General features: G+C 30.0%; 8 protein-coding genes, 1 long non-coding RNA gene and 1 pseudogene across 16 annotated transcripts; 5 read left to right on the forward strand and 5 right to left on the reverse strand.

Moving 5' to 3' along the window:
- Positions 1 to 2,029: 2,029 nt before the first annotated feature.
- LOC148194661 (phenylalanine ammonia-lyase 2 pseudogene) lies at positions 2,030 to 2,471 on the reverse strand (annotated as a pseudogene).
- A 23,391-nt stretch (positions 2,472 to 25,862) lies between these two features.
- SYTC (Calcium-dependent lipid-binding (CaLB domain) family protein) lies at positions 25,863 to 30,355 on the forward strand. Its single transcript, XM_047298759.2, has 12 exons — positions 25,863 to 26,234; positions 26,406 to 26,504; positions 26,613 to 26,663; positions 26,749 to 26,872; positions 27,624 to 27,742; positions 27,849 to 27,950; positions 28,056 to 28,130; positions 28,450 to 28,526; positions 28,905 to 29,154; positions 29,378 to 29,749; positions 29,840 to 29,968; positions 30,062 to 30,355. Exons 1-12 carry the CDS (start codon positions 26,124 to 26,126, stop codon positions 30,191 to 30,193), a joined length of 1,641 nt encoding a protein of 546 aa, XP_047154715.1. The 5' UTR covers positions 25,863 to 26,123; the 3' UTR covers positions 30,194 to 30,355.
- An 18,175-nt stretch (positions 30,356 to 48,530) lies between these two features.
- On the forward strand, positions 48,531 to 53,156 carry LOC124826003 (E3 ubiquitin-protein ligase WAV3-like). Its single transcript, XM_047298762.2, has 2 exons — positions 48,531 to 49,195; positions 50,761 to 53,156. The coding sequence occupies exons 1-2, from the start codon at positions 48,965 to 48,967 to the stop codon at positions 52,717 to 52,719; spliced, it is 2,190 nt and encodes a 729-aa protein (XP_047154718.1). The 5' UTR covers positions 48,531 to 48,964; the 3' UTR covers positions 52,720 to 53,156.
- A 3,571-nt stretch (positions 53,157 to 56,727) lies between these two features.
- LOC124826004 (cytochrome C oxidase assembly protein) lies at positions 56,728 to 58,431 on the reverse strand. Of its 6 annotated transcripts, XM_088096101.1 has the most exons (5): positions 58,306 to 58,402; positions 58,017 to 58,107; positions 57,691 to 57,894; positions 57,251 to 57,377; positions 56,728 to 57,174 (listed from the first exon to the last, which is right to left on the reverse strand). In XM_088096101.1, exons 3-5 carry the CDS (start codon positions 57,849 to 57,851, stop codon positions 57,097 to 57,099), a joined length of 366 nt encoding a protein of 121 aa, XP_087952227.1. In that variant the 5' UTR covers positions 57,852 to 57,894; positions 58,017 to 58,107; positions 58,306 to 58,402; the 3' UTR covers positions 56,728 to 57,096. The 6 variants fall into 6 exon arrangements, with proteins under 6 accessions (XP_087952227.1, XP_047154724.1, XP_087952225.1 ...); XM_047298768.2 differs by lacking the exon at positions 58,017 to 58,107 and having other exon boundaries at positions 58,306 to 58,431; XM_088096099.1 differs by having other exon boundaries at positions 57,691 to 58,107; positions 58,306 to 58,401.
- Positions 58,432 to 59,488: 1,057 nt separating this feature from the next.
- Positions 59,489 to 62,384, reverse strand: LOC148194662 (BTB/POZ domain-containing protein At5g03250-like). The gene is made up of 4 exons (XM_088097512.1): positions 62,258 to 62,384; positions 61,651 to 61,720; positions 60,246 to 61,460; positions 59,489 to 60,156 (listed from the first exon to the last, which is right to left on the reverse strand). The coding sequence occupies exons 1-4, from the start codon at positions 62,314 to 62,316 to the stop codon at positions 59,647 to 59,649; spliced, it is 1,854 nt and encodes a 617-aa protein (XP_087953638.1). The 5' UTR covers positions 62,317 to 62,384; the 3' UTR covers positions 59,489 to 59,646.
- Positions 62,385 to 65,879: 3,495 nt separating this feature from the next.
- On the reverse strand, positions 65,880 to 66,370 carry LOC148194663 (uncharacterized). The gene is made up of 2 exons (XR_015781318.1): positions 66,252 to 66,370; positions 65,880 to 66,076 (listed from the first exon to the last, which is right to left on the reverse strand). It is a non-coding gene; the product is annotated as an uncharacterized LOC148194663 (long non-coding RNA).
- Positions 66,371 to 67,309: 939 nt separating this feature from the next.
- On the reverse strand, positions 67,310 to 70,333 carry LOC124826001 (BTB/POZ domain-containing protein At5g03250-like). Its single transcript, XM_047298758.2, has 4 exons — positions 70,200 to 70,333; positions 69,593 to 69,662; positions 68,188 to 69,402; positions 67,310 to 68,098 (listed from the first exon to the last, which is right to left on the reverse strand). Exons 1-4 carry the CDS (start codon positions 70,256 to 70,258, stop codon positions 67,589 to 67,591), a joined length of 1,854 nt encoding a protein of 617 aa, XP_047154714.1. The 5' UTR covers positions 70,259 to 70,333; the 3' UTR covers positions 67,310 to 67,588.
- Positions 70,334 to 77,455: 7,122 nt separating this feature from the next.
- On the forward strand, positions 77,456 to 84,357 carry LOC124826006 (Ribophorin I). Its single transcript, XM_047298769.2, has 9 exons — positions 77,456 to 77,642; positions 78,134 to 78,178; positions 79,060 to 79,691; positions 80,485 to 80,632; positions 81,177 to 81,356; positions 81,461 to 81,529; positions 82,373 to 82,462; positions 83,871 to 84,017; positions 84,110 to 84,357. Exons 1-8 carry the CDS (start codon positions 77,532 to 77,534, stop codon positions 83,991 to 83,993), a joined length of 1,398 nt encoding a protein of 465 aa, XP_047154725.1. The 5' UTR covers positions 77,456 to 77,531; the 3' UTR covers positions 83,994 to 84,017; positions 84,110 to 84,357.
- A 3,128-nt stretch (positions 84,358 to 87,485) lies between these two features.
- Positions 87,486 to 94,060, forward strand: LOC124826007 (protein ENHANCED DISEASE RESISTANCE 2-like). Its single transcript, XM_047298771.2, has 22 exons — positions 87,486 to 87,624; positions 87,715 to 87,885; positions 88,327 to 88,401; positions 88,529 to 88,582; positions 88,666 to 88,731; positions 88,808 to 88,869; positions 89,092 to 89,219; positions 89,292 to 89,338; positions 89,424 to 89,524; positions 89,627 to 89,722; positions 89,808 to 89,872; positions 89,958 to 90,029; positions 90,674 to 90,820; positions 90,919 to 91,205; positions 91,572 to 91,635; positions 91,719 to 91,894; positions 92,395 to 92,496; positions 92,614 to 92,664; positions 92,750 to 92,893; positions 92,996 to 93,091; positions 93,243 to 93,344; positions 93,610 to 94,060. Exons 2-22 carry the CDS (start codon positions 87,730 to 87,732, stop codon positions 93,700 to 93,702), a joined length of 2,184 nt encoding a protein of 727 aa, XP_047154727.1. The 5' UTR covers positions 87,486 to 87,624; positions 87,715 to 87,729; the 3' UTR covers positions 93,703 to 94,060.
- Positions 94,061 to 110,563: 16,503 nt separating this feature from the next.
- On the forward strand, positions 110,564 to 114,347 carry LOC124848391 (GATA transcription factor 8-like). Of its 3 annotated transcripts, none has more exons than XM_047326050.2 (3): positions 110,564 to 110,707; positions 111,937 to 112,205; positions 113,088 to 114,347. In XM_047326050.2, exons 2-3 carry the CDS (start codon positions 111,960 to 111,962, stop codon positions 113,895 to 113,897), a joined length of 1,056 nt encoding a protein of 351 aa, XP_047182006.2. In that variant the 5' UTR covers positions 110,564 to 110,707; positions 111,937 to 111,959; the 3' UTR covers positions 113,898 to 114,347. The 3 variants fall into 3 exon arrangements, with proteins under 3 accessions (XP_047182006.2, XP_047182005.2, XP_087952975.1); XM_047326049.2 differs by lacking the exon at positions 110,564 to 110,707 and adding an exon at positions 110,991 to 111,280; XM_088096849.1 differs by lacking the exon at positions 110,564 to 110,707 and adding an exon at positions 111,298 to 111,479.
- Positions 114,348 to 116,250: the final 1,903 nt, after the last annotated feature.

Here is a 116,250-nt window from a genome sequence, read left to right on the forward strand (position 1 = left end):
TTCATTTTATTTATTATTATAATACCCTTTATTTTAATTATTTATTGTGTGATGATAAAATCATAATTATTTTATTTTATTTATTTAATTATAATAAAATATTTATATATAACAGATTATAGTTGTAAACATTTTATTAACATTTGTTCCACAATAACATAATTAATTAATTATATTCGCCTTTTTAATTTTTTTCACAAATTTTCATAAAAAATTAAAATTATATTTTATGGTGTTTTTATATTTTCGGATTTTGATTTTGGATTTTTGTTCTTTTCTCTTTATTCCGTTCATGAACAAAAAATAGACTAATAAATTCAAGACTTTAAATGTTATTTAGAGTTTAAAACAAAATCATAAAATTTAAAATTTTGTGAATAGATAAAGTTAAGTATTTAAAATTTATATTAGAAAAATTATCTTCTTTTTAAATATGTTACTTTTATTTTTACTTTTGATTTCTCTTTATATTTGTTGAAGAATATGTTCAATATTTCATATATTAATAAACATTTTTTTTATGCGTATATAAACATTTTAATAAATTCTTGAAGCATACAATTTATGTGAATTTTAAAATATGCGTATGCGGTATTTTTTTTTTCTTCAATATTTGATTAAATAGAAAATTCAAAAAGGTTTAACAGATTTTGGGTCAATTTTACATTTTATTATTTTAAATATTATTTTCCATGACGGGTTGAAACATGGCGTAAATTGAAATGAATATATATCAATTATGATAAAAATAATAAATATCATGGTAGAAATATAAATATAAAGACTAGGTAATTATAATAATTAAATATATCATTAGTCTATAATCTTATACGTAAAATTGAAATTTGGAATTCAATTTTTTTTAACTTTTTGAATCTTTAAATCTTAACAGTGATTGGATATAATTATTTTATTTCATCTCAAATTTTAACAATAAATAAATACAATTCTTTTAATATTAAATAATATATTTCATCACTTCGAGGACTAAACACATATTTAATTATATTTATAATGGTATTACCTAAATACTAAATATTGATTACGCTGATAAATTATATAATTTTTTTTCACAATAACGATAATACTTCTTCATGTAATGATCTTAATATCTATGATTTAAAACCAAGAATTTTAGTTGTATTACTTATTTTACTCAAATAAATAAAAAATTATCAGGACTAAGTTAATCTAATTAATTTTGTGTATATTATTCCTAAAACAACTTCGATTTAATGATTGTACTTTTCAATTAATTTTTTATTTATGATATTAAGTTTCAATAATAAATATGTCAGAAAAAATTGAGTTGATATTAATAAAACTAATTGACATCAATTAATTTTTAATTAATACGAAATTAGTTATGTTCATATTATATTTGCGTTTAGAGGAAATATTATGTTTATAAAAGTGAATATTGGAAAAGATAAAATTCGAGGATGTTTTAAAATACAAATAAATTTATGGAAATTAAAAAATGAGGGGAATTAAAACATATTTGACTTCCACAATAATAATTACTAATAAATATAGTTTGAAATAAAAGAAACAGTAGAGTAACAACTTGGAATGGATGACACATAAGATTTTGTGGTACAAAAAAGGAAGGAGTTCTTTTTTTGGCGTTGAATGTAATAACATAGGCAAAGGCAGGACCTTTGTATTGTATTGCATTGAAGTGAAAACAGAGGGTGGTGCGGTGTCTCTGTTCTTTGGCGCTTTCATTCGTAATCTTTCACACATGCAGAGCTACCACCTTCACATGCCATTGATACACAAACATGTTCCCCGTTTATTTATTTTTTTCTCTTTTTATTTTTCACACATGACTAAGTTTGAAATGAATTATAAAATTTTGTACATAAATAAATAAATAATGATAATAATTACTTTTATCTTCTACTAATTAATAGTTGATAGAGATCATTTTGTCCTCTCTTTTTTTGCATTTATTGTATTTAAATAATGATAGTCACAGTAACAAGTATTTTGTATATTTTTTGTCAGTTAAATTTGTACAGAAAGTTTGACTAAAATAAAGTTATGTAGAGATAAAGAAAGAATGACCTGATGAGTTCGTTTTGGAGAGCAACACCTTGGTTGGTTCTCCTGTAGGAGGTTCCACCGAAGCCTGTGGTGATCCCATACTTATCAACGCCGTTCACCAAACTTTTAGTCACCCAATCACTGCTGTCATTTACACCATGCCGGGTTTCCTCCGCCAGCTCCACCCTTACGCCGCCGATAGCAACCGCCGCCACCTGAGACACGGTGAGGCCCTTCCCACCTACCGTCTCCACGGGGTTACGGTATTCCTCCACCATGCGCTTCACCTCCTCAAGGTGGCTACCTCTCAAAGCATCCGCAGTCATGCCCCAGTTAAGTGGGTCACTGTTGCTGTAACCATTATCCTTTGAACATTCCATCTTCAAAAACACTGGTAGGATATACAGAAACTGTATGTAAGAAACAATGTGGGAATTTCCTGAGTGAGTATAGAGAGAAACAATGGCAGGTATATATAGAGACCATGGAGAATCGAGGCAGTGTGGGAGTGCTGTATTTTATTTATTCATCGTTGATCAAAGTGACAAGGCAGACATTATAAAAATAAGGAAAATATATTTTCAACAACTTTTTTTATAACTTTTTTACAACAACAACATTGTCATTAGTACCAGTAAAACAGTGATATTGTTGTCAAAGAATTTTTGAAAAAATTGTTAAAATATCATGCTACTAAAAATAATTACCACGTAGTCCTACTTGTTTTGTAATAGTACAAAGTGGATTTCCAGGATTTAAATTTCAAAAGTTTGGATTGCAATAAGATTGAAGTTAAAGGAAATGATACCTTTGACACCTCCTGGTCCGGACTCACATCTTAGAAACTTTAAGTATAATATCATTAATTAAATTTACATGGAAATCTTACTTGCATGAATTTAATTATAAATTTATCTCAAAATTTATAAATATAAATATAAAATAAGAAAATAAGTGATTTATATTTATTATAAATTTAAAATTTTAATATAAATCAATCGACTAAAATACTAACAGAATACCTTTAATAGATGTATTGACTCTAAAGTTTAAAGTTTAAATATAGAGAACATAGAAAAATTTAACTGAAGATATTCAAAATAACCTTTAAATAATTAAGAGCATAATGTGAAGATATTTCAAAGAACACATTCAAAACATCTCTTAATTTTTACTCTCTTTCCACAATTTATCAATTCTTTTATTTAATATTTTTATTAAAAGATGTTAAGTGGGACTAATGAAAAAGAAAGGTTGTCAAAATAGTTTTGTTTTTTTTTTTCTTTTTCTAAAGTTAATTATTTACAACTTTCATTCCAGTGGGTTGGGTAGCATAAAAAAATCAATTATTTGAGATACAGTAATGCAAATTATTGGAGGACTTGTCTATTCAGCTGTGAAACTTTTCTCCCTTAAATCGCAGCATGCTTGTACTTATTATGAACATTGAATTGGGTTGCCCTTTTAACCCGTTTTGGAATGAACCTTAGATTTTCTTCTTCTATTTCTTCTAATTTCTCTCAGTATTGAATCATAAATCTGAGTTTTGTTGTGATTTGATTGTACACGTTGATAATCTATAAATGGCATGGCACGGATTTAATATTTGTTATGATTTAATATTTTGTTAGGATTTAATATTTTGTTTGTTATTATTTCTGTTTGGTATTATTATGTTGATATTATAACTAATTTTGTTATAATCTTAATGTATAAATATTTGTATATGCATTATGCAGATTTGGAATAATACACAAACTATTTTTGCTTCTCTGTTTTTCTTCCTCTGCATTGCAATCTCAATACTGAGTTTGAATGATGATTCTCATTATTTAAGATGGTATCAGAGCTCTTCAATTGAAGAGTTCTGCTGTGCCTCTGATCTTCATTTGGTTCTTGCCCCTTCTTGATTTCTTTGCGTTTTTTTTACCAAACTAACTCATGGTTGTCATTGATCAGAATCTTATCATGAGTAATATGAGTATGTTGAATGCAGTCACAACAAATGCCAGTAACAATGTATCTTGCACATTCTGTGGAAAAGATTACCACACGGCTAAAAATTGTTACAAAAAGAATGATTATCCATCAGGAAGATCCTCATACAACAAAGGGATAAGAGGAGGTCGAGGCTATTCATCAAATAAAGGAGGCTTTGGCGGAAGATCAAATTCAGGTTCATACAACTCAAAGGTTTGCACTTTTTGCAATATCACTGGACACACTGTTGATGAATGCTTTAAGATGCATGGTTACCCTCCTGGGAATAAACTGCACAGACCTGTTATGGTGAACAATACTGCCACAAGTAACATTGATCACACTCAAGTATCTGACTCGAATGAGTTAAAAATCACTCCTCAACAATATCAACATTTGATAGCCCTGCTACAACAACAAACACAATTGGGATTCTCTACAACTACTTCCCACATAAATCAAATTGGTACAACTTTCTCTCCAAATACTTCTTTTATAGGTAATGTGCTACCAATTTCTCATGCTACAGACCATGTCATGTGGATTATAGATTCAGGAGCCAGTGATCATGTATCTTCTTCCCTGAATCTATACTCATCCTATAAGGCTATTGATCCCATCACAGTAAAACTACCAAACGGACAACAAACCACAGCCTCATATTCTGGAACAGTAAAGATGAATGATTCTTTGTCTATTTCTAATGTCCTATATCTTCCACAATTTAATTTCAATCTTATATCTGTTTCCAAGCTTACTACAGTCCATAATTATCAACTAATATTTCTTGACAATCAATGTTTTATACAAGACAAACACAACAAGAAGATGATTGGTATAGTTGATGCACAAGATGGATTGTATACACTCAAGACTTCTTTTAGCTCCATCAACACCACAATTTGTAATAAGGAAGCCATTGATATTTGGCATTACAGATTAGGCCACCCATCCCATGATAGGTTACATATAATGCAACAGTTATATCCTGTGATTAATTTTGATCACTCTTTTATATGTACTCCTTGTCATATGGCTAAACAAAGAAAACCTTCTTTTCCTCATAGTACTTCTCATGCTTCTTCTATTTTTTCCTTATTACATGTTGATATTTGGGGTCCTTGTGCTGCTACTTCCATTCATGGTCATAAATATTTTTTAACCATTGTTGATGACTTTTCTAGATATGTATGGGTGTTTCCTTTAATCTCAAAAGCTGAAACTCAGTCACATTTACAATCTTTCATTACCTATGCTGAAAGACAATTTAAAACCAAGGTCCTAACCATTAGATCTGACAATGACACTGAGTTTATTATGGCCGAATTTTATAAAAATACTGGAATTGTTCACCAAACAACTTGTGTTGAAACCCCCCAGCAAAATGGCTTAGTTGAGAGAAAACACCAGCACTTATTAAATGTTACCCACTCTCTTCTTTTTCAAGCACACTTACCAAACAATTTTTGGTCTTATGCTCTTATTCATGCCTCTACCCTCATTAATTGCCTTCCCACTCCTTTCCTAAATAATCATTCTCCACACCAACAATTATACAGTTCTCCTTTTGATATCACCACCCTTAAAGTTTTTGGTTGTCTTTGCTTTGTCAACACCTTGTCAAACAATAGACATAAACTTGATCCAAGAGCCTTACCCGCTATTTTTCTTGGCTATAAACCACACAAAAAAGGCCTCATCACCTTCAACCTCAAAACCAGGGCCATTGAGATTTCTAGAAATGTTGTCTTCCATGAAAGTTGTTTTCCTTACCACAATGACTCATACACCACTTCTAATTCCCACCTTCTCACCCACCCACCTTTGCTCTATATTGACCAATGTATGCCCACCCCTCATACAGATCCTTCACATCCTTCTCCACCCAGTTCACCTTCCACACTACCAGCTCCTAACATTAGAAGATCCACCCGACAGAAAAACAGACCTTCAAGACTATCTGAATTTGAAACTTCTTATGCATCAACTATTACCTCTCATTCTTCAGGTATCAAACATCCTCTTGCTTCTGTCATTTCATATAAGAAACTTGCAGCTCCTTATTATCGATTTATTATGCATATCTCTGCTAACATTGAGCCTAGATCTTATTCTGAGGCATCCAAATATCCTCACTGGGTTAGAGCCATGGATGATGAGCTTGATGCATTGGCCAGAAATAACACTTGGGAAATCACAGATTTACCTGTTAACAAAACTGCTGTAGGCTGCAAATGGGTTTTCAAAATAAAGCACAAGGCTGATGGAAGCATTGAACGATATAAAGCCAGATTGGTAGCCAAGGGTTACACTCAAATTGAAGGTCAAGACTACCTAGATACATTTTCTCCAGTGGTTAAAATCACAACGGTTAGACTGGTTATCGCTCTTGCGGCAACACATAATTGGCATCTTAAGCAACTAGATGTTAATAATGCTTTTCTTCATGGTACATTAAATGAAGAAGTTTATATGATACCTCCTCCAGGGCTCCACTGTATCAAACCCAATTAAGTATGCAAGTTACAAAAATCACTTTATGGTCTTAAACAAGCAGGCAGACAATGGTATGCTCGTTTATCTGATTTCCTCTTATCTAATGGCTTCCTCCAATCTGCATCTGATCATTCATTGTTCACCAAACATTCTGATTCCAATGTCACTATTTTAGTGGTTTATGTTGATGATATAGTGCTCACAGGAAATGATCTCACAGAAATCGCTCATATTACTCATCTTCTTGACGCAACATTTAAGATTAAAGACCTTGGCAATCTTAAATTCTTTCTTGGTCTTGAGGTGGCTAGAAACAAAGAAGGTATTTCCATTTCTCAGAGACAATATACTCTGGACATTCTCAAAGATGAAGGTTACTTAAACTCTAAGCCTGTTTCCACTCCTTGTGACTATCATACAAAGCTCAGCACAAATTCTGGCCAACCTCTAAATGATGCAGCTTCATCTTCTTATAGACGATTGATTGGTAGATTGTTATATCTCACCAACACTAGACCAGATATTTCATTTGCAGTACAACAACTAAGTCAATTTCTCTCAAATCCCAACACAGATCATCAACAAGCAGCTTCCAGGATTCTTAGATACCTTAAAGGTGCTCCTGGAAAAGGGATTTTCTTTCCCAGCAATAACATCATACAGTTGAAAGGCTTTAGTGATTATGATTGGGCAGGCTGCATTGATACTAGACGAAGTATCACTGGTTACTCTATCTATCTTGGCTCCTCACTTATTTCATGGAAATCGAAGAAACAAGCTACTGTATCCAAAAGTTCCTCAGAAGCTGAATACAGAGCTCTTGCCACAGCTACTTGCGAAATTCAATGGTTAACTTTTCTTCTACAGGATCTTCACGTACCTTTTCAACAACCAGCAGTCTTGTTCTGTGATAACAAATCTGCCCTTCATATTGCTGCAAATCCGGTTTTCCATGAACGCACAAAACACATTGAAATAGATTGCCATATTGTAAGGGAAAAGCTTTCTTCTGGCTTACTTAAACTACTGTCGATTCCTTCTGCATGTCAGTTAGCTGATATCTACACAAAAGGACTTCCTCCCGCAGCTTTCAAATTTCTGGTTTCCAAGCTGGAAATGATTGACATTCATTCTCCAGCTTGAGGGGGCTGTTAGGATTTAATATTTGTTATGATTTAATATCTTGATAGGATTTAATATCTTATTTGTTATTATTTCTGTTTGGTATTATTATGTTGATATTATAACTAATTTTGTTATAATCTTAATGTATAAATATTTGTATCTGCATTATGTAGATTTGGAATAATACACAAACTATTTTTGCTTCTCTGTTTTTCTTCCTCTGCATTGCAATCTCAATACTGAGTTTGAATGATGATTCTCATTATTTAAGAGCACGGTTTGTTTCATATTTGCTTTTTCCTAATTTTCACCTTCATGTTTCCTCTAACTTCTTCCATGGCTTTTGCTTCTTTTTCTTTATGTTTACGATTAACATAAATATATGTAGTATGTAAAATAACAGTTTAATTTAAAGTTCAATCGATTTTAAATGTAAAACACAAACATTTTTCTGAAATTTCTATATTAATAAAAAAAAAAATGTCTGAAGAAGTATCACTCACCTAAACAACAATAGTAACCGTACATAGGAAAAAGTTTGAAACTACTCTTAAATTGATTTTAAAAAATGGCGTCTCATTCACATTCACTAATAATAAAAGAAAAGGTTTAATTAAGGTTCAAAATCTTCCTCATTTCTTATTAAATTTTCTTGGATCTATTTAGTATTTATTTTTTTTATATTTTTAAATTGAACTGTCATTTGCTATTTTTTTTAATTGGATTATATGACTATTAGTTTATCATGTCATCTTATTTATTAGTTTTTACAAAATTACATAGTTAATATAAAAATGTTATTGCGATTTATGTGAACTAACCACTAACTTTTTCTTTTTTTTTTTAACTGATACGAGATCGTCATGCTTTTCTATGATTTCTAGGTTATGGTATATGTTAATCAAGGGATTGTTTATTTACCACCATTAATACGACCTTTCTGCTGCCGTTTTTGTTATCTAATATATTTTAAATGAAAATAATAAATGTTACGCATCATCATATATTTTTCTCCATATCATTTTATATTAATTACAAATCTAACATTTATTCTTAACATATACAAATAAATAAGTAAGAAAAGATAATAGAATAAAATAACAACCACGTTTCATGAAAAAATAATCCTTAAATATTTAATTAAAAATATAACAAATATTTAATTAAAAAATAACATTAAACTCAATTAAAAATATTTACATTTACGAGGATTTGAAACAATTTTAATCTAAAAAAAATCAAAATCTTAAACACTTTTACAACACATTTTACATCTCTTTAAAACAAAATATTGTAATATATATATATATATATATATATAATATATATATATATATATTATATTGGTTAAAATAATTTTTTTAAAAATGGCTTATTCTATTTATGTTAATCTCATCTACTTTCGTGTGTGGTCTCTTTTTCTAAAAGTAGTTTTCTTATCTTCTCTTATGCTTTACATAATTCAAAACTATCATGTAGTTATTTCATCTTTTTTCCTTTACACCACATTGTAAAAATTTCATCTTCTCTTGTTTGTGTTGAGGTGTAAGACCTATGAAAAAATATTTATCTTAATACTAACAATTTTATTACTAGTAGTAATAAATTTCTTTATGAATGGAAAATATAATAAGTTTATGTAAAAATAAAATGGGGAAAGAGCTAAATAAGAAATTTTGGTAGCTTAATTGGTAAAAAACTGTGGTGATGGGTTCAAACTCTTTTCTACCTTTTTCTTTAAAAAAAAATTAAAAAATAAAATAAAATATTGATAGTGGATAAAACACTCCAGGTTTTAAGGCATTACTGAGGGATCCAATATGTCAAGTGGTGATTAAAATATTAATATAATAAAATAATATTAAAATAATAAATAATATTAAAAAATTGGTGAATACTATGGATTATAAATAGCCATGAGAGGGGAGACTATTCTGCACAAAGAGAGGAAGAATCAAGTGAGAAGTCTTGAGAAATAGAGAAGAAAAAATTATGAAGAAATTTTTAGTTGCAAGAAGAGTAGAGGTTGTGGAGGGTTTTCGGAGAAACAAATTTTGAGCAAGAGATTAAGCCTGGAATAGAGGTAGGGGAGTTAACCTTTCTAAGCTTTTATATTATGATTTAGTATTGTTTTGTTACTATTCATGTCTTCAAATTATGTGTGAATATGGTTAATGAAAAACATATGTGCTTACTGTATATCTATATTCATGTCTTGAAATTATGTGTGAATACAGTTAATGAAAAACATATGTGCTTACTGTATATCTATCTATATTGAATTTCTGTGTTAATATTATATGTTGTTGTTTTGAATCTGTAAAGGTAGAAAAGAGTTTGAACCCTCACTACAATTTTCTACCAATTAAGTTACCAAAATTTTCTTATTTAGCTTTTCACATTTTATTTTTACATAAACTTATTATATTTTTTTCATGGGTCTTGACATTCATGTTAAAGAGTTTAGTTATAATAATTATTTAAATGTGACGAACAATATTATACAATAAATTAAAACGAAAGAATGTTTTGAAAATATAGAATCAGAGAACTAAGTGAAAAGTATAGTTTATCACTTCATTAAGCTACCACAACACCATACATTTCATTTATCAATGTGAGATGAAATCAATACAGAATTTATTATAGTAAGAAAATTCAATTTCATTTCAACGTTTAAAAACTAAGTATAATTAACTCACTATAAAGTAATTGATCAAACAATTCATATCAATTTGTAAATATCAATTAATTTTAAATTTTTAAATTTATTTTAGAAATTAGATTTATTTTCAAATCACTGTATGTAAATGTTGAATCAGTGTGTTGTCGATTTGACTGCTTGACACATCTTTTAGAAAAATTTAGTCATGTGACTCAATTCAAATTATTTTTACTCTTTTAGATGGAACGTCTCCTATCAAATAAACAATTGATGATAGTGATTTAATTAAAATTAGAAAATAAAATTGTTAAGGGAGCAAATACAAAATAAATTTGACAAAGGACTACAAATGATTAAATCTAGTTGGAATTAGTTTGAAAAGGATGTTTAACTAACCATTTTAATTTTCACTAAATCATTATCAATTTTTTATTTGATTCATGAAAAACTTTTATCATCTGCAAAAGAAAAGCTAGAGTTGTCAAAATAGGTCGCAATTCGCGGGCCAATCTGACCCTCCACGGGTTTAAGTTGGATTATTTTTGAAAAAATTGTATTTTTTTTATGCGAGTCAAATTTAAACCCGGCTCATTTAAGCCCGACTCATGCGGATTGAATCGATGGTGGGCTAGGTTGGCCTACCAATCCACCTACCTAATTTTATTTTATTAAAATTTAATTTTAATTTTATAAAAAATATTTATTATTTTGTTTTTGCTTGAAAAAATTATTTAAGTTTCTTATTTTCAAAATTAATTAAACACCGTGTTAGAAGTGAAATATAGAAGTAAAATTTGTTTAGATTTGAATTATAGAAAGTTTGTAATTTTTTTTTATTTAAAAAAATTGTAATTAAGTAAGTCAGTCACAAATTCTTGATGAATCGGGTCGGAATCGAATTTTTTTAACTCATTAATAAATGAATAAGATTGGATTGGTTCATTAATTGATCAACCCGAGTCGAGCCGAGTGACCCTTATAAGAAAAGCAAGAAAACTGTTTGATCCACTGTGTTCAAAATAACTGTAGGTTGTCATTCCACTTTGATATTTTTCTGTGAAAAGAACTACAAGACAAAGTTCTGTCTTTAAGCACGAAGATCATCAAAACAAATTTCTTTTATTATAATTTATTTCTTCAAAGATTTATTTTTTATCATTATCATACTTACGTTTTTATAAGAAAAATATAATGCATATATAAATCTTTTATATTTATTTAATATATATATTTTTTAAAGATATAAAAATTTATATTTTTATAACTATTGTATCTTCATATCTCAAAAAAGTATACAAATATATTACCGGTTCATTTCTCGTTTCACAAATATGGACACACAAGGCATTCGAGAGTGTCGGAAACACTCATCAACCCACCTTTTACTTTTAGCAAAAGTTGATTTGTAGTATTTGAATGATAACTAATAATGGAGTGGTGTTTACTGTTCAAAAAATCATTGTCTTTTATTCACTGTTCAAAAAATATTATGTCCTGTAAACTAAGTAAAACTACCTTAACAAATAACCATAATCAAAACAAAACAAATATATAATATTTAATTAAATAAAACCTTGAATTATATTATATATAAGAAATTCATATTCAATAGCAGGTAAAAAATTATATATTGAAAAACTCTTAAGGTGTTAATATTTCTCAAACAAAATGGAAATAATTGTCTTCTTCATCTTCAACTTCATTTTTTGTGTTCATTTATTAAAAATAGAAAGGAAGAGAAAAGAAAAGATTGTTTTATTATTAGAAAACAAAAGATGAGAAAAGAAAAGATTGCTCTATTATTGGAAATAGTAAAAAAGGAAGAGAAAAGAAAAGATTCTCGATTATTGGAAACAGAAAAAAAAGAAAGAGAAAATAAAAGATTGCTCTGTTATTAGAAACGGAAAAAAAAAGAGAAAAAATTGCTCTATTATTGAAAATAGTAAAAAAGGAAGAGAAAAGAAAAGATTGTTCTATTATTGAAAATAGTAAAAGAGGAAGAGAAAAGAAAATATTGCTCTACTATTGGAAACAGAAAAAAAGGAAGAAAAAAAAACTACTATATTATCGAAAGTAGTAAAGAAGGAATACGAGAAAAAAGATTATTCTATTATTGAAAATGAAACATAGAAAAAAGAGAAAAGAAAAGATTAAAAAGAAACAAGCAAAAGTAAAGAGAAAAAATATTTAATCAGTTTAAAAGAAATAACTGAAAAGAATATAAATTTATTTATGATCTTTACGTAATAAGAGATTTTTTATCCTAATTTATTTTTTAAATAAAAGTTTTTAAAATTAAAATAATTATTTTGTAAATTTTATAAAAAATTTAAATTTAACCATTTTTTTAAAATTAATCATTTTTTAATTATCAAATCACTTATAATATAAATAAAAATTATTTACATTAAAATTATAAAAATTATTCATATTTAATTTTATAATAATAATAATAATAATAATAATAACTTTATTATTTTTATTATTATAAAAAAATATGAACCCCCGTATTTCCCCTAATTTATTATTATGATAATAAAAATAAAAATAAAATTATAATAAGTTATATCTCAAAATTCATTATTTATAAAAAAATATTTAAACAAATTAGTTATATCTGTAACCCAATCAATTATGTAGAATTATATTTGTCCACCCATATTTCTTCATCAAAATTCACCACTAATCCTTCTCATTTTCTGCTGCAAATTTAGGTTTCCTTCACCCCACCTCATTTGAAGTTAGTGTTAAATTTTAAATTTTTTAGTAAATTAGGTTGAACAAATCATATTTAGATACACAAATTTTTTTTAATAGGTTTCCATGATTTTTATAATAGTAAAGAATATAAAGTATTTATGTTATTAGTGTCCTGTCTAATAAATATAAGAGGATTTTGGAAAACCATTTGTGAAGTGCATGTCTTCAGCCAGATCTAATAATCTTAATGGACCAATCTTTAACACAAATATGTTATTAGCTCAATATAGGTGAACTTCATTCAAGTTAGATCTATACCAATATAGATATAAAGATTTCTCCTTTTTGTGTATATATTTATCTTCTAATTTTACTTTTTAAATAATTTTTTAAAAAATTAAAATAATTATTGTATTAATTTTTTATTTTTTAAAATTTTATTGTTTTTTATTTAGCTATTTTTAAACTTAAATATTTTTTATTAAAAAATTATCCACAAAATAAATAAACACTATTTACAATAAATTACAATAAATATTTATATTACATTTTATAATTATAAAAATAACAATAATAGTATTTTTATTATGATAAAAAAGATAAACACATATGTATGTTTTCACTGTATTATTAATTATCTTTTAAAATGAAATATTAAATTAATTTTTATTTATTTTGAATTGATAATATATGAACTAAAGTGTTAAAAATAATAATAAAATGTAACCTTCCATTTAAATAATATAATACTATTAAAATAAGATATTCCATAGTAATATCTAAAAGCAAATTAACAAAATATAACAATTCTTTTAAAGACGAAACTATAATAATATAATATTTATACAAACTTTGTTATTAGATAAATAAAAGACTCTAAAATAAAATATTACATATCATACTTTTATTTATTTAATAACTTAAAGACTTGATTTCTCATCTTTTAGAGGTGTCTCTAAATGTGCATCTTTGTATGTTCACACCATAATGGTGATCAACATAAAAGAAGAAAAACAAAACACAACATTCAATAAGTGTAAGGTTAAACTAAATGAAAAGAGATATACACATATGTATTCACAACATACTACATCCTTTAATTACCACATTAGATATATTTATAGTCATCACACAAAAATCATACTTATAATGAGATTCTTAGGGACTTAATTATCTAAATACATTAGTTAACATTTGATTCACATACACTTGTGGTGACCTATATTACCCAATAAAGTCATTCTCTATGGGTTTCGTCCTATCAATCACAAGGTTAATTTTATTCGCGTTTTAGACCAAGAAAACGCCCGTAAACTACACACACATAACAAAGGTCAAAGTTATTAACAACCTAATTTACATTAACCTTACAAGAAAACATGTTCTCACTATGAACCTCTAATATAAGATTTGAGTGGTCAATGTAAAGAACAATATGTTTAGGACCATTGTTAAATTCTAGACAGATAACAAAGTGAGAATCTTCATTTCACGAAGACAACGCAATGCAGGAACTTGGGTAGTGTCCAGCTACGATAAGTAGCACCCAATGCCAGTGAGACAATGATCCACTGTAAAATTTGTGTCTAATGCTAGGAAATATCGCTCAAGAGGAGAGTTACATGAGCTTACTATTATGGGTTTTTGAAACCCATCACCCAACGATGGCTAGTGACGTCAAATGGTGACATTAACAACAACCCAACCCCAAATCTTACATATAATGACTCAAACTCGATTCTTTCAAACTCCACACACAAAATATAAATTTTATAGCACTCAAATAAAATCAAGATCCAGAAGTCCAAACATTCAGAATAAACAAGGTTAGACTAGCTTCCTTATTTGTGTTAAAATGAACCTCAACTCTAACTCAAGTTTTAGTCAGTAAAAAAACAAATATTTTTATAAATATAGAATATCAAATCAATAATGAAAATATATGGTTAGATTCAATGACGCGGGATTCGTGGGAAGAAAAATCTCACATACAACTTAAAATAAAAGACAAGAAAAAGAAAAAAAACACATCTAGAAATTGAAAAGAAAGAAATTTACTTTATTGTTGACTTTGATAACTAGATTTTGTAGAGTTCTCCACAGTTATACCAATGGTAGGATCTCTTTAAAGATAATATGAGAATTGAGTGAATTAGCAAAGAAAGAAGAATGAAGTTTTAGTGATACCTTTGTTGTTTTCTAACTTTGAGTTTTTAAAAGAAAGGGAGTTTTACATAAAACCTATTAGATAATTTAAATTTGAAATCTAACCAATAAAACATACCAAAAATTGAAATATAATAAATAAAATACACTAAAAATGATAATCTAGTTTAGAAAACAAGAACACTTCCTGCATTGACTTCTGGACTTCTTCTCTAAATTCTTGCATGTTTATTTTTAATGGGAAAAAAATGAAGATTTGAAAGGAAGATAGAATATCTTTACTCTTCCTCCATGCTACTTTCTAATAGATTGAATTTCTTACAAAATATCCAGAAAAACAAGACGAACATAGATTATGATTCTGAAACACAAGGAAGAGGGAGAAAAAATAACTGCCTTTGAACAATAAATGCATTTCTATTATTGCAAATGGAAATGGGATTTCTTCTCTGTTCAAATTTCGTTTAGCATCATTTAGTTGATAAATTTAACATCTGAACTTATATATATATATATATATATATATATATATATATATATATATATATATATATATATATATATATATATATATATATTAAATAAGATAAAATAGAATTTAATTTATGAATATATTGATTTGTTTGTTTGCATTGAAATGAAAAAAAAGAAAAGAAACTGAAGTTTTTTGAATTAAGAAGAAATAAAATGATGAGAAGTAAAAGAAATAAATAGAAAATTGGTTTTTAAGTGAACTGATGCGACAAAATAAAAAAATTATAGATTAATTAAGAAACACAATAAATTATAAAAATATTTTTGGATAAATTTAATAAAGATAAAAATAGAAATAAAATGAAAAGATAATTAATTATAAAATAATTATTTTATAAGGTTAAAAATAGTATAAATATTATATTTAATTTTTATAAGAAATCATAAACAATGTATTATTTGGTTTCTACCTATCAACTTAAAATATCAAAATATAATAAAATTATTTTTTTATTTAGTTGATTATTATTTTTTAAATTAAATACTAATTGTTAAAATAATTTATTCTATAGAGTATTAAAATTTATTTCATTTTATTTATTATTATAATACCCTTTATTTTAATTATTTATTGTGTGATGATAAAATCATAATTATTTTATTATATTTACTTAATTATAATAAAATATTTATATATAACAGATTGTATTTAAAAATAGAATTAATCATGTTGTAAACATTTTATTAATATTTGTTCCACAATAACATAATTAATTAATTATATTCGCCTTTTTAAATTTTTCACAAATTTTCATAAAAAATTAAAATTATATTTTATGGTGTTTTTATATTTTCGGATTTTGATTTTGGATTTTTGTTCGTTTCTCTTTATTCCATTCATGAACAACAAATAGACTAATAAAGTATAATGAGTTCAAGAATTTAAATGTTATTTAGAGTTTAAAAAAATCATAAAATTTTAAATTTATATTAGAAAAATCATCTTCTTTTTAAATATGTTACTTTTATTTTTACTTTTAACTTCACTTTATATTTTTGAAGAATATGTTCAATATTTCATATATTAAATCTCACCTTAAAGATTTTGGTGGAGTAAAACATATTTATCGAAATTTGTTTTGAGCAATTTCTCTTTGCTATCTCTCTTTTGAGATAGTTTTATGAACTGAATGTATAGGAATAAGGTTTGTATATGTCGTATGTTAGTCCATGACCATAAAATGAATGTTATATATACAAGTTTAGCTTGTGAGAATAATAACATGTTAAAAATTTATCAAACAAGTATTAATTGGTAAGGGAAAGGGAGGTTAGTTTCATTTATAATATTATCTTAGGTAGAAGATTATGATTATTTAGATGTCACTTAGTCACAATAGTATATATTTTATATATGAATTATTTGATGAAAAATGTTAAAGTTATATATTTTTTAGATATAAAGATTTGAAATTTTGATATTTTAATATCTTAATTTCGATTTTGATAGTAAGCGTTAATAAAAAGTATTAAATTATGTTGTGAACTATTTGGAATTGAAATAGTTGTGAAAGTTGTTGATAAAATTTGTTGGTTTAAGTTTGAATTTGATTTGAATTTGAATTTAAAAGTTGTAGAGATATGTGTTAAAAAAAAAGACTTCTAAAAAAAATTACATAGGATAATTTTGAGATTTTAAAAAGATTTGGAGGTGGAGGAAGAAATGATTGGAAGTGCAGGAAGAAGCTTCATCGAGACAGATGATCTGTGTACTGGGCTATACAAAGGCCAGGTTAAGGACGTATTATTATGGGCTTAGTCTTGAGAAGAATAGGAAGAGTATTTGCATTTCATTTTTCCTTCCTACACTCCTATTATAACTAACTGCATTACCATATTAAGAGGAAAAAGACTAATACCCTCCTTTCACTGCACCACGCTACTCTTGCTGCCAGCACTGTCATAATCCGGCTGCACCTCCATTGAAGAAAAAGAAAGAGTATTCACTTTGAAAAAAAAAACTCATTTTGTAAAGCTCACTTTATAGTACATTACATATATTTTGAAAAGTTTATTTTCGAAAAATTGTTCAGAAAGGCAATATATATATATATATATATATATATATATATATATATATATATATAATTATATATATATATATATATATTCTGGAAAGTTTAATCAAGAAATTTTGTTTTGGAAAGTTGATTTCATAATGCATTTCGTTTGTTCCGAAAAATTTTAGGAGAAATTTTATTCCAAAAATTTTGTTCTAAAAACCTTTTTTCAAATATTATGTTCCAAAAAGTCTGAAAACTTGCTCTGAAATATTTCTACGATAAATAATTTTGGAACTCACTTTCACAAAGGGTAAAATGATTATTTTGAAAATTTTGAAGGTACAGTAAGAAATTTCTTATGGGGTGCAGAAAGGAAAAATCTTTGAACTTCCTTTTTGTTTCTCACTCTTTGCACCGCCTTTTTTTAACAACAAAAATATTATTATCCTAAACTAATTTCTGAAAAGCATTTTTAAGAAGAGTGTTGCTCCTTCCACCACAAAATGTTCAATCATCTCATACTCAATTTGTCCTTTCAATAAAACAAATGTCAATATTCGTTTTACCTTCAATGAATGTTGATATCCGTGAACCAATTTTCACATCCGTAAAAAGTTATATCTTTTAATTTATTTTTGTTATTTTAGTTTATTGTTTTTATTTTAGATTTCATGTTAATAATGTTTTTATTTGTATATTTAAAAAACAAAAAAAATTTAAATACTCTATAAATTAATTTAAAATATAATAAATTAATAAACTAAAAACTAAAAAAAAAATCTTAAACGAATGTGACATATCTATTTAACTAATTAAAATAAAAAACAATCAATTAAATAATAATAGGTAATTAAAGTAAAACAAAAATTAATTTAATTTAATTAATAAATATTATTTCATTAAATAAAATAAATTTAATTTATATATAATTACGTAATATATTATAAAAAAAACAAAAAAAAAATAAATACCCTATAAATTAATTTAAAATATAATATTTTAATAAACTAAAAAAAACTTGAACATGCCACATATCCGTTTTAACATAATTAATTAAAAAATAATATAATTAAATTAAATTAATAATAATTATTTCTTTAAATAAAATAAAATTAATTTATATATAATTACGTAACAAATTATAAAAAGTATTTATATATTAATTTAAAATACAATAAATTAATAAATTAAAAACTAAAAAAAACATAAACTTTGAATGGATGTGGCATAATTTTTTTTAACGGATATTGACATCCGTTGAATTTAATGAGAGTGTAGAATTTTTTAAGATATAAAAAATAATTTTAAAATTTTTTAGAAATGTAGTAGTGTAGGGAGTAACTCTCGTTTTGAGAACTTGCAATTTAATACTCTATAAACTACACTATTTTTTAATATGCGGTTTAACTACCAAAAGAAAGTAGCTTCTGAAAATGACTTAATTCGGTTATTTTTATGTTATGTTCCTTTTTAAATAGCTTAACGAGTCGAACAACGTGACAAATAAAACATAATAAAGAATAAGTCAACATAATCACAAGCAAGTTTTCGTGTCAGCATCTTCATATTTGACTCTAATGTCAATAAAGATGGTAAAACCCATATACAATAGAAAAATACGTGTTTTCAAAAGTGTGATCTTCCCAAAAGCTTTTTACATGGTATAAGGTGATTTTAATTCACACTTTTTTCCCTCTTTTCGTTTCTGTTTACAAAAGTATTTCAAAAAGTAGTTTCAGTTGGAAAGTTGCGTTGGAGCTCTAATTAAAGTTTTACATTACACACAAATAGTAAGATGTTAAAAAAATCTACGTGCTTGTAACAAAATTTTAAATCAAAAATATATATTATAAACTCTCATATAATTACTTATTAATTAGATTTATTTAATTTAAGAAAAACGTTCTGAAATTAGTTTTTTTAAATGGTCAAAAAGTAGCCTGAGCGTGTAAAGAGATAATATTTTGGTTTTGTGTCGATGCATCAACCATTTTTAGCACCATTGTCAACAATTGTAACCAAACCCTAAATTCAAACATAACATAATTTAAGGATGTTATGTTTTTAAGACTTAAGAGATGAAAATTCAATTGCCTCCATATCTGACTAAAATCTGGAGTCATAATAGAAAACTTGCACGTATCTTATGCAAAATATTTACTGCTTCACTATGTTACTCAATAACTTCATTTTTTTTTCTTCGTGTTACGAAAATTTGCTATTATTAGTATTAATCAACAAAAACATAAAATAAACCAAATACCAGGAAAGATACGAAGTACACTTGAACTTTATTAGAAGTTAAAAGCATGGTTTATGATATCATACATAGTGAGTGGTTCGCCAACCTTTAAGTGATTAACGTAATAAGCAGTCATAAATCCATAAACTTCACAAATTTTCAAACTTTTGGTCCACGTGTCATTAGTTCATCTAAAGACTATTTTTTTATCGATATTTCACGTAACTTGACAGTGCTCGCAAATAGAAGACCTAGTCAACATTACTCCAATAGTTCTACGCCAGGTCGTCACTGATTTACATAATCATCATTAACATAATCATTATCGATATAATATATTATTTTCTAAATGGCACCTTTAGCTTATGCTTCTTATACACTTTCCTAAAATGAAGACACGTAGCATTATGCTGCAATTACTTGCTATAATATTGCATATATTTTTTTTTATTATGTTTATTAGTAAAAGATCGTGTATTTAATTATTTTTCTTAATAAGTTTACTTAAGATAAAGATTTTAGTTGAACCTATCAAACCATTTATTAAGTATGTGATCAAACCATATGTGATGTGTGAGTTATTTTATAATTGCTTTAGTTGAAAAACACATAAGAATTTGTTCTCACGTCGTTCTCTATATCATTTATTTAATTATTTTCGTCGTTAACATATTTCTTCTCTCAATTTATTGTAATGTGCTTTTGATTATTTTCCTTTTTTCCCATCTTTTTAATGCACAAGCACAAAATGTTGTTTTTTTGGGTCTAATACGAAGAAAATAAACAAGGGCATGGAGTGTTTGAACACATGCAATGAGATCTTAATCAAGAAGTAATATGACCATAATTATTTTATTTTAGGGGAAAAAGGAATATTCTTAGTTTCCCTTTTTCTGTACTATGTTAATGAATTGTTCATATACGCTACCGAATCATAGTTATTTAATGGAAGAAAAGTATTAATAAAAATTGTACTTTCCAAATACAATTAATTTATTGCCCAAAATTAATGGACCATACCTTAATTGGTTATATCCTACTATAAATGATATATTTTTCCAAATACCTTAACATGGCATCAAAATCCATTACTTTCGCATCAAACAGCTGTTCGGGGACAATTTCTTATCAAATGACAACTATAGGTTTATTTATAATAAATTATTTGAATTTTAAATTACTATATATTATTTTTGTTTGAAAATTCAAAGTCTTTACCATACTTATCAGTTTCTATAATTTCGTTTTATATATATAGAGTCGGTCAAGCACATAAACACGTGCATGTGATTCCAGCCATACGATTTATTTAGTGATCTTAAGGAAATGAAGTAGCTTGGTTCATTGTATCAAATTTGTTAGTATGAAATATGTAAGGTATGCTTGAGTATACTCGATTTCAATGTTATATTTATTTTGTAGTGATAGGCATTTTTATGCTTAACTTAATACTCATCGTAATATTTATTTGTTAATTAAAAAATAGCGCTCAACATCAGTCTATCATTGTTTACCCTTTGTTCACTTGAATGGATTTAGGGGAGAGTGATTGAGTGGATTTGAAGATAAATTTTTTTGTTGTTTATTTGAGTGATTTTGGAGGTAAGTGAGATTGAATTTGGAAGCAACGTTTGTGAGAATTAGTGTAGGATTTGATTGATGTGACAGATTAAAAAAATTTACTTCCAAATCCACTCTCACTTACCTCCAAATTCACTCAAATAAACAACAAAAAAAATTATTTTCAAATCCTCTTAAATTCACTCAATCACTCTCCCCCTAATCCATTGAATGAACAAAGCATTAATGTTGTATCAGATATAGATGAGTTTATGTGATTTGAGAAAATAGAAGATGTTCAAATGATCAAATTGGTATTTTCTATTTAATATTTTAGTAAAAAACAACTTTTAATGTCAAGAAACATATCAACTAGCTTAATTGATCAGTTAAGTTTCATAATCAAATCAAACTCAACTAAGACAAATAACATGATAAACATCCAAAGCAAACCAAATTCAGTAGATACAACTCAATCAAAAAATCACAAATTTAAAGATATCTTTAACTTAAAAATAATGCAATTAGTCTCCCTTACCTAAAAGACTAACTAAACAATTTGAGAATCCTTATAAGACCTTCAGACGCATAAGAAGTTCTATATGTCCCTATGAAAAACACAAACACGATTATGGTACACCATTAAGACCAATGATCAACATAACTTTTATAGAAAACTCAAATATTACATGCGAATCAAGATTGTCCACATGCACATAAAGAACAAGCACCAAGAAAATGAGTTAAAAATTAACTTACTCTATTGAAAAACCAAATCGAATAAAAGCAAAAATAGCTCATTGCAAATATCACTCTAATAGTCTTATATTTTCGAACAAAGGAATGAACGATGAGATAATATTGGAAGAAGAGAGAATGATATATAAAAAAAAGTATTCAAAGAGATGATATGATTTTCAAAAAATAAAACTTTTATAAAAATTTTATTTATACTTTAAACTTTTATTATTAAAATAATTGAGTTTCACAATAAAATTTATTTTAGAAAACCTAAAATTTTCATTACAAAAGTATAGAAAAAAAATATAATAAAAAAAAACTATAAAGTCAAAATAAATAATATATTCTTTTTGAAATTGTAATAAATTATATGTGCCCGTTAACTTGTTAAAATCCACGTAGAAGAGAAAAATATATAGAAATTAGATAGATAAAAAAAAGCTAGAGAAAATATATAAATATATATATCTATAAATTGGTCGAGTTTTTCTTGTTTACAACTTCACTAAGTATAAAAGCCTTGATCAATGTCTATGTCAACATCGGGTCTAGATCATTGAGTGAAGAGGTTAAATTGTGATATGATCAAGTATTTAACGGATTGTGAATATTGATATATGATTTGTTATATTAAATTATAATATATTAATTTCTTTGTATACTTGTTTACCCTTACTTTTGTGTTGTCTATTTATGTATTATAATTTCTTTAAAATGATCATTATTTGATGTGAGCAATGGATATTACAGGTATTAGCTCATCGTTGATGAAGCCAAAATGTACCGTTAAATGATACTCGAAATTATATATATATATCCACGTTTGATATAACAGTTTACTTTTTTTTTATATAGTCTGTGTATAGAAAGTTTATAAATATATATTATTAATATAGTTATTATTTTGAATAATTGTATTTTTTTTTCATCTACTATCTTCTATTAAACCTATAATATTTTATTTAATAGATTACTCTATTAGTGAATATTTTGATTTAACTTAGTCTGCATGCATATTTACAAAACTGACCAGATAAAACAGTGTATTGGATTATGATTTCAGAATATTTGAAAACAATTTAACAAAATATGCGTATACTGGAATCAAAAGTTCTAAATGTTATAATTAACTTTATTGATATTCAATTAAGATAGTTATAAAACTCCAAACAACTGTAATTTTTTTTATAAAGTAATTTTTATTTTATATAACTAGATAAGCATCAAATGAGAAAAATAAACATCCGTATGGTGGTTTTTTCATTGGTGCTCCTCTACATTCTTGCTCATCATAGGTCTCGTGTTTTCCACCGTCTTTATTATTACGAAAAAGACAATTTAAAATTATATCTAAAATTTATTATTTAAAATTGTTTTAACAACTATGAAAATGATCAAGGAAAGAGAGTTTTGGAAAGGAATATTGTTGTTTGAAATATTTAAATATTACACGTCTATTTACTTTCAGATATTTGTATTAAAATTAATTTATGTTTCAATAACTGTTCAAACTATAAGTTTCAAACATCTTCTTTCTCTTTCCTTTTTTTCTAACTGCCAAATGTCCCCTAAAGCAACTTTATTATAAACTGCCAACGTGATCATTTTCAAATGCTGACAACTCAGCACACGTTTTCCAACTGTATCAAAAGAAATAAGATATCAAAATAATTACTAAAATAAAACTAAGAAAACAGTTACAAAAATAAAGTTAAATATTTTTTTTCTTACATTTTAATATTTTTACTTTTGTTAAATAATTTTATTTGTTATTTGTCTCTTCACCTAAAAATACTCTCAATTTAAATATTAAATAACAAATGTTTTATTTATTATGTAATATAAAAAAACTTATTTTTTTATTAAGTTATTCTTAATTTTTGTTTCATTTAAATAACTTATATTTATAAATTAGTTTTCATTTTATCATACTTAGCTATATATTTGTTGTTTTAATGTTATATATTTGTTTTTTTAATGTGATTTCATTTAATAGTCAATCAAATTATTTTAAAACAATTTGATCTTTTTTATTTTTTGAATATTTTTATTTGTTATTTAATTTTATCATATAATAATATTATTTTGATATTTTTAAACAATTATTGTTATTTTCTAACTTATTATCATAATTTTAAATTATATAATTTTTTTTACTATAATAAATAATTTAATGTGATTATCAAAGATGAAATATCTATGTTAAATTTCAAGTATTATTAATTTAATCTTCATTCTTAACGTGATATTTTTCAAATTATGTTTTATAAATTTTATTAGTATATAAAAAAAATTAAAAATGGAAGTAAGAAAGAAATTTAAAATATTTTTTTAATTTGAATATTTTTTTTGTAATTTTTTAAAAATATTTTAAAATGTTACCTACTTTGTTTCATTAATATTTATAAATCTAATAATTTTTTTGGTTTTTATAAAATTTTATCTAGTACTTTAATTTGATAGAATTTAAAAAATGGAAGTAAGGAAAAAATTTAAAATATTTTTTAATTTGAATTTTTTTCCCTTTTATAATTTTTAAAAAAAATATTTTTAAATTTTATCAAATTTTTTATTAATATTTGTAAATTTAATAAATATTTTAATTTTTATAAAATTTTATTTAGTACTTTATTTAAAATATACACAACTATAATTTCTTTTATAAATATTTGATATTCAAAAAATAAAAAAATTTATTTTAATATTGAATAATTGATAATATTATATTTTTTCTACTATAATTTTTTATTTTATAATAAATTAATTAATAGATATTAAAAAAACATATAGACACATATATTAATATACTCGTTATCTGATTAAAATGAAAACGAAAAAAAAATTAATACTCAGTTGAATATGAATTTAAGAATAAGAATAAATTTTTTATTTGAAGATAAGTATGAAAAATTAAAATTTTATATTCCAAAACCATCTCTAAACACCGGTATGGAAGTGGAGAAGAAAAAAAACTAAACAAGTAACGCAAACTCTCTTGTTATTCGTTTTTCTTTTATTGATTATGCTGATAAATTGAAACATATATTAATATAATTTTTTTTTCACAATAACAATAATACTTCTTCATGTAAGGATCTTAATATCTATAATTTAAAACCAAGAATTTTAGTTGTATTACTTATTTTACTCAAATAAATAAAAAATTATCACGACTAAGTTAATCTAATTAATTTTTTGTATATTATTCCTAAAACAACTCCGATTTAAGGATTGTACTTTTCAATTAATTTTTTATTTATGATATTAAGTTCAATAATAAATATGTCAGAAAAAATTGAGTTGATATTAATAAAACTAATTGACATCAATTAATTTTTAATTAATACGAAATTAGTAATGTTCATATTATATTTGAGTTTAGAGGAAATATTATGCTTATAAAAGTGAATATTGGAAAAGATAAAATTCGAGGATGGTTTAAAATACAAATAAATTTATGGAAATTAAAAAATGACGGGAATTAAAACATATTTGACTTCCACAATAATAATTACTAATAAATATAGTTTGAAATAAAAGAAACAGTAGAGTAGCAACTTGGAATGGATGACACATAAGATTTTGTGGTACAAGAAAGGAAGGAGTTCTTTTTTTGGCGTTGAATGTAATAACATAGGCAAAGGCAGGACCTTTGTATTGTATTGCATTGAAGTGAAAACAGAGGGTGGTGCGGTGTCTCTGTTCTTTGGCGCTTTCATTCGTAATCTTTCTCAAACACATCGCACCCTTCTAGTGTTTCTCGCTTTCCTCGGAAACTCTTAAATCATTTTCTTGGGTTTTTCTCCTCTGCTCAGTTTCACCACCATTCACTTCTTCTTCTCCTTTCACCCAAAGCATCCAAATGGGGCTGCTGAGCAGTTGCTTCGGGATTATCGGTTTTACTCTTGGGATACCTATTGGATTCCTCGTCGGCTTCTTTCTCTTTGTCTACTCAGAAACCAAACACGTCAAGGTTAATAACTTCTTGCATGTTCATTATGTTTTATTCGAATTCTTTACTCCGTCACATGCATTTCTTCTGATCACTTCGGGAGAACTGATTTTGGGGTTTACTCCTGTTTTTCGTTATGAATTCTGGGTGATATTCAAAATCTGATATTTTTTTATTTATTCAATGTTGCAGGACCCTGTTGTTAGGCCGATTAGTGAATTGGGCCCACATGCTTTGGAGGAACTTCTACCAGAGATTCCTCTCTGGGTGAAGACACCTGAATTCGAACGAGTTAGTTTTTGTGAATTATGATATTATAATTTTTTTGGGTTTTATTTTTTTTTTAAGGTTTACGACGACGGTGGTGTTACTGTGTTATTGATTTTGTATGTTCTTCAGATTGATTGGTTGAACAAGTTTTTGTCGGATATGTGGCCTTACTTAGACACGGTATTTCAGTGATTCCATTTCGATTTGGGTTTCATGGTGTTCCTGTTGGATGATTCTTCAATGATATTTTCGTTTTGGTGTCCAGGCAATCTGTAAGATTATTAGAAGCACGGCACAGCCGATATTTGCTGAGTACATTGGGAAGTATCAGATCAAAGCAATTGAGTTTGACAAGTTAAGTCTTGGTACTCTTCCTCCTACCATCTGCGGTAAGTCTTTTCTCACATCATCCCGATCTTTTGTGCAAATATTTAATTCAAATTTCTGTTCCGCAAACACCAGTGTTTGTCTTATAATCTGTGAAATTTCACCATCCAAAGTGGAATTTCAGATTAGAACATGGTTAGTAACCATAGTTTTCACCCAGGACATTTTTAACCAACCCATTTCAGCAAAAGGTACACAAATACAGATTGACATTAATGTCATGTAATCTATCTTGGAAATGAACGAGAAGGTTGTCTTGAGAGTCCCAGAGATTTTTAAGTAATTGTAGTGCTTTTTTCCTTTTTCTTTTTTTTTTTGCATCTTGGGTGCAAGAGTGAGCACGCGTTTAGTGAAATTACTGGGTGATTATACTAGGAAAGGCAAAGGGAGTTATACTCTTGACTGCAATAAACCAGAACATAAATATTTGATATATCTCTATTGTAATCTCACTGGCATCTGTCAAGAGTCTTTTGCATAAAAATGCATGATTAAGGATGAATCCTTTGGATGTTTGAAGTACAAATTAACATCATAAAATAAATTTCACTTGAATAATTCCTGGTGAGAAAAACAGCATTTTACTATGTGCTTTTCCATCCATCCTCAGAAAAGGCTAATTTACCTTATATAAGTTTGCAGAACATTTTATTGGTGCCTTTACCATCTGACAGGTTATAGGACGTATTACGATCAAGTTAAAGTAGTACTATACTGTTTTTTGTTTTAAATTCCTACATGGTAATTTTGCAGGTATGAAAGTTGTAGAAACAAATGAAAAGGAATTGGTGATGGAACAAGTTATCAAATGGGCTGGCAATCCAAACATAGTGTTGTCTTTGTATGTGTCATCTTTGAAGATCACCGTTCAGGTCAGATAAGCCTTGAGGCACAATCCTAAATGGTAAATGTTTTTTCTTTTTTGAGATCCTTCTAGATGATGCTTTCCTTCTGGAAATTCATTTTGATTCTTTGCAGTTGGTGGACGTACAAATATTTGCAGCACCACGAATAACTTTAAGACCTTTGGTGCCTACATTTCCATGTTTTGCAAATATTGTGGTATCTTTGTTGGAGAAGGTAAACGAAACACTTTACTCAAGCCTATTTTAATTTCTTGCCTTTTCTGATGTTTAAAGTTAGAAGAAATTCTTTCTTATGTAATTAATTATGTTAAATTTCCAGCCTCACGTGGACTTTGGGATGAGAGTATCTGGAGGGGATATCATGTCAATACCCGGTATCTATAGATTTGTACAGGTGCTTCCCTCTGTTTTTATACCTTCTGATTTTAATTTCTATTTGCATTAGTATATTTGTAGTATTGAACTTACTGGTAAATTATGGTTAACCACTACGTTCTTGTGGCTCTAGTTTGTGCATAATGCACTAGTCCTGTGCTCATTTAATCTTCAGTTATTTAGTGATCTGCTGGATTATTTACACCCCTGCATAAATTTATAAAGGGCTATTTTTGTTGCTACTTTCTTGTCATCATATTTTTCGCATTTCCAATTTCCATTATATTTCATAACTCGATTAGAGTTCGAGACCTAACAAACATAGTTGTTGCATACAGGATACAATAAAAAAACAAGTTGCAAATCTCTATCTCTGGCCTCGAACCCTGGAAATTCCTATTCTTGATGAATCAATGTAAGTTTGTATCCAATGATGAGAGTTCTATGTGTTAACAATATTAATTTTTTTCTGGCCTATGACCTTTCTAAAATTTTATCCTGCCTTTTTAAATTATACATAAACAAAAAATGTTTCCTGCTACTTATCTGAAGTTGAAGGATGACTTGTCTTAAAACGCTCATAAAGGTGATAACATGTTCTTTTTCAGTGTTCTACTGTTGAAGGAATTACACAAAAACTGCTATCCAATATCTTACTAGAAATATGTTATTATTTAAAACATGATCTATGAAAAATGTTGTTATAAGAAATTCTGCATTGCTGATGTTTAAGTTCAAAATCTGTCTGTTCTATGAAAAATGGTTCCTGATGCTTTCCTCACATCTCTTATAGGGTGGTAATGAAGAAGCCTGTGGGGATATTACATGTGAATGTGGTTCGTGCTCAAAAGCTCTTAAAGATGGATTTGTTGGGAACTTCTGATCCTTACGTTAAACTAAGTCTTACAGGAGACAAACTTCCAGCAAAGAAAACCACTGTCAAGAGAAAGAATTTGAATCCTGTGTGGAATGAGAAGTTCAAGATTGTTGTAAAAGACCCTCAATCTCAAGTTCTTCAATTACAAGTTTATGACTGGGACAAGGTTTTCCTGTCTTTCATCTGTTACTTGTTCAATTTTGACAGAAAAAGCGTATCATAAAAATCTTATCCATAATAGTATCTTTCTTCAATCTTGTTCTTCATCTCTGTCCATTTGATCCAATGACATCAGTTGAAGAAATCAAATACTTTTTTTGGTCAAAAGTTGTTGGTGACTTTGCAATTTCTCATGCCCATGATTTTTTTTTTAATTGTATTCTTGTAAGGTTGGTGCACATGATAAGCTGGGAATGCAATTAGTCCCTCTGAAGGTTCTTAAGCCGTATGAGAATAAAGAGTTCACACTGGATTTACTGAAGGACACAAATCTGAATGAAACTCCAAACAAGAAGCCTAGAGGGAAAATTGTGGTGGACTTGACTTTTGTTCCTTTCAAAGAAGACAGCAGCAAGTTTGGTGGACCTTCTGAAGGATATAGCAGGAAGGAAAGTGGAATTGATGTTGTATCCGATGATGAAGTTCAAGAAGGAGCAGGTTTGCTTTCAGTTGTTATAATAGAGGCAGAAGAGGTTGAGGGGGAACATCACAACAACCCATTTGCAGTGCTCACCTTTAGAGGGGAAAAGAAAAGAACAAAGGTACACCTTTTCCTTCAGTATGTACAATTTGATTCAGGCAACTTTTTATGTTCATCACAAAATTTATTCCAAAATTAAATTTTTTTACAGATGATGAAGAAAACTCGTCACCCGCTATGGAATGAAGAATTCCAATTCATGCTAGAGGAGCCTCCTCAACATGAGAAGATACACATTGAGGTCCTGAGCAGGAGGAAGAACTTGAGTTTTCTGTCAAAGGTAGACAGATTTATTGAAATTTGATTTTTTGATAAATTGAATGAATGTATTTATAAGCGTTAATTAGGTTGTTTGATTGTGTATGGTATGCAGCAAGAAAGACTGGGGCATGTGGAGATTAACCTTAGGGATGTGGTGCACAACGGTCGCATTAATGACAAATACAATCTTATAAATTCAAGGAATGGAGTGATGCATGTTGAGATAAGATGGAAGGTGGTTTAAGAAATCAAACTATATACCGGAGTTCAGATATCTACAACACATTTTCTCTTTTCCACCAACATTTTTGGTACAGATATCTGTATATATATTCAGTCAAGTGTTGTAAAACTTTCTCGTAAAAACATTGTTTCTAATAATCTACCAAAATATATAATTAGAACAAACTCTTTAAATAGTTCATTTTTAAACTAATTAAAAATATATTAAATGCTCTTGCTCCTTCACAAAACCCAAAATATATACAACACAATCCTTTTAAACTAGAATATGTGTCCATTAATTAAAGTAAAATTCCTTTTTAATTTGAATATGCTACTTTAAAACCATTTAAAGAGAATTTTATTTCGATTTAAATTGTATAAAAATAATATTTTTTTACTTGATAAATGAAAAAACAATTTAAGTATAATATTTAATATACTCTTTTTATATGATAGAGGATCAATTGGTAAAATATTACTGCAAAGTCCGAAAGATAGTTTTCAGAGAAAAAAACAATAGTTAAAAGTATATTTCAATTTTATGTTTTTCTTCTAGTTATACCAAACAAGATTATTATTTAAATTAATTTATAGTTTTTTTTTCAAAAGTAACTACTTATTAGTTTTTCACTTTTATTTTAGCATTTTAGTCAAATTCATCCCAATCCCTCTTTCAAAGTAAGAAAGATGCTTCATATTGACGAGAGAGAATTTAACCTAGTTGCAACTACTAAATTAGTTTTTAGGTGTAAGAAAATTGATTCATTAAATAATGAAACCTGGATATTTATAAATCTTTATAGCAAGTAATAAAAGCATTAAATATCTTTCTTAAAGTACTAGTTAACCAACATGGAACATAATATAAAAGATTTCATTCTTCTAATCAAGAATAACTTCTAGCTGGGAAGATTCGATTTTAAAGGCATTAGAAAATCAGGTTTAAAGTTAACGAAAAATAGTAATTATATTTTTAATTTAAAACTATATTTAAAATAATTTTATTTTTTACTTTTTTTAAATTTTAATTCTCTAAAAAATCCATATTTTTCCTTTATAATTTTGTAATGATTTTTTTTTAATTATTGACTTGGATACTACTAAGGAAGTCCTATCTTGAATAAAATTTTGATTATGATTAATTTGGTATTTTCTTTATATTTTTAGCTCTCTTTTATTCTCATTTTTTAGCATACGGTTTAGAAAACCCATCACATATATGATGGATTGAGAAAAATAAAAACGTTTATTAACCTAAGTTTATAATGATATACTTGTTTTTTATGTTTCAATTTTGGAGAGCAACTTATAAGATATTTGAGCATCTCCATCTTAATTTTTTCTTAAGGGATATACTCCTAAGAAAAATTAACTTGAATTATTCAATTGGGTTGATTGCAATTTAATGGAGAAAGAATAAAGGATGGGAAATCTTGTATTTTTTAACCTTAGCTTTACAAAATTTAGAATTTTTGTATGCTGAGATGCTTGATTTCTTTTTGACAAACTATATAGTTACAAATATAATGATTTGATAAATATTTGAAACCAGTGTCGAAGATAAGAATATAGCTTTTAAACCCTTTTTTTTTGGCATTTTTAGTCCATAATTGAGAATAATTAAAAAGCGGTATCAATTTCATAAAAGTATATTATATTTGGTTGAATAAATGGCGTTGAATGGTAGACTTTATTTCAATTAAGTTTTGATTCAATTTGAGTCAGTTCTTGATTTGTCAATATTTATATATCATGGTTAATGTAAGGGTCTGTAAAATTAATAAAGGGGCTTTTGGGCCTTATGTGGGGCAGTCAGACCCATAAGATCAAAGGCACGTGACCTTAATAGTGGTCTTTTTTCTAAATCAGCTTTTCACTCTGCTAATTTTTCCTTCTCTAAAAACTCAACTTCTAAATATTGCTCTGCCTCCTCTCTAAAATACCACCCTTTTGAACCGTTCAATTTTTGAATAGTTGGTGCTCAAACGTTCAACGCGTCAAGGGCTCCGGACAGAACGAGTTTTTGTTCCAACGGGTAAGTCATTTTCTCCTTTTCTCCACCGTTTCTAGCACCTAGGGCATTGCTATTTTACTGAATGCATGCCACTAGAAGTGTTCTACTTCAAATTTGTGGTAATTTCTAGCCTAAAAAACTAATTCTATCACCATTGGGTGATTTATAGGGTGTCTTTGAATTTTGCTGTGAGGAGCACTATTTAGATCATTCCTGTCAAGTAAACTGTGAAGTTTTCCAGGTAAGGGAGCTAATTATTTTTGTATGAATTTATTTTATACAAATATATGCAGGTTGAATGTTGAACTGGTGTGTTAATTTTATTGGATAATTATAACTGAGACGGTGGAATTGTGCTTAAATAATTTATGCTTTGGTGTTGAACTGGTACATGTGGCAATTATGTTTGTAAGTGTCTCTGTTTTGGGTATTTGATGTCTAGAACACTGTAGGACAGTTTTAATAACTTAGATAATTAAATCATAACTTGTTAAAACCCTTTCTTTGTTGGTAGGATAGAGGGAATTTAAAAACCTGAGTTGGCACATCCCTGATCATAGAGCAGCCCTGGCCTGGTCCAGTACGTTGTGACTAGTCATATGTGCTAGCGCCGAAGGTGAGTCTGATGCGTTCAGACATCTGAACCCTCTCCGGTGACCAAATGGGGGAAAGTAAGATCTCTACTATGATGAAAATTAGACAAGTAGTTTACCAAATAAGAACCATGATATATATATATATATATATATAGGGGTTTGCTAACGCGCGTACTCCTGTTTTTCAGTTGGTACATTTTAGCAATGTGTACCAGATTTTAGTAAACAAAAATACCCTTATATATCATGGATTCTAAGTTGTAAGGTTAAGGCTATTTTAATAATTTTCATTCTCAAAACTTAAAAAAAAAAAAAAAAAAAACCCCCTAAACCCTTACTCACCTCTCTCATTCCTCTCAATCCAACCTTTTCTCTGTCATCCCTACTGTAGCTCCAATTGAAAAAATTAGAAACACTTGCCTTTAAACAATTTATCTTTCTAAAGAGTTGAGTCATTGACATATTCACCTTGAGGCAAAGGTTCATTCAAGATCTCTTCAATTTCACCATCTTCACTAATTTCTCTAATTTCATCATCTGCATATGTTGAATCATCATCTCTAAAAAAACCCTCCAGGCCAATTACCAATTATTTCGGATGTCATTATGCTTGTGAAAATTAGATAAAATTAGATAAGACAAAAATTATAAAATAAAAACTCATTATAAAATCATTTTTTTGTAAGAAATTGTTTAACAATAAGTATTTCTGATTTTTTCCAGGTCAATTACCAATTCCTTTATGCTTGTGAAAATTGGATAAAATTAGATAAGACAAAAATTATAAGATCAAAACTCATTATAAAATCATTTTTTTGTAAGATTGTTTAACGGCAAGTGTTTCTGATTTTTTCAATTGGGGCTACAGTAGGGTGTTTCTGATTTTTTCAATTGGGGCTACAGTAGGGATGACAGAGAAAAGATTGGAGTGAGAAAGATGAAAGAGAAAGGGTTAACAGGAATGAGAGATGTGAGTAAGGGTTTGGGGTTTTTTTTTTTTTAGTTTTGAGAATGAAAATTATTAAAATACCCTTAACCTTAGAACTTAGAATCCATGGTATATAAGGATATTTTTGTCTACTAAAACCCGGTACACATTGCTAAAATGTACCAACTGAAAAACAGGCGTACGCGCGTTAGCAAACCCCATATATATATTATTAAATGTTATGGAAATATAAGTTAGGAAAGCATAATATATATATATTATATTAACAATATGAAACGTATGACATAAATTGTTATCATAATATATATATATATATATATATATACATATATATATATATACACATATATATACATATATATACATATACATATATATACATATACATATATATACGTATACATGTATATACATATATATATATATGTATACGTATATACATATATAGATATATATATATATATATATATGTATATATATGTATATGTATGTATGTGTGTGTATGTATGTATATGTATGTATGTGTATGTATGTATATGTATGTATATGTATGTATGTTATGTATATGTATATATATATATATATAGATATATATATATATGTATGTATATATATGTATATATATATATATATATATGTATATGTATATATACATATATATATATATATATACATATATATATATATACATATATATATATATACATATATATATATATATATATATATACATATATATATATATATATATGAACGTAAACTAGTGCATGGAGGGGATCTCACTCATTTTTCTTCTTCTGTTTGGATTGATTGATGTTGTTTGACTGCCAGGATGTATGTATGGTGTTGTTGAGTGGTTGTAAAACATATGAATGTGAACTACAATGATGTAATTGAGTATGAAGTGGACATCTCAGGGCGAGATGATTGAAAGTGATGTGTGGGGTGTTGTTGTTGTTCTGTATAACTGTATGGAGCTTTGAACTGGTATGTCTTTTCCTATACTCGAAGCACTATTTATGCTCAAATAGAGAAGAGCAGTGTAAGTGGTGAGAGTAGAGGGAGGTTCTCGTCTATAGTCTTAGAGTTTAGACATAGACAGATGGAGGATTTACCTTGCATTGTGTTGGGAAGTGCCAGCTGAACTACGCAAGTGCAAAGACGACCAATAGTTCGACAGTTATACCAATCCGCATGAGTCGTGTGAGTGTTTGAGTCATGGTTTAAAGTGGTATGCCTTGATTGTTCTTTATATGTAGTTAAGCACGATGATATTTATTGATTGAACTATATGATTACTGCTTGTTTATCTAGCTCACCCTTGCTTTTTTTGTTGTGTGTTGTGTGCTGCTTGTGTATGTTTTCCTTTGCGATGATCATCCATTATGATGGGAACATATATTGTTGAGGAGGTTCCCCTAGAGCAAGAGTTGGAGGATGCTGATGATGCAGTATAGTATTTTTAGGATTTCTAAATTTAAGTTGGTGTTATTTTGAAGTACTCTAAACTGTTTAAGTTTTAAGTTCTGTCATTTTGTGGTTATTATATATTTGGGATGCCATATTTAAGAGACAAAATTATTTAATTGAGTAAGTTTTAAGTTATGTAATTGAATGTTGTTCAAGAATTTTATATCTCAATTTTCTCATATAATGACTTTTTAATGTTTAGGAACTCAAGTGATTTGTTTAAACAAATGATAAATTACATAATTTATCTCTTCTGCAAGACTATGAGTGTGTTGGGTAATTAACCAACAAGTATTAGATCTATTTTTTTTCTTTTAAAATTATAGCGGCTAATTATAGTGAGAATTGTTCAAACAACAAAGCATATTACTTAAGTGAGAATTTTACAACTTAGTTAAAAATTTCATAACTCAACTAATGGAGAATGAATGAGTGTTAATTATTTTTTTTTTAGAAAATGTTACTTAAGGAATGATATCTTAATCAAACGAAGATATCTCATGTAAAAAATATTCCTTTATAATCACATTTATGCTAGGTGTTTTTATATTTTTTTTAATGTAAAACTAACATGTTATATATACTAAAAAAGATGCAATTTAGCGATCAAATTTTGAAACGTTAAAAAGGATAAAATCGATCACAAACACAACTAACATCCGTATTAGCTACCAAAAATAAATAGTAATGAGATCTCCGATCACAAAAAAGTTAGTCATCAATTTCAAAATCGGTTACTGAACTGTCGCTGAAATTTTACCCCTAATCAATCACTAAAAATTTGCTTACTTTCAAGTATTGAAAATCAATTTACCAATTTAAATTTCGGTCCGTAATATGAACAATTTTTAATTTAATAAAAATGGTTTTCACTGATCGCAAATAAATACAATTTTTAATTCAATTAAAATATTTCTTAGTACCTATATCGATGACAAAAATACAAACATTTAAAGAACAATATATCTTGGCTAAATCAATGGAAAAAAAAATACACATTATATGTTTGTGGCTAAAAAGATAATTTGAATATTTTAGCGAAAAAAATATCGGTGACTAATCTTATTTAAACATTTTACCTATTTACAAACAATATTTTAACCTGTTTATAAACAATTTTCTAACCTATATATAAATACTACAAATCTAATTATTTTAAAAATAGAAATCAACTTCAATATATAATAAGAATAATATAAAAATTAAAAATATGTTACACGAACTAACATAAAACCAAAATAAAAATAATCCTAAATAAATATACAAATTTTAAAGTCATCGTATAAAATAAACATTGTTACTACAATTAATATATAAAAATTGGGAAAGGGAGTAAAAGTTTTGAAATTGAACTAAACAATGAGATCACATGACAAACATATCCTACCAACCAAAGAAAATGAGGTCAACTGAATATTTAGTAATCGGTCGCTAATTACTATATTAAATATATTTTAGCGATAAAAAAATTCAATCACTATTATGTTAAAAATATTTGGTGACCAACAAAATTCAATGACTAATATAATATTTAGTTTGGTTGTTAATTACTATATTAAACATATGTTATCAATTAACATGTTTTTGTGACTAATACAGTATTTATTTTTGTGGATTAAAACATTACATTTAGCGACAAAAGTTTTTTTTGTCATTAATTATAATATTAAATATATTTTAGTGACCAATAAATTTTCAATATCTAACAAAATGTTTATTTGGGACACTAATTCAGTTACTAAAAACATTTTTCTTTTTTTCATATAAATAATTACCGATTTAGCGATTATATGTTATTTGCTGAAATTTTCTATTATTATTTCAATTGCTAATAAAATTGTTGTTCCTAAAAAGTAATCAATCACTATTTTGGTCGTGAATTTATGACGAATGTTATTTGTTGACTATTTTTTGTTACAAATAACAAATTACTTATTTCGATCGCTAAAAGACTTGTTTTTTTTTTTTTAATTTAGTAAATTTGAATTGAGATACTTGTTGATTAATTTGATTAAGTAAAAAGTATATACTTGAATTATAATGTAACTTAGTTTGATTGTATAATTATTGGAATTATTATTTAAAGGAAATATAAATATTTTACTAATGAATAAGTCATATAAATTAATATATTAGATAGTAAGAAACTAATAAAGATTTTGCACAAGACTTTACAAACTTTGATTATGAGTTATATGTTAGTCTTTGGTTATTGAAAGTTACACGTCAACTAAAGATAAGATTAATTTATAATATATAAGTGAAAATAAACCTTACCTTACAAACCGATTTTGTGGGATTGAGTTAGGCTTAAAGTCAACTTCTTAACATGGTATTAGAGCTATGGTTAGAAGATATCTTAACGATATTTGTTGTTTGTTGAGCGGCGTGAGGGGAGTGTGTTGGAGGTCCCATATCGACTAGAGATAAAACCAATTTATAATATATATAAGTGGGTGCAAATTCCACTTTTTAACCTACTTAGTCTTTAATTAACTTACTTAATTTTTATACTTTGAAAGAAGTCAAACTTATAGTTATTTGATAATATTTATTATGACAAAGCTTGATATGTCATGTGATTTAGTTTTGGTAACTTTGTTGAAGCAATGAGGTTGAATTTTTGACAATAATAATATGAATGAGTTGTGGTTGAGTTTATCAATTTTTTTGTAGTCAATTATATTACAATTATGATAATATAACATTCAACGAAATTGTAGATAGAAATAATAATCCAAAATCCACACAATATATATATATATATATATATATATATATATATATATGAGTTTGCTAACGTGCGTACGCCTGTTTTTCAGTTGGTACATTTTAGCAATGTGTACCGAGTTTTAGTAGACAAAAATATCCTTATATATCATGGATTCTAAGTTTTAAGGTTAAGGGTATTTTAATAATTTTCATTCTCAAAAAAAAAAAAAAGAAACCCTCAAACCCTTACTCACCTCTCTCATTCCTCTCAACCATTTCTCTTTTCTCTTTCTCACTCCAATCTTTTCTCTATCATCCCTGCTGTTAAACAATCTTACAAAAAAATGATTTTATAATGAGTTTTCATCTTATAATTTTTGTCTTATCTAATTTTATCCAATTTTCACAAGCATAAAGGAATTAGTAATTGACCTGGAAAAAATCATAAATACTCCCTGTTAAACAATTTCTTACAAAAAATGATTTTATAATAAGTTTTTATTTTATAATTTTTGTCTTATCTAATTTTATCTAATTTTCACAAGCATAATGACATCAAAGGAATTGGTAATTGGCCTGGAAAAGAATCATAAACACTCAGATGTTAAACAATTTCTTACAAAAAATGACTTTATAATGAGTTTTCATTTTATAATTTTTGTCGTATATAATTTTATCTAATTTTCACAAGCATAATGACATCCGAAAGAATTGGTAATCGCCTGGAGGGTTTTTTAGAGATGATGATTCAACAAATACAGATGATAAAATTAGAGAGGTTAGTGAAGATGGTGAAATTGAAGAGATCTTGAATGAACATTTGCCTTGAAGGTGAATATGTCAATGACTCAACTCTTTACAAAGGAAAATTTTTTAAAGGCGTGTGTTTCTGATTTTTTTCAATTGGGGCTACAGTAAGGATGACAGAGAAAAGGTTGGAGTGAGAGAGATGAAAGAGAAAGGATTAAGAGGAATGAGAGAGATGAGTAAGGGTTTAAGGGTTTCTTTTTTTTTTTTTTAAGTTTTGAGAATGAAAATTATTAAAATACCCCTAACCTTAAAACTTGAATCCATAATATATAAGGGTATTTTTGTCTACTAAAATCCGGTACACATTGCTAAAATGTACCTACTGAAAAACAGGCGTACGCGCGTTAGCAAACCCCATATATATATATATATATATATATATATATATATATATATATATATATATATATATATATATATATATATATATATATATATATACTTTCATACATATGTACAAATACATGTCATCCAAAACACATTATCAAAACTCATCATATAAAATATGAGAAAGAGCTAAAGTTTTTCATTTATTTCATTCCTTTTCAAATTCTTATGCTCAAATAGACGTAAAAAAATTGGCCGGAAAGGAAATAAAACTTCCATCAAAACTCAAGTCGAAGCTTAAATTTAATAACTATTAATTTAATAAATTTACCATCAAACCTTCGTAATCTAATTTCACATTAAAAAAAACCTTAATAATTTTTTCCAATTCAATACTTATAACTTTAATATAAAATTTTAAATTTAAACCTATTAGCTTGAGTCCCTTTTACTTTAAGGTAGAGGTTGAAGAAGATGAAAAAGAAAAGAAAAAAAAACAACACTGAAAATTCTCTTTATTAACCATTTCACTAAAAAATGGAAAAGAGAACCAAGAAAAGGAATGAGAGATAGTATAAAAAGTTTAGAGAAAAATGATGGATTGAAGGTGCATCATTGCAAGATCGGGACCCCAATGCCAGTATTGGATTTCATGAAAGGAAATGTTCGAAAACATGGGTCAAACGTCTTTAGGATTTTTAATATATTTTAATCAAGGTTAAAATGGGGATATTTCATTTTATGGGAATGCAAGAAGAAAAAAAGAGAGATGCAGGAAGAAAGATTCTGAAATTTGAAAGAACTCCTACAGTCCAACAAAAAATTAGCCAGACAAAAACGAATTGGGATTAGAGAATGTCTTTATGCACCTCCATAATTTCTACCTATATCTTCATACATTTCAAAACTATAATTTTACTCTCTCTTTTTTTCATTTTCAATTCCGAAATAGAAAATTAAAAAAATATTTTCAAATATACAATTTAAAATATAAATATTTAATTTTTAATTATATAATCTAAATATGAAATAAAAAATACATTATGAAATTGGAAATATATATTTTATATTTTGAATTATACCTTTCAATTTTTTTTTTATATTTCAGCTTATGCAATCCCAAATACAAATTTTGAAATCTAAATTATACAAAATGTAAAATAAAAATACATTTGAAGAAAGATTATTTTACGGTAGGTGGAGGAATAAGGAAATCCCTAATTTGTCTGCGCATATGTGTAATTTTTAAAATGATTATTTTACGGTTATACAAAATGATTTTCAAATGATCTGTTGTAGAGATTTTCTGAAACAAACTTTCTACAATTTAATATGATTTGCATAACAGGATTTATAAACAGGAATTCTGAAATGTGATTTCTGTAACAAATGCAATATCTTTTGAAATAAGTTTTTAAGAATGAACTTTCCAAATTAAGTTTTTCAAAATACATGAAATGTATTGGAAAGAAGTTTTTGGTACAAGCTCTTTTTCAGCAATATGTTCTCTCTTTCTCTCTGTTTCTTATGATGCAATGCTGGAAAACATAGTGGTAATATGGTGAAATGGGAAAAGATATCTAAATCTTTTTGTTGTTAGTATGCGATGCAGAAGCAAAAGCCTTATGAAGATTGTCAAAATTTTCCAGAAATGCTAGCAATATGGCCACTTCTGTTGTTTGGGCCGAAGAAAAATGGAGATGAAAGTTGGGCCTTCACACGTGTGACGTCATATTTGGACTGAATGATGGCCCACATGTCACCACCGATAAATAGAAAAGTTTCTTTTCAAGGTGGACCCAAAAATTCGACATCCCCTTTCCTTTTTCTATTTTTTTGGTAAGCTTTTCTCTCTCTTTCGGATCCCAAATAAATAAATAATTGCTATACTCTTCTTCTGAATTGAGTAGACTTAATTTCTCTATTTTGATTTATGAATTTTGTGAAAGGTTTCATAAGCAATAGATTATTTTTGGTAGGACTTTTTAAGCAATAGAAGATAGAAACCCAGTGCATCCTATTTCCAGCTTTAGTTTTTTGTGAAAGACCATGATTAAAAAAAGGGTCTTTTTGGTTGTCGAAACAGTGTTAATTTTCTTGGGAATTATTTTCTGAGGCAATGATGTGAATAAAGAAAAAAAGGTCCTAAAAATGTTAACTACATAGCAGAGTAGGAAAGAAAAGAGATGCACGCATAGTAAAGGAGAATGAATTGACTCTAGGGTAATGCCAACATGAAAATCGAAAAGAACCCAATGAGACTACTTCTCTGGCAAAGATTTACATGAACCTTCTTTGCATGTTTGTCAGGTATTTGATGTGTTTCAGGTACAGCTATGCAGAGAACACAAGCAAGCAAACAAGCTAGCTAGCAAACACTAAAATTAAATAAAAGGAAGCTTAGAAAGAGATTTGCATTTGCACAATCTCGGACAATGATATTTTCAACATATGGACCCACAGAATGTATGGATTAGGTTTGACTTGTTCATTATCAACACATGTTACATCATAATTAACAAAAGCCACTGTTCTTTGATTCTTCCCTTTGCTACATCTGCGTGGTTGCAACTCCTTTTAATATCTCTCACTCTTAATATATATCTTTCGAGATTTCCATACGAATAACAACAACAGCAGCAATAATAAGAATTCGAAATAATATCATAACTTTATGGACAAAATAAAAAACATGTAGTGCTTGACCTTTATATATGCTGATATTCTTTCACTATCACCATCTCCAATCAGCGCCAAGAAAATTGTTATCCTTTGTACACAATAAACTAACTTATCTTAAACACCTTCCATTAAGCATAAGTCACGAGCAGTGTGAAAAATATTTTAAGCTTTGCTACTTCCAATTCAGTTTTTCCTTTGACATAATGTAAGTCTTTACTATCTTTGGTAATGACAGATTTTATCAGAACATTATTTCATTTGATTCTGTATTTCTGTGAAATGAATTTGAAGACATAAATATGGAGAAGTGAGAAAAGTGGGAGGCAGCATGAGAGGTGAGGTTCTCTAATACACTAAAAAAGGTTGAGCTTTCTCGTTGACTTAGCATAAAGTCTGGCAATTTGGAGGTAGTAAAGGGAATCCTATCCCCTCCCCACAAAGGGTTTGATGAGGATTCTTTGTTAATGGTTCTCCACTCATTACCAGGAAGAAGCTCTGATGGAAAAAACCCATTTTCTCTCTCTTTTTCATAGGCTCTCCCTCAAGGTGTGTGAGGCATGTGTGCCCTCAAAAGGAGGGAGTGAATTGAAAAGTAGTCACTGTCTTTGTTCCTTATTGATGGTCTCTTGTGGGGGAGAGGAATAACTTTTTGCATCCTAGAAAGATTAGGGTTTTTCTCTTTTACTTTTACGTGTATATATATATATATATATAAATAAAAGATGGTCTTTTGAGAGAGTAAAGTGAGTGGGAATAGGCAACACCACTCAAAGCTACCTCACCATGATCATTTTTCTCTTCCTATTCTATCTCATCTATGGATTTTCATTCTTCCTTCGAACACCAATACAACAAAATCCTTTTGATTCTCCCAATACACCAATTCTTCCATATTTTTCAAAAGCATTTCAAACAACCTCACCACTAACTAGGTTTTGGATGCTATATACATTATTCACATGCACTGCTCCGTAACCATGCCATGTACACATCATGCACCAAATTTCAAACACATCCATTATTTTGTGATGGTGGGCACAGAACAAATCAATCCACAAAAAGCATATATTCTTCTTCCCAACTTTCCACTCATATTTTAAATCAGGTTTCGTCATTGATCAACATGAAACGGTGATGCTTTTGTAAATTGGAACCTTTTCTTAATTAAAGTCAACTCTTCTAGTTTGCTTCCAAGGATATGCTCTTATCTGTCATGCAGAACAAAGTACTGTAATTATTTATGTAAACTTGCAGATCGTTACTGCAGAAATGACGGAGTCAAGTCAAATGTGGTCTGGAAGATATGGGCCGTGAAAAATTGAAATGATCAAACCCTAACAAACTGTTTTGTTGGAGAGAGTTTTCTAGAAAATCACAAAGAGAATTTTCTATTGCTCTTATATGTGTGCATTCGATTTTTGCAATAAATTCAAGTTTTTTATTACGCAGAAATTTCAAGGCTCTAGATTTTGACTATTCATTGCCAGTTTTGAGGCTGTGGTTCATTGACCGATATTAATTACCTTGATTTTCATAAATTTAGAAAAATATGCAGCACGACAAATAGTTTGAGATGTTCAAGGAGAACTTTACAGAAGACTTCATTATTATAATTATTACAAGAGATAACAAATGTTTTAATACCAAACTGGCTTACTCAACCTACTCTGGAACTTCTCGTTTCGACTGTTTCATATTTCTGCATCGTGTGGTGTGTTGAAAAGAGATAACCAAAAGGGTGTTGATTTCCTAAAATAATAAGTTTGCAGAAAATTGTTTTAATAATGCCACAATATAGGGTTAATAATAGTATAAAATAAAGGAAAAAAAAATTAATAACTTTTTTTTGACGACTTTTTTATAATAGTCTATATTGTGATAGCTTCTAATTGACACATAATTTATTATTTTCTAAAAGTTGTTAACCTATCTTATTTCTAAAACAAATGATATCTTGACATATCAAAAGGTGTAAAAAAACATGCAAAAAGCTAAATACTTCAAATATACTCTAATAAATTAAATTCCTAAGGTTAAGAAAACCATTCTAATATATGTTAATTAGCCCTCAAAGAATTATTAAGTAGGAGGGTTTGATTCATAGAAAGAAAATTTAATAATCTAATTTAAAAAATAATATAATTTTCACCATTTGTAACAATAAAAAATATGATTCAACAATTTATTTTATAAATATTAAATTAATTATTCTTTAAAATGTTAAATAATATGGCTTATTTTTTAAAATATTCTAAAAAATAATTTATGGATTTACAAAATTTAGAAAAAGAAGAAAAATTCAAAACTATTTATTTAATTGACTAAACTAGATCAACAATTAATAAAGATGAGATGAGTTCAAACGAGCTGAGTCTAATGAAAAATATAAATTCAACTTAATCTAACTTGAAATTTCGTTTGTTTGATTAGGTAATAGATTTATGCAAATCAATTTAACTTGGCTTGATTACACTCCTAACAATTGGATAAATAAATTAAATAATTAATTGTATTATTAATTTATTAGCATACTTACCTGATTGCGACTGGATTTCTATATAGAAGGATTTTTTTTAATGCTTAAGTCAATAAGAAGTTTTCGTAAAATAATTATGAGATAAGAAATTTTCTGTAATGTCATATATTTATAGCATTATAGCATTAATGTGGGAAAAACATACATATATGATTAATGAATTCTATTGTTCTAAATTAATTTTATTTAGTAAATCATATATCCTTATGCTTAGTTTGAACCATTTTGCGTCTCTAAGTAACAATAATAACATTATAAATATGGATTGAATATGTAGAATACAAATAAGGAAGAGTTTGATATATCTTATTAAAATTTAATTATTTATATAAAATTTTATTATATATATTTCATAAATTTATTTTTGAACCTTGACGTTATCAGTACTTCCAAAAAGAAAAATTATTTGACTATTCTAAATTTTAAAAAGTATTCACTGTCTTATATTTTTTATTATTAATAAGTACATCTTCACTATTTAAAATAAAACTCATACTAGAAACTTTAATAAATCTAATTTAAGTAATAAAACTTGTTAAATGAATGTACAAAACTACAATATAATTAAAATACGTAAATTAAATGTTCTATATTTATAAATATTAACACACAGTGATGAACTTGAAAAAAAAAGGACTATGAATATACAGCAATCTCTACCACTTTTAAAACACTGTTTTTTTAGCGGCAACAAAAATGAAAGGAAGAAAAGTACACCTAATCTTAATTATTTTATCAATTATTCTCTCTTATATTTGTAAGGCTGCTACAAAAACACGTAGTTTGACTTTATTTTTCACATTTATATTTTAATTTTTGACACCTGACGAAGTATTATTTTATAGAATAATAAATCATGTAAACGGCGAAGATTCTAAGTTTTAAAATTATTAAGAAAAACGCAAGATGGATTATTCCAGATTCAAACACGTTTTTTTATTTATATAATTTTAAAAATTATTTTGACCGGTGCTCGAATCGTTAAAGACTAATTCGGTATATTAATTATTTGGCCGATGTATTAACTGTTCCTTTGGACTAAATTAAAAAAGAAAAAATAGCGAAGAAAAATCCGAAAATGGCCAAACACGGTCTTGAAGGAAAAGAAGTGGACCTTTCCCTAACGTGATTTTGACTTAAAACCCATATTTGACATGTCAATTATATTGCTAACAAGTAACATAATTAGGGCACTTTGGGTAATACAGAACTCTTCACTGTGCTCAATATGATTTCTGCAATTATAGATTTTGCACGCCAAACATTTGCTTCCATTAACATCATATAGGTCAACCTCCTAAATCATATTTACCATTCATTCATTATTCAACTTGATAATTTAAAAAGCAGAAAGCAATTTCATTAACTGCAAAAAAAAAAAGGTGAAAAAGAAATTTAAAGAAATGAATGGCATGTGATGAGATCCATTGGCAGGCACTAATGTCAACAGGGTTGACAAGGCCACCACAAAACAACTGCTGTGATGACATGCACGTGTGCCGTATTCAACATCATCATCTCATGTGAGGGGTAAACAAATAAAAAACGAATTTAAAAAAAATAAAAATAAAAAGCATGGGAATTGATATTTTGAATGATTAAGAAAATCTGAGCATGTTGACTCACCGGTGAACAATGATCATCCATGATGATGCATGGGAGGGCCATGGAAGGAAGCAAGTCATGTACACACTCAATTATGGGATATAGTTTTTAAGATTTATACAAAAACCATTGTCTCTTCAAAGGATTATGTTATGCCATGTTCCCATCTTCTTCCACTAACCCTACTTTATTAATCTTGATTAGCCTCAGTGAGCAGAAAATGAACCACTTATGCTCATGCACATTTACCAACTTACCCCTTTCGCAAAAGATAAATAAATAAAGGTGAAGGGGCTTAAAGGAGGATTTGACTGAAATTGCAATAATTGAAAAGCTGTTTTCATCAATTAGGTTTGATTATGCCCACACTTGTCACTAATGTCACTGTATTAGATTAGATTAGATTTCATACATCCTCCCAGGGTGCCTTAAGGACTTTCATTGAGAGTAATTATATAACACTGTATTATTATTATTATTATTATTATTATTATTATTATTATTATTAGTGTTAGTATTATTATTAATATTACTATTATTTTAATATTATTATTAGTTACGCATTAAAATATATGCCTACAAATTGTCTCCTTCTTTTACACCTTAATGTCAAATTGACTATTAAATGTTGGTTCCATGACGGTGGCGATGATCTGCATTGACAGATTCATTCTAAACGCAGTCGTGTGAAGTGTTGTAGATAATGCAGAGATGAAATGAAGGGAAAAAAAGAATGTGAGAAACGAAAGTTTATTTGACTTTTTGGCTGATTGTGATGAAAGCTTAAGTCAACTGGGTGATAGAGGATTTTGTTAGATGAATTAAAATAATAATTTAAATTATTATGTGAAAGAAATATTGTAATGTTCGTTCGTATAATAACTGTTTTTATTTTATTTTATTTTTTTCTTCTTTGGTCCTTTTTAAGTATTTCTCAAAAGCTGACTAAACATGTAATTATTTTGGAAGATAATTAAAAGGGGATGTATACTTTCTTAATTAAATTAGGTTTTATTATAGTTGTTATTCAGTTTTTAAATTAAGTTTACTAATTTTTATAATTATTTGAAAAAATATTAATTATAATTTTTTTTGTTAATTGTGTTCAGACCATATTCAAACCTTTTACATTGATATGTCAATTAAAAACACATAACAAAGAATGTGTTTCAACTTTTAGCGACTTTCGTATTAAAAGTAAAGTTTAATTTTTCACATACTTTGATAGAAAAATAATATTAAATAATTAAACTTAATATCGAACTAATCTAAAATATAAATACATTAAAATATTGACAACCAACCGAATTCAGCATCAGAAATTTATTTTTATTTTTACTTAAAATATATAATTCTACGTAATTTCATGTTGCAAGATATATATATATATATATATATATATATATTATATATATAGATATATAAATTAAAATACTGGATAAACTTACGTTGTTTCAAAATATAGATAACTCAAATGACCACTTACATGGAAATAAATTATAATTAACTCAAATTATCAATCTTCCATCTAATAAAAATGAAAAAAGTAAAGAAGTGAATAAGAAAAGAAAATAAAAAAAATGGTAAATAAAGTGTTTACTTAGAAAGAAATGAATATAAATATTTTTATTTACTATTAATGTTGTTACTCTATTTAGGTTAAAAAACTAAGCTACTTAATTATATCGTAGACAATGATTATGTTTGTTTTTTCATTACTACGCGAGAATCGACATCCCATTTCTCTTCGTTAACAAACCAACAACTTTTCTTCCTTTCTTTCGACACAGTACACCAAGTCTACCAACTGGTCCAAATGAAATTTAAATCTAAATAAATGCTGATGATGAATTTAGATTTCGTTAACCTAAATAAATGCAGCAATCGATATTCAAACCAAGTCAATCATAACGAGTCTGTCATAAAATGTGCGCACTTTAATTGATATTAATACTGTAATAGAAAAAAAAATTCTCGTACTTGATAGCAAAAAAATAGCTTTTTCAATACTTTCGTATTAAATATGCATCAGCTAATCATCATCTGCTATTTTCATTATATATATATATATATATTTTATCCGATAATAGTAATAATATATTAATGAGATTGAAATTAAAAAATAAATGAAGTTTCACCTTGTCTAAACAAGATAAACAATACAGAAATAAAAATGACCCACGAATTTATTATCATGTAACTTGTTAAAAGTCTTGCTAGTACTTTTAGTATATAATTAAATGAAAACTAGAAAACTAGAAAACTAATTATATTATTGTATATAAACATCATAATATACTTATGTGTGTAAATCAATTAAGTATTATACGAAGAAAAAGAATGTAAAAAATAATGAATATTTTCTTGAATTTTGGAAATAATATTTAAATGAAGAATTTGAAAAAGATTAACATGTAAAAGAAAATAGTTAGGGTAAAGAGGAAAGAGGAAAGAGCAATAAAAGAAGAAAGAGATGAACATGATGACATGATATGATCTGATGGTAGTAAAGAGGAGATAATAAAGCAAAGCAAGTAGTAGAGCAACCAACTTTTCCCATTCAACCAAAACGTGCTTTCTAAATTTTTTATATATAATAATAATAATAATTTGTTTGAAAATGATTTCATTTGATGGCTTTTACCCTGTCTTTAATCTTTTGGGTAAAGGAGCCTAAAAAACAGGTCAAAATACTCCTCACTCACACACACACACACTCATCTCCAGCACACCCAGTCCATGGCCGCCAACAAAAACAACGTCAACAACAAACAACAACAACCAACGTAACATCCTCAATATTAACAACGACCAAACCAAACCAAGCACTTCCTTCTCAAACCATGCCAGTGCTACATTATATTGCTTGCTAGTACCTCCTGCCATCCCTCTCTTCCAACGCATATATTTATTCATTCAGTGGCCTCGGTTTTCGTGCTCCCTTCCTACTTTTCATAAAACCCCATTTCTTCTCTCTCTGCAAAGCTCGAAGCTTTTCACCATTTGAGATCTGGGATTTCCGGGCTGGAGCTTTTTCCTTTCTGGGTTGCAGCATTTTCGCCGTCAGAGAGATCCCAACGTCTCCTACCATGGCAAGCAAGTGGAAGAAAGCCAAGGTCGCGCTTGGTCTCAACCTCTGCATGTTCGTCCCCAGAACGTTAGACGACGATTCGCCGCCCCACACGGTGGTTTCCGAGCGCCTCTCCGACGCCGCCCTACTATCTCCGGCCAGCTGGAACACCAGCTCTTCCCGCCCCACCACGCCGCTTTCCTCTTTTCACGGCTTGAAACTTTCCAAAAGTAGCAGCAAATCCTCCAAGGTCTGGGTTTCATTCATTTCCAACTACTTACTCTCTCTCTCTCTCTCTCTCTCTCTCTCTCTCTCTCTCTCTTTCTCTTCCTGTGTGTATGTTTGTGTTTTTCATTTAAATATTTTGACAAGTTCTATTTTGGTCTGGTTGATTGTGAAAGTTTAGATGGACTAGAAATGAATTTGCGCAAAATAAGAAATTTTTGAACCGTGTTCAAAATAAGAAATGAATCCGGGTTAAACTTTGTTAACATAAAAGGAAATTAAATGTCTTTAAGGGTGTTTGGATGTTTTTGTCAGGGAAGTAACGATTTGTTATTACCGGGTTTTGTTGTTTTAATGTACTGCTTAAGCTGTTCATGAGAATGAAGTGGCATCTTTTTGGTGTCTGAGAATATCGGTCTTCTGTAACATGGTTCCAGATATAAGGTTGGTGTGTGATTTAATTGTGAAGTTCATTTGAATTCGTTTGGTAGTATCGCGTAATGAGTTTGAACGATTTCTTGAATTGCACGTGGTGTTGTAATTAAGGACTGATATTCAGGGCGGTATTACCATCTTTTCGGGACCAAAATGCCTTCATAGTTGTTGAGTTCCTTGTGTTGATTTGGTTTCTTTAGCTTACTTCTACCGTACTGCAACTTGGGCTTAGAGCTGTAATTTATTGACTTGTACCAAAGTGTATACAAGGGACAAGTGATTTAGAAGTTTTGTATCAACAGTTGTACTTTTTATGTGCCTTGAGCTGATATTACTGTTTGCTGCATGCTTCAATGCCCCTTTTATGGATAAGATTTTTCCTTCTTTTCCTTTCTATTGGCCAAGAAATTTTTTTCTTCTAAAAGCAATCCTTATACGATGTATTGGTTGGCTTATTCATCTAGTCAAGTCATAGTAGCAGTTTTTGATGACTGGTAGACCTGATTTGCTGAATAATCAATTTTTTGATTGCATACTTTTGGGCCGGTACAAATGCTGTTTAGTCCCTTTCTGTAGCATTCATGTGTGCCTGACCGACTAGACAAGGTGATTAGGTTTTTCACCACCCCTCTAAATCTCTGTAATTGAAAAGCCTTTTGCTTATTGGGGATCTTATGAATGATAGCTAAGCCTTATTTTGGCAACATGCTAGATATGAAAAGGAAATATCATAATGGCAAAGGGGTGTTTTAAGTCAATGTATCATAGCATTTGCCCTCTGTCGTTTTCGGAGTTGTTTGTTTCAACAGTATTTTATTAAGTAACTTGGTAATATTCAAACACTACATATCTTCGACTATAGAAGATTATTTCCCACTGTGCATATTATATGTTGAATTAAATAGCTAAAATACTTAAGGTTGGAAAATGAAATTGCAGAGGATTTTTTCTTTCTTAACTTCCGTATATCAAATATGAGTACTGGAATTAAAATATTACTGTCTTTTCTTATTTGTTTGACTTTTTCCTTTATTAGAACTAGAACTGATTTTTGATACAGGTACTGTCTTTATTTGCATGAAGCCTTTAAAGTCTGTGAAATAGTTTTCATAATATTATATATGTTCTTACTAGCTTTTATTTTCAAATATTCAGCAAACCTGCTCAATATGCTTAACCAAAATGAAGCAAGGATCCGGCCATGCTATATTCACTGCAGAATGTTCACATTCCTTCCATTTCCACTGCATTGCTTCAAATGTGAAACATGGAAACCAAATATGTCCGGTGTGTAGAGCAAAGTGGAAGGAAATACCCTTATCGGGTCCCAGTTTGGATCCTATCCCTGGCAGAGTTTCACCAAGTCCCATCAATTGGCCCCAAAATGATGCTTTGATGGCAGTGGTCCACCGTCTACCCCTACCTCATCCTCACCGAGATTTAAATAGGAGGCATGTTGTGCCACTTTATCAGGCTTCTGAGCCAGGCATATTTGACGATGATGAATCCTTGAATCATCAAAATGTGTTTTCTGAGCGAAGTCCTTGCATTGAGAATACTGAAGATACTGAGGCTGCTAGAGCTATAGAGATTAAAACATTCCCAGAAGTATCTGCTGCTCCGGGATCCAAAACTCATTCTAACTTCACAGTTTTGGTTCATCTCAAAGCTGCTGCTTCCGCAGACACAGCTGCAGTTAAAAGACAAAACCTTAGCAGAAACCAGGCAAACTTGGCACAGATTTCACAGACTCCACGTGCCCCTGTCGACTTGGTCACAGTGCTTGATGTGAGTGGTAGCATGGCTGGAACTAAGCTTGCACTGCTCAAAAGAGCAATGGGGTTTGTCATACAGAACCTAGGCTCTAATGACCGGCTCTCTGTTATTGCCTTTTCTTCCACAGCTCGTCGCCTTTTTCCTTTGTGCAGAATGACCGATTCTGGGCGACAGCAGGCACTGCAAGCTGTTAATTCTTTGGTTGCAAATGGTGGTACCAATATTGCAGAAGGGCTGAGAAAAGGTGCCAAGATAATGGAAGATCGAAAGGAAAAGAATCCAGTTGCCAGTATTATCCTGCTGTCCGATGGTCAAGATAATTACACTGTCAATGGCTCTGGAACTAACCAGCCTCAACCAAATTACCAGTTTCTTCTGCCCACTTCTATCAGTGGTGATGATAGTTCAGGATTTCAAATTCCTGTGCATGCTTTTGGATTTGGTGCAGACCACGATGCTTCACTGATGCACTCCATTTCAGAGATTTCTGGTGGCACGTTTTCTTTCATCGAGACTGAAGCCGTGCTACAGGATGCGTTTGCACAATGTATTGGAGGACTTCTGAGCGTAGTTGTTCAGGAGCTTCAAGTGGGAATTGAGTGTATACACCCAAATCTCAGTCTCGTCTCACTAAAAGCAGGAAGTTACCCAACCCGTGTGGTGGCGGATGGACGCAAAGGATTGATTGAAGTCGGAGACCTGTATGCCGATGAAGAGAGAGATTTTCTAGTGTCAGTTAATGTCCCTGCTGCATCTGGCAATGAAACATCATTGATAAAGGTGAAATGTGTATACAAGGATCCCTTAACTCAGGAAACAGCAACAATAGAAAGTGAGGAAGTTAAGATTAAGCGGACAGAAATGTCTGGGCAGGTAGTAATGTCACTTGAAGTGGACAGACAGCGCAACAGGCTCCAAGCAGCGGAGACAATGGCCCAGGCTCGTGTTGCAGCTGAACGGGGGGACCTGAGTGGAGCAATATTAATTCTTGAAAACTTTAGAAAGATGCTGTCGGAGACTGTTTCGGCAAAATCCAACGACCGCCTATGTGTTGCATTAGATGCTGAGCTTAAGGAAATGCAAGAGCGGATGGCGAGTAGACATGTGTATGAAGCATCTGGGAGAGCATATATACTTTCTGGATTGAGTTCACATTCATGGCAAAGAGCAACAGCAAGAGGTGATTCCACTGATAGGTCGAGTCTTGTTCAGGCATATCAGACACCATCAATGGCCGAGATGCTTACTCGATCTCAGGCCACGTTACTAGGTAGTCCATCAGGGCAGAGGCTTCTCCAGCCACTGTTGTCAGTCAGATCACAACCAAGGCCACGGTGATCCAACTGGGATTTTGGGAAACCATCTTCAAATTAAGCCCTTCCACTGATTTTGCCATTTTGGCTTATGAAATATGTGGGAGAGGGTGGTAGTACACGGGAGTCATGAACAGAAGATTTCTTTGAGCTGTGATTTTGTTGTTTAATATATGTAAAAATGAATAAAATATTGAGGAAAGGGTGGAGGGTTACTTAAAACCAATGGAGAAAAGGGCAGTAGACAGGAATTTACTACACTATGTTTCTTCTATTTTGGGGGTTAAAAGGTTTTCTTTTGGCTTCACTTTTCTTTCCTCTAATTATGTCGTTTTTTTGGGGTGGTGTACATACAGAAGAATGCCTTTTTTTTTTCTGGGACACCTGGGTATAAAGCTTGTAGCTGTGCAAATGGTTGGGATGATCTCATCAGTATAATATATGTTTTCAATTCTTTCTCAACTTGTTCTTTTCAGTAATTTGTCTGTTACATATCTCCATCTCTGTAGGAAAGAATGCCACAGTTTGCCAAAGTAAACGTTCGTGAATTCGAAGGTTTTCTAGTTTCTATAGGATGAAGTTAAATTTTAAGATTTTATTAATAATTTTGTTTTAAATATTATTTTATTAGTTTTTGAGTTAGTAATATTTAATTTGATTTTGACAGAGATAAAATAAAAATAATTTTTGATTTAGTTAAGTATAATATTATTTTATGATAAATTAAACATATTTTACTTTTAAAGTAGTTGATATTTCACTGGATTTTATTTTTATTTTCGTAATATTATAAATGTCATGCCCTTGAATTATTAATTAATAGTAAATTTAATTTTAGAAAAATATTTAAGTGTTTAAGATGAGTTTTTCTCAACACTACCAAACTCTGACTTGCCAGATTAATGGTAGTTGGGCAATGGTTGAATGCACCCAAACTTTGCATAATAATACAACTCGTCCACCTGTTGAGTTTTATGCGGAGTTTGTACTAGCACGTTCAAAACTCAATCAGTTTAATGATCCGACTTAAATTGTTTCAAAATTTAGTGTACTACTTATTAAAGGTTGTCCTAGTTCATACATTTACATGTATTTTTAATTTTTAATTTTTAATTTTTAATTTTAAGTAGTAGATTTTAATTCTAATTTAATTTTTTATATTAAAATATATAAATTTTGTACAATAAATATTGTTAGAATAAGTTCTAATACGTACCAAATAACATGTTAAAAAATAATTTTAAGTTTAATTAAATCTCTCAAAAATAAATTGTAAAGGAGATTGTCCTAGGATATCCAATAGTATGCTTCTGTTCTTAAAATTGTTTTTAAGTCTACCCATGTTACCCTTCTTAGTAAAAGTTGTTGGAAGCCTCACATCGATTAGAGATAACACCTATTCATAATATGTAAGTGGGTGTAAACCTCACTTTACAAACTGGTTTTGTGAGATTGAGTTAGACTTAAAATTCACTTTTTAACATAGTATCACAGTCAAGTTAGAGTCTATCTTAGCTATATTTGTTGTTTGTTGGACATATTGTTTTATCCGCTATCGAATCGTTATCGGACCACCTATTAATGTCTAGTCTCAGGCTTGAGATGTATTTATATCGGCGTGAAATGTGTGTGTGTTAGAAGTCCCACATTGACTAAAGATAAGACCAATTATAATATATATATATATATATATATATATATATATATATATATACATACATGGGTGCAAACCTCACCTTACAAACCGATTTTGTGAGATTGAGTTAGACTTAAAGTTCTGTTCTTAACACAAAATTATTAGCTTCATTTCACAATTGTAGTCCTTTTAGAGTTATTCTTCCTTTCAAAAATTATTGTTCTGTTAAAAATAAGGACTATATCAGTTGTTTTTCGGGTCATTTCCTTTATCTAGTAGTTGTGTCGACGATTAATTCAAATTAACTCAACTAAGTGAGATAAGATGTAGAGTGTTTTGAATAAAGTTTGCAATAAATGAATTCGTATTATTTTTTTGGTAATAAATAACTTTAGGTCATTTGTTTATATAAGACTGTTTAAAGTTTAATAACTTTTTTAATAAAATTTATTATTGGAACAGATGGCACGATGTAACGTTGTTTGGATAAGTAGTTTTAATTACATGAGCATTATTATTTAAGAAAAAAAATATGTTTTGAATGATAGTAATTACTAAAAGAATGTGTTAGTGGTAACTCTTACAAAATTAAGTTAAACATCCAGTTTAACAATTGTAGTATGAGAGAGAAATTTTATGTGATAGGTGCACAAAATTAAGATAAATAATTTATTTAAGCAGTCCCATATAGACACTCTAAATATAATGTACAATGCTATTATGTACACTAACTGAAACATAAATAACTGATTTATTTATAAACACTAACAGGAAAAAAATGAGAAACACCAAAAAATTAAACATCTAGTCATTAGTTGTATTAAGTCATTGGAATTTTTTTACTTTCGATATTTTTATTTTTATACTAAAAAAAGGCAATAATTTATGACTGCTCTTGTTAAAAGCATATAGTTCGCTGGCAAGCAGTATTTTGAGATGAGTAACATTATTAGCAGAAAAACTGTATAACTAAATTTGCACACCTTTTCTCTTTATCTTTATGACATCACTTATCTCACATTTTTTTTTTCTCATCTTCCTATTTATCTAGTTTGTGTACACACTGTTGAATCATTTTCTAAAATATGTTAAAAAAACTACGCTTTTGGGATTAGAAAATTGTTACTCCATCGCCTTAGGAGCAGTGGTATGATGTCTGAAGTGGTCCAACAGAATTTTGTTTTTTTCTTACACAGCACTCTAGGTTGTTTGCATATAGGGAGAAACCATGCAAGTCACATGTGACTAATGTATTGCACTGATAAAAGTCACGTGCAAGCAGGTCTGAAACGACAAATCCAGTGAACCCATCTCTGCCATACATGGACATGTTTATAATTAGTTGTAGTGTGGTTCATCATTCTATTCTAGTTATTTGTGATCCCGTTCTATTTTAGCATTTTGTTTTTCGCCATGTGTTTAGATGATGGACTATGGCTCATCATGTAGACTAACCTTTTAACTACACAGGTTGCAGACAGACTAAATTTAGTCTCAAACCAAATATTAAAACCAGAGTTTAATAGTATGTCCAAAAGCCAAAATATAGGTATTTGGATTGGGCATTAACGATCCCACCAAAACCTTTTTATTTATAGATTTCGCAAATTGAATATACCAGAGAACTATCCACTAAAAGACCAACAATAAACTTGCACAAAGAAGGCAAGTTCTAGTTGCCTTGGTCTATTGCAACAAGAGTCATTACTTGTCAGGGATCACGATTTCATGATTAGAATTTGGTAGCTGGTTTCATGGAAATTCTGTCAAATCATTACCAAAACTTTTGCAGAATTTTGGGGAATGGAAAATTCTGAACTAGTCTCTTGAAGAATTTAGCAGAATCCAAATAATTTATTGTTGCATAAAATACACTTTGATCATAACTTTCACCAAGAAGCTTATTTCGTTTCCTTTTGAGACCCACTTATCGTGGTGTATAGATATTTTCGCCCTTGGCCTCAAAGTTGTGGATCTCAACAATATCAAAGATATATAGTGGGGATTCTTTTTCTAGATCATTGTACATATATTAGCGACTTTGGAAGGTGACAGTGTTCTAAATTGTATTTGCAGTTATTTGGTGATAGTTAATGCAGTAGAAAATTGTTCATCAAAGACGTAATTGCAGTCATCATGCAATTCCTGGGAGTAAAAAGTTTAATGTTGCGGAGGCAGTTGGGGTTTTAAATTGTAGTTTAAACAATAGGTGGAATATTGTACTTTGCTTGCAAACAAGTAACCACGTCCTTACAAAGTAATTTCAGAAATGTATTAATCTTTTTTGTAGCCTATAGATATAAACTTTCGGTACAGGTCAGTAAATCCGCTTACCATTTCGAATAATTCTAGGAGCAATTTTACTTGATAACACTGAAAATGAACCACGGTGCTGAGTTTTGTGACGGCTAAAGTGGCTCCATTAGGATTATCGTTATAACATCCAATGTGCATCACTGCAAGATAGGTAAAAACGACAAACTAAAACATGACAAGAAACATTTACACTTTTTCACCCTTAGAGCCAAGCGAGTACCTTTATCTATTCCCAGCACCGTACTTAAAAATCCTTGGTACACAAATTTCAAAATTTTATCTCAACTTCAACTCCCATAATGTCGTAAGCAAAAGTCAAAACACTAAAGATGAAGGGCCATACCAACTTCACTAGCAAGATGGAATTAGCTTTTGACTCCATAAAAGTTTATTTCCAGAACGGTACATGAGAAATTCTGACAAAAGTTGTTTCCAATCCGCAACTCTACACTAGTCTTGATTGCCTTCATTTGGTTTAGGAATTTTCTTGTATTCATAGCTGTTAATGTCCACCTTTTGTTGCAAAGCCTATGCAGCAACAAATAGAAATTAAATTATGGACAATCTAGACGACGCTGTATTGTTAATGAAGAGGAAAACAGACCTTTAGCTCATCGTCCAAGGAAATCTGTTTTGGATTGTACGCATGCACTGGTCCTGTCCTAGACAATGCTTTTCTTGTTTCAATTATTTCCCACTCTTGATCATCTTTCACCCTTGCAATATCCTTGCTGGGCAGACACAGTTGCATTATATTTTAGAATGAGGACGAAGTAAAATAGAATGAGCAATGAAAAAAGAAGGGTTGGGTAAACACAAGAAGTTAAATTTTTATACACTGTCTCTACAAGAAATTTACATTGTCAAATAATAAGAAAATGTGGTAAACGTAAATTTAAAGATAGTTGTTGTGTAAACAAAAATATGTTCGTGTGCGTGTGATTGAATGACAGTGAAAAATATAACGAACAGATTAATAATTCTAAAGCCAAAACACGTCAACTATTTTGTCTCAAACACAAAGCTTATTGGGCAGTAACTAACCTGCCTTGCAAGAGTTGGGCAAGGCCTATTGAGCCGAGGACAGTGAGAGAGATCATAGGAAGGCCGTATCTCAAAAATGGGCTTCTCCTTCCCCATCTTTTGAATGCTTTGTCAGTTGTGGCAGTTCCTTTTGCTGCCCCCTCACTCTGGACCGTAGTCATTATTATTGGTCACAGAATTCAAATGTTGGCCTGAAATCTCAGCCTAGTGACATGACGAGTGAAAAGAAAACTCAACCGATTACCAATTCATTCATGCCACTAGATTTGGCATTCTATCAAACATGTAATGTTCAAGCCACACAGAGTCGCAATAAGAAAACATACACGCAAACTCCAGCCACACACACAAGCCTCGATGCGACTACAAACTGAAGAAGGCTTCTTTCACGCCAACCATATGCGGTTGTTAACTAACCTTAGGGTTCAGAAGATTGGGGCATTCAGTTTTGGGAATGAAAAATGTAATTTTTTTTATTAATTGTTTGGAAACGATTTGATCTGGACAGAAAGGGAATGAATTGAAATGATTGGTTGGATAGTGTAGGGAGTGATTTAATTGTGGGAAGCAGAAGGGTAAGATAAGAAGAGGAACATTCAGAACAATAAAACTTACCTCTTCACAACACAAGTCCTTCTCAAACACCAAAGATTTTCGCTTCTTTATTTTTTCTCTGTAATTTTGTTCCGAAGAAACAACTTTAAATGGTAGTGTTCTGTTTTCTAAATAATCCGCTCCTATATGCCAATATCTAATGAAAACTTAGTCTAAATTTATATTCCAAAAATATTATTGAAACTTATGCCTAATAGTTTCTGAAATAAATTTAGATTTTATTTTTTTTTAACCCGGTGTTCGGATTAGATTTCAACTCTTCTTGATTTGCTTTTAATTTTAATCCTTTTAAAAAATGTATATTTTTTCCAAATATATATACACTAATAATATAATTCTATTTCTTAAATAATATCTTATATAAAACAACATTTCTTTCGATACATTCAATAGTTCTCATTAGATATTGGGAGATAGGAGGGGATTATTTAGCTCTTTGAGGTGTCAATATTTTATAAAATCATTAAGACAAGTAAACATATGATATGTATTAAGGTTGTATTATAATAAAATATTTAATTATATAAATATAAAAGGTACGTATTAAAAACAAAACAAAAGTATTGCGTCGTAATAAATGAACAAAATATACAAATATATTTATAAAACAAATCATTATTCTGATTATCATGATTTTGCAAACATATAATTCTTATGCAGAAAACCTCACAGTGGTTAAATGTGTCTCTTTTTTAAATTCTACATTACAACTCCCACATGATAACAACCTGGATAACCATGTCTGGACACTTGTTCAAATGTTTTGTTTCTTACGCTAGTCAAGCAACATATAGCCAACATTCTTTCTCAACATATTGTTCAAAGTTTTCTACTTCCAACTTTCGATAAAATAAAAATCACTAATAGTAAACTGACCAATGTCTTTATAAGATTAGTTAGATAAAGGTTGAAAAACGTTTAAGAACGGCTAACATGAGGGTTTTTGCAAGTTGTAAGTAAAGTACTAACAAATAGTAGATGGAAGTATGGGAGAATTTCAGGATTGTTTCAACTAAACTATTTTACTGATGTAGTCTCTCCTTCATTGTGCAATGAACTACTCTTAAAACTTGAATGTTCAAAGATACTTCTTTGAATTTGGAGAAAGTGATCGTGAATGGAAGAACATAGATATATATAGAAAAGCTTCTTCAGTTTTCCAACTAAACATAAACGAAGGTATGGCAATAGCCATTTATGCTGACTAGAATGGCCTTGCCAAAAGAGAAACTGTTTCCAAGTTCTAATGTCTAAGTAGAATAAGGGAAGCAACTAGATGATCTTAAAACTTCAAAGAGAAAAAGGAAAAGCATTGCAAATTGTTTTTCAACTTCAAGTCTTTCATTTCACTTCCATGGCCTTTTCTTCCATCTGGGCTGTAGTTGCTGGTGATATTTTGGACTTCCGGCATGGCTTGGAGACATTGGCATTAGAGGGTTTAGGCACAAGCTTCCAACCCAATTTCCTAAGGAGCACGTTCCAACCTCCCTTTGACTTCATCATTTTTTCCAAATCTTGCTTCATGCTCAAGTACTCCTTCTCAAGTTCAGCCACTCTCTCTTTCATGTTATCAAAAGCCACAACCGGGTTGTGTGGAATGCTGCCATCATTTCTTATCAGAGGCAGATTTGCATTCAGGTTTTGTGAGTTCTCAACATTGTCAGAAGCAAAGAACCAGCCAGCAACAGATGTGCGCAGCTTCAGTTGTTCAAAGAACAAGACTTGGACTACTACACGAAGTGGTAACCTCTCATTTTGAGCTGCATGTGTGCTGGCTTCCAATGACAGCTTCTGGCAATTCATGAGCCTGCAGATTTGTTCCTTCTCCGAGTCTGTCAGCCAATGATGATTCTGAAATTTTGAGTCCGTTAGTATCCTTCATAGACCACATCACATTTTGCTACATTTAAGGAAGGAAAATTACAGATTTTATTTTGTACCTTGAGATATATATCAATGGCACGGTATAAACCGTCATCCAGGGTCCTGACATGATCAGGAATTACAGCAGCAAGTGATTGAAATTTTGGTAACTTCACATTTACATCAGGTGCAACTTCAGCTAAATAAGAATCTATCAGGTTAGCCACTTTTGCCATTGGGCTCAGAGGTTGAGAACTTGCAACTATTTGCCTTTCTTCCTCTATATCATTAGACGTAGTATCAATTAGGTCATGCTCTACAATCATGAAATGGTCAAGCATTCTTTGGACACAGTCAATGTCATGAACAGTCTCCATTGAGAATCCAATATTTGGAATCAAAAGATCTTCCAGATCTGCTTCATCTAATTGAGAACCAATCCTTTTCTCCAAGCTTGAACAGCAAGATGAACTAGCGTATAAGGCCATTGCTGTCCGCAGACACCCCAATAAAAACTTGGTTGGTGCTATGCCCTTTTCATTTGGCAGCAACTCCACTATTTCCTCAATAAGATTCCTCTGATCTGCTTCAGAAGGGGTAGAAAGAGATGACTTAAGAGAAGACGAGTTTCCACTCTGTGAGCTTGTTTGACTTCCCAATAAGGGGATGTGCTTTTTTGCATAGTAAACAAGGGATCCAGCAATTCTATTAGGTTTAATGTTTCGTGCACTAGCACCTCGTATGAACCTTTTATACAATGGCAAACTAAGAGAAGATACATCATCAAACCACCAATCTTCACCTGATGCCTTTGGAGTTAGGCTTATTCCATTCCACACTTCTGCATCCTCTGGACTCTGAGCAACACTTGGACCCGATGAGACAGGCAAATTAACCAAACTTTGATCTGCTACTTTCAGCACCAAAGAGTTTATACTACGTGAAGCGATGTGAAGCTCTTCAGCCATAGGTAAAACCTCCTCGCATGTTTTAAGAGCAACCAGAGTGTCTGTCCAGTAACCAAACACATGATTAAGGAATTTTTCTGTTTGCATGATGAGGTTCCCCTCTCCATAGTTCTCACTCATTTGGAGGTACTCTGCTGCACACCTGAGACCAACAACATTCGATGCAGTCAACTCCATTTTGACACCATAACAAAACTTAGCAACATGCAAAAAGGCCTTGGCTCCTCCAGGTAGACCATGCAGTTCCAAAACAGACTTATCAGGTTCGCATGGTACTTCTCTCATCAAACTTTCTAGCTCTCTGCTTCTTGATATCAGTGGAAACTGCTAACGCGGCAAGAAACGGATTAATCATGCAATGTGACTGGTAACGACAACAAACAAATGTATATAGTTTGAAGCATAACAGATGCTCCTATTGTTTTGTGATGCATTCAATGATATCTTAAAAACGCATGGTATGTATCTGGAGATATATTATTAGAAAGCAACAATAGAAAGTAAGAAAACACACCTTGTGGAGATGGAAAGATGTATCACCAATTTCAATGATGATATCACTTGGGAGTCCAGTTGAGCACAGCCTAGAAGAAGCCAACGAGGTTACTGATAATTGATAAACTATAACAAGATTTCACTGATAAAGAAAATGATGAATCATGTACAGAATATATAGACAGTGTTGATGTAACCGGGTTCAGAATTCGGCTTCAAATTTGTCGCTATAAACCAAAGAACAAGTAGGAATTTAATTGAAGTTATAATGTTCTCACATTGTGAATTCGATTTTGAACATCTGTTGGGAAAAATCACACAACAAATGGAATCATCCACGCATCCAAAAGATCTTAGATGAAACACACACAAAGGTTTATCATGTTGGTTATACAACTGATCTACTTTGTTTGAAACAGTGAAAACATATTCACTTCCATGCATGCATTCATCAGCCACCAATAGACAAGACAGAAACTTCCTCAGCATTAACCAAAACTAGTATTTCAAGCTTGTCAAAGGATGAAGGGAACATGCTATAACAGTGACACAACGTGAAGGGACAAAGATCGCTTATGAGATTATAGAGATGTAATTAAACAATAAGAAAGTGGAAAAGAACTGACCAACTTTGGCCATAGAGGTAAAACATTTCAGATTTGGATCCCAGCTTCATGCACGCCATTTGTGGCAAAATTGTGCAAAGAAAATTAAAAGCTACATGATATCTATTCTCCTTCTTCTCTTTGTTTCTGTTTTGGGTACTGAGATTTTTTCCACGTTTTTCTCTCACAGAAATAATTTTTTATGCAGTGTGTATACTGATTCCGGTTCTAAAGATGGAAATTTAGGAAGAAAAATAGGCTACAGCTGTTATGCTAATGTGTAATGAGAAGAGTGATTCTCTGTTGAAGCTGTTAGAATAATTTCGTTCTCGTAATAAAAATAAAACACTATATCTATTTGTTACCTACTTTAGGAAAACAAAGGAAAAATCATTTCAATTTGTTCGTTTTTCTTCTAATGACTGAATTATCTCTTTTGCTCGAATTTGTCAAGCAATCAATTTTAAGTTTATTTGAATCCTCTACATTTTTCAAGTATTATTTAACATGTACATAATATCTATTTAGGTGTGCAATTTTGGAAGGCGAGAAACATGGGAAAATGCACAATTGGTCTTATTTTTGGAAAAGCAGTTTATTTTGTATTAGTTTCTAAATTAATTTTTGTTTACACTTTATAGCACCAAACATAATATCCCATTGAGTCCTGATGAATCCTTGGAAAATATCATTTACATAATGAAAAATAATAACAATATAACGTTTCATATATGAATAAACACTATATTATTCAAACCAATAATAAAAAAAAAAGTCATGCATATTTAGCTAATACCTAACTCATTCATAAAATCATAATTTTATACACTCAAAATGTCCAACACAAATGGAACCTATCATTGTAAAAAGCAACAGAACACTACGTAGTGCATTATAATGGTACCAAACAATATCATGTAAATGTGTCGTTCAATTTGAGAGGATTTCTTTAATGTATGAATTTTGTGTTTTGTTACCTTTGATATTGTTTGGTCTATCAAGGAGGAGATTACCCTCTGGGTTACTCCAACACCAATAACATCGGAGTTCAATTATATAAGGAATCGATACCACTCTTTACCCAAAATCTTAAGACAGTAGATTAATGGATCTTTCATCTTTATAAGGTGCTCTATTTTCTCATTTCTATTCAATGTGAACTTAGACTCACACTTGGATTCCATACATATATGAGGATGCACAATTAACATTAATAAAGAGAGTTCACAAATATATTGTATGTTGATTTTAAACGACAACCACATACTAATGTACGATAATAGTATGTGAAAAAGAGAATAAAAAAAGTAAAAAAAATATTTATAGAGAATTTTTTTATTCATTTATTTTACAATCAAGTAATGATATTCGACTATATCTTTCAACACAAAAAACTTCTTAATCTAGAAAATTTATGATTAAGGTTACATAATAAATTTAGTTATATGAATGTGTTTGCTTTGGATTATAAAATTTTCATCTTTTGAGACTTACCTTGTTCTCGAGGTTCATTAAATAAGTGAAAGCTCTACGTAAAAAATGTTTTCTTTTTTTCTGAAAAATACAATGTGATGCTCATGTTATGAAATGACCATGACTTGACTCTAATATCATATTAAGAAGTAGATTTTAAGTTTAATTCAACCTCACAAAATCGGCTTATAAGATGAGATTTTCATCAACTTATATATTATAAATTGGTCTTATCTCTACTTAATACATGACTCCAAACAAAAGTGACTAATAAAAATATTGAAGGGGAAGCATTTACTTTATTACAAATGGATTATCTTAAGTTTCACTTCTTGATGTATTATTTTAAGAAAAATCTTTATTATATTGTTATCTTGATTTTGTACCGATAAAAAATAGAATATCAAAAAATAATATAAATTCAAGACAATGTTAGAAATTAAGAAGAAATATATGTTTCGAATTACGTGAAATAATAAAAAAATGGAAAAATATCACTTTTAATTTAACATTCTCTTTAATTTTGATTATATTTTTCTTGAATTATTACTCTTTCAAGATACTCCTTAAGAAACATATATAAAGATGGCTCGCTCAAACTAATCTAAGAAAATGATTCACCACACCATACTTGTATATGATTCAATAAGAATAAGCAAAAAATATATAGGAAGATATTACAAAGCCTACTTTGATATATGATTCACAAATTCTAACAAATATTAATCACTTATTATATTACTTAATTAAGATAACAATTCTCCAAAGTAACCTCAAATGTGAATAGGTTTTTTTATATAGTATTCAATTATTTGATTAATATCGTATAGATTTAAGACAAATAGGTATGACTTTCATTTCTATGGTTAACTCTTGTGGTAATATGTTAGAGTTCGACAATATCATTTGAACTACCGAAATGTTATTCTCAAAACTTCAGTGTGGTATTGAATTAATTGATACCAAATATTAATCATCACACTCTACTCTATTGCGAATATGTTTCCTTTGAATTATTCTCATACCTTCTACTGCTTCTCTAAATATTATTAAAAAGTTGACTTTTTGGCCCAATGTTTTCGATGATTTTCGAAATCACCAAGTGTGAATCATTTTGCACTTTATAAATAACTTGTAGTGTTTTTATCAAATAAAATAATTTGAGTTTTCGCTGAATCTGATTATTATAATTTTTTATTTTCTCAATTCAGTAACGTACCTAAAGTTTCTACCAACTCCTGATCTACTTTGATTTCACTGTATAATAATCTGTCAGCTTAATGTCGAATAAATATGATAGTAAAAACATTTACTTGGTTAAGGATAAGAAAATGTATAAAGTGAAAATATAAGTTTAGAGGTGACAACAAATGATTGTCCACTTGGTTAGAAAATTTATTCAGAAAAAAGGGGCTAAGAATAAATTAAAAGAGGGAACTAACTATAGGAATAAGAATGTGTTTTGGGATCCAAACCATGGTTCAGAAATACTAAGCATATAGTACTGTAAAAAATGTTATTCAAGTTCAATGATTTAACATTAAATTAATAATAAACTATCTATAGTCAACATATACTTAGAATCGTGCTCTTTCCCCTCGTTCGTTGGTTCTCCATTGTCGTGTTTATTTAAGTTTACAGCTCACTGCATTCTGCCAGTGAGCTGCACACCCTCAATGGATCAGACATTCTTATTATCTTCTGTTTTTTCTTGTAACATAGCACCTTCCAAAATTCTCATTTCACTATTCCTCTATTATTGTTACACCAAATCAAGCAATTTTTTCACATTTCAAACATACCACTTCGATCAAGAATTATGACAACGTACTCTCTATTTAGGTAATTATTTTCAATGTTAAAAATTCAAATTTTTTTACTGTCTAATAAAACATCCTAGTGGGTTACCTTAAAATTATTATCTATTTCAAAAGATGTATTTTATCTATAACAGTATTCGGCCAACTTGTCCTCAGTATTTGTAGTAAATTCAGTGACGCTGATTTGGTAATGATATTAATAATTGAGGGATTTCATTTGATACTGTGAAATGTTTGGTTACATTAAATATAACAATTAAAGTGATAATGGTTCCGTAATCCTAAATTAAGGACTGATTTGTGGGGTAGGCATTGTTTGGCCTGAAATCTCAGCCTAGTGACATGACGAGTGAAAAGAAAACTCAACCGATTACCAATTCATTCATGCCACTAGATTTGGCATTCTATCAAACATGTAATGTTCAAGCCACACAGAGTCGCAATAAGAAAACATACACGCAAACTCCAGCCACACACACAAGCCTCGATGCGACTACAAACTGAAGAAGGCTTCTTTCACGCCAACCATATGCGGTTGTTAACTAACCTTAGGGTTCAGAAGATTGGGGCATTCAGTTTTGGGAATGAAAAATGTAATTTTTTTTATTAATTGTTGGAAACGATTTGATCTGGACAGTGGTTGGATAGTGTAGGGAGTGATTTAATTGTGGGAAGCAGAAGGGTAAGATAAGAAGAGGAACATTCAGAACAATAAAACTTACCTCTTCACAACACAAGTCCTTCTCAAACACCAAAGATTTTCGCTTCTTTATTTTTTCTCTGTAATTTTGTTCCGAAGAAACAACTTTAAATGGTAGTGTTCTGTTTTCTAAATAATCCGCTCCTATATGCCAATATCTAATGAAAACTTAGTCTAAATTTATATTCCAAAAATATTACTGAAACTTTTGCCTAATAGTTTCTGAAACAAATTTAGATTTTATTTTTTTTTAACCCGGTGTTCGGATTAGATTTCAACTCTTCTTGATTTGCTTTTAATTTTAATCCTTTTAAAAAATGTATATTTTTTCCAAATATATATACACTAATAATATAATTCTATTTCTTAAATAATATTTTATATAAAACAACATTTCTTTCGATACATTCAATAGTTTTCATTAGATATTGGGAGATAGGAGGGGATTATTTAGCTCTTTGAGGTGTCAATATTTTATAAAATCATTAAGACAAGTAAACATATGATATATGAAGGTTGTATTATAATAAAATATTTAATTATATAAATATAAAAGGTACGTATTAAAAACAAAACAAAAGTATTGCGTTGTAATAAATGAACAAAATATACAAATATATTTATAAAACAAATCATTATTCTGATTATCATGATTTTGCAAACATATAATTCTTATGCAGAAAACCTCACAGTGGTTAAATGTGTCTCTTTTTTAAATTCTACATTACAACTCCCACATGATAACAACCTGGATAACCATGTCTGGACACTTATTCAAATGTTTTGTTTCTTACTAGTCAAGCAACATATAGCCAACATTCTTTCTCAACATATTGTTCAAAGTTTTCTACTTCCAACTTTCGATAAAATAAAAATCACTAATAGTAAACTGACCAATGTCTTTATAAGATTAGTTAGATAAAGGTTGAAAAACGTTTAAGAACGGCTAACATGAGGGTTTTTGCAAGTTGTAAGTAAAGTACTAACAAATAGTAGATGGAAGTATGGGAGAATTTCAGGATTGTTTCAACTAAACTATTTTACTGATGTAGTCTCTCCTTCATTGTGCAATGAACTACTCTTAAAACTTGAATGCTCAAAGATACTCCTTTGAATTTGGAGAAAGTGATCGTGAATGGAAGAACATAGATATATATAGAAAAGCTTCTTCAGTTTTCCAACTAAACATAAACGAGGGTATGGCAATAGCCATTTATGCTGACTAGAATGGCCTTGCCAAAAGAGAAACTGTTTCCAAGTTCTAATGTCTAAGTAGAATAAGGGAAGCAACTAGATGATCTTAAAACTTCAAAGAGAAAAAGGAAAAGCATTGCAAATTGTTTTTCAACTTCAAGTCTTTCATTTCACTTCCATGGCCTTTTCTTCCATCTGGGCTGTAGTTGCTGGTGATATTTTGGACTTCCGGCATGGCTTGGAGACATTGGCATTAGAGGGTTTAGGCACAAGCTTCCAACCCAATTTCCTAAGGAGCACGTTCCAACCTCCCTTTGACTTCATCATTTTTTCCAAATCTTGCTTCATGCTCAAGTACTCCTTCTCAAGTTCAGCCACTCTCTCTTTCATGTTATCAAAAGCCACAACCGGGTTGTGTGGAATGCTGCCATCATTTCTTATCAGAGGCAGATTTGCATTCAGGTTTTGTGAGTTCTCAACATTGTCAGAAGCAAAGAACCAGCCAGCAACAGATGTGCGCAGCTTCAGTTGTTCAAAGAACAAGACTTGGACTACTACACGAAGTGGTAATCTCTCATTTTGAGCTGCATGTGTGCTGGCTTCCAATGACAGCTTCTGGCAATTCATGAGCCTGCAGATTTGTTCCTTCTCCGAGTCTGTCAGCCAATGATGATTCTGAAATTTTGAGTCCGTTAGTATCCTTCATAGACCACATCACATTTTGCTACATTTAAGGAAGGAAAATTACAGATTTTATTTTGTACCTTGAGATATATATCAATGGCACGGTATAAACCGTCATCCAGGGTCCTGACATGATCAGGAATTACAGCAGCAAGTGATTGAAATTTTGGTAACTTCACATTTACATCAGGTGCAACTTCAGCTAAATAAGAATCTATCAGGTTAGCCACTTTTGCCATTGGGCTCAGAGGTTGAGAACTTGCAACTATTTGCCTTTCTTCCTCTATATCATTAGACGTAGTATCAATTAGGTCATGCTCTACAATCATGAAATGGTCAAGCATTCTTTGGACACAGTCAATGTCATGAACAGTCTCCATTGAGAATCCAATATTTGGAATCAAAAGATCTTCCAGATCTGCTTCATCTAATTGAGAACCAATCCTTTTCTCCAAGCTTGAACAGCAAGATGAACTAGCGTATAAGGCCATTGCTGTCCGCAGACACCCCAATAAAAACTTGGTTGGTGCTATGCCCTTTTCATTTGGCAGCAACTCCACTATTTCCTCAATAAGATTCCTCTGATCTGCTTCAGAAGGGGTAGAAAGAGATGACTTAAGAGAAGACGAGTTTCCACTCTGTGAGCTTGTTTGACTTCCCAATAAGGGGATGTGCTTTTTTGCATAGTAAACAAGGGATCCAGCAATTCTATTAGGTTTAATGTTTCGTGCACTAGCACCTCGTATGAACCTTTTATACAATGGCAAACTAAGAGAAGATACATCATCAAACCACCAATCTTCACCTGATGCCTTTGGAGTTAGGCTTATTCCATTCCACACTTCTGCATCCTCTGGACTCTGAGCAACACTTGGACCCGATGAGACAGGCAAATTAACCAAACTTTGATCTGCTACTTTCAGCACCAAAGAGTTTATACTACGTGAAGCGATGTGAAGCTCTTCAGCCATAGGTAAAACCTCCTCGCATGTTTTAAGAGCAACCAGAGTGTCTGTCCAGTAACCAAACACATGATTAAGGAATTTTTCTGTTTGCATGATGAGGTTCCCCTCTCCATAGTTCTCACTCATTTGGAGGTACTCTGCTGCACACCTGAGACCAACAACATTCGATGCAGTCAACTCCATTTTGACACCATAACAAAACTTAGCAACATGCAAAAAGGCCTTGGCTCCTCCAGGTAGACCATGCAGTTCCAAAACAGACTTATCAGGTTCGCATGGTACTTCTCTCATCAAACTTTCTAGCTCTCTGCTTCTTGATATCAGTGGAAACTGCTAACGCGGCAAGAAACGGATTAATCATGCAATGTGACTGGTAATGACAACAAACAAATGTATATAGTTTGAAGCATAACAGATGCTCCTATTGTTTTGTGATGCATTCAATGATATCTTAAAAACGCATGGTATGTATCTGGAGATATATTATTAGAAAGCAACAATAGAAAGTAAGAAAACACACCTTGTGGAGATGGAAAGATGTATCACCAATTTCAATGATGATATCACTTGGGAGTCCAGTTGAGCACAGCCTAGAAGAAGCCAACGAGGTTACTGATAATTGATAAACTATAACAAGATTTCACTGATAAAGAAAATGATGAATCATGTACAGAATATATAGACAGTGTTGATGTAACCGGGTTCAGAATTCGGCTTCAAATTTGTCGCTATAAACCAAAGAACAAGTAGGAATTTAATTGAAGTTATAATGTTCTCACATTGTGAATTCGATTTTGAACATCTGTTGGGAAAAATCACACAACAAATGGAATCATCCACGCATCCAAAAGATCTTAGATGAAACACACACAAAGGTTTATCATGTTGGTTATACAACTGATCTACTTTGTTTGAAACAGTGAAAACATATTCACTTCCATGCATGCATTCATCAGCCACCAATAGACAAGACAGAAACTTCTTCAGCATTAACCAAAACTAGTATTTCAAGCTTGTCAAAGGATGAAGGGAACATGCTATAACAGTGACACAACGTGAAGGGATAAAGATCGCTTATGAGATTATAGAGATGTAATTAAACAATAAGAAAGTGGAAAAGAACTGACCAACTTTGGCCATAGAGGTAAAACATTTCAGATTTGGATCCCAGCTTCATGCACGCCATTTGTGGCAAAATTTTCCTTCAAAGTGGCAAAGAAAATTAAAAGCTACATGATATCTATTCTCCTTTTTCTCTTTGTTTCTGTTTTGGGTACTGAGATTTTTTCCACGTTTTTCTCTCACAGAAATAATTTGTTATACCAATGTGTAGTGTGTATACTGATTCCGGTTCTAAAGGTGGAAATTTAGGAAGAAAAATAGGCTACAGCTGTTATGCTAATGTGTAATGAGAAGAGTGATTCTCTGTTGAAGCTGTTAGAATAATTTCGTAATAAAAATAAAACACTGTATCTTGGTTGGGTTGTGATGACGAAAATAACTATGTACTAAATTTTCACTTATGTAAGGAACTACATAGCATATTACATGACTTTAACAAAAGTTCTCTGTGCTTAAATCATGCTGATGAAGGCTCCATTTATTAGATTCTAATGTCAGTAACATTTATCAATAAAATAATTATTATATTACATTAAAAAATATATTTATTAAATTGTAATAAATAATTGATTTAAGAAAATCTATTGAATTTTATATTTATAAAAAATAATAGTTCACGTTAATAAAATTTATTACAAGCTTCTATCAAGAAAATATTATAAATTAAATATAAATAAAAATAATAATATCTAAAGTAAAAAAAAAAAAGTTATAAAACATATTTTAAAAGAAGAAATCATATACATATTTGATTTTACAAAAGAAAATAATTTTTTGGTAAAAATTGTAACAACCCGAAAATTCAAGACAAACAATTAATATGTTCCTTATATAGCATTAACAATTATGTGCGAAAAAAAAATTACAATACAATTCATAGCTAGATAAGATGGTCTTTTAATATATATATAAAAGAGACAAAAATAAACCTAACTACTATAATAAATTTAGACTCTTATTATTAAAAGACTAATGTAGTAAATAGACTCGTAAGACTATGCACTTATCTATTGTCCTTTTTCTCTTTTTCTCAGCAATAATAACTAAGTGAAACATAATATAACTCATCGAGTAGTAACATGGTTATCTACACTAACTCCTAACTTTCACCACCTAGTTATCTTCCTTTTTGTGAGTTAGATACTAGTAGAGTTAAAATAATACTATATCCCAAGTCTCATTCAATATACTTATTAAACTCATCATAAATTAACATTTTTTCTTGGAAATAACTAATTTAACACCCTTGAAATTAGAACTTCACATGTACACATGCATTTTCACACATATGATAAAAATAATAAAAGGTATTGCACAAGTAAAATCATTTAACAAGATATAATTCATTCAAAATATGAAAATATATCACATAAGTACCGCTTAGTGCCATAGAACCATTGTCATCACTTCATACATTTCTCATTCTTATCCACAATTTATAATATTTGCACACACACAACATTATACTAAAGTAACCAAATATGTTACATTTATTATGATAAGCTCAAATTTGATTTTTCCTTTATGTATTCTCTTAGCCTCAAGAATTAACACCTCATTCATGTTTACAAACAATTAGTGGATCAAACATGCTTTTAAATTACATCTTTAACAAAATCCGCACACTACACTGATATTAAGAAACTCCCAAATTTTGCAATGGTAAACTCTCAATCAACTTCACATTTCTAACACAATTTAACTTTTTTATTTAAACAATGCCTTTAACTTTCTCGTATTTAAATCAACATGCAATCATAGGATACACACTACACTACTTAAAATTAAAAAATATTAAGTTAAAATGTAAAGGAAAATAACCTCTTTACCTTTTGCAAGTTTGACTTAGAATCCTACTTCCTCTAAGACAGCTTAACACTCAAAATCCCTTATCTAAAAAAAATAATCAACAATCTAGGCAAAGTTTTTGTGTCTCCACTGGAAGAGATTTTAAAGAGAAGGAAAAAAAATCACATGCAACAAGAAAAGAGTTGCAGGCAAAGGAAGAAACAAATTATAACAAAATGACAGAAAATGGAATTACATTATAGGTCTTTATTGAGTTGTTTGGCCTGGTGATCCTTAATTTTAATTGGTACTATCGCAATTAATAAATTCTATCTAAATGGAATAACATTATATTCTAGTATGTGAGTTGGGTCAGGAATGTACTTTCTTAGTCGAGACATATGAAACACATTATGAATATTGGCTATACAAAGCAATGTCATACATTATAAGGTCAATTCTCCTCAATATTTAATAAGGTTCCATAAATTTTGGTGAAAGCTTTTTCTATTTTATAACTCTTCCTGCACTCGTAGTAAGATGTCCTATATCAAATTCTAAAGATCTCTTCAATTCAGCCAGAGAATAAGTGTTTTGCAAAAATGATATAATAAATGAAGTGAATACAAAAGGTAAAAATATGAAATAGGTCAGAACATATATATATATATATATATATATATATATATATATAGAAATTACTATTATAATAATATATTAATTCATTTAAATTTTGTATTTTCTTTCTAATAATATGTGTATGTATTGTTTTGTTATTGGTGAATTAGACATAATATCTGTAACATCCCTATTATATAATAACAATTATTACATAATAAAGACGTCAACATTCCAATAAAGAGAACAGTCGGATCATGACGTGTAATTAAATGTGAAATTACAGTCATCAAGAAATAAAAGGAACTGAAATTTAAACTTCAACAGTTTATAGATTCGAACACTACATGTGTTCAGATGGGAAACTCCTAAGAAGACTACTCTGCAACCTTAGTATCCTCCAGCTCTTACTCCAAAGGGATTTCCTCAACAACGTCTGCTCCCATCCAAGTGGATGATCATCGCCAGAGAAACATACCCAAACAGCACACAACACAAACAAGTGCAAGGGTGAGCTAGATATATAAAAAAAACATGTTATATCAATATCACAGTTAACTCATGGTGTCATACATAGATTTATATAAAAGAACAATTATAGCATGCTCATTGAACCACGACTCACACATCTTTACACTCGCATAGTTCTGCTGGCACTTTCCAACACTATGCAAGGTAAATCCACACATATGACTCATCCGGATTTGTATAACTGTCGAACCAACAGTCGTCTTTGCACTCGCATAGTCTGTTGGTCTTTCTCCAACACTAGCAAGGTAAATCCCCAACCTGCCTATCTCTGCCATCAAAGGCTATAGACGAGGACCTCCCTCTACTCTCACCACTGACACTGTTCTTCTCTATGTGAGCATGAACAATGCTTTGAGTGTAGGGATAGACAGACCGATCCTAGGTTCACTACAGTTATACTCAACAACCACAACATTACATAGTCATCTCTCCCTGAGATGTCCAATTCATACTCACATACATCATTATAGTTCACAACCATGTTCAGATGCATAATTCAAATGCAATAAAATTCAATCATTTTAGAAATCATACAAACTGAATATATCACAAAATAAATTAACAGTACATAATCTGTTCAATAGGATTTAAGTTAAAAACTTGTCGAGTAGACTTCCAGGAAAGAGAGGTGCGTCACAATGGACAACTTAAGTACCAAATCTTTCCTTAGCCAAAGCGTTCCTCAACTAGTTTTTAACAAATTTCTTATTTACAGATTTAAAACAACAGCATATAATATTAACACCGAAATTTAATATAGATATCAAAAAATAGAAATTAAGCAATATTAAGATCCCTGAGAAGATACGAAATTAATATCTCTAAATCTGTAACTCCGATTTCAAATCTGAATGGTCACAATAATTCACTATTTGTTATAAACTACATATTAAAATTTCAGGTTGATCCAACGGTTAACTAGATAGATATTGAGGTTTTACCGAGGTAACTCAAGTGCAGAATTTTAAGTGGTTTTCAATTATACTCAAAATGCGAAACTAATTTCCCTAAGCACAGACATTTAATTACAAATCTGAACGGTCAAAATGACTTAATATGTCTTATGAATTACATACTAAATTTTGGGCTCAATCTAACGGTAAATAAAATATATATGAAATTTTTACCATAATAACTTAAGAACAGAAATATAGTGTTCATCAGATTTTTCAAAACTTAAAAATTATTTTCTCCAAACATAGACTTTTAATTTATAATCCGATCGGTCAAAGTGTATTAATATATCTTAGGAATCATATATAAAATTTTCAAGTTGATCTAACGGTCAAATAAGTCGTAATATATATTTTACCGAGATGACTCAGTAATAGATCTACAGGGGTAATTAATTTACTCAAACATGCAGGATTTATTTCTCTAAGTACAGACTTCTAATTACAAATCCCAACGGTCAAAGTGAAGAAATAGGTTTTAGGATTCATATATTAAAATTTTAGCTAAATCCAACGGTCAAAATAATTAAAAGAAAAGTTTTACCATACTAACTCGAAAATAAGAAAATTATAATCATGAAAACTAAATTTATGTAAATGAATAGATAACTACCATTACCAAAATTTTAACATACTCATAACTCATATTCATTATCATAACATGGATAAAAAATCATATACAAGAAAAAGATTAGCTCCCCTTACTTCTATTCCAGACTTAATCTCCTGCTCCGAATTTGTTTCCCTGAAACCCTTCAGAACCTCTACTCTTCTTGCAACTAAAAATTTCTCCCTAACTCTTTCTTCTCTATTTCTCAAGCTCTCACTTGATTCCTCTTTTCTTGGTGCAAAATAACCTTCCCTCCTATGGCTATTTATAGGTAAAAAATTTACTATTCATTAATATTTTAATATTATTTATTATTTTAATATTATTTAAAAATAATATTTCAATCATTTTCTCACCAAATCTGATCCTAATTTTTACCTACTACTTTCTTCCATGCTAAGGAATCTTAATGCTGAAAATTTATTTTTACTATTTACTTTTTACTATTTACTATTTACTTTTTACTATTTACTATTTACTTTTTACTATTCAATTTAAAAAAAATTTACTAAATAAGTTACCAAAAATTTGAACCTCTCCTTCTAAAATTACTATAATTTTATATCCAAAATTTACATTTTTCTATCCATTAAAATTATTATTACTAATAAAATACTAAAATTTACTACTATAAATATTTTCTTTTTTTTTTTTTTCATGGGTCTTACAATATAATTCCTGAAAATAAAATAAAAAAAGGTTTAAGAAGTATATTATTTTATTATGGCATTGAATCAAGTTTTTTTTTTTAATTATCTGATACAATTTTAATACAATTTTTTAAAAATGTACAAAGATTTATCAGATCCGGTAGAGAAAATTAATCAATTTCAATATAAACATTGTTTGGTTATCTATTAAATTAGTTTAGTCATGGTTATGTTACTTAATCATGTTATTTTTATTGTAGAATAATATTTTTAACAAATGTTCATCGAATTTAACTTATTATTTGGAAAAGAAATGGTTTTATGTGATTCAAAATTGGCATACTTTTAAATAGGTTTAATAGCCAATTTAGTCCCTACTTTGGTTGAAAAATCTCAATTTAGTCCCTCGTTATAAAAGTGTTTTACATTAGTCCTAACTTTTAAAATAGTGGGTCAGATTGGTCCCTTTCGTTAAATATAAGTTAACGAAATTAATGGATGATGATGTGACACAGCTTAAAGCTGATGTGTTAGATTGGTCCCTCGTTAGCTTTAAGTTGTGTCACATCATCATCCATTAATTTTGTTAACTTATATTTAACATAAAGGACCAATCTGACCCACTATTTTAAAAGTTAGGACTAATTCAAAACACTTTTATAACGAGGGACTAAATTGAGATTTTTCAACCAAAGTGAGGACTAAATTGGCTATTAAACCTTTTAAATAAAAGTGATCAATGATGGTAAGTAAATACTTTATCATTAGAAAAGGAAACGCGTGTTACCCCTCAATTTTCATTTTCAAAAAAGGCATTAAACCAACTTTTTTTTATTATGTAAAAATATTAAGTTTAAAATAATTGTTTTAACCTAAGTTCATGCCTAAAAGAAGATCCTAAGATAGATCAACACTTTTATTTTTCACATGTATAAAAATATGAGATTAGTTTAAAGTGAGAAAGTGATGGTCTATTAAACTAAAATTATCTTATAAACTTAAACTACCTATAATCCATCATTTCCTTACTTCTTGAAGTTAAATTTATTGAGATTAATTAGTAACAATAAGATAAATATATTAGTTGTTTGATTGGACTTAGTCAACTTTAATTAATATTTACAAGCCTGTTATCATTACATTTATTTTTTTTCTTACTAAACTCATAAATATGTTATCCTTTATTTTTTTTCGTGTCTAATTTTAAACCATTTCTCATCGATCAAAAGTATGAGAGAGAGGAAGGAGAAGAAGAAACATAGGTGAAATGAAAGATTAAGTGTAAAGATGGAGAGAAAGGAAAATAAAAAGTATTAGGAGAAAAACAACTATTTAAACCCTTAATTCAAGCCCTTAATTCGTGGGTTGATTCTGATTCATCTAAAATTAAATTTTATTTTTTTGTCAGTTTAATAAGAAATATTTTAAAATTTCCATATTCCAAAGACTCATATAAATTGGGTTGTGACATAGTTGGGATGGAGTTGGTTCCAAAAATTAAATTAGTTCATTTTTAATATATTTTTAATTATTTTCTTTCATTTGCTTTGTAAGTTATGTGTTGTAGTTTTTACATGATATTTTACTAATATTATTTTTTTCCTTCATATTAATATTTTTTATAATTTTATTTTAAAAGTTTATAAAATATTTTGTTTTTAAATATTTGTAAATATCCACGAATATTTGCACGTTGTATATTTGAAATTAATATATAATGGATAACAAGAGAAGTAACTAGTAAAATTTTTTTTATTATGGGTTGGATAATAGGTAAACATTATCCATACTCGACCTAACTCGTTGTCAATATGTGTATACTCATTACCTATTAAGATTAGATAAATATATTATATCGATTGGATATGAAAATGAAAATGAGTTTTTTTTTTTGGAAAATGAGTATGAAATAATTAAATCTGTCTCACTCTCCCTGTTGTTATTCCTATCACTAGATATCACTTTTATATTTTTATTATAATTTTAATGAGAGTAATTTGGGATTTATAAGTTTTATGGGGGTGCAGGAAGAAGCAGTACATTTAAAAAAACCCAATTGTTTTTATTTGACCCAAAGTGATACCAGAGCATCCTCTACGGTTGAATTGGGAGTTACTACACCCCAATCTAATAAACCCAAAATTGCAGTGTAGACTTCAGAGTCTTCCTCTGCATCTGTCTACACCAATGGCAATGGTCCCTCAACCTCTGTTAATCCTTCTCTTCTTTCTCTCCCTTCTGTCAATTGTCAACTCCTCTCCTTCACAACACATTCAGATCGTCGATGCCGAACGCAGGGTAAGTTTTTTCTTTTCTCGATAACACGCACGTCGGCTTTCGATCAAGATCCGTGTCAAAATGGGAAAATTGTTCTCCTCTGCTGATTAGTGCCTAGAAAATTTGAACTTGCTCTATGGGTATAACAATGAGTATCGTAGATTCATCTGAATGGTAATTCTTGTGTGAACTATGCGTGCCATCTGTGTTTTGTTGCTTACTCTTGTGCTTTTTAGAGTTCTGGAAAATTGAGATTACATTATTCTTGCTCGTTTGTTAAAAAGAGTTGTAGTGTATGATTTGGGGTGCGTATAAGTGGACTAGTTTGTCCTGTTCATGGAATACTATTTTTGATAAATTAAATAGATGACTTTTATTTTTTTCTTCAAAACAATTGTTATATTTCTGTGTTCTTTTTTTGAGGTAATGTTGGATGTGTTCCACTATATTTGGCGCCGTCCAAATGCTCATTTCTATATATTGCATGACTAATATGCCAACGACCCTTGCAGATTGACTTGACCTCCCACATTATTAAGGTGTACTTGACATTGAAGGTAACCTCTCCATACTATTACTCTTTTGATAGTAGGATTGTGTTTGGATAATTTTTCCCTCGAGCATTTGTAGGATAAGAAGATTAGAAGAAAAGATGAAATAAGTTTTTTCATTGGCTAAAGTTAGTTTATGTACAAGTGAAAAGTCAGATTTTTTAGAAGCGAGATTTTTTATAAATTAGTTTGCACACAAGTTTTAACTTATGGATTTTTTTTTCTTCGTTTCTTCTTCTGGAAATGCTTATAGAAAAGTTTCTAACTCTGGTGTTTGTCTGGGTTTAAGTTTTGCATATCTGTAAACTATGTTCCATCTTCAGCTGGGAATAGGGACTTGGCTTTAAGTATAATATTTGATTAAGTACTGGCATGTAAAAGTCATGTTTAAGTTGGCTAGATGAATTTTATTTGTTATAATTTTATGAAAAGTGGCTTGAATCAAACTTACGTCTATACAAAACAATGTGATGACATTAGCATATCTCAACCATGCGTAGTGTTTTCTGAGTTTCACTTTTGCCAAATTTGATTAGAGTTATCTTTTGCAAACACTTAGGACATGTTTGGTATGCACAACATGAAAGGGGAAGGACCTTGTGGACATTTATTCTTTTAATGATGGCCATCAACTAAACATTTTAGCAAATGCATGAAAAAACAAAAATGGGGGGTGTGGGTAGGGCGGGGGCGGGTTGGGGTTGTCGGGTCTAAGAATGATTGAGTCTATCAAAGTCTATAACATGTTTTGGATTCTTAGACCAACAAATCGTTATTTGTTGGACCAAATTTTAACTTGAAATTATTTGTTTTTATTTCTTTTCGATGGATTGTGCTATCAAATACAAAATTTGTTGATTTTATATTTATGAGAGTTTTTCTTTCAGGTGGAAAATTTGGGAACATCTGCTGCTTCTGAAGTACTTCTGGCCTTTTCGCCCGCTGAAGTTGAACGTCTAGCATTACTCAAAGCCGCTGCAACTTCTGGGAAAAGGAAGAAGAAAACTTACGTTCCTCTTGATGTCAAATCTGCTGAGCAGCCTGATGGACCAAATGGAACTAAGTTTTTCTCTATAACTTTGTTAACTCCACTTAGTAAAGGGGAAACCACGACACTAGAGGTTCTTTACATATTGACACGTTCTTTGGAACCTTTTCCAGTGGAAATAAGTCAATCAGAGCCACAGTTGGTTTATTTCCGTGATAGTGCAATATTATTGTCTCCCTATCATGTCAAACAACAGACAACTTTTCTCAAGACACCAAGCACTCGGGTAGAATCATTCACGGTGGTGGACCCCACTAAACGTGCTGGTACAGAGTTGAAATATGGGCCATATGAAAATCATCCCCCGTATTCATATTCTCCCGTACTTGTTCATTTTGAAAATAACAATCCATTTGCTGTTGTTGAGGAGCTAGAACGTGAAATAGAAATATCTCATTGGGGAAGCATTCAAGTCACTGAGCGATATAGCTTGGTCCATGCCGGTGCTCAACATAAAGGTGTTTTTTCAAGGTATATTTGTTATCTCCGTTTTACTTGATGCTACAGATCTGCATTCAGTTCTTTGGGAGACATATATATCCGTTAAAATTTAGAAGAAATAAAAAAATTACATACATGTCAAGATAACAGAAGGAAATAGTTATTAGTTTAAGATTTTGGAATGATCTCTTTCTAATGTTTTTATTGATTTGTTTTATGCTTATTATTCTTATGTGTGTTGTAATTTGTCAAAGTGTTCTCATCTCACCTCTAGAAACATTGTCTAGTTTCTCACAATTATATATATATAAAGGCTGATGTACTATTTCAAATTAATCAATTGAATAAAAATCTTCTTTCCTTCATATTAATCCTTGCAAGTGGTACTAACTTCAAGTATTGTCTCTTTACTACATGTTTTAGGGCAACATTTGATGACAGCATCTATGAATTGTTTTTTAAAAATTAGTTAACTGCTGAAAAAGGACCATTTTAAGATTTTTATCACATCCAGGCAAGAACAGATAGATTGGCACTTTCTTCGTGAGCACCCTGTGTTATTTATTCTATATTTGTATAGATTGGCACGGACTCAAACTGTAGTTTTACTCCAGTATTTGAACTTCCGAGAGTTGAAATGGCCTCAGTTTTAACATGTATTTTACCAATTGTTCAGCTGGATGAAAGTAAATGAAACATTAACTATAATATCTCTTGGTTTATATGTTATTTTTATATTCTTCTAAATTTATTCTGACATTTTATTTTCCCCTTCATATATAATTTTTTTCTGTGTGCATAACTGGAGTTTTTCTGTTGGCAGGGTTGAATATCAAACTAGACCTGGTGGTACTGGTGTTTCATCATTTAAACATCTTTTAGCAAAACTACCCCCTAGGGTCCACTCAGTATACTACAGGGATGGAATAGGAAATATTTCCTCTTCACATCTTCGTACAGATTCTCGGAAGGTAATATATGTTTTTGGGACTTTAAAAAGGATTATTTTTCTCCCATCCTTCTTGACATCATCATGCACCATTTCTTTTCTTTTTCTCCCTCTTTCTTTTGCAAAACTTGGGGTGAAGAACACTAGAAAACAAGTATAGTGCTGTGTCAACTCAAATAGGTGACCACATGGCTGTGTTCATCATAAGTGGGACATGATGCTTTTTCTGCTTGAAAGTAATGTCATCCATGTCAACATAAAGAGCACCATCATCTTCTGTATTTGGTCTATATGTATGCTTTACTGGACTACTGGTTAACATTAACTTCATAATGAATTGATAGAAACTGAAGTATGAAATTATGAATGGAAGGGATGATTTCTTCTTGGGAATTCTTCTATATTAATGAAGAGTAGACGATGTAAGTGTTATTGTTGATATATATAGATCACTGAGGGATTTAGTCTTGAATGACAACTAGATCATTTTTGTTTTTGAACATAATCGTTCTTGTAAAATGTCATGTTTTCTGATTCATACTTATTTACACGTTTATTGTTTGCAGTCAGAACTTGAAATTGAACCTCGTTATCCTCTATTTGGAGGCTGGAAAGCAACCTTTGTCATTGGCTATGGACTACCGTTGCAAGACTTCCTTTTTGAATCTCCAGATGGCAGAAGATACCTCAATTTTACTTTTGGTTGCCCTCTTGTCGAGACAGTGGTTGATAAATTGATTATAAAAGTGGGTTTATTATGTAGCTGAAAATTGTTCTCCTTGCTTCAACTGCTTTTGTATGCAAACGTGGAGGTTTAATTTACCCTTCTTGTTGAACCATTAAAATTCAGGTTGTGCTGCCGGAGGGATCCAAAGATCCCACAGCTGAGATTCCTTTTGAAGTAAAGCAGCATCTAGAGGTAATGTTCTCTTAAGATAATGATTTTCGTTCAACATTGGTTTAGTTTCAACTTTCGACTGCAGTCAAAGCTTCATCTGTATTAAATCTTAGATGGAACATGTGCACTTGTGACTTTTAATTGCATCAGTTGCATTTCTCTATCTTATAATCAGGGATCAATGTCTATATTAAGCTTTCAAAGTGATCAATTTAGCTCACAGAATTGAAAGAGGGCAGGAAAAAATCCCTCTACCAAATAGGGCATTTCAATCAGTACCATGATGAATTGAGGATATAATGTATGAATATATTACATATACTTCTTTACTGTCTGGTCGAATTACCATCATACATGATGATTTGACCTTCTTGAACTTGTGCATTACATATTTATATATTGAGAAAATCTCCTCAAAAGTGGGACCTGGCTCTGAGGTCCTACTATTTTATAAGTCTTGTTGAGTAGAACGTGTACTCGTTGTAATGCACCAGTACTCAACTTGATTAGTGGTGCAGTGATTTGTACTATAACGTACATAACGTATAATATAAATTATTCAGAGTCGCTTCTCCTCTTTCCCGTCACGCACCTCCATCCTATAACTAGAAGTACACAACTTATTGCGAAAAGGAAAAAGGGGGTGGGTGTATCAATATGTTAAAGAAATTTTTCATTTCGTAATCTTTGACTAAAATAGTATATTGTCTAGATATACAATTTAACTTCAATTTCTCCAAGATAATTCATTTTTATTCTCTAGGTATAGTTTGATTCTCCTATTGAAGAATTTCACTTGCTGTATTTGTAGCATAAAGCATTTGACTCCCTGCAGCTAAAATGGTTTTAATTTGAACTTTGCAGATCAAGTATTCATATCTTGATGTTGTCGGCAGGACAGTGGTGGTTCTAGAAAAAAGAAATGTAGTTCCTGAGCATAATACTCGTTTCCAGGTATTTACCAAATCTAATGCGAAAAAACAAATAGAAAATTATAAAGCTGGTTTGGTAAGAGAGCATTTCATGAATTCTAAGATAATAATTTTGCTTATTGCGGCCCAAATCAGGGACTAATGCTACTTTTATTTAAATGTGATGATGTTGATGCAACAAAATTTGTTGACACCATGTTAATGGGAAAAAAATTAGTCTAGAGCATATATTACCTGTCAATTCCAGTTAATAAATGAGGCATTTTAAACAATGTCGTGTTTATGCAAATGGATGGAGGTCTTACTGCAGATGAAAATTATGTTTGGCTTGAATCTGTTTATTTACCCTGTTTGGTAATGTTATGCCTTCGGTTCTTAATTTTTGGCTTAAAGCTTACAAACGATGTATGGAAAAACTCTTCTTAGACCCCCTTTTGTTTGCCCGTAATTTTTTCTTAGTGGCAAAATCCAGGAACAAAATGTTTTTCTGGTATTCTCAAATAATTTTAAACAAAATTCTCTTTGCCTTCTATTCTCAGACGACAAAACATGTAAAAGCATTAGGGTCCTTTCTCTATCACTACTTAATTTACTCTGATTCTTGTCCTCGTGCCCTTGTTGGCTTGTCTTTACCTTGTGTTTGGATAAGACATTTGTTCAATTCTAAGAAATTGAAATGAATGATATTTTAATTGTTTGTAATTGAATTTTCTTCATATTTTTTTGAATATTTTGTTTGGATAGAGCAATTATCCTACATTTACATTTTTCTTGTTTGGATAAAGTAATTAAATTTCTCTTTTAAGATAAAATTCCATTTTAAAAATATTTATTTTAAAATATAAAATTTTAAGATTAAACTTTATAAAATAATATTAGTCAAATTTTAATATTTAAATAATATTTAACAATTTAATATTTTTCAATATATATGTATTTCTGTATAAAGAGAAAATGACTAGTGGTGGAATTTCATTTTTCTTTCTATTGCGTGCATTTCAAATTCTATTGTTTTAGTTATTTGAAATTCCTTCTAAAAATTTATAAATTTCAATTTTTCTTTTAGTTTCTTCATTCAAACAACTCATTTTACTCCGAAGAATTTTAAATTCACTAAATAAATGAATTACTTCTTAAATTACCTCATCTAAACCCATTAGTCTATATTTGTTTATTAGCATGCTCGTTATATTGTTTATTTTCATATCTGATAGAATTTTTTTCTTCTGAAACCTTATAATTGAATCTGAAAAAGTAATGTAAAACACTTAGCACTGTCTTTAATATTTGCAACTACAATAATGGAAGGCATAACATATTGTATAATATGTTATGAAATCATGGACTTATTTTCCAAATAAATTTCTACACAATGAATTACCTTAAAGTCTGGTATGGTCTAACCAATTTTTGTTTTCATTTTTTGGTAGGTATACTATGGTTTTAACCCTATATTCATGCTTGCTGAGCCATTGATGCTGGTATCTGCATTTTTCTTGCTTTTTGTTACTTCTGTGGCATATCTTCACATTGATCTTTCCATACGCAAGTGAAGAACATAACCAGTTTCTTGAAAGGTACGTGTTAAATCCCTCTTCTGACTATTTTTATGATTAAAACATTCTCTTTGGCCGTGCCCTCTATTGAAGTATTGTGCCTTTCTTAACAGGCAGTGACTGAGCAGATCCAAGGGTTCCTTATTTTTGGAATTTCATATTGCATTTTTGACAATATTGTGTGGTGTTAAGAGGACTGATTGCAATTATAGAGTTTACTTGCTTGTACAATTTTCCAATGGCAATTTGATCTTAGGCACTTAATTGTAAGAAACCTGTAAGATTTTACTGTGTAGGCATTAGAAATATTTATGTGAAACTTAGTAATCAATATACAAACTTGAATGAAATTGAAAGGAAAGAGTCGTATTCAATAATCTATATTATAATCATTTCGTTAAAAGACAATCCGCAATGCCTTTTTGGATAGGGTAACTTTTAAGTTAAAAGTAGATTTTCCCAGTTAGTTTTGCTTTGTAAATTTATAATATAGCTACAAAATCTCATTATAAATAAACAATATTCATAGTGGAATGTGAAATTAATGTGAGAAATACCATTTAAACCGAGTTTTTGGTCGGACTGATCTTAGTTCGAATCAACACATTACTACATTCATACATTTTAGTTGAGTCATCTTAGAGTCGTAAATAGTCTTATTAGTTAAGCTATGTTAAATTGTATAGTAATGCTGCTTGTTACTTTCTGCACCCCACACTTTCTTTGCGTACCTCCCAAATTTTGAAAATAACATTTTACCTTATCACATGTTTTTCAAAATTTTCGGAACAAGGTTTTTAAAATTTTGGTTTAATTGCTTCCTTTGTCCCCAGTTTGGTTGAATTGTGTCAAATTCATCCTCATTTTTAAAAAAGTTTCATTGTCGTCCTCACGTGGTGTAAAAGTTTCATTGTCGTCCTCACGTGGTGTAAAAGTGTCAATTGAATCCAAACATAGAAAAAATTTGTGTCAAAGTAGTCATTTTTCCTATATCTCTGTGTCTTCCTTTCATACAATCAAGTACAGATATTCATTTTACCTTATCCAATTTAAGGCTTTTCATAGCTCCAGAGAAGTGACATATGAAAGGAAGACACAGATATATAGGAAAAATGACTACTTTGACACAAATTTTTTCTATGTTTGGATTCAATTGACACTTTTATACCACGTGAGGACGACAATGAAACTTTTTTAAAAATGAGGATGAATTTGACACAATTCAACCAAACTGGGGACAAAGGAAGCAATTAAACCTAAAATTTTCAAAACACATGAAAGGCGTTCTAAAAAGAACTTTTTAGAATAAGGTTTCATTTGGAATGAATATAATATTTTCCGACATAAGTTTTTCAAAATATTTTACATAAAATGTTTTGTAAAAAGTTTTTTTTTTTTTGTGTTTTCTCTCTTATTTTAAAATTTTCTTTCTTTGATAACATTATTTTTCTTTTTCTTTGTAATAATGCTAATGATAAATGTGGTGATAGTGACAACAGTGGTAGTATGGTGTAGCGTTTAATTTTCTTTATTTGTATGGAATGCAGTTAATAATTGTTGATGTAGAGGAAGCAATGGCCAGACATCATTTCGGCAATTACTTCCTATCATTTTTTTCCTACACACTGTTATTTTCGGAATTAACTTTCCGAAATATAATAAATAATTTCGGAATTTGTTTTTTCAGAAATCAATCTCTAAATTCTACGGAAAACATTTTTGGAAAGTTTTTGATGGGGGTGCAGGAAGCTTTAGCCCATTTTGAATACAGAAGCTTTGCCTTTTAAGGGCCTAAGCAGCTTAGATAAGAACTTTACATTTAATTTAAACAATCTAACAAGCAAGAATGAAAGTACTATCATATTTTTAAAATTTTATAGTAACACTGATTTGTTTGATAAGAGTCATTAAACTCTGACTTAGGCTTTGTTTGTTTGAATAGTATTCTTAACGTATACTGACATGAGAAAAAAAAGAGGAGATAAAACAATTTAAAGGAAAAAAATAAAACAAATTAGAAGAAAAAAAAGGACAAAAGAAAATAAATTTCTTTTAGCAGTTGTAATTAAGCTATACATAAATTTAGGTCAGATTTTAGAGAGGGTAAATGGAATTTTTTTCTTAAAATTATTTTGTTTATAGTAAGATATTTTGTATATTTAATTTAGTTTTTCAATTATGTTAATAATTTCTAACGTATCTTTCAATTCAATTAATAAATATGCATTACAATGTAATGAAAAAAAAGTTTCTCATGTTATATTAACATATGATGAGAAAATTCTTTTTAAGAATTTTTATCCTAAATTTGTTGCATTATTAAGGTTAATCACCAACATCTGAAGTATGATCTCTTTTGGAGTTTGTGTTTTATTATGATTTTACTTTTAAAAGATATTTCAGAAGGTTTTGTTACAATTTTGTTTTTAAAAGACATTTAAGAATGTTTCATAATGATTTTGTTTTTAAAATACACTTTTAAAAATGAAAGAAATATTTAAATTATTTTAGACTTTAACTTTTAAATGACTAAAATTATTGAATGAACTGTCTTAAGTCTCAATTTTTAAACCATTAAAATTATTGGATGAAATAAAACCAATGTTAATTTTTAAAAACAAAAACATACACATACACATACGTAAAGCTAAACGGAACTGGCTTTAAAGAAAGCCTGTTTTGTCGTCACAGGATTAATGCAAGACAACGATTCCCCGCAAGTCATGTTTGAAGATTGATTATCTCTTAATTTCATCTTAATAACAACAAAATCACTGTCTTGCCTCACAAACAACCTCCTATCTTCTTCCTATTCAACCATAACACTTCATTTACCTTTTTGCTCTCCTCTACTCTACGCTGTAAAAATCTTTTAACCATTTACTACAATACTCATTAATAAAAAAACGATGAATTTCAGTTCACAGTCCCATAACTGAGTTATATTCTCAAAACACTTTTTTATCCCTAAGAAAAATCTTACTTTATTCGAATAAGATTATCTCTAATAAAATATATCTATGATAGATACTACTACTATACTTGAAGATGCTCACTTCTTAAGTGTATTACGTGATTGTACGTCAATAGTATAAGTAATAAAGAAAGAATTTCATTAAATAATAACACAAACTCAATGAAACTTTAATTTTGATTATAAAAGACACATATATATATATTCCTATTTAATTGATAGTTTACAAAATTTTACGTGGCAATCAAACTAAAAATAAATTTAACAAAATATCGGGATTTAAAGTTTTTATAAATGAGATAAAATGTGAGACTTAGTCAAATGAAAAAAAAAGTAGTTTTAATGTAATATAATGATATAAAAATTGATCAAGAAATAAATGATGTGATTTTAAAAGAGGAAAATGTATTTTAGGTAGGTGGGTGAGTAAAAAAGGAGAAGGGCAAGAAAGTAAATTGGGATTGTAGTATATGATGTGGTATGAAGTAGAAGGAAAGACGCAGAAGACGGTTATTGGATGAAGCGGGAACATAGGAAATAAAACAAGAAGAAGAAGAGCAACAACAACCACCGTTGTCACTGCCCTCACGATTTCGATTCTCTGATTCCCTTTCGCGGGGTCAGGGGATCGCCATCGTCGATCCCCTTTCTCAGGTTCTTTTCCTTCTTTGCTCTCATTCTCATTCTCATTCCTTCCATTTCATGCAGCCTCACAAATTCCAACACTGTTTTCTTTCTTTCTAGCCGATTTTCTTCCAAATGGGTATTCTTCCGCAGAGTGAGAAGAAAATGGAAGGCTGGCTTTATCTCCTTCGCGCCAATCGCTTTGGTCAGCATTACTCACGGAAGAGGTACTTTATTCTCAAAGACAATGTCCTCCGAAGCTTCAAAACCCAACCCGCTTCCCCAACCGAGGTAAATACTCCTATAGATCAAATCTTTCATTTTTCAACATAATCCACGTCGCACGATTCATATATAGCGTTGTTCTTCTCACTTTACGTGTGTGGTGAGGAGTTTGATCTCAGGTCCTTCTGTATGAAAAACTTTTGTCCGAAGAGATCAATTTCTTGAATGGACCTCACTCTGTTCATTGGTGTCTGTCACATAGTAATACATTTTCGATTAATGTTCGAGAAACGTTTCCTTACCATGTTTGATTATTTGATGTATCCTGGAACGGATAACGTTTTAAAGGCTTTGGATTAATTTATGTTTTCATAATAGCTTTCTTAATGTTTGACGTGTGGTATGTGTCTTCTTAGATTTTAATAACAACAATATTTCTGAAATTTCCTTTCTTGCGATGATTGAGTTGTCAATTGTGATTAATGAAAGCGTTATGTTAATTTTCAGGAGCCAATTAGAAGTGCAATAATTGACTCTTGCGTTCGGGTTAATGATAATGGAAGGGAGAGTATGAACAAAAAGGTAAGGAACCTGCGGTTCTTTCTACGGGACAACACTGGATGGTTTTTATTTATTATTTATTTCACAGAGCTGCATTGTTTCCTTCAACATTTAATAATTGTATTTACGAATTGTTTCCATTGTGCAGGTGTTCTTCATGTTTACTGTTTATAATGCAACAAACCAAAGTGATAAGCTTAAGGTGTGTTGAAATTAAGACTCCGAGCATAATATTTATGACAATTTTTCGCTGATTATTCTTAATCTATATTTCATATTTTTTAGTTAGGAGCAAGTAGTTCAGAAGAAGCTGCAAAATGGATACGCACCTTGCAGGATTCTGCAATGAAGGTTCTACTCTGCTATCTTAATGAGTGGATGGTGTTCTCGTTATAAGAAGCTTATTTTATTGTTTTTTTTTTTTCAGGAGTGCCCGTCTCCAACAAAAAATTTAGTGGCTTGTATTAGAAGAAGACGTTCAACTTTGAGGTACATTAACTACTTTTGAATAATATTTAAAATGCTTTAAAATTAGCATAATCAACACTCATCAGTCCTTTCCTTTCTGCTGCAACATTACTAGAAGGCAGTGATAATATTTACGTACCTACAATTCATTGAACTTCCTGTATTCTTTTATATTTATCTAAAAATAAACTAATCATATTATGGAAAGTGTGCCTTTTAATGTCTAAAGTTTCGTTAAAACAGAAACGGAGGCTCGAAAAGCACAGATTGGAAATACATCAACTTGAATCTTCAAACAGAAATAGGCACTGAAACGATTAGCTCTGATGTTATTGCCCCTTCACCATGGAAGATTTTTGGTTGTCAGAATGGTAAAGCTTTAGCTCCTAAAGAACATGGTTACAGCACTGATCTGTATCTCATATAGTTCATTCCTTATGCAGGACTTAGGATGTTCAAAGAATCCAAAGATTGCGATTCCCTTGGAAATGTAAGTTGCTTCTAACTGGTTAACACTTTCATTTTAGTAAGAAGTCAACTCTACTAAAAAATAAGGAGTTGTTTTCCTTGTTCAGCATTGGGGTGATCACCCAGCAATAATGGCAGTTGGTGTGGTTGATGGAACTTCAGAAGCCATCTTCAACACTCTTATGACTCTTGATCCCTCAAGATCCGAGTAAGTCTTCTTCACTTGAAAAATGTGGAACCACTAAATAGGAAATGTGATCCACATGATTTATAGTATAGCTTTTATATTAAGTCACCTAGCTTTTTGCAGATGGGACTTTTGTATTTATCGAGGCAGGGTGGTTGATCACCTTGATGGACACACAGATATTGTTCATATGGAGCTGTACAGTGATTGGTTACCATGGTAGGATATGTATATATATGTGGAACCTTGTATATGATAATTTAGTAAGCGAACATGTTAACACGTCATTATGTCACATGTCCAGGGGAATGAAACCCAGAGATTTGTTGTTACGAAGATACTGGAGGAGGGAGGAAGATGGATCATATGGTACTGTTAATAAAACATTTAGGTTTTGAAGATATGGTTCATTTTAATCCGTCTGTTAACTTTTTTATCTCTGATTCTGTGACAGTGTTGTTATACCATTCTGTGTACCATTCGAAGTGTCCACCAAAGAAAGGCTATGTCCGAGCTTGCCTTAAAAGTAATGTATGCTTTAAATTTGAGATTATTATTTTACCTTTCGATGCCGCCAAATAACTCAATCCTATGGCAGAGGGATACAGGGGATGCAACACCCTAAAATAAGAAATAAAGAGCATTTATTTTTTATTTTTTATTTTTAGTGTGTGCGGCTTTCAGCACATTTTAACAATTATTATCGTATATTTTTAGTTGGAAATATTTTATGTCTTAAAAAATTATAAATTTAGTATTATTACAAGGTTTAACATAATTCAGTGTTAAGTTTAATTTATTTTCGTAACAAAAAAGAAATGAATCAATCAATTACTTTTAAAAATAATTGTGTACTTAAATTATCTTTTCAAATCTGTTTAAAGAACATATTAATTAAAATCATAAATAAATATACAAATTTGAATTAGTGTTTTTTAATTAAAAGTTCTTTTTCTCATATAATAAATATATGAATTAGTGTATCCCGGGAACAAACTATAAAAATCCGTTTATAAATTATTCGAGGGTGATCAAAACCCCACCCAAATCCCAATCAACACTTCTCTAAAATAAATGTCTTCCTAGTTTTCTCGAACCAATATTTATTAGTTTCCTAAAATGTGGTAAAATGCCAAGAATAACCATAGAATGGTTTTGAACACTCGGCAGGTGGAGGATTTGTAGTGACTCCTGTAAACAAGGGAACGCAATCAGTGGTGAGACACATGCTTGCTATTGATTGGAAGTTTTGGAAATTGTATTTGCGCCCCTCATCTTCAAGGACCATTACTATTCGTATGCTTGAACGAGTTGCAGGTATGTGGGAGACTCCAAAATTCTGTCATCTATGTTGTCTTGTCACATTAGTTATAACTGAAATTTCACAAGCTTTTACTATAATCTTCTTATCGCAGCTCTTCGGGAGTTATTTAGAACCAAAGGTGGAAATTCCTCCCCTGAACCTATGACAAAAGAAATTGGATTAACTCTCGGTGAAAAGGAGGATATTAAGTCTGAAGTTTCAGAGGAGAAAAGCAAGTACGAGGAACCTCTTATTGTCCTAGAAGATGATGTAGAACCTTCCGGTCGTACAAATTTAATGGGATTGAATGATTCTGATGAGTTCTTTGATGTTCCTGAACCAACAGAGTATGATCACTTTGACAATCAATGGCACCCTGACTTGGCTTCTGATCAGATGGTACTGTTGCTTACCAACATTCATCCTCTAATTGGTTTCTGAATTTCTATTTTATTTCTTTTTGTACTTTTCCGCGTTGCTAATTTTAGACAAGTTTACAATATGTTTTTTCTTATATAAGGAATCTAAGTACACATTAAGATTTTGTGTGATTGCGTCATATGTTTATTTTCTCTAAACAATCTTGTTATGATTTGTACTTTTCCGCGTTTCTAATTTTAGACAAGTTTACAATTATGTTATTTCTAATATAAGGAATCTAAGTACACATTAAGATTTTGTCATTGCGACATTTGTTTATTTTATGATAAGTGATATATCCTAATAATATCAACTACTGGTGATATTGAATCAATGGGTGCACAGGGCATGTCTATCCCCAGAATATCAACAGCTGTTGGCTTGGTAAAAAAGTTACACGACATTGCAGGTATAATTTAGGTTCTTACTAATATATTTGGGATAGGATGTGCATAACATATTTCTTTTTAATATATTTTACATGCGTTGCAGTTCAGAAAAAGGGGTATATGGATTTGCACGAAGCTAACAGGGAGGAAAGTTCATCATGCCCTTATGGTGCCACTCTTCAAAAGGATTCTAGTTGTTCTTTACCCTGTACCTGGGCTGCTTCTGATCCATCTTTGTTTCTGGTTCGAGGAGAAAATTATTTACAAGACCATCAAAAGGTATTTTAAAAGTTTAACCTTTCGGTGTGTTTTATGTGTTCACCTTAATTTGATGTTATCTCATTTTTACATTTTGGAGTTATATTCAAAATGTAAAAGGAATCTCTAAAAATATAAAACTTGTTTTGACTATTTTACTCACTTAATCATGAAGCAAAAATTAATAAATTATCTAACATTGTTACAATTACTAGTGAAAACATACTAGCCGAATGGTAATACACATTTGCTCATATATCACATTGAAAATATGATTTCTTAATAAAAAAACAAAAAATATCATTACCCTCTCTTTTCTGCATTGCCAGAGGTTAAACCCAGGAGACAGAAAGTTTTATGCCTCAAATTCATTTTTATACGAGATGAAACTGTCATCATAACTTTTATTTGTGGAAGGCTTCAGCGAAGCTAGATGCTAATATTTCAAACTATACTAAACAAATTTATGCTACTTTTTTCATTTGTTTACTTTAAAGGGTAAATAAATTTCTGTTTTCCAGATCAAGGCACACGGCACCTTGACGCAAATGGTTGGTGCAGATTGGCTTCGTTCGGACGCAAGAGAAGATAACTTAAGTAGTCGTTCTGGTTCCATAGTTCAGGTATATTCCCATTTTCTCAGTCTTCTATTTGTGTATTTGTGATAAAAAACGGTCCTAAAATTACTGTCAAGAAATAACCGCTAAACATTGCCATTTTGTGCTTTTGTATTTATTCAGCAATATGCAGCAAAAGGTGGTCCAGAATTCTTTTTTGTCATCAACATACAAGTGAGTGTTGCCTCATCTTGATTGTTACATCCATCGCTCTTAAAATATGAGATTGATAACGAATACTATTTTTATGATGTCTCAGATGCCTGGAACTCCTATGTATTCCCTTGCACTTTATTACATGTTGAAAAGTCCTTTGGAAGACTATCCCGTATTGCAGAGCTTTGTGGATGGAGATGATGCTTACAGGAACTCTAGATTTAAGCTGATACCATACATCTCCCAGGTTCGTTTCTGGTTAAATATGGCATGCAACAAACAAATAAAAATTTCAGCATCAATATGAATATCTAATGGTTTTCATCCCCACTTGATTTGTTTCTCACAGGGATCATGGATAGTAAAGCAAAGTGTTGGAAAGAAAGCATGTTTGGTGGGGCAAGCATTAGAAGTTCTTTATTTCCGTGGGAAGAACTATTTAGAGGTAACATTGCCAAATTAAGTAATACTTGGAAAGCATTAGTGATTTTGCTGTATTACTTTCAGCACTGGTAATATTGAGAGGTTTGATCATCACTTTCAGTTCGTTTCTCGTGTTCTATATGCTAACTCTTAAATTATGTTTGCCTTATTAGCTTGATATCGACGTTGGATCCTCAACAGTTGCAAGAGGGGTAGCTAGCCTAGTTCTTGGATACCTGAACAATTTGGTGGTAGAAATGGCATTTTTGATACAGGTAAAAGTAATTGATCAATGTGGTTCTGTAAGAGCATAAGTTTGATCTCCATAATCCATGAAATAGTAGTTTATATTACTTGAATTAACAAAGTAAAACTCCATTTAGTTATGATTAGATAACAAAACAAATAGCACCTATATAACTGTAAAGTTCTCTCCAAAGTAAAATGTGTATTGGACTTGCTGTAACAAGACCAAGGGCCATTGACACGTAACAACTTTGGTTAACCTTACTAAGATGACACATCTTAAAATGAGTGCAGAGCAACACACAGGATGAGCTCCCGGAAGCCCTCCTTGGAACATGTCGACTAAATCATATGGACGCATCGAAAGCATTTCTGGTGAATTCATAATTTTTAATTTGAGAATTTATTGGTGTCTTTGAGGAGCAGAAGCTGATACTCCTGCACTTGCAAAAGTTAAGGAAGGAGTAGAAGTGTCAGATGTTGTAGAAGTTGTTGCCCTGCATTCTTCATGTTTTGTCCAACCAGTCAAAATTGATGCTGGTGCTGGGAGTTTTCCTGTGTTTTTTTCCGCTGGGGCTTCAGTTTGCAAAGCAATTATTCTTTCCTTATATAATATATGGTTACACGAAATAAAAAAAAAAAAAAAAAACAAATTCCTTGACTGCTTCATGTCACGGTTTAACATAATGTGCAAATCACAAGTTAAAAATAAAAATAAAAAATGAAAACAGAATTCCAATTTAAATTATATTCTGCTTTTATTGAAAAGTTACATTGATATGCTAAAAATGCCCCATATTTGCATTTGTCAAAGGAGAAGAGTGGGTATTTTATGACGAGGAGAGATAGCAGTATAATATGGATGATGGAATGATTATTTTCAGGTAATAAATTTTTAAAACAGAACTTTAACGTAAGATTTTTAAAATAACAATATAATATATATATATATATATATATATATATATATATATATATATATATATATATTAATAAACATTTTGCAAAAATTCACAATCAATTGTGATATTAAACAAATTTTGACCTTATATTAACGTAGTTTTAGTTTATATAAAAGACAAAAATGTTTATAAGATTTGTACATTCTAGTTAATAATTTATTTGATATACACAAAAATAAGTTAAAAAATAATTCAATAATAAAATAACTATATTTTAATGTTACTAAAAAATAAAATATAATTAAACGTAAAAATACTTCAATTAACAGAAAAACCAACAAACAAAAATATATAAAAAAATAAATAAGCGACTAAGTATATCAACTAGTAATAAATTATTAAACATATGAAAGTTTGTAAAAATAATAATTAAAATATGAATTTGAAACTTCATTGAATTTCTTTTTTCCGATTTCTAAAAACCTTTTTCAACATTCATGTTGACGAAATTCCCAACATACAATATTTTAATATATGAATTATTAATTATAAAGACATAAAGTTAATAATATACAAAATTTAATTACTTAAACTTTTAAGTGAAACACTATATTTAAACTTTTAAGTGTCAAAAATATATTTTTACTTGTTTCTTGACACAGACCTTAGAAATTTTAAAGTTTTTTTTTTCAAAAAAAGGTTATAGATATAAAAGACAAAAAGAATACTTTTGTCTTTATAAAATATGTTATATAAATATCATTTTAATTGATGGAGTTAATTATTCCAGATTGCAATAAAATAAAAAATCACTAATTATACTTTTAACCATTGTTCTAAGGACATGTTAGCATTCTCCGTATTATAATTGTATATAGTACCTAAGATAATTTAATTTTAATGAAAAATTACACGAGAGAAAATAGTGGATATTATATATTATGTTTTTTTAATCGTTGTATTCATATTATTATCATGTTTTAACCTGTGTTGTCATGATTTTAAACTTGATAACTTAATTAAAATTTACTACTATTGTATCAACTAATGTTGATAGTAGATATTATATGTTAATAATACAATAAAAATATTAACACACATTTTCTCTGTAGTGGCTTGGTTGGTACATTATGGTTATATGCCATATTGTTTGCACTTTTTCTCCAGTAAAAATGAATTTGATCTTTTTCTTATGATTGGATGATAACATTGTTGTAGAACTTATCGAAATGCATTCTATAAGAAAAAATAAGGTAAAAAAAATATTTAAAATGTTTATATTTTTCTCATTGGTTTAATAATATTTAATAATAACGAATCATTAAACAAGTATATGAGGTTTCTCTACAATTAAAAACATTTATTTGTCCTGGGCTCAGCCCACATTTTACGTTAAGTCAATGGATTCATAACTGTTAAACGCACCTATTTGTTTTTAGTAGAATTTTAAGATATTCCAAACATGGGCCAGGCTTGGATAATAGGTTGAAAACTAGTTGTTATAAATTAGTGATTTAAAAAAAACTTCAATTGACCGAAAAATATTGAAAACTGTAATAAATTGTATACATTAATTATTTATATGGGAATTAGAATTAAAGAATTATTGAAACTGTTTTTTACCATGAATAAAAAAAAAAACTCGTATGATTTGTAGATGGGAAAGTTAGTGTTAAAATGAAAGCATTGAAGAAAGTTTTAGAGTTAAAATATAAGAAGATAAAATGGAGATGATGAGTTATGTTCTGATAGGTGAGGACAAAAGAGATGGTCCTCTGACCTCACCACCACTCTACTTTTTCTGTGCAATTATTATCAAACTCTCTATTCCTTCAAAATCAAAATAATATCTCATAATACTCTTTCATTTATGACTGCCCATTCAAATCTCTTCATCTTTTTGTTTCTTCTCTCTTTAATCCTTTCTCTCATAACGCGAATATCATTCACTTTAATCTTCTTCAGAGGAATAACAAAAATCAATCCAAGGAATTATGTGGCTAAAGTTTTATAAAATGCATCAAAAAATCTTACAAGGCTATGGATAACAAAACATTCTCGGTTCAAACATCAAACGCGCGGCTCTAAACAAATTTAAAAAAAAAAAAAAAAAAGTGTCGGTCATTGGCGTGAACGATTCCATCCATGTTGATCTATGCATCATTTTTATTGCTTTGTTTCTTAGGTGTCTTTTTGGCATTTTTGTGGTTTATGGCTGTGGGCCAACTTCCTTAGTAATTAATTTTCTACATAACTCCAAACAAAGATTGGGCTTTGGGACAAACTTGCCTCTCTTATTAGAACTTGCTAGGCCCACAAAACTTACTATCCAACCTTCTCACAAAAACGCAAACAAAATTCAACACAACCCACAACTCATACTAAAATCAATACACCTTTTTTCTTATTATAAAAAAAAAAGAGTCAGTATTTAATCATAAATGGGTCCAACCAAAGTTGTGAAAACGATTATCCAACTCTCATTGTTTTTGCATATAAGTGTTTTATAATATGATTGTGATCGTGATTGATAAATAGAGTGTTTTTAGAGGTTTCGAGTTCTGCTGTGTCCCCAATGCAAACCTTCATAAGGAGTGGGTTGCCACTCTCCACACACTCTTCTATTTCTTTTTCCACGTTACCTTAAATGGGAACCACCCCAAAAAACCCTTCATTTTCCTTCCCCCAAAATGCCCTTCTTTCATGCACCGACACATTCATCGTACGCAGGGGCAACCACGTAATTTGACCGCACATAGAAACCAGAAAATAACAACGTTGTCGCCACGTTGTGTGATGTAATTGTGGCACCCACGTGGCACATGTCCGCATTCAAAGATGTTGTATCTTCCTATGCCTCATAAATCTTCCTTGTCTTTTGAAGGAGACACTTAATTTAATAATTCAAACTTTTATTTAAAACTAAAAGCCTTGCGGAAAAGACCTTCTTAGCCCCCACCTCACATGTAACCATCGCTTTCCTTTCCCTATTCTCGCCGTTTAATTCGCTGATTGAGAAATCTTTACTTATATAATCTTCTTCACATATTAATATATCCACTCCCACGTGACACCGTCACGTGATTCCTTTATTTTTTTCCTTTCCTCTCCGGCACACCTCATGTGTCTTCGGAATAAACAAATATTATGTCTCTAAACTTTAATAATAAATATGTTAATAAAGAGGAACCCTGTATTCTCTTATCAGAAAAAAAAAACAAAAATTACTGATTATACAATATATTGACAAATCCTGACCGTTGCAATACGGTCTTCTTCTGCTTTGGATATTACAGACATGGTGTTCGATTTTTTAATATTAGTTGTTGGGGCTTTAAAATGAAGCGAGAAACCATTTTTTACTCAATTTGTGTAAATACAGTCATTGTTTATTCGAAAACATAAAATTAATTTACGGTGATTTCCGTTCTCATATATATAAATAAATGCTTATAAAAGTGTTGAGATAACGAAAATCGGTTTGGGAGAAAGGAGTTAAAAGGAAGTCAAAATAGTACGCACCGACGGCGAATGCATGGGATTCAGCTCCGTTTCCCTTCCTTAACCGGTAATCAACCTCTTTTTCCCGGTTAACCTGTTGGTGCCTTAACTGTCGGCACCACCAACATGCCACATTTATTCCGGTCATTTTCCTTCTTTTTCTGTACTTACATTTTTTATACGGCTTTAATAATTTTATGAAATAATAATAATAACTACAATAATATAATATTTGAAGCGGTGCAGTACGTTCCTTTCCACGTGCTTTTACTATCTATCAGGGATATTTCTCCTTCGGAATTTAACATCCGGTGACGTGGCACGTGCCTTCGAGAGGGGTGATTAACAGGCTGCGGTGCGGAGCACGATAGTAGGGCCAGAAGTGAAAGATGTTTATGATTATGTGGGGACCAGTATTCCCTATTGTGTGGATGCAAGTACCGGATGAAGGTCGCACGTGACTTACAACCAACACTCGCTAAAAGGCATGCGAAGCCAACTAGTACCAGTAGTATAACCACTAAATAACTGTTAGTACCACTGCATTCATGCACTCACGTTCAATAAATAACTGACTCACTTCATGCCACATTCCATTTACATTTACTGTTCAAAATTACATTTCAAATGTAATATATAATTCCTTTCACCGTCGCAAAAAATATCATAATATTACATCATGTATCAAGATATATAGCAGAATAAACGTTATACACGTTTTCTTCCATACTTATAAAAGAAGTGTTTTGTTACCTACTTTAGGAAAACAAAGGAAAAATTATTTCAATTTGTTCGTTTTTCTTTTTATGACTGAATTATCTCTTTTGCTCGAATTTGTCAAGCAATCAATTTTAAGTTTATTTGAATCCGCTACATTTTTCAAGTATTATTTCACATGTACATAATATCTATTTAGGTGTGCAATTTTGGAAGGCGAGAAACATGGGAAAATGCACTTGGTCTTATTTTTGGAAAAGCAGTTTATTTTGTATTAGTTTCTAAATTAATTTTTGTTTACACTTGATAGCACCAAACATAATGAAATATTCCATTGAGTCCTGATGAATCCTTGGAAAATAACATTTACATAATGAAAAATAATAACAATATAACGTTTCATATATGAATAAACACTACATTATTCAAACCAATAATAATAATATAATAATAAGTCATGCATATTTAGCTAATTTACGTAACTCATGTCATAAAATCATAATTTTATACACTCAAAATGTCCAACACAAATGGAACCTAGTCTATCAAAGAGGAGATTACCCTGTGGGTTACCTCAACACCAATAACATCGAAGCTCAACTATATAAGGGATCGATAGCACTTTTTACCCAAAACCTTAAGACAGTAGATTAATAGGTCTTTTATCTTTATAAGGTGTTGTACTTTCTTATTTTTATTCAATGTGGAACTTAGACTCACACTTGGATTCTCAACATATATGAGGATGCACAATTAACATTAATAAGGAGAGTTAACAAATCTATTGTATGTTGATTTTAAACGACAACCACACAGTGATATACGATAATAGTATGTGAAAAAGAGAATAAAAAAAGTGAAAAAAAATATTTATAGAGAATTTTTTTATTCATTTATTTTACAATCAAGTAATGATATCCAACTATATTTTTCAACACAAAAAACTTCTTAATCTAGAAAATTTATGATTAAGGTTACATAATAAATTTAGTTATATGAATGTGTTTGTTTTGGATAAGATGTATTCAGGTTTAATTATAAAATTTTCATCTTTGATACCTACCTTGTTCTCGAGGTTCATTAAATAAGTGAAAGCTCATAAAAATTATTATATACGTAAAAAATGTTTTCTTTTTTTCTGAAAAATACAATGTGATGCTCATGTTATGAAATGACAAGACTTGACTCTAATATCATGTTAAGAAGTAGATTTTAAGTTTAATTCAACCTCACAAAATTGGCTTGTAAGATGAGATTTTCACCAACTTATATACTATAAATTGGTCTTAATATATGACTTCAAACAAAACTGACTAATGAAAATATTGAAGGGGAAGCATTTACTTTATTACAAATGGATTATATTAAGTTTCACTTCTTGATGTATTATTTTAAGAAAAATCTTTACTATATTGTTATCTTGATTTTGTACCGATAAAAAATAGAATATCAAAAAATAATATAAATTCAAGACAATGTTAGAAATTAAGAAGAAATATATGTTTCGAATTACATGAGATAATAAAAAAAATGGAAAAATGTCACTTTTAATTTAACATTCTCTTTAATTTTGATTATCTTTTTCTTGAATTATTACTCTTTCAAGATACTCCTTAAGAAACATATATAAAGATGGCTCGCTAAAACTAATCTAAGAAAATGATTCACCACACCATACTTGTATACGATTCAATAAGAATAAGCAAAAAATATATAGGAAGATATTAAAAAGCCTACTTTGATATATGATTCACAAATTCTAACAAATATTAGGCACTTATTATATTACTTAATTAAGATAACAATTCTCCAAAGTAACCTCAAATGTGAATAGGTTTTTTTATATAGTATTCAATTCTTTGATTAATATCGTATAGATTTAAGACAAATAGGTATGACTTTCATTTCTATGGTTAACTCTTGAGGTAATATGTTAGGGTTCGACAATATCATTTGAACTACCAAAATGTTATTCTCAAAACTTCAGTGTGGTATTGAATTAATTGATACCAAATATTAATCATCACACTCTACTCTATTGCGAATATGTTTCCTTTGAATTATTCTCATACCTTCTACTGCTTCTCTAAATATTATTAAAAAGTTGACTTTTTCGCCCAATGTTTTCGATGATTTTCGAAATCACCAAGTGTGAATCATTTTGCACTTTATAAATAACTTGTCGTGTTTTTATCAAATAAAATAATTTGTGTTTTCGCTGAATCTGATTATTATAATTTTTTATTTTCTCAATTCAGTAACGTACCTAAAGTTTCTACCAGCTCCTGATCTACTTTGATTTCACTGTATAATAATCAGTCAGCTTAATGTCGAATAAATATGATAGTAAAAACATTTACTTGGTTAAGGATAAGAAAATATATACAGTGAAAATATAAGTTTAGAGGTGACAACAAATGATTGTCCACTTGGTTAGAAAATTTATTCAGAAAAAAGGGGCTAAGAATAAATTAAAAGAGGGAACTAACTATAGGAATAAGAATGTGCTTTGGGATCCAAACCATGGTTCAGAAATACTAAGCATATAGTACTGTAAAAAATGTTATTCAAGTTCAATGATTTAACATTAAATTAATAATAAACTATCTATAGTCAACATATACTTAGAATCGTGCTCTTTCCCCTCGTTCGTTGCTTCTCCATTGTCGTGTTTATTTAAGTTTACAGCTCACTGCATTCTGCCAGTGAGCTGCACACCCTCAATGGATCAGACATTCTTATTATCTTCTGTTTTTTCTTGTAACATAGCACCTTCCAAAATTCTCATTTCACTATTCCTCTATTATTGTTACACCAAATCAAGCAACTTTTTCACATTTCAAACGTACCACTTGGATCAAGAATTATGACAACGTACTCTCTATTTAGATAATTATTTTCAGTGTTAAAAATTCAATTTTTTTTACTGTCTAATAAAACATCCTAGTGAGTATTCGGCCAACTTGTCCTCAGTATTTGTAGTAAATTCAGTGACGCTGATTTGGTAATGATATTAATAATTGAGGGATTTCATTTGATACTGTGATATGTTTGGTTACATTAAATATAACAATTAAAGTGATAATGGTTCCGTAATCCTAAATTAAGGACTGATTTGTGGGGTAGGCATTGTTTGGGTCATGACCCACAAAAGTCCCTGAGAGATCACATTTTGTCCCGGACCATGTTTAGGTACGGCACTACCATATGTGGGCCCCACCGCCACATGATGCATCCAAACCAAACACTTTAAAAACTGTAACAACAGAAAATATCTTAATACTCTTTCATTTTGCTTCTGAAATAAAAATGTAAAACAAAATGACATGACAACATATGGATGGTTACCGGTTGCTTTGACGAAAAAATGGTCAAGCAACCACACGTGGCAGGTTCGCGTTGGGTGGAGTGGAGCGAGGTGACGAATGAAAATAAGCAATGGCAAGGTCACGTGAGGGAAGTCCCCACGTCACGTGGTGTTGCTGGAATTGAGTGGGTGGGGTCCATGGTAACTGGGATAGTCCATATTCGCCACGTTGATGAACGTGTGGACCGAACTTTCGAACATGCAACGCGGGACCCACGCAGCATGGGAGGTAACATGCCGACATAACATTGGGAAGGTTAATTAAGGTAAAACAAAGGTAAGTACCATGGTTAGGCTTTTGTTGTTACTTATTCCCTAATTTTCTTCTTCACTTCCCTTCGTCTTCCACATCATTCCACTTTTATATGCTATTTATTTTTACTTATTTCACAAAATATACAAATATTTGTAGTTCTATACGTGCAAAAATTCTTTATATAAAACGAATTAACATTAATCACTCCAAATATAAAATTATTGATTTATTTAATTATTTTGGTGTCGCTTATGTTAGCATAAATGAGAAATTTAATCATGTAAGCACATTCTATACTTTAATCATAGAATCAAAGATCACGATCGTGTATGTTTGGGTGTGTAACTGTACCCTTAACGATCCATATGTTGATGGTTTATGTCAATAACTTTTTTGCACCTGGTTACTCACTCTCGATAAGTAGCTATCCATTTAAAATTATATAAAATAGTCCAACGTAATTAGTAATTTATCCACTTAAAAATTCGATAAAATATTCACGAGTTTTTGTTTCTTTTACAGTGATAACAATAAGGTTTGAATATTTGAACTTATGCTAACTATTGTACTGGGTTAAAAATTAATCAGTACTGATATAAAATGAAAATTATTCGTGATTAATGCCATTTAATAATTTAACCTAAAAAAAAAACCTAAACGATTGAATTATATTATATGACATCTGGATATAGGACAGTAAAGATAAAAAGAATAATAGACATAAGATAAAGTAAATGTATGGAGAATATGCCGAGCAACAGAAAAGCACTCCAATTATAAACTATAATTAATTAAATAGTTAATATCTAAATTTCAACAGTGGCTCGTCGTCAAAGCAGATTACAGTTTCTAGTTAAATCTTCATTCAATGGTAAATCTTCAATTTCAGATGAGACCATTTAAGAACTAATTTTTCTGAATTACAATCCCCCAACACATGTTGTACTTCGAAGGGTGCATGCCTCTGGTTTATTAAAAAAAGGAAACAGTTGTTAAACTTTCACTAATTAAATTATTGATATTATTTTTTCGGTTTATTTGTTACAATTATTATGTACGTTAAAATGTGATCACATTATAATATTAATATTTTCTTGTTAGGGAAATTAATTTGGCATTGAATCTTTGTTTATACATCATGCATGCTTGCACAATAAGGATACAAACCCATGTGCCATTCTCAATAGGAAAAAAAGTACAAGAGCATTTTTCTCACTGTACCGACACACCCATAATTAATTTAAGAAAGCAACTTGATTAGCTATCTAATCCTAATTATCTGTACATCACAGGCAACACATTAGCGTGAATCTATGATTTAATTAATTCCAAGTCTTGAAAAATTAAGTTATTAATTATATTGAAAACAAAAGGTTTAATTATTCGATTTTTTTCAGTGGAATTATATTTTCTAGAAGAAATACGCGTTGTAAAACTGGTATATATATAAAGACAATTTTTGCATATATTTTGAAGACTTTGACGTTCAATCACGTCGTTCATTTAAATCCGTTACATTCGCATTTAGTTAAGGAAGTGACTTTAATAAGTGATTTTTTTGCAACTCAGAGAGAAAAGCGTCGGTGCGCAACATCGCTTTCATACTCCTCCTATTCTTGAAGATATATTTATGCTTTCTGGTTTAGGGATAGTCTTCTCTAAAAAAAGACAATTGACAAACAAATATTTTTGGTCAGTAGAAACATTCATCACACGTTAATTCTATGTCTCACGTTTTATAAAACTCTTTAAATTTTATTAAATCTATACTAAATTAAAGAGGAAAATATCAGGCATGATTTAAAAGAAAGAAACTAAAATTATAATTATTTAACTCATGCATTTAGTTTTGTTCAGCAGGGTTAGCTTTTAGTTGAAGTATTAAAAGAATAAAAGTTGCGTGGTATAAAAGAAGGAAAAAGAAAGTTAAGAAAATAAAATAAGAAAGTTGCTTATGCTAATTGGTAAATGAACTGTGTTAGGCATGTAAAGTCAAAAAGTATAAAACAGTTGTATCGGGGCGTATAAGCGCGTTGAAATATATGAAAAGAAACAAAATAAAACTTCTTTTTTTCCCTCGCTCTCTCTGGCTTCAACTCAAGTTTTGTTTTTTACTTTCCATTTGATCCAATAAACACAACCTTCCAAATCTCAACACGATGCCAAGTTGCCAACCATGATCTGTTCAGAAAATAGAAAACACTGTCATAAAGTAAATAGTTAATTAAAAAACTAAGGATCCGGAACGTGGGGTTGGATTAAGACACGAAGAAGAGAAACGGTGAAATCGTAATTATGTTAATTACCATAAACAGCGTGTTAGGCACTTAGCGTATTCAGAGTTAATTTATATATTTAAAAATGTACAGAGTGTAGTGATTGGCACGTTGAATTGTAGCATTGTTACTTAATAAAATAAAAGTTAACTTGTTTTTTCAACAAACTTTGAAGGCTATGAATTTGGAATGATTAATTGGTGCTAAGCCTAACACTTAGAGTGATTGAAAATGTATTTTTTTTTCAATTAAAAAAAGAAGAATAAGTCTTTTAGAAGAAAGAGATTCAAAGAGTGGAAGCGAAGTTAGTTAAAGAAGTAAAGGATGAATGGAAATAGCAGCACTACACTGTGTCCCTTTGTCCCCTTTCAACAACAGATTTTGAAGGCTGAGTATTTTTCAAGGAATTGATTCAAAGAGTAACTGAAACAAAATATAAGAGATAAAAAAATAACAAGGTACATGAGACCAATTGAACGCATCATTTCAGTTTGACCCAAAGCCGAACACACTTCAGTTGTGCAGTCACTTTTCTCAACCTTTTTCCTTTTCATTTCTATATTCAAAATCTGTTGCTTCGTTTTAGAGAACTACCTTTTCTAATTTTAAGAATTAGGAAGACGAAAACAATTTAAGTACCTAGTTAATGATGTTTTTTTTCTTCTTAAATTTTGCTAAAATTATAACAGGTTTAGTCTTCGATAAATTGGCAGTAGGGTTCGTGAACCTACACAAACATCAATGTAACTGACATAGTTAAAGTTTTAAACTGATAAACTTCACTATAAAAGTAAGTAATAATCTTAGGCACGTGTGGCAGTCAAACAGTTCTTAGTGGACATGGAATTAATTTTCTCGTGAAGTTGGTTAATTCGGTTCCAACTCTTTTACGGGTGCTCAATTTCAACTCTTTTGTTAGTTGCATGTGACCAAATAATATAATCAACTTTTTTTCTGGCCTCTGAATTTCAAACCTGGATGAACTGATTTATCTTAGTCAACCAGTTTGTTAACATAGCATAAAAGGGTACTGATTGTTAAAAAATTGTAGACGTTAAAACATTTTAATTAGCATAATTCCATTTCATTAAAAGTTAATTAAACTATTACTTTAAAATCGGGGATTTAGGTTAATGATGTAATGTGTAATGTTTTGAGAACCTCTCTTTTTATACGTTTTACGCTGTTAATTAAATCATAGTTTTTAAAAGTAAAAAATAGAAAAATATGCATGATTATTTCTTTTTAGAAACACAATACAAACTTATTTGTAATGATGATGATATCCACTATTTCTCATAATTTAGTATTTAACCTTTACATCATCAATTAATAACTTATGTGCAAAATATTAAACTTACTAGTATAAAATTATTTCTTGTTATTTTCGCATGTTTTAGAGTTTACCGATCACTCATTGACAATATAAAATGTTTTTACATTAATTCATTCACTTTGTTATTGGTGTATTGAAAATAGATTTTGTTTCGGGTACTCCGACGCCCAAGTTAGACGTGTGATTTGAAGAGCCTCGGCTCTTGGTTGAATGTTTAGTGAATGATTATCACTATTGAGTATTTGAGAGTAATATGTTTAAGTGAAACGTACCTGGCTTTCGGCCCTGGCTTTGTATTTATAATTTATCTCATGGATCCTAAACTGATATAAGCCCAATAAAATATAAACAGAATAAGATATAAACAGATTACTTGAATATCCGGTTGGTTGTTTGTAACCACTCGGTTAATATTTTATACTGTACAGATTTGATAAAGTAATCTACTAACACGCAAAAGAAAGTTTATGCATATTATTTAGGTTTTTTTACATCGATCAAACATATTATAAAAGACAAAAATATGTTTCTTAAAAATATAATAGGCATAAATTTATATTTATTAGAAAAAGATATAATTCAAATTTTAGAGATTTTTTAGTATTATTCAAAATTGCGTCATGGACATGTCAAAACTCAGAGTTCTGCTTTCACGTTCAAGTTTAAACCTATCTTATTAGTCATTGAATTCATTAACTGTTTCACCTTTTTCTATAACATATGTAAATTTACATGTATTTTATAAGAATTAAACATAAAAATTATCTTTTATTTTTATCATATACATATTAAAGAAAAGTATTGACCATTTACTTGGAAAAATATTACTATGTATTTTTTACATATCATCTTTATATATATATATATATATATTAAAAAACTTTCTCTATTATAAGTAAGTAAAATAATAATGTGAGATGACCTTTAATTTTAAGATTATTACATCATTAAACATCAATTAAAACCATAATTATTTTATTTAAACTTAGCAGTCAAAAAGTCTTTCATAAATTCGAGTCATTTTCATTAAATAATTTTTTTTAAAAGAAACTATAAAGTAATATCATATACTAAATTATTTGAATAAGTAATCATATGTTATTATATACATTTAATGCACACAAAGAAAAATATCGAATCATGTTGCCATAAAGTTTACTAAAATCTTAAATATATATATAAAATAATTTGTTATCAATTTTAATTTTCGTTGTCCACGAATTTGAGTACCAAATTGTAACCATATAATAAAATATCTAGATAGGTAATACTGATGACCTTTACATAAAGTTATTAAAGCCAAAATTTAACACATTCTTGTATCTTACGTATTCTCTTTTATATTTTAACATACCTAAATTCTTAATTAAATTGTTTTTTTCATGAAAATAAAATTGATTATTTGTATTCAACACAGTAAAAGTAACTTACCAAAAGTTGCAGTCTTTACTTGTATAATTAGGATTTCAAAACTCTTAAAATTTTTAAAACATGATTTATATACAAGCTAAAGTCAATTTACTTGTTCTTACATTAGGATTGAAGATTAAGTCACATAAAGTGAGCGAGACAGATTAACTAATTAACCACGTGGGTGACATTGTTCACACTAGTTTTTCCCTGTTAACACTGTGGGCATCCATAAATATGTATATATACAATATTTTAATTAACAATTATGATTCCTTTAAGGATTGAGTTATATTGTGGTCAAAAAAAGCTCACAAAGAAAAAATTGCATTTCATAATTGTGAAGGGCTACTCCATAATTATAATGTTTTTAGTCAATTACCATGTCAAATTATTTTTAATAAATTATTGACCATTAGTCCTTGCATTCCAAGGGAGTATTTTCCTTTTAAAGTTTGGTTTGGTAATTAACTCAAATTAATTAATCATTTAAATTTAGTTAAGCTAAAATATATTGTCTAATGAGAAAGTTTGATTTTTTTTTAGTAGAGAGTTTGATGTTTATTAGGGTATGTTTAAAGTTTTATTGTCATCGTTATAGTTGTTGAATAAATATTATATGTTGCATCAAAATTTATTTTTTATATACCGAAATGAATCATTGTTACATTAAGGGGTTAAAGAACCTTTTAATTTTTTACCAAATGTTTTTTAAGTTTAATAATATAAATGGAAAACTGGAAGAAATTTTACTTCCTTAATTAATTAATGCACATGACTGGTTTTGACTCAATTAATAGCTCATACCACATCTTATTTTAATGGTTTACTCTAAAGATAATGGTTGTGTTGACTGTTTAATATATGTGAAACTGAAAATAGGATTACATTTTATTTAATTTGGTATTTTACTTCTTGTTACTAGTTTTTTTTTTCTGGTAATAATTATCAATTCTTAAACTTTAGAATTGTAAACTTCTTTCTTTGAGAGGGTTAGTTAATTTTTTGATATTTTCTATTTGTGTTTTTTTTATTGATAAAGTAGAAGAAAAGACAATAAAGTTTCTTTTAAGTAATTTGTTACATATAACCAAATGAAAAAAAATAATAAAATCATGCAAATTATAAAAAATATTTAACTAAAATGTAACAAAAATAATTATAAATTAAAATTGAAAAAAAATGATTGTAAATAAATATTTCATAATACAATAAAATTATCTCACAAGTTAGTTAATTAACGTATTTTAATTTATGTATTAAAATATTCTTATTTAAATTTTTATTATAATATGAAAGATAAATATTTAGTTATATTTACATAAATATAATTGGTTATATTTCTCTATGTAATTTATTATATATATAATATTTATGTCATAATGTTATAATATTACAATTTTGTTTCTAAAGAAAATTAAGTGTGAAATTATGTATTGTTTTTCGTATTTTTAAATTTTCATTTTTCCAAGTTTTCTTTTTCATTTATTTATTTCTTATCTCTTTGTCGGTAGAAACAAACAGAACTTAAATGTCCATAAGAAAAATGATTGAATACTAAACCTTTTAAAACACTGGTATACAGAATATAGTTATTGTCTGCATTTTTCATTACAGATGTTTTAAGTATAAAATTATGTTTCTTTAAAAAATGAGTCAAATTTTTATATAACATTCTTATTTGATACAAAGACTTTAAACTAGCAAAATTAGGGTTATTTTAACTTTTACAGTCATCACTATAAAAATAGTTAATTATCAAATATATGATGACAATGTTTTCTTCAATTACCATACAACACTATTTTCCAACTTACAAATTACTTTTGCAGAGATAAATTATATATCTAAATAATAATAATAATAACCCTCTTGATGTTATATCAAATAAGTATTACAATGAAAATGGTGTGTTTTTATAATTTATAAGTGTAAACCAGTTCAGCTCTTTTTTTTTCTTTTTAATTTGTAGATAAATTAAAAAAATATTTTTGGAAAATTATTAATTTGTTTCTAAAATTGTATATAAAGTTATTGACAATTCAATTGTAACCGTAATTAGTAATTGATTGAGATACAAATTAAAATCAACCACACATTTATAGTTTGAAGTAATCACTTTTAACTTAAAGAGGTCAATAAAGTAGGTATAATTTCTTTATAGAGTTTGTTTTCATGTCATTCTACTTGAGAATATAAAATACTTAATCAGTAGCAAGATGCTCACTTTGGATCATACAAACAAACAGATACACAATTGTTTTAATTTAATTAGTGTTTTTGAATTTAAATACAGGATAAAAAACCGTGTTAAATAAATAATTAATAGACCCGTTTATTGCTTGTAATAATCTTATTTCATTAATAAATATTTTTTTTGAAGTATTAATAAGACTTTCTATAAAAAGAAAAGAAAGTAAGAAAAATTATGAATGTGACAGATAATGTTTTCTCTTTAAAAAAATTGGTTTAGTGGACCGAAGATAAACACGATGAATAGAAATAAAATTGAAAGTAATTTTTCTAAAAATAAAATAACAAAGTAAAGAGATCAATTAAAAAACATAAGACAATAAATACAACATTTTTAAAAGGGTTTTAATTGTTTTTGAAGTGTTTACATTTCATCTGAAAGAAATGGAATGTGAGTTGGGATCTTACAAGTATAGATATAATAATAAGGATTAAATTAAAGAAGAGAATGAAATAAAATGTTGTTTGAAACATAAGTTTATAGTGTTGCATGTAAAGCATGATAGCCAAGTGTGATAAGGCTAATAAATAGAGTACAAACCAAACCATGTAAACAAAGGTGAAGAAAATGGTATAATTTATTAAAAGAATAAGTTTGGTTGTAAAAATAGAAAACAGTGTAAGAGGAACAGAAAAAGAGAGAGTTTATTGAGAAGAATTTCAAGAACTGTTTTTGTTGGTTTTGAGCTGAAAACAAAGAATTTTCTGTTTTTTATATATTCAAAGTTGGAATTTCCAAAACTCTTCCCACACTTGCACTATTCAAATTTGTCCTGCAAGTAATTCCATGGGAATTGTCTTTTTCTTATTTTTGAAAGAATAAAAATTTCCACAAACGCAAACTTACGATTTGTCAATCATACGGTGGCAGGAATTAGGTAAAATTCAAACTTGGTAAAAACGGTAATTAATGGAAAAAAGAAGGGGATAATAGTACTGTAGTAATTTATGTTTTGAGTGGCAACGCGTAATAAATATAATTAAAATAATAAATGAGGCTATCCAAAGTGACCATATCCAGCGTGGAATACAAAAGAATCATCGGTTTCCGAACCCGTAACAAACACTCGTACAGGTCGTAATAACGCTTTCAGTGTGTCTCACGCGCTTCGAGGAAGCTCCTAAACTCTGACTTTTCAGCTTTACTGCAAACCCACGCAGTAATTTTGTTTTGTTTTATTTAAGAAATCAGAGACTAAGCAGAAACAAACAGTGTTTGAAACACGGCGGTTAAAAAAAGGCTGACAAAACACAAGCTTCTCTTGTTCTATTTATGTAAAGCCTGCACCTTCTTGGTTTCTCACTTTTTTTCCTCTCTCCGAAAGGAAGCATTGCAATTGACAGAAACTGAGACCCAGCAGCGAAGAAGAAAAGGTAAAGAGCATGGTGTTGTTGTATTTAGTGGTTATTGAAAATGAAAAGGCATTTACGTTTGGTGTTAATTATTTTTGAAAATTTAGTTGGGGGGTGGTATGGGAAATGGGACTGGGTAGATGGATTGAAATTGAAACGAAGATGGTTTGTGTGGGGTGGGGTGGAAGTCCGTGAATGGAGGAAAGGAGAGAGAAGGGTGGGTGGGACCCATGGTTAATCTGAGGAGAGAGATGAATGGAAAAAGGAACAAGAGAGAAAGAAGTCTTCAACATCACGACAGTGGAGGTAGTAAAAGACAGCTAGCAATGATGAAGGAGCCTCACCTACCAGTGCCCATCACATTCTCTTTCTCTCTTCTTCTTCTCCCTTCTTCATAACCTCCTCTTTCCATTTAAGCCTTCTTCACTCTCCTCTCTCTCTTTCTCCTTTCAAAAACCCCAAACACCTCTCCACCCCCCTCACACACTTCTTCCTCCTTGCCTCCTCTGCTGTCCAGCTTTTCTACCTTTAAAGATTGCACCTTTTTCTTCAGTTTCATCTCAAACATACAAACATACCACTTTTACCCTTCAGGTTTGCTTTCTTTTCCTTCCCACCTTCTGATTTTCAACCTTACCATTCCAGGGAATTCAATTTCAACACTTCGCCTTTCTCTTAAACTGTTTTCAAACATTACGTGATTTTGTCTTTCCCTCTTGTTTATTTCGTTTTTTCTTTCTCTGCCTCAACTTGAATTCTCAACCTGCTCTTCAATTTTCCTTTGTTGAACGAGGTTAGCTTGCTGGCCTTCTTCAACTTTACCCCAATTTTCAAAATGTTCACATTCTGTTTAATTTGGAAAAAAGTGGTAGCCGAAATGAGGTTTCGTATCTTCGATTACTTCAAAGGAAATAGAAAATACAGAGTGAAGGTTTTTCTGGATAAAATCAAAATGCCATACTGGGAACAGCTCATACTAACATGCGCCGCAGCACTCATTGCACTCACATGCTAAAATCTTCAATTTCGGATTTTCATTTCATCAAAATAAGTAATTAATAATAACAACGCATGTCAGTTACCTTTTGTTAACTTTTTTTCCCTTTCTCTCTAATGATTCCAAAGAAAAATATTAATTTTGATTTACGCAACAATGGCTACAATGGGCCACTGTCTCCCCCATGTGATATTTTCTTTTCCATTTTCTCCTTTCACACTCTGATTTTCTATCCATTTTTGAATTTTCTCAGGGAATTTTCCACCTGCCGAGAAAATGGTTGGACCTAACTTCATGGATGAGATAGACTGCGGTAGCTTCTTTGACCACATCGACGACCTTCTCGATTTTCCTGTGGAGGAAGTTGAGGGAATCACCCCAACCTTGCCCGCCGCCGCCGCCGCCGGAAACTGCAACTCGTTGGCAAGCATCTGGCCCGCCGGGGCGGATTCGTTTCCCGGTTCTGACTCGGTGTTCTCCGGCAACAGCGCTTCGGACCTCTCCGCCGAGCTCTCAGTTCCGGTTAGTTGTTAGAAAAAGCTGCAGTTTTTATCCAATTTGTTGTTTTGTTGAATTTTTTGGCGCGTTCACATGAATTCCGTGAACTGCTCTGTAATTATATGTCCTTGCGTCACTGGCTTCCCATGATGCCGTTGGATTACTTAGATTATGACATCACAGTTTCATGTACGGATCTGATTGTGTGTTTGCCGTTGCCAGCCTGACACCACGCGTATTTGATAGCATGAAATTTTGGTTCTAGTTGTGGGGAGCATTGTTAAGTGATTGTCTTCATTCCATAAATGGCGCATAATTTTTTTAAAAATAAAATCATAATTGGTAGACACTATAAAGATAATAAATTTCAAAATATCTAGACACTTGACGGAATAATATTTTTTTGTATATATAATTTAAATTTGAAATTTTTATAGTTTAAATTCTAGCTGGGGAGACATTATTAACTCACCATTATTATATTGTAATTTTTTAAAAAGTAATTTTAGTATTTTAAAATGACACTTAATTTTGTCGGTGACATGTGGCACAGCACATCCCCATACCTCTCCATTATTTGAACATCATTATTGGATATCATGTGATTTTGCATGTGACAATCACATGATGCAACAACAAAACACAAATAATTAGAAAAGTTGGTCACTCACTCTCTAGCTTTCCATGTTTGATGATACCCTTTTCACAGTGAGCACAAATTCGTATTCCTCATTCAATTTGAAGAGCTTGCATGTTGTTCTGTGGAATATGCTAAACATAGCACAACACGCTTTTAACGAATAGTAGTATTAATTGTATAAGAGAAAAGAAAAAAGATAGAGTAAATGCATTTGAATTTGACAAGGCAAAGATATGATTCTCATGAATGTGGTGATTGCATTGCAGTATGAAGACATTGTGCAATTGGAATGGCTGTCGAACTTTGTGGAGGATTCGTTTTGTGGGGGGAGCTTGACCATGAAAAAAGTGGAAGAGCCATCGTGCATCACAAAGGAGGACTCAGTGCACAACCAATTCCACACATCAAGCCCAGTTTCTGTCCTTGAGAGCAGCAGTTCCTGCTCCGGGGGAAAGACGGTGCCGGCGCCGCCACGAAGCCCGGAGGTTTACATCCCTGTGCCATGTGGACGCGCACGCAGCAAGCGTCCACGTCCTGCCACCTTCAATCCTCGGCCAGCCATGAACCTCATTTCCCCTGCCTCGTCCTTTGTCGGGGAGAACATACAACCAAATGTAATTTCGCCGAAGACCTCTTCAGACTCTGAGAATTTTGCCGAGTCTCAACTTGTAGCAAAGATGCCAAAGCAAGTGTGTGGGGAGCCTAAGAAAAAGAAGAAAGTGAAGGTGACAGTTCCTGCAGGTGGCGGTGATAGCAATCAGAATGGATTGCAAGCGGTTAGGAAATGCATGCATTGTGAAATAACGAAGACACCACAGTGGAGAGCAGGGCCAATGGGGCCAAAAACACTGTGCAATGCATGTGGTGTTCGTTTCAAGTCTGGGAGGCTCTACCCGGAGTATCGCCCAGCTGCAAGCCCAACCTTTTGTCCATCTTTGCACTCGAATTCCCACAAGAAGGTGCTGGAAATGAGATGCAGGGGCATTGAGAAATCTGGTTTTGCGATGAATAATGCAGCTGCCTCTCCCGAACTCATTCCAAACACTAACAGCAGCCTTAGCCTGGAGTACATTTGATGTCATGTGAAGGAGCCATGCTCCTTTGTTGGGACTCTCTTTCGTTGCTGTCCTCTACAGTCTTCTTGTCTTATGTTATTTCTTATTGATATTTCATTTCTTTGGTTCATTGGTTTTTGTACAGGGTTGAACTCCGGGAATAGTAGCAATAGGTTATCATCATCATCATCATCATCATATTTTTAGCTGTTAGGGGAAGATTGTAATCAGAACTGCGGAAAAAAGGGTAGACATATGCAAGTCAAAAAGGGTAGGGTCTTAGGTCTAGTTATTGTAGGTCCCTTAAGGTCATTTAGGAGTCGCTGTCTCGCTTGTTTCTTTTTTTTTGTTCGAATTCTTTTCATTTTTTTCCCCTTTCTATATATATCCCTATTTCTGGGAATTCTTTTTGCAGTTCATTTGTAGCAAAAACTTCGAGTTGAGTAAGAAAGTTTTCAATTTGTAATGGTACCTTGCTTTCTTCTAACCTCTAACTCCTTCTTTATGAATATCTCATACGTGTGTGTGTGTGTGTGAGTGATTGGGTGAGAGAGATATAGGTATGTTTTCAAGTAAAACTTGCAGATGAAGTTTTCTTTTGAAAGTTGGAGAGTTTCTTTATGAGATCTAAAGATGGTAGCATTGCCATATTGCAAATAGTTTGTGCTTCGCAATAAAATGTTACATAAATAGGCATTGACACCAACCATTTTCCTCGAAGGACAATTTGCTCCTTCTACAAATTAGGAACTTAAAAATAGTGATGCGGAGAAGTTTTCTAGTTGAGTAAAAATTTTCTCTGTAGTGATTGCACATGCGAAGTTCAGCTGAAAAAAGAATGGGTGGTTTAAGAAAAAAGGAAAGTGGAGATTAGTTATCTTTGGTTATAAATTACTTAAGTTGGTAGATATGGTCCAAAAGTAAAAAGGTGTAGAGGGTGAAGAAATGATGATTGGTTCGTGTTTTGAAAGGAAAGGTAAACGCTTATATATAAATCTAACTACTACTTTGAGGCTCATTCTATAGGATTTGGCAACATGTCATTATCTCTCACAACTTCACAACTAACAACAAATTAAATGATAGTAATCTCGGTTGATGAATCATTTAAATTTCACTTGCTTCAACCCTTCTAGCTCATGTCTTTTTCTTTCAAAATCATATTTTTAAGATACATTTAACTGCTAATTTCTTCATATTAATAAAAGGACCAACTTCTCTATCTTAGTTTTTTAAGCCTACTCTAACGTGACCCGTGACTGCTCTGCCTCACTCAACCCTTGATCACACACACACACATTTATCTATATGAATGAAATCAATTTCATTACCAACCCCTTAGGTCTAACGAATCTATTCTAATAAAAGTTTGTTTGAAGTTCTCTATCAGATTTGGGTGGCTCTCACAAGACTGAGAGCAACTTCTTCCAACTCTTTCAATAGAAAATTGTATCTCTCCGGAGATACATACAGAGAGAGAGAGAGAGAGAATTTTTTTGTAAGTTAATTTTTAAAATTTAGTGTGATATACCTTCCATAGATTAGCAAGTTAATTATACTTTAAAAAAGTTATTTTCATTTGTCTTCTTTTAGTATTTAAGGACAAGATTATCTAAACATAAACGAGTCTATTTAGTAAGTTGAAATGTATGATTCATGAGAGTATAGTGAATCCTTTTTTATGAAGTTATTGAGTCATGATTTTAACAATAATGTGGAAAAAATAATATATGAATATAATTCGTGTATTTAGGTGATGAGTCTTGCTCTAAAATCAGGAGAAATGCATCGAGCTACTAAAAAGTTAGGCATGAAGAGAAGAAATCGTGAGGAATAGCATAAATAGAAACAATCTTGTCACTCTCGAATTGTTACACCACAAATGAGTTGGTTTTGTTCAATTCATGCATCAATATAAAGATTATGAGAATCACATGCTTCTGGTTGGACAATTTACAGTCACTTATTGAAAAGGCCAATCATAACATGTCTCACACAAAGCGATGCTTCTCACTCACCATTTAAATTAAAAGCAAATTGAAGTTAAGAATGCTTTTTTTGGGAGAAAAAGAACCATAAGTTCTAATAATAATCACAACTAAAATGAAAGGGAATAAATAGATGAGTCTGCTAGTGTTTTTGGTTTCATTTTAAATTACTTAATTTTAAAATTTGTTAAGAAAGTTTTAGATACGTAAATTTTGCAATTATTAAAAACGTAGATACGACCTTTGAAGGAAAAATTTCATGTTGTCATTTGATTTGGCCTAAAGACTCTTGCGAGCATTTGATTAGAATCTTAAAAACATATATACCTCGGCAGATGGAAAAACATAAACTAAACAAGACACAATGGATCACGTGATAAAAATTG

This window comes from Vigna umbellata, chromosome 8 (assembly GCF_029865625.1).
Source record: "Vigna umbellata cultivar VRB3 chromosome 8, Vumbellata_1.0, whole genome shotgun sequence".
NCBI classification, from domain to species: domain Eukaryota; kingdom Viridiplantae; phylum Streptophyta; class Magnoliopsida; order Fabales; family Fabaceae; genus Vigna; species Vigna umbellata.

Coding starts and splice junctions, on each gene's coding strand:
- LOC124826003 (XM_047298762.2), top strand. CDS start 48,965: ATGGCAAGCAAGTGGAAGAAAGCCAAGGTCGCGCTTGGTCTCAACCTC. Junction 49,196..50,760: donor GTAGCAGCAAATCCTCCAAG/GTCTGGGTTTCA, acceptor TCAAATATTCAG/CAAACCTGCTCAATATGCTT.
- LOC124826004 (XM_047298768.2), bottom strand. CDS start 57,851: ATGACTACGGTCCAGAGTGAGGGGGCAGCAAAAGGAACTGCCACAACT. Junction 57,378..57,690: donor GCCCAACTCTTGCAAGGCAG/GTTAGTTACTGC, acceptor GTGTCTGCCCAG/CAAGGATATTGCAAGGGTGA. Junction 57,175..57,250: donor CCTTGGACGATGAGCTAAAG/GTCTGTTTTCCT, acceptor GTTGCTGCATAG/GCTTTGCAACAAAAGGTGGA.
- SYTC (XM_047298759.2), top strand. CDS start 26,124: ATGGGGCTGCTGAGCAGTTGCTTCGGGATTATCGGTTTTACTCTTGGG. Junction 28,131..28,449: donor GTATCTATAGATTTGTACAG/GTGCTTCCCTCT, acceptor TGTTGCATACAG/GATACAATAAAAAAACAAGT. Junction 29,969..30,061: donor ACTTGAGTTTTCTGTCAAAG/GTAGACAGATTT, acceptor TATGGTATGCAG/CAAGAAAGACTGGGGCATGT.
- LOC124826006 (XM_047298769.2), top strand. CDS start 77,532: ATGGCAATGGTCCCTCAACCTCTGTTAATCCTTCTCTTCTTTCTCTCC. Junction 79,692..80,484: donor CATAAAGGTGTTTTTTCAAG/GTATATTTGTTA, acceptor TTCTGTTGGCAG/GGTTGAATATCAAACTAGAC. Junction 81,357..81,460: donor TTGATAAATTGATTATAAAA/GTGGGTTTATTA, acceptor ATTAAAATTCAG/GTTGTGCTGCCGGAGGGATC.
- LOC148194662 (XM_088097512.1), bottom strand. CDS start 62,316: ATGGCGTGCATGAAGCTGGGATCCAAATCTGAAATGTTTTACCTCTAT. Junction 61,721..62,257: donor TACCTCTATGGCCAAAGTTG/GTCAGTTCTTTT, acceptor GGCTTCTTCTAG/GCTGTGCTCAACTGGACTCC. Junction 61,461..61,650: donor CATCTTTCCATCTCCACAAG/GTGTGTTTTCTT, acceptor CCGCGTTAGCAG/TTTCCACTGATATCAAGAAG.
- LOC124826007 (XM_047298771.2), top strand. CDS start 87,730: ATGGGTATTCTTCCGCAGAGTGAGAAGAAAATGGAAGGCTGGCTTTAT. Junction 91,206..91,571: donor ACTTGGCTTCTGATCAGATG/GTACTGTTGCTT, acceptor ATGGGTGCACAG/GGCATGTCTATCCCCAGAAT. Junction 92,665..92,749: donor TTTTTGTCATCAACATACAA/GTGAGTGTTGCC, acceptor ATGATGTCTCAG/ATGCCTGGAACTCCTATGTA.
- LOC124826001 (XM_047298758.2), bottom strand. CDS start 70,258: ATGGCGTGCATGAAGCTGGGATCCAAATCTGAAATGTTTTACCTCTAT. Junction 69,663..70,199: donor TACCTCTATGGCCAAAGTTG/GTCAGTTCTTTT, acceptor GGCTTCTTCTAG/GCTGTGCTCAACTGGACTCC. Junction 69,403..69,592: donor CATCTTTCCATCTCCACAAG/GTGTGTTTTCTT, acceptor CCGCGTTAGCAG/TTTCCACTGATATCAAGAAG.
- LOC124848391 (XM_047326050.2), top strand. CDS start 111,960: ATGGTTGGACCTAACTTCATGGATGAGATAGACTGCGGTAGCTTCTTT. Junction 112,206..113,087: donor CCGCCGAGCTCTCAGTTCCG/GTTAGTTGTTAG, acceptor ATTGCATTGCAG/TATGAAGACATTGTGCAATT.